The sequence below is a fragment of the Xenopus laevis genome, chromosome 7L (genome assembly GCF_017654675.1).
Source record: "Xenopus laevis strain J_2021 chromosome 7L, Xenopus_laevis_v10.1, whole genome shotgun sequence".
NCBI lineage: Eukaryota > Metazoa > Chordata > Amphibia > Anura > Pipidae > Xenopus > Xenopus laevis.
Genome location: NC_054383.1, coordinates 45,895,079 through 46,039,257, shown reverse-complemented (window position 1 = coordinate 46,039,257; position 144,179 = coordinate 45,895,079). Strand labels below are relative to the sequence as shown.

Below are 144,179 nucleotides of genomic sequence, written 5' to 3'. Positions count from 1 at the left end.
CCTCCAATAAGGATTAGTCATATCTTAGTTTGAATCAAGTACAAGGTACTGTTTTATAGTTATAGAAATAGGAAACCCTTTTTAGAAATTTTGATTATTTGATAATGCCAGGTATTGCTGGGATTCGAGCCACCTTTGGGTTTCTGGCTCGATACGTAACCATTTGGCCAGGTGAGCAGCCTGAAGGGTTGCTCGCTATATGTTACCTGGCCGCTCCAGCCCCAGCCCAGCTGCAGCCTGATTGGCCTCTCCAGCCCCAGCCCATCTGCAGCCTGTTTGTCCTCTGCAGCCCCAGCCCAGCTGCTGCCAATCAGCCAATCAGGGCTGACTGCCCTATTTAAGGTCAGCCCTCCAAACACACCTTGCCAGAGCATTGTTTCCCAGACTAGCAGTGTGGCATTGTCCCTAGCTAAGGGTTTCAGTTCTAGAAACTTGCGTTGCCTGAACTCTTCCCTGTCATGTCCTGCCTGGCTCTTGTCCTGTCATGTCTTGTTCTGCTTTACCTTCCCCTTCCAGTTATGCTCCGGTCCAGCTTTAAACCTTGAGCTCTCCTTGCTTTAACCTTGTCTTCACCTTGCCCTGCCTAGCTTTCCTTGCTATTCCGAATCTTGCTCTGTTCCTCACTCCAAACCTGATCTTGCCTTAACTTATTCCACCTTGTACCTTTTCCTGACTTCACCTTGTACTGACCTTGCCTCACCTGTTCCTGATTCTTGCTTCCTGACCCTACCTTGTAACTTGTACCTCCTCATCTTGTCTGCTCTTGCTATCCTGCTCTCCAGTCCTCTCTTGCTATCGTGCTATTGTGCTCTCCTGTCCTCTCCTGCTATCCTGCTCTAGTCTCCTTCTGCACTCTATCCCCAGTTTGATCTGATCTACACCCACACTGTCCTGTCCCATCCAGTCTGTTCCTGTTCCACTCCTGCTCCATTCAGTCTTTTCCTGTCCTGAGTCGTCGCCCTCTTCATCCTGCCTAGTCCAGTCCTGATCTTCGCCCTCTCCGTCCTGTTCTGCACCTGATCCAGTCTGACTCTTCGCCCTCATCAACCTGTTCCTGCCTTCCCTTTAAGTGTTCCCTAGGCACATACAGCTCCTGCCTCAAGGACTCGCCATTTCCCATCAGTCTCCACAGCACTCCCTACCTAATCCTGGACAGATAAAAACTGAGTCTTTGGGCCTTTACACAATTTGGAGTTTTCTGGAAAACAGGTTTCAGGATAACGGATCACATACCTGTAAATTGTATCTTTGTAAAGGAAACATTTTTTTACATTTACTACAAGGAGAGAAGGCCAAGAGTCTGCATCTGCCCAAAAGGGCTCATGAATAAGTCAATGAAGGCAAAACTTAAATGCTTAAAGAAAGCATAAAATGTAACATGTATTTCCATAGCTACAATGTCAGGACACACAGTGCTTTGCACCAAAGGTTGTATGGTGATAGGAATTAATGCAACTCATGAGGATGGTATGTGCCTCATTTTTAAAGTGTGTCTATGTTTCTTTCCTTCTCAAAAATTATTGGATCCAAGGAATTGAGGTTGAACAGGTGTCCTTGGTCTACAAATTAAAGCCCAAATAGAACCATTCCAATAGGCTACAGCAGATGTTTAAGGTACCTTATGTGATATGTAAATAGTGTAAAGATTCCAAGATTTATGGAATATACACTATACAGGAACAGCAGCATGGTGGAAAAAGATGAAACTATGTGTATTTCTTTGATTAGAAACATATTATGGGCAACCAAGGACATTCAATCCCACTTGATGGATGTGTGCCCTTCCTCAACTTCAGATATTATGTGGCTATGTAAGTACAGTAAGAAGTAGGAAAATAATACCAGTTCAGATGGTGTTAGTCTGTTATACTGCTAGCATTCCTAGAGGTACTAGTTGTGATCCTCTACTTCAGCAGAAAAGGATGATTCAGTTGGCAAACATAATAGTCAAATGTGCATTTTGAGAACTAGATTTTATTATTTTATTCCAGTTTATGACCAATTATAACAGTTATGGTCCAATACATTTAACCAGTATTTTGCTGTATCATTATTGCTGCTTTCACGGATGCAACTTGTTTCTAATTATTGTGGTTTCTCTATAATTCCAGAAAAAGAGGCAGGCTGGGATATTTCATACTGTACATACAACTACTGTACTCAGGACCTGGTGTTTTCCAGATAAGGGGTCTTTCTGTAATTTGGATCTCCATACTTTGCTTGTCCATGCTTGTCCCTTGTGTATTCAGGGCCACATTTACAGTAGCATGCGTGGAGCTGCAGCATTAAACCCCCTATGATCTGGGGCCAGATGAACTGAATTTAAGGACTTGCCTCCTGTTGTTGCCATTCTGCTTAAGAGAGAGGATAATCGGTAGATCAATCTCATGTGAGCCTGCAGCTTTCTTTTAGAAACAACTGCACACAGACACCATGCTTCTCTTGCTTCAAGAAGTCATATTTTATTAACACTTCTGCATTAGCATATAAAGATCATGTCACATGACACTGTCAGTATCAGATTATTATGGGATCTGTATGAGAGCACGCACATTGATACATATCTTAACACCCCCACTTTCTTTCATATTACAAAAAGACATATTTAGCATAAATGTATAGTACACTGGTATAATTCATTATTCATTCCTTTGAGTAACTGCATAAGGTATAAACTCTCCTGTATGGTAGCAGCCAGTGCTATATATTCAGCATCACAGGAAGTGCAACCGTGGGTTGTTTCTTTGACTTCCAAGAAATTAGTGATAGACTAAAACAATATGCTTTTGTGCTTTTTCTGTCATTTAGGTCTGAGGACTAGCATCACTATATGCCACAAGTTTTAAGTTCTCCTTACATTTTCTATAGCTTAACTTAAAATCATTAGTACCTTTCAAGTATATCATCACATGTTTAGCTTTGTATGTTTCAGATCCATCTGCATTGCTTTTTATTGGATAAACCCATCTACCCCCCACTGCATTTTTACCTTCTGGTAGAGTGGTCAGTGTGAACATATCATTTTCTTTTAGTGCATCTATTTCATATTTCATTGCATTAAGCCATTTCTGTGACTGGGATGAATCTATGGCTTCTATAAAAGTTTGTGGTACATCATGTGCTCAGTAACAGTAGTCAATGTTTGTCAGTATCTGATCATTACAATCTGACTTTAATACATAGTCATCTAAGTACTGAGGAGCTTTTCTGTCCCTTTTGGGGTATCTTGTACAATGGATGTCCTGTATTTGGCCATTATCATTGCCCTCTGGGACCACCACTGGATTTGGGTTTAATATAGGGCGTACATACCTTTCCCTATAAATGTTATCATCAGCATCGAACACATCAGTTTGCGTTTGTCTCTCTTTGTAATAAACTTTACTATTGTTGCTACGTTTGACTGCTGGGTGGCCAAAATGTTGGGAGGTATGGGTATTGGACATGTTATCCAGAATACTGGACCTGGGGTTTTCTAGATAAGAGATCTTTCCTAAATTTAGATTTCCATACTTAAAGTCTAATAAAAAATCATCAAAACATTAAACCCAATAGGAATGTTTTTTCTCTAGTAAGGAGTCATTATATCTTAGTCGCTGTGATGTACAAGGTACTGTTTTTTTACATTTTTAAAATGTGAATTGTTTGTTTACAGTAGATTTCATTGTAGATGGACTTCCCCTCGTTTGGAGCTTTCTGAATAAGGGGTTTCTGGATAATGGATTCCATACCTGTACTGTTATGTTATTAAAGAGCAAACGGAAATATGTTTAATAGAGGTTGGTTCACCTATTAGTTAACTTTTAGTATGTTAAAGAATCCAAAAGAAAAATTTTTCTTTTGGATTCATCACAGTGGGAACGTTGGTGGCTGAGCACAGGGAGCTCGCAGAGCTGATTGGGGAGACTGATGTAGTTGGGTGAGTCTTAAGCGGTCACATTCTCTTTATGTTAAAGAATGGCCAATCCTAAGCAGCTTTTGAGTTGGTCTTCATTCATTATTTTTCCTTCCTCTGACTCTTTCCAATTTTCAAATGGGGGTCACTGACCCAAGTACCCAAAAAATGATTGCTCTGTGAGGCTATAATTTTATTGTTACTGTTACTTCTTATTACTTATTTTTTTATTCAGACCCTTATATCAATATGATTCAGTCAGCACTCACCAACTCCACATTTCTTTTCACAATCCGGTGCATGTGACCCATTTAAGAAGCATTTATTTACGACATATGGCTTTGATATGTGACAATTGCCACAGATCAAAGCCATATGTCATAATTAAAGGCTTTTTATGCTTTCTTCTTGAGTGGTGCTATGTCGTACACTAGAATTCTATTCAGACCCTGTCCTATTCATATTGGTCTCTCATTTAAACCATTCCCTAATTGCTTAGGTAATTTAAACTTTAACAACCAGATAACTGCTGAAAATAAAAATGTAAATTAAAAAAACACAAATAAAAAAATGAGGACCAATTGCAAGTTGTCTTAGAATACTTCTGGATTTCAGTGGTTAGACGTGGCACAAAAACTGGACTTCACTCCAAAAAATAGATGCGAATTAAAAAGTTTTATTCATACAAAAAGGAACATCTCAGAGGGAGGCCTTACGCGTTTCGTGCCTTTAGGGCACTTAATCACAGGCTATGATTAAGTGACAAATAAGGGGCTTATTGTTACCCCCTGTTAATCAAAGATGCATTGTTTACATTTCTCTGCAAGTCTTTTTTTGTCAACCAAGTGTTATGACAGTGTGTAAAAAAACACATATAGATAAACTCTAATGATCAAAGCTGAAGGTAAGTGCTGTCACAACAGATCACTCAAGTCGCCTTTGACTGCAGAGATCTGATTTGACAGTACACAGACAAGCCTGAGATACAGTAGCTTTAAACAGTATTGTCTGGGCTCTGTATTAGGCACATCTAAAGACAGTAGCATTTCATTGTGTGACACAGCTTACTGAAACATGGCCAAGACTGGATAAGGTTAGATTGGGTCACTGGGCCGACATGATACCTGTTTGTTCATTTTATTCTAAACAGCAATATCACTAATTTTTTAAAACATTACTAAGCCATTATTTTTGCTTTTACATTGTACTATATAGTTTAATATAGTACAACTCATGCATAAAATTCCCTTTTTGCAAGAAGGAACATTACTAGGGTAAATGTGATCACTTTTACACTTCACTGAAAACATCGACTGGCAAAAAGTACCATTCTTTGGGTCTCAAACTGATAGCATTTCCTAAGCTACAACTGCTTGATTCCTTCTGTAAATAACTTACAATGTCCTTGGCAAGCTGTAGCTTCTGGGTATTTGGCAGATGTTTATGAATGCTACTGTTTGTTTCCAAAATTATGGAGATAGCAAATGATTAGCAATTCATTATTCAGTAAATGCTTTGCCATTGGCCTCTGTACTGATGTGTGTCTTTCATTGTACTTGCTAAAGTCCCATGGCCAAGGTTCACACCTGATGGCCTCAATGTTAATGAAGTCATCTCTCCTAATGAGCTATGACAACAGATAAACCAATGGAAATGAAGAAAGTGGTTCATTGCTAAAAATAATTTAGACTTAGGGATTTTTTTCTGATAATGCAATGGTTTTCTCAAAATTCCAGTGCAATTGTGGGTGCAGATTATGGTCAAAAGAGACAGGACTGCATGACGTTCAGAGATCAGACTTTATATGGGGTTTGCATGTGATTCATTAGGTACAGTTTTGCTTCGTCTATTGATAAACCCTGGAATTAGAACCACTTTCAAAGTGGCAGTCGGTTTCCCTTAATTCAACAGGCACAATTTGTGATTCTTTAAGCAAAAGTCTGCTGCGTCTCTTGACGAACCCTGGAATTAGCATTTCATTCAGTGTGGCAGTAGTTCCAGGTTTCCTCTATGTCAACAGGCACAATTTGCCCAATTCATCAGAACTGACGAAACAAACACAAGGGGACAAATTCACTAACCTCTTAAAATTCGCCAGCAATGGCTTCGCTCACAGCGCAACACTTCGCCAGGCGTAGATTCGCCAGGACAACGCTACTTCAGTAAAATTCGAAGTTGCATCCAGGGCACCGAATGCTGGGGAAGTTGCGCTAGCGTTACTGCGCCAAGAGAAGCAAAGTTGCACTAGTATTGCCTAATTTGCATATGGTGGGAAGTTAAAGTTCAATGGACGTACTGTATATGTTGCAGCAAATACATTACACTACACAAGCCCAGGAAACCTTAATAAAACAAAGTTGTTATATTGCCCTACACATGAGCCCAGTGTATAGTCTTTGTGCGATATGTTAGGAAATGTAGGGGGGAAGCCGGTTACCCCAAAAAAATTTGACGCTCTTTTTCAGCCTATCATCCTGAAAAAGGAAAAGGCACTAGCGGTTTTTGGGACTATTTTTTTAGGAACTCCTATCTACTCTAGATGCTCTTCGCTTGGTCTTAGGTGGCGGAGGCAAGTCTGGTGCAAGCAGGCCTGGATTTGCGGCAAGGCTGCATAGGTCCGGGCCTAGGGCGGCAAAAAAATAGGGGCGGCATGCCGCCCAGCCGCCGTTCAACTACACCAGCTGCGCTGGCGTTTTTTCGCCGGCGCACTGGGAAGGCGGGCGCTAGGACCGCGCGGCCGCCTGGTAGGACCGCGCGGCCTAGGGGCGCCCAGAAGTGAAATCCGGCGCTGGGTGTAAGAGGTAGTGTTCATCCGCATCTTAGTGAATTTGCATAGCTATGTCCATTCGCCAGAACGCAAATTCACCTGGTGTTAGGGAGTGAAGTACCTCCTTCGCTAGCGAAGTTACACCAGCGACCATTAGTATATCGGCGAGGTTCTATAATGACGTCACGCTGGCAAATTTTCGCCAGCGTTAGTTACTTCGCCCTTTAGTAAATTTGCCCGAAGGTAATTCGAACAATTGTATGAAACTGCAAGGATGTTGTTTGAATAAGAGTATCTTTAATGAATAGAGGAAAAATTCACATCAATCATATGAACAATTAGACATGAGTCCTGTAGTCTTATTTTTTTAAGGATGTCTTACTTTAAAAGACAGATTTATCAAGGGTCGAATAGGAAATTCGAATTGTCTAATTTTTTTGGGGTCAAAACTCTCAAATTCAAATTGTGAATTATCCAAACTCGATTCAAATTTTAATTTGGGATTTATCAAACCTATACCCTGGGAATAATTTAAATTTGACTATTCGTCACCTAAAACCTGCCAAGTTCATGTATAAGTCAATGGGAGAGGTCCAGTGACCAAGATGTTATTAGCCTTCCTAACATTCAAGTCTTTTTCGGAGAAAAAACTCGATTCGAGTTTATTCAAAATTGATTTGAATTCAATTAGAGTTTTCGAGTCGGTAATATTCCTTTGAGTTTTAGATATTTAATTTTTTTCTTAAATAACCTCCCAGTCGAATATTGAGTATATTCAAATGTATTAATTAGAATAAATAAAAAATCGAACATGAATTTGAAATTCGACCTTTGATAAATGGGCCTCTGAATGTAAAAATACAGGTATGGGACCTGTTATCCAGAATGCTCAGGATAACGTATCTTTCCGTAATGGATCCCCATACCTTAAGTCTACTAGAACATCATGTAAAGATTAAATAAACCCAATAGGCTGGTTTTGCTTCCAGGGATTAATTATATCTTAGTTTGGATCAAGTACAAGGTACTGTTTTAATATTACAGAAAAAAGGGAATTTTAAAAATGTGATTATTTGGATAAAATGGAGTCTATAAGAGACGGAGTTCCACAATTCGGGGCTTTCTAGATAATGGGTTTCTGGATAACGGATACCATACCTGTACAATAAAAAGTAGGGAAAATGTATTTTTTGCAGGCTATGGTTATGTATTCAATTCACTACACCATCTTTTCACCCATGTTTTGCTTCCAGTATAAATATCAACATTTAAGAGGCTAAAGCCTTTTGCTGCATACTGAATAAATGTAGTAATAAAAACATGAAGCATATTTATTGCAGAAATATTTCATTTGCTTTTTTTACCATAATACATTTCTAAATATCGCAACACCTCAACCCCTGGTTACAGGTCCCAAGAGCCTTCCCTAATAAATTCTCAATTTCTATAGCAAAGTAATATACAGTCAAGATTTAAAGAGTTTCTTTCTACTAGTGCAGTCCTTGGAGCATTTTTTTTGCTATTCACAGTCCTCAGACACTAAGACAGCAGGCTAATAGTTATTGCTGTGTTAAAATACTGTTATATAACACTGAAAAAAAACAATGTTTAAGGCAGAGGTTTCTTTTCACGCAGTGCTTTATATTTTACATTGCAATATAGTAGCAGGTTGACACAAATAATGCAATCAGTGCCTTGTAACAGTGGAGTGGATCAAGAACAAAAAGGCACATGTCATACAATGACCCAGTGAAAGCCCTGGTCTTATTTCAACTGAGAATCTGTACAGCATCATTTGACTAACTCGAACAACCTGGAACAACTTTGCCTGTAAGAATGGGTCAAAAGAAGGGCAAAGCTAAACAAACATTTATATCATGCACAATTGAGAACAGTAGGAGATGGCTATTGAACAGTCTTCAACATTAATAATGATAATTTGCTTATTCCAGCAATGATGGAACCCAACATGTAGCATAGATATTCCGTCCCCTCTGCATTATCTGCTGCTATATGTTAATGAGTTTCAGGGACGGTGATGTTTGGGTCAGAATGTTTTATGGAAGTAGGGACAATTATTTGGGTTAGCAAAAGAAATGCCAGAAAATGGTGGATGGTTGCTCTATTTACTCTTCTTTCATGTCAGGTAAATATAGAAGAGAAGAGGTGGGAAAAGGAAGGGAATTATAGGAATTATAAGGAAAGAAATAGACAACCGCTTTTCTTAGAGTTATATAACTCAATACAGGTATGGGATCTGTTAACTGGAAACCCGGTTCTCCAGAAAGCTCCAAATTATATATTATAGGAAGGCCATCTTCCATACGCTCCATATTAATCATGAAATTAACATTTTTAAACATGATTACCCTTTTCTCTGTAATAATAAAACAGTACCTTGTACTCTATCCTTACTAAGATATAATTAATGTTTATAGGAGGCAAAAATCCTATTGGGTTTAATTAATGTTATTATTTTTTTGTAGACAGGGCAGATTTATTAAGGGTCGAATAGTAAATTCAAATTAGAAATTTCGAATATTTATTTCCCCAATTTGAATGTAAATTTGAATGCGAGATTTATCATACCTTGACCATGGAAACAGTTCTAATTAGAATATTCGGCCACCTAAAACCTGCCGAGTTAATGGCAGGGGTCAGTTGAAACATTTGAATATGTTAATAGCCTTCCTGACATTTGAGGAAAAAAAATTGTGACTATTCCATCGAATATTAAACTATTTTTTTCTTAAATAACCTCCCATTCAAATTGTGAGTATATTCCAATTTATTAGAGTAAAAAAATTCACATAGATTTGAAATGTAAAGTCAAAAAAATAAAATCCCATTTTTACTTTAATGAAAAAGAAATCTATCTCCAATATACTTTAATTAAAAAATATGTACTGCTTTATAAGAAACCTGACTGTATGCAGTTAAATTCCCCCTTCATTTTACTTGCTCTGACGGCACCTTACTTCTCAAAACTCAAGCAGCTGTGTTTGTTTCCCTGTAGAGCAGCTGGCAACCGTGTAGAGATTTGTACCAGCAGACCCAGTGCAGTCTGCATATTCTGATTATTAATCAGTCTTGCTATATCAGCTTCTGGCAGATATTATTTGACTTGTGCTATTTTGATAATTTATGATGATCCCTAAGCTTAACCTCCCAACCGAAGCCCAGACCACACTGAGCATGTGCACAGTCTTGGTCTTGCAAAGATGTTTAACATAGTTACAAGATGATGACCCCCTGTGGCCAAATTTGAAAGCATAAATCATTTGTTTTATTAGGCTTCTGGTGCAGGAAGGTTATGTTTACTGTATGTTTAGTATACAAAATACAGCATTTCTAGCATTATTCTATTTTAGACTTTAGTTCTCCTTTAAGGTATGGAGACCCAGATTACAGAAAGACCTCTTATCCAGAAAAGCCCAGGCCCAATATCTGTACTTCAATTCATAATACAAATGAGAGGTTCAATTCATCAACTTATTAGGACAGTGAAAAAAAAAAATTATCATAAAGGCCTGTTCTTATTACCCAATGATTCAAAGAAGTGAAGACTGCGCTTAGTCCAAAGCGATAGGAGCAAAAGCTGCACCAAAGTTCAGTTCGTGGATCCACTCATCCACATATGATTCAAAAAAGAAGAAAGAAACAAAAGGTGCGCTTGGATATACCTATAGAGAGAGGGGAGACAAGGCCTATATAGTGTAAAACCTTCTGTGCACTCGAGGAAATACTGGACGATTGGTTCTACTCACATACAAATGGATATAATATCGCGAATAGGATGCCGATCGTGTCTGCCAGTAGTCAGAGGTCGGTTGGCGGCTGATGTATCTGGTCAGTCTTGTGCCTATTGGATAGGGGCCAAATAGTGTGGTAACGCTAATTAAAGTTAAGCTGTCGAGCAGTATTGCGCTTACCTCAGTTGTAGATTTTTAAAGGCGCTGATTCGATCGTGTTCTGTTCCTCCACTTCTTAGTCGGCTGAGCGGCACTTGTATGGATCGTTGCCCGGTCGCGGCCAGATGTCTTTACGTTGGGAGGGATACAACCTCCTCCTGCAGGTGTAGATCTGATGTCCACCGCAAAGTTAAATCTCGGCGTTCTCCTCTGCCACGTGGTTTTCTTAAGAGTGCTTTTAGCGATGCCGTCTCCTTCTCCACAGGGTAATTTCAGGGGATTTGTTTTAAAAAGAAATTCTACGGCACTATTTTTTTTGCTTTACAAGTTTTTATTAAATCCAATGATTAGTAATATAAAATATAATACAATGCCCAACGCGTTTCGTATATAGTTATACTTCCTCAGGGGTTGATTTCCCATGTTGCCTCACAGGGGTGTTTTTATCCCTTCCGTGGGCAGTTCCCTCAATTAAAAATGCAATGCAATGCCCACGGAAGGGATAAAAACACCCCTGTGAGGTAAGCGCAATACTGCTCGACAGCTTAACTTTAATTAGCGTTACCACACTATTTGGCACCCCTATCCAATAGGCACAAGACTGACCAGATACATAAGCCGCCAACCGACCTCTGACTACTGGCAGACACGATCGGCATCCTATTCGCGATATTATATCCATTTGTATATCCCCTCTCTCTATAGGTATATCCAAGCGCACCTTTTGTTTCTTTCTTCTGTTCTTATTACCAACACAAAGGGGCCGATTCACTAACTTCGAGTGAAGGATTCGAAGTAAAAAAAACTTCGAATTTTGAAGTGTTTTTTGGGCTACTTCGACCATCGAATGGGCTACTACGACCTTCGACTACGACTCGAGCTTAAAATCGTTCGACTATTCGACCATTCGATAGTCGAAGTACTGTCTCTTTAAGAAAAAACTTCGACCCCCTAGTTGGCCATCTAAAAGCTACCGAACTCAATGTTAGCCTATGGAGAAGGTCCCCATAGGCTTTCCTAAGTTTTTTGGATCGAAGGATATTCCTTCGGTCGTTGGATTTAAATCCTTCGAATCGTTCGATTCGAAGGATTTTATCGTTAGATCGAAGGAATAATTCTTCGATCGTTCGATCGCACTATTTGCACTAAAATTCTTCGACTTCGATATTCATAGTCGAAGGATTTTAATTCCCAGTCGAATATCGAGGGTTAATTAACCCTCGATATTCGACCCTTTGTGAATCGACCCCAAAGTGTTTATTATGACCCAGGACACTGCCTGATTAATAAAGTGCATTTTTATTAAATTAAATCAATTTCTATTGATGTATAATTAAAAATCCCCACAATTAGATATTAAATGAAAAATAAGTTATGGAGATATCCCAAAATCTACACACCTAAAACATAGTGCCCTGGAATGCCACAAAGTAGGAGAAGGCAGAAACCAAGGGGCTGCAATTTAAATTTTTACTTAATCTATCTAAGTGAAAAGACTAAGATAATCCTAAAAAAATGCAAACCCCAAGGACAAGGAAAGGAAGGAATGTAGTAAAACGATCAAGGAGAATATCACTAGTGTGCGTTTTAGGATGATCTTCCTTCAGACATTTACCCAAAAGTTATACCTTAGCGACTGAAAATTAGATTGGAAGTCGAATTTGCCAATTATTAGGCTCCACATTGGCGTAACTACCGGGGGGAGCAGGGGTGCAACTGCACCTGGGCCCACTATTGATTCCTGGAATTACTGTTTATTTTAGAGTTTCTGCTTCACACTAAAGGGACACATTGGCTCTCACTGCAAGTACAGAAGCTTTCAGAATAGCATCAATGCATGCTCAATTTTGCATCCATTTGTGAGCTTAAAGGAATTGTTCAGTGTAAAAATAAAAACTAGGTAAATAGAAAATGTTTTCAACACAGTTATTCAAAAATGTAATCAATAAATGCTGTAGTGACCAGATGTCTAACATAAGAGCCAGAACCCAACCTCCTGCTTTGCAGCTCTCTTATTAGTTACCAGTCAGTAACCAATCAATGACTTTAAGGGAGGACATAGGGGTCATAACAGTTTGCTTTTGAATCTGACCTGCAGGCTAAGGAGCAAAAGCAAAGTCACTAAACAGATGTCCCATGTGGCCCCCCTTAAAGTCACTGACTAAAGCAGGATGGAGTGTTCTGGCTATTATGTTAAACGTCTATTCACTCCAACTTTTATACATTGCATTTTTGGCTAACTAACGATATTAGAAACATTTTTTATTTTTGCCCAGCCTATCTATTTATCCAGTTTTTATGTTTACATTGAACTGTTCCTTTAGTAATTTGTGCTTGCGTGCAGTGACGGAACTAGGTGGGGGCGGGCCCTGGTGCGGGCCGTGCAGCCAAAATCCAGTCGGCGCGTGACTGCCGGGGGGCCTTGCGGGGGTGCGGGCCCTGGCCCAATTGCACCCTCTGCTCCCCCGGTAGTTACGCCACTGCTTGCGTGAATATATAAGTCCTATAGTGTTTGGGAGCACTAAATAGGAGCCTGACATTGTTAAAAATATTTTATCTTTTGCATTATAGGAAAGACCACATTTAAGGTGGTCATAAAAAATTGTATTCTCAGTTCAAAAAGAATTGGAAAGGACTATCCTCTTATTTTGATGATTTGATTTAACTTGTGAAACAACATTAAAATACATGTTTAAAGGGTTTACAGTAAAACTATATTGTTTATTGTAAAACTATATGCTGTGGAGAAATATGAAGTAATTTACCAAACTCCAAGGCTCAAGTTTTAGAGCACTAAAGGACACCAGTGTACACCCCCATCCCACTCCTCTTGGATCAAGTGCTGCCTAATATAGACAGTTTCAAATTCAAGGACCATGCCATAAATCTTTATACTCCATATGCAGAAGCCTTCAGCCATTCTTGTAACACCCATGCAGTTTGCAAGGTGCAAAATTGAGGGCTCATCACATTCTCATTGTAAATTACCCCTTTTGAGTCTTGGGTTGTATCTAGTCAGTCCATGAATAGGTCAATGGATGGGTCAATTAATAGAATTGTCAGGCTACATATGTCTAGGTAATAGGACCAGGCACTTAAGGGATTTGAATTGCTAATAATTTTGTACAAATATTCAAATATCTGAAATTCAGTATACAGCTTTCTATCTCTGGAAACCTAAAATAGGGTATCAGTATTTGAGCATTTGAGTATTATCTTCTTAAAGAACAAATAGATTACCTTTAAAAAGAAAATGCAGGTTAGAAAGTTTTAGAAAAGCATTAATGGGAAAGAGAAAGGCACAAAGCAAATGGTTAATTTAGTTTGAGGCAATTAATTTTTATCCAGTTAGCAGTTGCATATTCCTTGGTGGGTACACACATAGAAAGGAACACTGAAACTTCCAGATATTCAAAAGGCTTCATTAAACCTAAGGCACAGTCCTCTAAATAAAAGCCATAAATGTTCACCTGTATTGCTAAGAGAGATGAAATTTAGGTCATGGACAGTGTTTCATTGTTTATGCAGTAATCAAAGCTATGAGGTATCCCAATGGTGCATATATAAGTTCAATTGCATAAAACTTTGTCTAATTAAATATAACTCTAAACTCTCACATTGTCTGCCAAGAAAATCTGGCCCCTGAGCAACAAAGTGATGTATTCTTTGTAAGAATAAGACATTGCATATATTAATGTCGATCTGATCTTGGAAAGCAATATTATCTATAAATGAGATAGTGAAGAATGCTGCTTTACATAGAATGTCAGTCGAGCTTACCCTTCAGTGCAGGTAGAGCATCAGAAAAACCTAAAGTTAAAATAAATGTACAGCATATTAATAAATACAACTAGGTAAGTGATATCTTGTGATTGTTATTGCTTATCAAAATTAAGGCTGAAGACAGACAAGGCACAGCTTCTCTTTGTTCTTCCCTCAGGTGGAGAGAAGCCAATGCACTCCTATCCGTTCAGCTATTTCGCTGCACTGACATGCACAGCATTGGCTTTTGTAAATACACACGTGCATATATTAGCATGTAAACACAAAACTATCATTTTTGCACCATTATCCTCTCAATGGGGGTAATTTATGGCTAATTTGCACCTGGACAGTAACCCATGTCAACCAATCAGATTGGTTTCAGTGCTCTTCCTACAGCTGGCTGAACAAGCAGATCACTGATTGGTTTCCATGGGTTACTGCCCAGGTGCAAATTTGCCCAGTGTTTATAAACGAGACTTAATGTGTCTGCACAAGAGGCCGATACTGTGCATGTCAGTGAAGAGGAACAGCTGAGTGGATAGAAGCATATTGGAGAAAAGTTGGGCCGGCACCTTGTGTGCTCTTAGCCATATATTAGAGCTTTAGAAAATACTAGTACATGTATGGGATCTATTATCTGGAAACCCATTATCCAGAAATTATGGAAAGGCCATCTCCAATAGACTCCACTTTATCAAAATAACCCACATTTTAAAAAATGATTTTCTTTTTCTCTGTAAAAATAAAACTGTACCTTGTACTTGATCCAAACTAAGATATATTTAATACTTATTGGAAGCAATTTCAGCCTATTTGGTTTATTTAATGTTTAAAGGATTTTCTAGTAGACTTAAGGTATAAAGATCCAAATTACCATTATCCAGAAAAGCCCAGGTCCCAAGCATTCTGGATAACAGGTCCCATACCTGTACTTGATCCAAACTAAGATACAATGAATCATTATTGGAAGCAAAACCAGTCTATTGTGTTTATTTAATGTTTACATAATTTTCTGGAATATGAATGTTACAGGGGTTGACAGATGAGTAATGAAAAGTAGCAATAACTCCCATTCACAATTTTATCTTATTTATCAATAAAATAACTAAGAAAAATGCAAATATTTCAGATTTGACGGCCAAATCTCTCAATTTTTCGTGTTATCACCAGGAAAACTTTTTCAGATAATCGGACGAAACCCAGGACAGATCACAATATCTTCAAATTGTAAAAGGGACATCTCCCATTGACTTATACATGATCTCGACAGGTTTGAGATGGTGGATTTTTGGATTCTAACTTTTTGCAGCTTCGTGGTATAATAAATATTGAAAAATCTTAGGTTTTTTTCCAGAAAAAAATCTCATTTAGTAAATAACCCCCTTAGTATCAATAAGGTAACATGAATGAACTTTCACAGTATAAACAAAAAGGCAAGACAAAAATAACTTCAAACATTAATCTCAAAGCGAATAGTTAAATCTCAAACGAGAAATATTCTCTCTTTCTTCTTTGCTCAATAAGTCAAAGTATGGTAACCATTCATCATATATTCTCTTCTTATATTTTTCAGTACTACTGTAAATTGATACTCTCAAATGAGCAGAGATCATAAAAGTACACAAGTGTCTGATTTCTTGGAATGACTCCCTTTTTAAAGCAGAAAAGTGTCAGAAGAAGAAGTAATTCAAAAATAATAAAAAAGAAAAAAATTAAAAACCATTTGAAAAGTTGCCTAGAATTGGCCATTCTATAACATACTAAAAGTTAACTTGGGTGAACCACCCCTAAAATATGAATCCATTTGGAATAAAATATCAGTTCGTGCTTAGCTTTACAACAAAAGCAAACTTAAAAGGGGACCTGTCATCTTAAGAAATAATTCCACATCCTATTTTATGATGTTAGTCAAGCAACATAAGCTTCACTTACACTGTATAAATGATTTCAAACTTTTTTGTTTCAATCTTGGAATTCACAATCACATCAAGCAGACAGGAGCTATTTTGTAGACACTGTTATTAAGGCAAGCTTTATATCATACCAAAATCTTGTTTATGCACTAGAATGCCCATGCCCTTCCACTAGCTACACACTTTGATGGTGAGGAGGGAGGTGGAATGTAAGAAGTACAGAGTGGAAAGTGAAAGTAATTGCCTGCCCCAACTCTTGACATGGAGGAGGGGCAGGCCATAATTGCCATATTTGTTGCAAGAAATATTTGTCATGTCATGAATTTCTAAATTATTTTGCCTGCGACCAACCACCACAACTGGTATGGGTATTTTGGAGCTCATCCGGAAGGAGATGTCTGGAGCTCAGAGGGAGCAGAGATTATGAATGGAGCTGTCTGGTGATGGATTCCTGTGAAAGAGGCCTTTGGGTGTGCTCACATTTCGGATTAGTCCTGGTGAGTTCTGCCTGAAGGAGGGGATTGAAAGGCTCCAGTGTGTCCAGTGTGTGAGGGCATGTGTTGTTCGTGTGCCTTCTAGGTGGGAGCAACTTAACTACTGTATCTCTGTCCCAACAGAAGAGGTAGCGCTACCTGGGGAAAGTTATATAAAGTTATATTTGTTACTGCACTCAGGGTTAGACTGGGCCGGCAGGAAACCAGGAAAAAACTCGGTGGGACCCATTGCTTTTGGGACCTGCTCCTGCACTCCCTCTCTTTCTTGACACTGGTACCGCCGGAACAATGTAAGCATGCGCAGGGGGTGGAGGTGGAGCCGGCACAGATAAGTTTGCGGCTGGGGGGGGCCCGGAGGATGGTGTGGGGGGACCCCTGAGGCTTCAAGCCCTGTATTGGGAAAGCAAATGAAATGTATTAAGAGTGTACATCCTATAATACACAAGGGGCAGATTTATTAAGGGTCTAATTGAAAATTAAATTTTTTGCATTTTTATAGTCAAAACTGTCAAATTTGACTAAGGAATTATCCAAACTCAATTCAAGTTTTTTTAAAAATTCTAATTCGATTTTCGAAATTTATCATACTTACCAATTTGAATTAGACTATTCACCACCTAAAACTTCAATCTCAATAATTTCTCCAACACATGCTATTAAATAAAAAAATATATTTTATTCACATCAGTAGTTAAAAAACATGTATAGTATTCCCTCTAACGCCTAACGCGTTTCATGCTTACCCAGCACTTAGTGATAGGCAGAATCCCTAAACTTGCCCAATTACTGTATAAGTCAATGGGAGAGGTGCAGTGACCAATTTGGAATTTCGAGTCAAATTTGACCCTTAATAAATGTGCCTCGAAGTGTCATGATAGGGTTACAAAGTTTTCTTGATAATGGATCCTATAATTATACTTCTATATTTCTTCACTGTATATCAAGAGAACAACCAATGAGGTGTTAGTACCAGTTAGATGTTATCTATAATAGGACAGGATGCTTGCACAGCTATAGCACATCGTTATGCACGCTTACTATACTTAGAAAATGTCTTTTTTTTATATCATTGTTGTCAACATTCAGAACCAGGATATGTCTTTTTAAAGGGAAGTAAAACGAAACCTGTTTGGAATTTGTTATAGAATAATATACATATATTTAGCTCATAATTAGACTTGGAAAGTTCTCGGAAGCTGATTGCTTGCCTTAACTCAAAAATATAGCTCCTTTTCTTAATTCATGCATCTTTAAACCACTTTCTTCTACAAAAGAAAATGCAAATTTAAAGCATAAATCACTGCTGCCATCCTCACTGAGCTATTTTTTTGTTTTACAAAATACTATGTAGTTGTCAGTGGTTCATTTATATTAATTAATTATATAAATTAGTATTAAGCAACGTCTACATAATCATACCTAAAATCCATTAACAGATAAGAATATTTGCCTTTAACATACTTTCAAATACCAAGAGTGCCGGCAATCTAATGCATATTGAAAGAATCGAATGATCGAAGTAAAATCGTTCAATCGAACATCTAGAGGGATTATTTATTTGGTAACTTGTGATTGTAGTGCCCAATATGTTGGTAAGAGTATACGTATGGGTAGTACACAATTCTTGGAACATATGTCCACAGTCGATAGAAAAGATTTTAAGTCAGACAGCTAAACACATTGTAGAATAACATCAGGGTAATGTTTGTGTAACCTTCCAGATTATAGATAAACCCCCCAGAGACATTAGAGGGAGAGATCTTGACAAGAAACTCTGTAGTTGGAGGCATTCTGGGTTGACCAACTAAAAACCACTGTGAATTATGGTGGTCTTAATAGAGAGTTGGAGATTTTGTGTTATTGTAATTAGTGTAATTTCTGGTCTTGTAAATTTTTCATAGTTAATTTAAATTAATTTAATATAATAAATTCACTAATTCATGTTGATTCATAAATCAAGGGATTGAATTAATTAATTTGTTATATTGATTCTTTTACAATTCATTATGAATGAATTGAACTACACCAATGATTTATAAATTTGTATTTTTATATATGGATTTTTCCTGCTTCTATTAGCTTTATAGAACCCATGGCTGTATCCTACATAGTGGATGTTTAGCATGATATTTAGACATGTAATTTTTGTTTACCCTTTATTGTTATTTTGAGTTTTCGATATATATTTTGTATTACAGCTATGTATGGATCAGCACATAGGGTTAAATGTTTTTAAAGGGTGGGGTTTCCATACTATTTATTGGTGTTTAGCAGGTTAATACCTCATGCTTCTGAGGAAGTGGTGTGAAGCCACAAAATGAGTCAAGCATGGGGTATGTTACAATACTGCATGTGATTAACTGGTTTTAACGAACTCAATAAAATTAAGATTTTATGATACAAAGCTGCCTGGTGATCCGTGAAAATTGCAAATTTCATTAAATTAAATGCATGGTTGCTAGGATAATTTGGACAGTAGCAACTAGAGGGTTGAACTTCCTATCTCAGCCACATTGTCTTATGTAACTCCAAATAAAATTATTCCTATAAAAATGAAGGTAACTCCGTGATTGGGATCTACTGAACACAAACCACTGCACAAATGAACATTGTGCAATGCTAGTGTTTCAGGCTGTTTTACTGAATATTTTGAATATTTTATTGAATATCTCAGCATAAACCCTACTAATACTGTTCATCTGTTCCACTTCCCGCTGCCTCCGTGCCCAGGCTGTGCAGGGGAGCCAGCAACACTTGGCCCACTGATAGGAACCAATTAGCAGCTATGCTGACCTGATAGGGAATTGAAGTCTGTCTTTGCTTGTGTGACTACAGGACTGTGATTGGCTATCCCTTCCTACTGTACTTATGTACTTAGGATACACAGACCCTTTATTTGAAACTTGGACAGGGACTATAGCAGATCTATAGGGATCTCCACTAAAGGGGCAGTATTTAAAGATATAAATTTTTAGCCCCAAGTAAAACCAGCACTATGTATTGTTCATTATTGCCTACAAAAATATTTTTTTTATTTTACATATCCTATAAGTCTCCTTTTAGGCCTTTCTTTGTATCCCATAAAAATGGTTATCATAAAATCTGTTAATGACATTCCTTTGGACACACAATAAATAATTAAATTAACTCATTTCATAATAACTGTGTATTAAAAAAAATGTAATCATGTTGAATATAGCATTTCAGTCACTTTACTTTTACTGCCATCTAATGGTTACATTTGAGGTTGTTTACTGCAGAATTATATATTAAAAACATCAGGCTTTCTAAGCTGTACTTATCCACTGAGATGCATAACTGAGAAGATGTATTCCCCAGTGGTTTATAGTACATGTTTCTCAGATACTGTAGCTGTTTATGATACATTAGAAAATGAGCAGGTATTTTAAATAGGTTAAATAACTGTATGCCATGGTGCTATAAATTTGTGTGCAAATTGCTTGGTTCAGTTAATCTGAAATACTATGTTTCTGAGAATAAAATAACAAAGCAAACAGTTTGCAATGTAGAGAAATATACAACTAAACCAGAATAATATCTAAATTAATCCTACTTACGGATTACAGAATGTAACTAGCCAAAGCAGTTTAAGTGGTATATAATCTAAGAAATAAACTATAAAACAAATGTCATCATGTCTCTACAAAAAATAAGTTAAACCCACACCAATACTCACCAGCTAATGATGGGTTTGAGTGAACAGCCCAGATCTGTAACTAGGGGAGGAAGATATTGCAGCATTTGTGATAAGCCAGTACTCCAGATCAAGAAAAATTGAAGTTGAAGTTTAAATTTTGCAGCTTTGCTTAGCAAGATTATCGTATACTTAAGGATGAAAACTTGTACATATGTTATTTCTTTGTTGCATTGGGTCATAACTTGTCTAAGCTGCAGATTTTTCAAGGGTCGAATTTCGAATTTGAAAAACTTCGAAATTCTAATTCAAAAAGATCAACTGAAATTAAATCTAAGTTTTTTTTTGGCTGAATAGGTCCGTTTTTGATCAAATAGGTCAATTTTTAATCAAATTTGTATCGTACGATTCGAAGTTTTTCCCACAAAAAAACTTAAATTTTTCAAAGTTCACCAATTAACTCCAAATAGGTTCTAGGAGGTCCCCCATAGGCTAAAGCAGCAATTCGGCAGGTTATTGGTAAAGTCAAATTTTTAAAGAGACAGTACATGATAAATTTGGACTATTCCCTAGTCGAAGTACACAAAAATTAGCTCGCAATTAGATTTTTTTTTTTCAATTCGAATTTTAACTTCGACCTTTGATAAAGCTGCCCTTAAGTATACAAACTTCTCAGGGACCATGATCACTGTGTGTGCCGCTTGTCCAAAGAATGAAAATTATGTAAAAAAAACAAACACTTTCACAAACTGCAAAATACCGTAAATGACAAGCGTGTTCATATGCTAGATTTAAATAGATTTAAAATAGATCCTTTTGACAGAATTAAGGATTCTATATCACAGAATCCACTCTGCTAACAAAACTAACACTCGGTTCCATAAAAATTGTTTTATATCTACCATATAAATTCTGTGAAACAATTCTGTCAGTCACATTTATTACAGCATGGATTAAAAACATAACTACTTATGAGTAAGGGGCCCCTATGTATGGTAAAACATATTTATTGTAGAAATGGTAACTCACTAAATCAAACTAAAATTATAGATCAGCACCACAGACGATGGAAAAAAAAAACAACTAACAGAACCTAGCGCAATATTGTTAACATTCAGTACAGTCACCAGAGTTTTGTAACACAAATCTGTGTGTGTCTTGAACCATAGAATGCCAACTATAGAACCTATGCACACATTTTTCGTGTGCTATAGTGATTTTTACATAGTACTTTCTCCAAAATTAAATAAAGGTGCTTATAGATTTAGTGATGAGCAAAAATTTTCGCCAAGTTTTGCTGCAAAAATGACACCCATAGAGTCCAAAGGGTAAAAAAAATAAATTGACACCCCTCATTGTGTGACAAAAAAAATTGATGCCCACAGACTTCAATGCATTTTGGTGAATATTCACAGTTTCGTGAATTTTTGGCTAAGCAAAACGTGTCACATTTGCTCATCACTGCTTTCTTTAAAAGGTAAAATGCATTAAAGCAAGGTGCAATGGTGTTTTCTTCAAATAGTAAAACTCAACATGCAGCTTCTCCACTCGCTGGTGGGATTAACAATTTATAATATTCCTGATTTCAAAATAGTATATCAGTGCCAACCCTGGGGTATTCCTTTTTCTGTACAGACATTAAAAAACATGGACAGCGCCCATAGTTTAATTTGCCTTTATTTTTTATAAGTTTAAAAGATTCTATTTGTCCATTTTTCCATAGCCTATGGCTCTGATCTATAATTTTATCTTGAGTTGGTGATCCAGTGGAGGAACTGCAAAAAAAAAAGGGTGTCAAAGGAAACAATTCTGATGGTTTACTTGCCTTTAATCTTGCAAATGTTGTTTGTTTTGCAATTTTAACTCAGTATACATATGGTAACTCATGTGAAAATTATAAATCTACCAGTATGAGTATAGTATATAATCTAATATAACCTCCTCTCTCCAAAAAAACAGCTGTTTATCATATTTACACTGAGATTGTGATTGTGGTTAAGTGAGTGGAGTGGGATGAGCTGAGGCTGTGGCATTATTATAACTAGTTAAACTATTATAACTAGTTAAACTACAGCTAACTATATTGGTAAAAGACTGCTCAAAGACTGCTCATAAGGCCTACACATCATATTATGCAGACTGTCTTAGTGATCAGTCCCAAGTTTCTAAGGTGGCTGATTGACCACATCATCAAAAGTCTTCTTTAAGATATCTGGTGAAATATTGCATCTGTACAGCTAGGAGGAGCCGGAACACTGAAGCCAATCAATCATCTGCAAATCTTATTTTGGTTTCTACTACAGAGGTGGAACTATGTAAATTGGCAAACTTCATATTGTAGTGTAAAGATGTTAAACAGCCAGTATACTTGAGGGGAGCTTATGTTAAATGGTTATTTACTGTGTTCCCTTATGTATTTCTAAGGGCGGTATTTGCTAAAACTCAAATATATCTTTTTATATTTTTAATAAACTAAAGTCAACCTAACTTCCATTCAGAAATTTAACTAATTTAAACAGCTCGATAAAGTCAGTGTAAGAAAAGTCTTAACAAAATTGCACAACAATTCGAATTTGTACGAATTATACCCAAACCTCTTAATTTTTAGAGTTGACGCCCGAAAAACCTGAATTTTTCAGATAATCGTACAAAAACCAGGGCAGATCCCGATGTCAAGAAACATACCTGCCATTATCCCATTATCTTGCAACCTTATCTTTCATTAAAATAGGCCTAATATTGCATTATATTAAAAACACTGTAACATTAAAAGCATAACCACTGATGTGTGAGGGACCCCTCCATATAGTAAAATATACTACACAGATATTAAAAGTACCAATTATAACTCAATACATGTGAGACACTTAGGAATGATTCATTAAAACTCGATTTTACTTTGGTTGAGTGGAAAACTCGAATGTTTAAAGGAAAAAAAATCTTGAATTTTTAGAGATTTATTATACCCCAAAGCTTCTAAAAATCCGAATCAGGATAAACTCCAGATAAAACCTATCAAGGTCATGTAGAAGTCAATGGCAGATGTCCCTGAAGATGTTTCTTGACATTGTGATCCGTACTGGTTTTTGGTGGATAATCCGATCAATTCAAGCAAAAATTTGATAAAGTTGAGTTTTTAGAGCGTCAATTCAAAAAAGTTGCACAATTCGTATTGACGCACAATTTAGTATTTTTTCAGCACTTTTCAAGAAGAATTTTTGGTAAATTAAGGGGATTCGGGTTTGGGAGGTTAGTGGAATTAATTTTTTATTAGAGTGAGGAAAAAGTCATGTTTAAGTAAATACCCCCCTTAATGTATATTACTGTAATATTTAGTAGTTTTTTAGTGTCAGTATAACTATAAATGAGGGACCTTGACACGGCATGTGAGCTTACAATTTTTGTAAAATGTATGTAAAGGAATTTGAGGGCTTGAATATTTTTCTCTTTTGTGTGAGAAGAATGCCTGCTCCTAACCTCCTCTCCCACTGGGTTGTGTAATTGGCAACTATGGGGCTGCAAAGAAACAGATTTCATTCTTTCAGAAACAGAAAATGTAAATTATTGCTGCAGATATTCAAATTAAGTACCACGTTGACATTGCTTATAATTCTTTCCATCTACTGCTAATGTAAATATATCACTAATATGAGCTCACTATGGTACTTTTTGGAAATGCACTTTATGAATTTGCTTTCAGCAAAGTACAGTTCTTGATTAACAAGTCTTGTTGTTGAAATGGAAGAGAGACATAAGAGAGACATTTCACTCAGCAGTGACAGAGCACTGTGAAAGGACTGAAATATTAATCATGACTTTCTGTCATTTTTCTAAGGTACAAAGTTGAGATTAATTTACTTTTTAGCAAGGTTCTTCTTTTTGCTTTAGTGAAAAGAGTGGAATTGCTTTACATATATTTGTTTTTATCTGTAAACTAGATGCATGGTTTAATGGAACGGATCAGTGCTGGTAAATTATAATTTACATTAAATTTAGGGTAATGGCACATAGGACTTAAATTTGGGGTAATGAAAAAACACATGCTGGTAACCACCAAAGTCCACCGCATCTGCCTGCAGATTTGGGTGCAGGGATGGTATGGGACTGATTCTTACCCTGCGTTTTTCAGCAGGCACTTTTTTTTACAGGCACTCTTCTAATTGCATATTTCCAGGTACTCATGGGCCTATCTACTTTCTTTCAATCATCTGATTATAACGTAACTAGCAATGACTCAGCGGTCTGCAACCTATGTATTAAATAATAAACATTGCAGCCAGATGATTTGCTTATACATGTGAACTATATAACTAAATATCTCTATTTAAAGGCATACTGCAATCAGAAATAGCTAATTTTAGAAATATTGGGTACAATAGTATGGCTAATTCCATTGGATTTTCATAAAATAACATCATTTAAAACTGCCATGGAGTAGTTACCATTTTTTTTGCTAAGTTTTTTTTGTTTCAATCCTACTCCTAGCTCAAAATGCTGCTGTGATGCAAATAATGTTGCTGTTACAACCCCAATGGTCAAAATGTTCTTATATAATGATAGCCATAATCACATGGATAAAGTGTGACAAGAATGCTGCTTTGTGAGGGAGAGAAAGACATCTATTCAATTAACGTTTCTCTAATAAAAATACTTAAATAAACATAGTTTTTTCTTTCTGAGATATTATCACGATAGAAAGATGTTTGCACAACAGGCAACAGAAAATATACTTTGCAAAACAGATCAGGCAAACATACAGTATTTAGGGGTAAAATTTTAACCCCATCTTTATCAGGCAGTCCTGTAGCCAGTGTTGGACTAGGATGACAGGGGCCCACCAGAAAACCTTAGGCTGAGGGCCACTTTCCAAACTATTATACTGTACCTCCTTTCCTCACTCAAACTCTTTATTCTCCTAGTTTATTTTCTCTACATACTATACTCTATTCTTCCAATATTAAGTCTCTTTGTTCCCATAAAGAAATAGAGAATGACCATGAAATAGGCTAAATGGTTAGAAGCAAAAGGCCCACTGATACCTGGGCCCACTGGGAGTTTTTCTGGTATCCCTGTGGGCCAGTGTGACACTGAAGTCTTCCCTACTATTAAAAGGGTTGATGTGACATAAAAATCAGGCTTCTGTTACAGAAAGCCTCAAGTGCTACCCAAAAGGTAAAAAAAATATATACAAGCAATCTTAAATAAACATTTTATCTAATCCTGAAATTCATAATTTTACACCTTTTCAACATCTCATGAATATGTAAAACTGTTCATTTAAACCTCATTACACACCCCAAGCATTTACTATATTTTAGTGATCATCATCTATCATGAGCTGTAGAATTTGTACGACAGGTTGAAATAAAATCAAATAATAGAGACCATTTGGCTACTGGAAATACAATATATGTTGCCTTTATTGAATCCTGGCTGAATCCCGAACCGAATCCTGGATTCGGTGCATTCCTACTTTAGTGCGATAATATGAAAAAGTCATTGTTATCATGCGACAAGTCAAAAAAAGTGAGATTTTCATGGCATTAATGATTTTAAATAAAGTGAGTTTAGTCATGGTTTCAAAAACCTCTAAAAACACTAAAGTGAAAGTGTTGTTAAATAGGCCTCCACACCTTATAATTCTGCCTATGGCATAGCACACACCTATGTTTCATGTCGTTTGGGGAATTTTCTGGAATATCAAAAGTGTTGCAGTGTTTATTGTCTCTAAAATCCTCCTCTAAGATTAGTTTATGCTGTATTTAAATCAATGGGCCCTAATAGTGAAGAGAATGTGACCTATAGGTTTAATAACATTCTGCCTTTATTACAATTTAGTTGGTAATGGGGTGATGAAAAACAGGTCAGATTCCCTTACAATTTATATAGTTTGAAAGTGCTAGACTGGGGCATTGCTGTAGCACATAGCATATTCCTCTGGGAATTGAATCAGTACTAGTGAACACAAAGCCTATCAGGTTTGTAAAAGTCCAATTTATACTGTGAAGTGATCAAATTCAGTTTTTCTTGAAGACTGTTTCTTAATCCCTGTAGGCATTTTGGGTTGAAGTCCCTCAATTATTATAGTATATAAATAATTAAGTTTGTTCTTAGGCCTTTATTTCATGAAATAAATAATTTAACAACCATGTATCAGTTAGAGAAGCATTGCTTTTGCTGGGTAATTAAAGACCAGCATGATGTATTTTTAGAATGTAGAAATTGTTTAATCCAGGGGTCAGCGACCTTTACTATCAAAAGAGCCATTTTGCGACCTCTTCCACTAAAGAAAAATAGTCTGGAGCCTGCAAAACATAACACAGCTTATAAACTTTAAAAAGTTTTAACTTTTTTTACTTTTAACTGTTACAATAACAGAATACAACAAACAGAAGTGCAGTGTGTATGTGTAGGCCTACTTTGAAATAAATTCAATAGCCAAATGCTAGTGTTCTCATCACATTTTAATGTGACTTCTGCTTCTGAAGCTCCATGCTGACGTAGTATGATGTGATTGTTCTTTTCTTTGAACTCTCTCAGGGAGGGGAAGTGAGAGAGCGTACCTCTCTGCGTACATCTCTGGCAGAAACTGTCATCTTGCGCTCAAACACCAGAACATCCTCCAGCAAGTGCAGGGCCATGCTTCCCTTTCCCTGGAGATTTTTATTCAGCGTATTTAAGTGACTTGTCATATCTAGTGATGGGCAAATTTGGGGTGAAAAATTAGAAAATTCGTGAAATGGCGAAAAATTAGCGAAATCGCGCCGGCATCCTTTTTTTTACGCCGTCGAATTTTCTGGCAAATTTCTGGCAAATTTTCACGGCAGTTTGGCAAATTTATTCGCCGGCATCGAACAGCGGGAATTCGCTGCAAATTTGCGCCTGGCGAATAAATTTGCCCATCACTACTCATATCCACTATGAAATGAAACTTTTCCAGCCAATCAAGGTCTCCCAGTTCGGGATAGCTGAGGCTTTTACTTTCCAAGAATTGTAATAGTACAGGCTATGCTGTCACTGGCATAATAATGTTGAGGATATAGCTTCATCTTATCAATTCGGCAAGTATAGTCTGGTAAAACAGACTCTCGCGAAAGGAATAACAGATGGCAAAGTGCACACTTTGATAAATTTGCTGAGTAACGATCGTTCACCTGCCACGAAAATTTGCCAAAACTTCTCTAGCGCTCAGCTTTTTCATTAGCGAATTCTCCTCTATGCTTTTTAGTAAATTGGCAATGTGCCTGCCAATTGTCATTTTGGTTAATTTTTGCTAAAAAAGCCCACTTAATCCTTTAGTAATTCTGCCCAGAGCCTCTCTAACTCTCCCCTCCAGGGATACCAGTGCCATTCACCAATTCCTGGTCTGGCTCACCTTCTGGTTGCACCACACTTCTTACTTTATGATACTGTATGGATACACTTGAAGATAATTACCTAAGTAAGTTATATGGACACATGATGATATTCCTGTAACTATAACTGGATATACTTGTAACATGTAATAATACCAGGGGGCACTGTGTCTCATAGTATATGTGTAGTGTTTTATGCTTGACAAAGAGTGGAGTGCCGCTCGAAAAGTTGCATCATGTTGCTGTCCTGTAATAAATAAAGACGGTTTTATTGAAGCTGGAGTGCGGTCTATTGGAAGAAAATTCATGTCTTTTGGTGAGCCCTTGTGAACAGGCTACATGAAGTGCACCCTAATATAATTTGGCCAAAACAGTAACTGTGGTTTAATTGGAATTCTTTGCACCACCATATCTTTTTTACTGAAACAGCCAAGGATGTAACCAACCCCATCATATTCTTTAAATGAACTCTATCACAATTTGTTACACTTAAAGAGAGGGAGGTTATTTAAAACTGTATGGGATATACCAGTCTGACTTCTATAAAAAACAGCACATACCTTGGGGGTTTAGAGAGTGAGGAAAATACCCACCATTCATTGGTGTCAAGTGTTCCCTTGATCTTATGCTATTGGTAATAGAACAAGTTTCCAAAAATCAAATGATTCCCAATGATTTTTTTTTGCTTGTGTTTCGTGCAATTTCCCCAAAGATTTCGGAGTTTTCGGGGGGGAAAAAAGCATACAAAATCTAAATTCAGAATTTGTGCTTCCTACTATCTCCTCGCTTTACTTCACTTTCTTTTTCTCTTTTATTTGACCTGCTACTTTGTTTCCGCCTGATACACACAGAGAAGAATATTTCTATGTCACTCGTATTGGGAATTCCCAATTTAAAATATAGAAAGAAAATGTTATGACACATAGAGGCCTATCTATCAAATGTTGGATTTTAGTGTTTTTTGAAACCACAACCAAACTCACTTTCTCTAAAAGCACGGATGTCATGAAATTTATTAAAAGATCTGAATAAAGAAAGTATAAACGGAAAATAATGCTTAACGATGTGCTAAAAAATACCTCAAACCTTTTTGAACAATTCCTAGCTAAAACAAAAACCCAAAAACCTCTAAAAGTCCTAATTGATTTAAAAAAATCCAACAGGATCAGCGCAGCTCCCATTGACTTTTATAGGACCTTAACAACTTTTACCTGGAAAAGTTTTGTATTAGAAGTTAATGTGGTTTTTACACTTTTATTAAATCTCAAATTTTTTAAACTTTTTTAAAAAATGGAACCAGTAACACTCTCAGCAATAATTTAACCACAAGATTACATAAGTAGAATTTAATTAGGAGATGGAATAATTACACTCAGTCATCTGAGATTAGGAACTGGAATAACTACACTCAGTCTAGTGGCGACTGCTTGACAAGGTGCAAGAATGAGTGCTGGGTACCACTTTATTCAATTGTTTAAAACATTAGTTTTGAATTTCTTTTTTCTAAAGTTTTATCATTGCATCCTAACATTTTTAGGTAAGGTTATGAAAGTTTATGTTGCTGAATAGAATGGTATGTTAAATCAATGATAATCACATCCCATTAATTTTTTCACTATAATTGCAGCAATAATTATGACATACAAATACTAAGCAAAATTAATGCATGTCAACGGGCAATAGAAATATGTGCTGCTTAAGGTCATATTTTTAGGTCATTGTGCAAATGTATCCACTGTTGAATTAGAAAGCCTCTAAATGCAGAACAATATCAAGGTTCTTCAGTCAAATAGGCAGACAGCCAACCCTTACCAGATGTTACTGCTTAAGAACAGATGAGCAACACTGTAATAAAATACCCTAGCAGCAGGCATAAAGGGAGGTATTGAGGAGAGTCTAATTTACCCACATAGACCTATTTATACAGTTATTATCCCTTTAGGGGGAAACAATTTATTCACATACTGGGGAATATCAAGCGGATTAGGGCATGGAGAGACAAGTTAGCTGTATCTATTCCAGATTTGCAATAGTTAAAATAAGTTAGATATACAGGCAAAATAAGGATGCAATTTATGTAGAACCATACCTCCTTATGTGTTTTTTATATGTGAGGGTAAAGGTGTGGTTTGCATATAGTATAAGCAAAGTATAGGTAAAGCAAAGTATAAAGTAAAGTATAGGATCTATTACAGGTATGGGATCCATTATCCAGAAAGTTCAGAATTATAAGAAGGCCTTCTCACATAGACTTCATTTGATCCAAATAATCCAGATTTTTAACTAATTCCTTTTCTCCGTTATAGTAAAACAGTACCTTGTACTAAGCTATTATTAATTCTTATTGAAAGCTAAACCAGCCTACTGGGTTTATACAATGGTTCAATTTTTTTAGTAGATTTCCAAATTATGAAAAGATCCTTTATCTGGAAAACCCCAGGTCCCAAACATCTGGATAACTGCTCCCATACCTGTATCAGAAATGCTTGGACCTGGTGTTTTCAGTATAAGGGGTTTTTCCATAATTTGGATCACCATACCTTAAGCCTGTTAAAAATCAGATAACCATTAAATAAATAGCAGCTTAGTTAGGAATAAATACACGGTACTGTGTATTAGAAAAAAAAAAACCATTATTAAAAAATTTGAATTAGTTGCTTAAAATGGACTCTACGGGATACGGCCTTCCCATAATTCAAAGCTTTTTAAATAAAGAGTGTTCAGATAAGGGATACTTATATTATTGTAATATAATAAAAATATAATATAAACATTTTTGTAGCAGTGATTACAACCTCATCTGTTGCAATAATAAATATATATATATATTTATATATATATATATAATATATATATATATATATATCTATATATCTATATAGATAGAAATTCGGATAATATATATATATATATATATATATATATATATATATATATATATATATATATTATCCGAATTTCTATCAAGTGATCCCTTTTTTGTCTATTAAATAGAAAATGTAAGAAAATTCCATCGATTCTATCAACGGCAGATGAAACTCAGCCTCTGTACAAAAGATGGGAAAATATGTTTTAGAAACCTGGATATATCAAATGTCAAATGTCAAATGTACATAAGTCATCATGGATAAGGTGTAACAGGCCACCGTAATTTTAGATATAATTATATCCTGAAACTAAAATCCTTTGATCTTGTCACAGCTTTCATTTTCATAACAACAGGGTTACTTCAAAGTCTTTACATGCTAACCTGGATACACCACAAGCTTACCTAAATGAAGATGTCACTGAGAATGCACGAGCAATGAGTCTTATAAGTAGCATAAAAAACTAATTAAGTTTGTACAGAGTTTAATTTTAATGACCAAGTACCATTTTAGAACCCATTCAAAATTTGATATATAGAACAAAAAAAATGATAGCATAGGTTCCTAATAATACAGTTGAGAATATTTACCACATATGTAATAGTCACTAAATTTGCTCAGGAGCAGTAACCCATAGCAATCATCAAGAGGTTTGCTTTTAAACAGGTGACCAGTAAATGCTACCTGCCGATTCGTTTCTATGTGCTACTGCTCCTGGGCAATCATAGTGCCTTTTATTACATAACCCGTTAAGAGTGCTAAAATAATGTTAGGGGCAGATTTATCAAGGGTCGAAATTCGAGGGTTAAAAAACACTCTAATTCAACCCTCAAAGTAAAATCCTTCGAATTCGAAGGATTTTAGCGCAAAATGTTCGATAAAAAATCGTTCAAACGTTTCGAACGATTTAAAGCGATTGATCGAATGATTTTTATTCGATCATAAAAAGTGCCCAAAACCTACATTCAATTCGGTAGCTTTTATTTGGCGGAATATTGAGTCGAAGGATTTTTTAAAGAGACAGTACTTCGATTATCGAATGGTCGAATAATTTTTACTTCGAATCATTCGATTCAATCGAATTCGATCAAATTTGACCAATTCGATGGTCGAAGTACCCGAAAAATTTTTTACTCAAAAATATTTTTGGATTCGAACTATTCACTCGAGCTTAGTAAATCTGCCCCTTAATGTCTCCATTTTCATCAGTGTTAAAATTGAAACAAATACGTTTTCATACCTTGATTAACACTCATTACCTGCAGAAATTGCTTTTCTAACTTCAGCTATTGTTATGCTGTAGAATCCATTATCTGGAAACTTTATCTAAAAAGCTGTGAGGAGGCCATCTCCCAAAGAGCCCATTATAAACAAATAACTAATTTTTTTAAAAAATAAAACAGTACCTTGTACATGATGGTAACTAAGCTGCATGAATCCAACTGGTGGCAAATCAGACTTAAGGTATGGTGATCCCAATTGTGTAAATATTCATTTTCCCAGAAAAACCCTGTTCCAAAGCATCCCAGATAATAGATCATATAGTAGTGTACTTGTTCTTGCTCCACTGTGCAAACACACACACACACACATATATATATATATATATATATATGTATATGGAACTGCTCAGGATGTGCTTGTCAATTAATTAATATTTTCAAACGGTTATTACCTGCAAGTGAGTGGCACAAGTGAGGTGTCAAATGTTGCCCCACCTTTGTCAATTTATTCATGGCTAAATATGAACAAGAACACATCCTGAAACTTTTAGATCATTTGATATACAAACAATTTATTTTTTGACGATATGTTTGTTTATATTGTGGACTGGCACACACCACCAATTTCAGACGATAATTAAAACTTTAAATATTTCATACAGCTCTATCTTCTTCATGGCTTTCTGGATGTTCTAATTATTAAGGACAATCATACCATCATCACAACCACATATAGGAAACCTACAGACTGCAATACACTTCTACATAGATCATCCTGTCACCCTTCACATTTGTTAAAGCATTTGCCATATTCACAGATGTTTAACCATTTGTATTGTACAAATGATTGCGTACCACGTGGATGATTTTATCTCTAGGTTTGCAGCAAGAGGATACCTTATCCATGAACTATGGGACAAACGGACACAACAACCACAAGGGACCTGGGAGTTAAGGGAACCGATCAATTGACATTTCTAACTGCATATTCTCCACAGATCACTTATTTCACCAGAACCACCATGACCAATGGACAGAACTACAAAGGGACAAAACACTGCCTCCGATTTTAGGAATCCATCCAGTTTATCTTCACTATTCACTATAGAGTTCACTCTATTAAAATCACCAGATATCATGTCTCTCTACATGCAGAATTTGTGCAAAAGGCAATTATTTTGTTTGTACTGGAATCAGTTATTTGAGTTAGCTCTAATACATCTGCTAGGAAAGGAAGCCCCCCCCCCATACTATATATTGGATCATTCATCTGACACCCAACTGCTTTATACATAATTCAGTCGAAATGGGAGCACATTTGCTTTGCAGATCTCTAATGTACTCCACAATATGGGGCATATTTACTTGTGCGAATTTTTGCCTCGAAATGCTTCGTCACACCTTGCACAACTTCATCAGACATTAATTCGCAGCACATATGCCTATTCATCAAACTGCGAAGTTCCATCTCAGCAGAACGCTAGGGAAGTGTTGCCAGCAAAAAATTGTCAGCGTGAGCATTTCATATCATTTCATAGCATTACATATCGGTCATATATATGTCTTTATTAGTGATGTTGGTTAAATTGCTTGAAGTGGCCACTTATTAAAAATGTCCAAGAAAGCAAAATAAAGACCAAAGAGATCCTCTATTTTCCTAGACATGAACCCACACTCAAACAAATGTGGCATGACCTTCAAATTGTTAAAAAAAAGTGTAAGGTTAGGACTACATGAAGGTTTTCAGCGCGATCCGACGCACTGCGACAGTGTACAGGATATGTCCCTGACATAAGATTGTGGAGGGTGCATAGTAGCTTTATCTTATCAGTTTGCCTGGTATAACCTGGTGAAGGAAACTCTGGCAAAAAGGGTAACAAAGGAAAACTCACACTTAACTCCACAACAATTCAGTTTTCATACTCTATTCCAGCATATCCGATTTGCGTTTTTTTTTTTTTGCATGCTTTGGTCTATTTATATAAAAAAAAAGTTTCAGCTGTCCCAGCTAGCTTGATGCCTTAAAAGCATGTTTTTCTAAACAACCTCTATACAAATACTATAAAGCAATTAGGATTTTTCTGTGCATCACATTTCCTTGCTTACAAGGGGAATATAGTAACTTGTTTATTTATTAAATAGCAACCCACATAAATTCATCTTGGTATTCCTGATACAATTCAATAATGTTTCGAATGGTAATGTTTTGAACGGAGTTAAAATGGACTGTTCCGTTTAAAATGAAACTGGGTAAATAGATATTCTGGGCAAAATAAAAATGCTTTCAATATAGTTAGCCAAAATGTAAACTACAAAGGCTGGAGTGAACTGATATCTAACATAATAGCAATAGGACTACCTTATCCTTTGCAACTCTCTAACCTGTTACCAGTCAGTAACCAATCAGTGACATGAAGGGGGGGGGCATATGGGACATAATTGTTTAGTTAGTTTGCCTTTGAATCTGACATGCATTCTAGGGATTAAAATGCAAACTAAAACATTGACTTCACACAGCCTTTTTACCCAAATGTATTCTCACACTGAACTGTTCCTTTAAATATGAAATCTTTGTCCAGCTGGTCTTTTATCTTTTCTTCATTAATCATGACAGCAGCAGTCCCTACACAGCCTCCCCAACATGATTCGTCATACTCATCATCTCACAAACCTGAGCAGCATGACTGATAAAGGGTAAATGTTGCCTTTTACAAATTAGCCTGCCATTCTATCCCATTGACTTGTACATTTTATAAAATACATATTGTACATCACTGAACTATTAATGCAGTCTTGCAATTCTTGTTCAATGACGGTTTCAAATAAAATAGAATACTAGCAGTACAAGACACATACCTTTTCACCTGTATTTGCCAATGCCAATGTTTTTCACAGGTTCCAGCTAAACAGAACAGCGATTAAATTGTGCCTTGCCAAAAATCTTCCATATACCTTATTGTCAATTCAATAGAATAAGAAAGTGTACTGCATTATATCAATACAACAAATTAATATCTTTTCACACAACAGTTTTAAACATATTTTCAACAATCATTGTTATATGGGTATTAAATGGTAACAATGTAGAACCTCATTGAATAATCAGGGGAAATATAAAATCAGGGAAAATTTTCAATCAGGTACTTAAACACAAAACAGACGCAACAGGTTACAAAAAACTTTTTTATTATTTGTACATGGAAAGAAAGCCAAACAACAGGAGGCAAGTTGATAATTTTAGGCACAACTCCAAGCAATAAAGCTCATATAAAGTGCATTTTGTTTCCTTGTGTATTATCATCTTAGTTTATCTTTCTAACACTCTGAAAGTACAGTAGCATTTGACTTTGCTTTAAAAAGATATTGCACAGTATATATATAGGAACAGATGTTGGTTTCAGTAGCTTCTAGAGTAGCCTAAAATGAGTGAAAAAACATGCTAAATAAGTTTACAGTATTTTTCAAGCCTAAATACTTATCTGTCCTAGGTCAGCATGTAATAGTCTTTTAAACTTATTAGGATGCAGTAACACTAAATGACTTTCTTGCTGCAGCAAGTCATAAGCAAGATCAAGGACCTCTGGGCATAATATACATAACCAAAATTCATGTGTGATTAGACTCAAAGCAGAACTGAACCCTAAAAATGAATATGCATGGAAACACATTTTATACATTGAATAAAGGTTCAAAGGTAATGATCCAGCTGTTCAAAGTTGTGCACAGGAGCTCACCCCAATGCATTTTGTTAGGAGAGTCAGTGACACTGCACATGCTCAGTACGGTCTGGGCAGCTGTTGAGAAGCTAAGCTTTAGTGGTCGTCACAGATCAGCAAGCATAAAATAAACTGATGTTACAGGGCTGAAAAATAAATTATAATGCAAACTACACAGGTTTCAGAGCTGCCAAGTAATGGAATCCAGAATGTATTACTAATCAGTGTTGTATTGTGACATGTATATTACATATATACAGTATAATTGTAGGTCGGACCCTAAGCTCAAATAGTTAACAGCCACACAGAGTAAGTGCTGTAAACTGGCAGAAAAGAAGATGAGGAGATACTGAGGGCATCTTCTGAGGCACAGATTGTCACTATTAAAGGGCTGTGGACTGGCACAGAAGCCCAAAACATAATGTATAAGCATTTCTACTGTTGTTAAGCTTTAGTTCTCCCTTAGGAGGCAAATGTTTGTATATCCTTTTCGACTTTTACGGTAGCAAAATCAATCCAACTTTTCCATTTAACATTTCAATAGTACCATATTAGATGTATTCACAAGCATATACGATAAGCAACCAAATGAAGGCACTCAACCGTACAACACATTCCTTTTAAAAATCAAAGAAGCAATCATGGTAATGTAATTCCAATAGCAAATATAACATTAACGCTGACCCTGTATAAGAACATGCACACTGCCACATGAAACACTGGTTTTGAGTTTATAGCCTGTAAAGGAAATTTTCAACCACAATTTACAGAAGGCGAAAACATGACAAACTGCCACAATGGATTAGTGCAATGCAGCATTATACAGAAATGGGTCTGCCTAAGTGGTAGAAAAAAAACCCCACTAAAACCATTTGGAAATGTTTGGGCTTGTATATGTCTAAATTGTCTTTAGCTACAAACATTTTATTGAAATGCTTAATGCCATCAAATTGTATTACTTTGCAGCAAGTATGCTTTGGCTTTGCCAAGGTTTCATTTATTGGTTCATCTGAAATGGAAAAAGTTACTTGCACCAGTTCAGTACTTACCAAGCACATTGCTAATTGCAGGTCTAAGTGAAGCATACATTTGTTATAGGATCAAAAACAAATATCAATATTGATACAAAGGTTCCATTTATGTGTATCTCAGTTCTCATTTCCAGGCATACTCACTATTCCTACATCTGATTTCAAGACAACTATTATTTTTTACTGCTCTACAATGAAAGGTGCATAATACTGGTTCTACAACTTCAGGAGGCATGTCCCTTTAGAAATTGCAGGGTGAAAAGCATAAATATATGTTGCAGTGGAGGGTGAAAAACATTTTGACAAAGGTGATATTTTATCCTTTTTAGAACAACCTTGTGAAACACATAGGAAGATCCACATTGGAACATGCTAGAAAGTGAAAGCTTTCTTTGAAATGTTTACTCTGTAACAATTAACTTTCCATTACCTTTATAGCTCCACTCACCATCCCAAATCCCTATTTACTTTGCAATGTTTCATACACAAAGAACAACGTCCAAGACCAACAACAGTTTACTATAAGAACAGGCTTTTAGTAAAAGCCATAATGTATTTTAGAGTCAAAAATGCTACAAACAATCCCCACAAGTTACAGATTGTTTTTCAATTAAAGAAAGTGCTTTCTTGTTTCATTCAATCTAATACAATTGTCTTAATTACGCTCATGTGCAGGAGAAGCTGGAATTTTATTTCTGCTTTATCAATTTTAATCATGTAAAAACAGCAAATCTCTGATAGCATCTGTTTAATAATCAAGCACACCAAAACCAAAGAGCCAGTATAAAGTCAAAGGTAAACTGAACCTCTTCATCTAAAAGGGTTATACAACTTCAAAGTGAATGCAACACAAAATACTGGTTTAAATTTAAGAATCAAGTTTCCCTCCAAAAATGATTGCAAACAAGGCACGTATCAGTGAACAAGAGAAACAATAAAACACACAACAGAAACAAAAAAAAAACACAAAATGCAGTTTTTGTATTTTTTGAATGTCTTTTCTATACTAATTTAATGTCATATTGTTGAAAGGAAACCGGTTCTTTAATGCCAATCAATGGAAGATTTTATCAAGTTCACAGCCTTTTGGATATTTCTAACAAGGGTCTTAATACTGTAATGGACTAGCTGTGTATAGGTTTCCTTGTTTGTTCATTTCCATGGTTTTCTTAGAAATTAATGGAAAAAAAGATCAGGGTTGTAAAAATACAAATTTTGTTAATAGTATTATAGCATGAAGCTGCATTTTCAGTCAAATTGAATATTTAAAGAAGAAGAATAATTTAAAGAAGCTGCTTTAATTGCTTCTGACATTCTGGTTTTTATCTTGTGATTTCAAAGGTAACAAACTTAATACTTTGGGGGTGTCAAAAAATTATTAAAAGTCACAAAGCGAGGGCTGAAACGTTGATCGCAAACTAAAGATTTTTTTCCCTGTGTCCCTGTGTGCATGAAATAAAGATTTTTTCTGATTAAAATGATGATGTCATTTCTGTCACATGACTCACTAAAACTTGTGTATTATAATAAATAATATACCTCCTGTTGTAAAATTATTAGAAGTAACCTTTGTTCCATAACCTTTTTAAAAGCAATATTAGTGCTTCTTAACTTACCACTACAGAAAACCACATTAATCATGTAAATGCAGTTTATTGTAAAGGTTTATGAACAGCCTAAAATATTTATGTTTTTCTATTTTCATTCAAGCTATACATTTCTGCATAAGAAAAACAAAAAACAGGGATTTTTTTTCCATTAAATATCTGAAGGGAAAAACTAGATTGCATTTACATTCAATATAAAATATGAACTACAATTACAAGCTTAGTTTCTCAGGTTGACCTGATCTAGAATGGAATATGTCAGGAAATCTTGGGAACTTTACAATACCAGTAGTGGTCTGAGACCTTGTATCAATAACTTGTGAAGCAGGTGATTTCAGGGGAAGGCTCTTTTTAAAAATGATTACCATGGATATACTGGGTTGGTGAACATCAAGTACAAAATGGGGTCTTCTTTTAAACAGGAGTAATGCCATTTGATTCGACTGTTTTTTTTTTTTTTTTTTAAAGAAAACTATCATGAAAATTTAATATAAGCTTTAGCACACTGTAATTGGAAACTTTATAAACACAATCAATTAAAAATTATATACCATTTATTAAATAATCACATTTATATTCACTGTTTCTCTCTCAGCATCTGTTTCTCTTCATTCTCTCTTCATGCAGGAGTTGGGTGTAGAATATTCATTGACAGTTAGATCCAATATATCTTATAGGGGGGCTCCTTTTGCCTGGAAATCCTGTCTCTCTACACGCAGAATTTGTGGAAAAGTCAGTTATTTTGTTAGATTTTGTTTGTACTAGAATCACTTATTTGCGTGAGCTCTAATACATCTGCTAGGAAAGATATTTTGGATCTGTCAATGTCACTATCAATGAATATCTGACACCCAACTCCTGCATGAAGACAGAATGAAGAGAAACAGATGCCGAGAGGGGGATAGTAAAGATAAACTTAATTATTTCAGAAATTATGCAGAATTTTTAATTGATTGTATTTAGAAAGTTTTTTTCAGTGTGCTGAAGCTTATATAAAATTTTAATTTTTGCGATAGCTCCCCTTTAACCTTCCTCAAAAACAGGTATCTAAATAATAAAGACCATTTATTTATAGTTATAAGTAGCATGAAGGTTTTTCCAGCTCTACTAGGAAAGGTATTTCTGATAAAATGATTTAAGTTCAACACATAACTTATGATGGAAGGAAATCTGAAAAAGACTAAATAACAAAAGTTATATATATATAGCAAACTGTTGAAAATGCTTGCTGCAAAAAAATTCTATGACTTGACCACATCTCCTTCAGAAAGATTTCAAAATAACATAACTTTTATTTCCTGGTACAACAGTAATGAACTGAAAATAAATTATTACCAAGTTATCTAAAAAAAAAAAAGCACCCCATAATATAAGATGCATAACAAAAATAAAAACCTATAAGAATATATGTGCTCTATGCAACCATTTTCATTGTTTTCTTTTGACCATACTGTCCCCAGTATATACATTCCCCAATATAGCATTTATTTTGGTCCCAATTTCTAGGATTAAAAAAAGCCACCACCAGGGGAAGCATTCAGGATTCTGTTAGTGCTTTCTATGTATGGATAAAAGACTTTTGAAAACCAGATGAAACTGGGTAATGTGCAAAATGCAAGTCATCTTTAAGCAATTCTGAGAAGTTTAAATAAATACAATTATTGTCATCAAATAATTAAATATGTTATATATACTTGCAGCTCTCAGGAAAAAAATGATGGGGACATTAAATATACATTACTCATAAATATATGATCCATACTATATATATTAGTATACATTATTCTTTCTTGGAAATAAAAGCAATTGTGACAATTATTTGAAAAATCACACAGATATTACCAGCAAGCAGAGATGAATAATTCAATGTTAATAAACTAAGCAAGTAAATGTGTATGTTTTCTTTTAGTACAGAAAACCAAAGAATTTACCTTGGGAAGCTGAAAAAATAAATGAATGATTGAGGGGTCCATACACATATACATTATACCTTCCAAGAATTGAAAAATTGAAGCAAACCAAAGTTCCATAAAGTTGTGTAACCATGCAATGGTGAAAAGAAAAGTCACTGGATTTAAACCAAGGCCACACAAACATATGCAATTGAAAGAAAATCAGATGAAATTAGATTAGAAAATTCTAACAAAAACGAAAAGTTTCTCATCTTAGTAAACAATAGCATTAATAATTATGCATTAAAATGTTAATACACCAAGTTACATTTATCAACTCAGAGATATTATATAAAATGTATTTAATGTATATAAAATTATTTGTTTTTTTCCTTCTTAACGTGTCTTTGGTTGAGGGAGACGCGATTGCCGTTTCAAAGCTGCACTATCCACAGCTTCTTCTAGAATATCTTTTTTAGAAGATGGCCTGGGTATGACTGAAGATGTGGTTTTGCAAGGGGATATAGGAGATTCACGAGGTGCAGGTGCCAAGTGTACAGTATCAGGCTTAGGACTACTTGGTTTCTTAAGTTTAGAAGCAAAACTACTTGGTGGTCTTAGCATGGATCCTTTGGGGATCTGTTTGTGTGGCTGCTGAGAATATTCAATTGCTGGTACCTGTTGGGTGGATCCTGAGGTTGGTAATTTTGAAGTACAATTGGGCATTATAGGATCTTGTGGTCTTGATCCCGGATTACTCTGTATTAAGTTATTTTGGTTTGCATTAACAAATTGTTTTTCTAGTATGCTTGAGGCTGTTTCTGATGAATCATTTATAGTATCTTGACCTACAAAATGATCATTATTAACTAGCTGTTGTTTTTCTTGTACCATAGACTGGGGACAATTTGGTGATTGTGAAGGAAGGAGATTGGTGCAAGCTAGCTGTATTTGAGAATTAGTAATTTCTTGACTTGCAACATTTGTGTGTTTTTTGGGCTTTATGAGGTTTAAAGTCATTGGTCTTGGAATTTGCCCAGTCAATGATGATAAAGACATGGGTTTAGTCACTGATCTGGACTGAAAATGTCTTTTTGCATCCACTGCTACAGTTGGCAGAACATTAAAATTAAGCTTTTTATTTTCTAAATGTTTCTTACTATCAAGCTGTCCAGGAGTTTGAGCATGCTTATCTGTGTTTGTAGACTCTTCGGGACTGTCTTCGACATCAATGATTTTCAATTGAGTACTCAGTAAAGCACTCAGCTCATTTTCAGGGACTTTGGAGATGCTACCACCAACCCCAATCTTACAGCATGGGTTCTGGACCAGTTCTCCATGTTTTCTTGGGTCCTCTTGATGTGCTTGTGTTATTATTTTTCCCGTGATGATATCTGAGGAACTGGGGTTGCTGCTGGAACACTGTAGTACTTGAGGCTGTAAAAAGCAAAAAGAAAAGTATATATGTAAATAAAAAACACTTATATATTATCTGAGCATAAAACATTGGAATGTTTCCCTAATTGTAAGCCTGACTTGTTTAAATCAAAAAAACAAAAAAACGATCTCCTCTTTTTATACATAAAAAAAAAAAAAGACACTGAAGAGACAGCAGTCCAGTCATGCAAAATAAATAAATAAAGACAAAAGCTTAAACATTTAAGTATAGATAGAAATTTCATTTCTTCTCAAATCATCTAAGCTAAAAGGAGACATAGGATAAACGACAAAAACATTTTGTAGGCAATTATGTATACTATATGGTGTTGGTCTCACATTCTGCTAAAAATGAATATCTTTAAAAATAGCCCCTTTATTAAAGCACCCTATAGATGTTCACTGGTCTCGGTTTCAAATGAGGGGTGGGCGTGTCCCAACAATCACTGCCAGAAGAACAGTAGGAGGGGGGCAGCCAATCACAACCCTATCAGGTCCTGCTAGCTGCTTATTGGTTCCTATCCTACAATGCAGTGAGGCTCCCCTGCAGAGCCTGGGCATTCAGGGAGCAGGAAGTGGAACAGATGGTCGGGACTAGTAGGGATTTTTGCAGAAATTCTCAATAAAGTAACCAGAAACATAACTTTTTAAAGCACATTCCTTCTATATCTAAATGAGTTTAATGCACTGGTACATTTTTGATTTTTCACACAATATGTCTCCTTTAAAGGTTTGAGGTTCTGTACAATATGTTCCTTTTATACTGCCCTGTCCTTCTCAAATGTACATTATAGTTTTACTACAATGCTCTTAATAACATTAGCTTTGTTCATATTTTCAACCAGGTTGTATAAAGAAAGAGCACAGTATCCCAAATAGTAGCACAAAAGAGAAAAAAAAAAGCCATCATACAAGGTTTACCCCGACTTATGGCTGATTAAATGATTGTATGTGACTTACCAGTATTTACATTTGTAGGCTCGTGGGTTACTCTTTGACATCCCAAACACCCACTGTATGCTGTGTACTTTTTTGCCCATTTGAATTCGGGTTCTTTGCCTCCCTGTCCCTAACCTTATTTTAAACGCTCCTCTGGACTTACGGTTTTAATTTATTTATTAAAAGTTAAGTTTTATTGCTCCTTGAGTCCTCGGATTTAAAGATGGGGTGGTGCAACTTTAAGGGTTAATCTTTTTCTCTTTTGTGCTACTATTTATCCATATAACCCTGCACACCATTTGTCTGTTTCTCTTTGATTTAGGGGTGGTGCTCCCTTATTCAGGCTTACTTACAGTATCCCAAATAGTTGATCTTTATAATTTTAAAATACGCTTCTGAAGTAAAAACAGGATTTTGCCTACAACAATACGACTAAATGCATTTAATGTCAAGCAACCCTTAAAGGAGAAGGAAAGGTTAAAACTAAGTAAGCCTTATCAGAAAGGTCCACCTAAATATACCAGTAACCCTCAAAGTAATGCTGCTCTGAGTCAAAAGACAGTCTCTGTCAAAATTAACACAGTATTTCTTTCCTTCAATTGTGTACACATGAGCTTCTGTATCAGACTTCCTGCCTTCAGCTTAAAGCTGCCATGACGATCGGACATGTTAGAAATTTTCTGTCGCCTACCGATAATATCACTGCATGTACTGCCGATCTGGGGCAGAAAATCGTCTGATCTGTTCTTTTACTACTTTATTTGATCTGAATGGTTAGTTTCAGGTCGGGAGATGGCACCGAACAATCGTTCGTCCGTTATGAAGGTAAATCTGCACGTCTATGGCTTCCTTGCCCTGGGAGTGAGCATGCTCAGTTTGCTCCTCCCCCCCTCCCTTCTCTGCTGTAAACTGAGCCCAGAGCAATGAGCGAACAGGGAGAGACTGACACCAAGCTAATATGCAGGAAGTGATGTCACACCAAGCTAATTTGACAGCTGCTTTCCTAACCAAACAGAGATCTTCTAGAGCTGTTTACTCAGGTATGGTAAAACATTCTACAGATTAAATATAGCATTCTAGCTTGCACTATTGCAGCAAATCTATTGGCAATAAAATGCCTCTGTAGCTTTCCTTCTCCTTTAAGCTGGCCATAGATGTGCAGAATTCCATCTTTGTGCGACTAACTCGAAAAGCAGGAAAAATACCAAATCAGACGATGTTCTGGCCATTAATTGACAGACAGCAATCATACTATGTTTGACAAATAGTAGTGACAAACTCCCATTCATATCGTCAGATAGGCAATATATGCAGAGATCTTATTGGTAGCCGATATAAATCTTTCAACCTGTCCGTATGACTGAACAACCAATTGCCATTGTATGAAAAATGTCAGGACACTCCCCCACCCGGTCCGAAAATCGTACAAACCTTTGTTTCATACGACGGTATCTTTGCGTCTATGACCAGCTTTACGCTCTGCTTTTCTCATTGATATTGGACTATGGCAAATATCAGAGATGCAATAGATCTACCTCCTTAGCTCTATCAACCATAGATATTTTGTAATTAAAACACTAGGCAAAAAGTATGTTTGGCATATAACACATTCCACGCACTCATGAGGAACAAGGTTTATACAGCCCCTTTAAGGGGTACATTGTTCTGTTGTTTCATGGGTTCTCTACTTTCTGTGAAGACTTGGATATTCTACCTTGCCTGGGACCTGTTGTTCTCCTCTATGTACTTTAAAAGGTAGAGTACCTTACTAAATGTTACTCTGGCACAATAAAATGTATTTTTTTTTATGATATGTTAAACTGCTCCTGTTCAGTGAGTTTGCCAAATGTAAAAAAAACAAAAAGCTTGTTACGCTTGACATCAAGAGTGTGTCGTCACGCAATGAAAGGCTCTGGACACTAAATAATTATAATATCATAAAAAGCTATATTTTTTCATACTGTGATACGAAAATAAAACAACACTCTTTATAGCAGTTTTGAAATGTACTTTAGAACAGTAAACAAAAGTACATTACACTGCTCAAGGAGCTTCTAAGCACAGCTCTCTGATAGATCATTTGCATATTACTCTCTGCTTTCCTGGGGATTTTAAAGGTACACTGGAGGGAAAAAATCATCTTATCTTCAGCACAGAACAGATGTTTTGACTGGATACTCTTGTGCAGTTACTCATCATACATGCCTTACATTTCAATGTCTCAATACATAAAAATATATATGAAGGCAATATATCAAGATGCAAGGAGAAAATGTACTTTGATTATAGTTATATTGTTTCGAAAATTTTTTAGCATTTAGCGGAGATGCAGCAACCTGACAATACCTCCAGAGGAAAAACTTAGAATGCAAAACTTTTAACAGTTAAATTTTCCAGTATACGAAAGCATGACCCAAAATATAAAAAAGTTAAAGGAAAACTATAACCCAAACAATGTAGGTCTCTATAAAAAGATATTGCTTAAAACATAAAATCATATGTAAAAGCCAGCTTAATGTAAATAACCCATTTTCATAATAATATACTTTTCTAGTAGAACCTGTATGTGCCAATGGGTAATCATAAATAGAAAATTGCCATTTTAAAAAATAAGGTCCACCCCCTGGGATCATACGATTCACTGTGCACACAAACACACCAAAAAAAACATACATGTTAGGTCACATGAGCCAATTAACAGACACAGTTGTTGTGTCTTTTGACTCCTCACTTCTTCTTCCTGTTACAGTTAGAGCTGTGTTATTTCTGGTCAGGTGATCTCTGAGGCAGCGCAGAAACCATCACGAAATGGTGGTTCAAGACAAGAGATGTAAAAGGGCAGTTTTTACTTAAATATATATTCCAGTTTGGTAAGATTCTTTCATATGCCACTTAATTTGATATAATCTGTTGTTTAAGTATTCATTTTGGGGGTATAGTTTTCCTTTAATAAAAACATAAAATTAATTAGGTGGGTTTTTGCAATTTCTGGAAGGCAAAATTAAAATCTATACAATCAAGTTAGCCACAGACTGGAAAACATTTTGAATTGTGTGTGTTGCAACTTGTATTTATTCAGAATTAACATCAATGCACATGGAACTCTAAAGCAAAAGCAAAAGAGATTAAATAATCTTTAAAACTCTGTATAACCTCAACCACACCATTGCTGCTGGGGAACAGATAATGGTCAGTCCTCCATAGTAGATTTGAGGTCAATTATTATTAACAAAACCAAGGACAGACATACAGTACATGGTAAGTTACATCAGTCAACGTGTTGTATTTTACTCACATAGTACTTCCTAACTTTCGAGCCTGTGTTATTTCCTTACCTCAAAGTATCTAACTAGTCTAAAAACTGTGCACTAAACTTTCAGAATATCAAAGAATTATAAACAACCAATAAGAAAAGAAAAAAAAGGGTAAAGAACTATGAACACATTTTGGCTGCATGCAAGACACTTTTACATGCAACATGCAAACAATATACCATAAGTATGCCATGAAAATGCTTAAGCTGTTAACGGGTAGAAATGTGAAATTTTACTATACCACGCTTTATCAGAGAAGTAATGGACTAATTCCTCAACTCCTTTCCAATGGCAAATGGGGAAGCGGAAACAGAGAGACAAGGACAATGGCATCAGAGAAGCACATAGAGCAAAAAGCTATTTTTGGCCAAGAACGGTTACTTTTATCTATAAGCTGCGAATTGCTTCGGGAAGGCACAGAAAAGGAACATTGCAAAGGGCACTTTTCTTTTGAGATGTCAAATCTGCACATGAGTACTTGAAAGCAAGAGGAAATCTAGGCCATGGACAAAGTTTTAAGTGTTTGCACAATTTTTAAAACTATACGATAACCAAGCTCAGTTGCAGTTGCTCAGCACTTATTAAATACAATTTGGTATGAAATTCTTATCATGGATTATTAGCACTTGCATTAGAGTAAAAGCAGTTAATGAATAATAAAAATAGAAATAAAAGGATGGGTCACAATAATGCAGGCGAACCCCAAAACTAAGGGGTTCCACCGGAGGTCAATCACCCCACTTGTTCATAGCACCAGTATTTTGTCCCTCTAGGAATAAGAGACTATAATTCTAAGTGGTACAACATTCCCCAGTTACTAGGGGGTATAGGTTGTCACCTTGAATATTTTTAAAGGGAAACATGAGATAGACATTCTCTCTCCTATCCAGCCAGTCACAAGTGAAAACAGCCAACCAGCTCAATGCTGTTACTGAAATTCATCCAAATGCTTTAATACTACTTTTCCCAAACATAAACTCTCTTTCTTTTTGTTGCTTTAACACCGAGTGAATATGTGTAAATCCCATAAATGTTCCTGGTACTGCAGTCTTTAGCAGGAGATCCATCATTGACACCCAAATAGTTCCCCCCCCCCCCCCAAAAAAAAAAAATATTTCTCAGTTTGATCCGATAATAGTTATTGGTGGATGCCTTTGGAAAAAAAGCATCTCTTATTATACAATGCCAGAAGTCAATGAAGGCTTTCATTGATTCAGTTAATCATCCATCTATTGTATGTAAGTAAGCCATTCAGATGAACAATGAAATGTTGAAGATCACTCAAAAAGTCCTGTTGACACTAACTTACCACTACCAGATAGACTACTATGGGTCATACATTTGTCTTTCTAGGTGCTGAATTACAAAAAAAATAAATAATTTTTGTCCAAAAGTGGACATACACAAGAAAATTTTGTTTTGTGAAATGACCGATTTTAGCAGGACCCCATAAAATAGTTTACTTATCATTACATTGATGGGGTATGAGCAATCTTATTATGCTCACAAAAAATTACAAGTCGATCAGATTTAAAAATCACAGAGATCCTCTCAGCTGCTAAATCCAAAGGACACTTTTCAGTTCTAATACATATATTTTCTTGATAATTCTAACCTTATTCCAAGCCTTAATTCTCCTTACATCTCAACGAAGTTCCTGAATGGATTCCTATACAGTTAAATGCATAAACAGACAATTATCATTTTGGCTGTGTATGCTACCACACTAGATTTGAAATGAAGCAATAACAATATGATTAAAGGAAATGTCAACCCTATTTCAGCTTACATGGTGTCAGAATAGGGTGCCTTACTCCCACCCAAACTGCATTATTTTCTTGCCCCATTTCCACTCCTATGTCCTGTATTGCTGTCTTCTTCATCACTACATTAAGAGTTCCACCCAGTGGCCATTTCCCTGACCTGAAGTCATCTTTTCCCTTCTCCCTTTTCTTAATGCGCATGTGTGCATAGCCCCTCCCGTCTGATTTCTCTAAGCAGACATATCTTTCGTCTGCTGTACTCAACTGACTCAAACTGCGCATTCTCCCCACGCCAAGCGCCAAGGAGAATTCTGAAGGGAGGGGGGAGAGGGACTTGAGCGAGCTGCTGATATGCAGAGAGAACAAGGAAACGAAGCAGCTTCCCTGTTTACTCTTCAGCGACTGGAGTGGCAAGTACTTCAAGAATGCAGTGAGACCTTTCACTGATAAGATTTTCATTTGTGGGGTTGACATGTCCTTTAAAGTGTCGACTTTCAGCTTATATCAAGTGGTTTAATAAAAATATAATTCGTTAGGAATTACAACAATTTTTTATACATAGTACCCCATTTTAAGGAGCTCAAAAGTAATTGGACACATGGACATAATCATAAACATCATTTTTTTTTAATACTTGCAAATCCTTTGCAGCCAATGGCTGCTTGATGTCCGGAACCCATCAACATTATTATTAACATGTATTTATATAGCGCCAACATATTGCGTAGCACTGTAAAGTAAATGTGATTATACAACTACATCACATGAATTACATATATAGAATATATGGAGTAACAAACATCACAATCAATACAGGTACAAAAAGGTGAGGAAGGCCCTATGCATAGGCATACAGTCTAAAGGGAAGGGAGTAATACACAAGGTGTGGGAGTGGGCAAGATCGAATTAAGTGGATGAGAAATGTGGTATTGTATGTGGTGTTGCATTTGGTAGTTAAGCAGAGTGAGGGTAGGCTTCTCAAAAGAAGTGCGTTTTCAGAGATTTTTTGAAAGCAGAAAGGTTGGGAGAAAGTCGGACAGACCGTGGGAGAGCGTTCCAGAGGAGGGGTGCAGCCCTTGCAAAGTCTTGAATGCGAGCATGTGAGGAGGTAATGAGAGAAGAGTTGAGTAGCAGGTCAGTAGAGGAGCGTAGTAAGCGAGTGGGTGAGTATATAGAGATGAGTTCAGAGATGTAGGGTGGGGCAGAGTTATGAAGTGCTTTGAAAGTCAGTGTCATTAATTTGAATTTGATTCTGAAAGGTAACGGAAGCCAGTGCAGGGATTGACAGAATGGCAAGGCAGAGGAGGAGCGGTTGCTGAGGTGTATGAGCCTCGCAGCAGTGTTCATTATGGACTGGAGAGGTGACAGTCTCTGGAGGGGGAGGCCAATTAAAAGAGAGTTACAGTAGTCTAGACGCGATATGATGAGAGAGTGAATAAGAATTTTGGCAGCGTCTTGGGTGATAAATGATCGTATTTTGGATATGTTCCTTAGGTGGAAGTGACATGATTTAATAAGTGACTGGATATGAGGAGTGAATGACAGGGCAGAATCTAGGATAACCCCAAGGCACCGGGCCTGGGGAGAGGGGGTGATAGTGGCATTGTTAACTATGATGGATACTTCAGGGATGCTACTGGTGTTAGTTGGAGGAAAGAGAACTATTTCAGTTTTAGAGAGGTTTAATTGAAGGTAGCGTTGCGACATCCAGGTAGAGATAGCGGACAGGCAGGAGGAGACACGAGTTAGGAGTTCTGGGTTGAGATCAGGTGATGAGAGATAGATCTGAGTATCGTCAGCATAGAGGTCGTAGTGGAAACCATACGAATTTATTAATTTGCCAAGGGAGGAAGTATAGAGGGAGAATAGTAATGGTCCCAGGACAGAGCCTTGAGGAACTCCAACAGAAAGAGGTAGGGGAGAAGATGATACTCCATTGTAGGAGACACTGAAGGAACGATTGGTGATGTAAGAAGAGAACCAGGACAGGGCTGTGTCACGAAGGCCAAGTGACTGGAGGGACTGGAGGAGGAGAGGGTGATCTACAGTGTCAAATGCGGCTGAGAGATCAAGCAGTATTAGTAGTGAGAAATGATTGTTGGCTTTAGCGGTTAAAAGGTCATTAGTTAGTCGAGTCAGGGCAGTTTCCGTGGAGTGTTGTGGCTTAAAACCAGATTGTAGGGGGTCCAGCAGGTTATTGTCAGAGAGGAATGAGGTTAGTCGGTTGTAGACTAGGCGCTCAAGTAGTTTAGAGATGAAAGGTAGCAGAGAGATAGGTCGGAGGTTGTCAAGATTGGATGGATCAAGAGAGGGTTTTTTCAGAATGGGGATGACAAGAGCATGTTTTAGTTGAGAAGGAAACAGTCCAGTTGAGAGCGAAAGATTAAATAGGTGAGTTAAGGCTTTGATTAGACAAGGATTGGTATTGCTGAGAAGTTTTGAGGGAATTGGATCAAGCGGGCAGGTGGTAAGGTGAGAAGAGGCCAGAAGCTTTGAGACTTCCTCATCAGTGACAGGGGTGAAGGAGCACAGGAGAGACTGGGGAGTGTGGAGGGAGGGTGGTGGAAGTCTAGGGGGGGTTGAGTAGTGTAATGTCCCTTCTGATAGTGTCAATTTTGTTTTTGAAGTGCTCAGCAATATCTTGAGCAGAGACAGATGTGCATGGAGGGGTGGAGAAGGGGAAAGGAGAGTGTTAAAGGTGGAGAAAAGTTGTGCTGGTTTTTTAGAAAGGGAGTTAATGAGTGAAGTAAAGTATGTTTGTTTGGCTTGGAAGAGGCTGGTGTTAAAGGAGCGCAGGGCAGATTTGTAGCTCCAAAAGTCTGATTCTGAATGGGATTTGCGCCAGCGACGCTCAAGTGCACGTGAGTGTCTTTGGAACGCTTTTGTATGAGCAGTATGCCAAGGTTGAAGTGGTTTGGGTCTAGAATGTTTAGTTTTTATAGCAGCAAGCTCATTTAGGGCAGTGGTGAGAGTACTATAGTAGACAGAGGTAGTCACATTAGGACATGAGATGGCTGAGATATTAGAGTGAAGAGAGTCAAAGGAAGAAGAGAGATGTGAAACGTCTACAGCTTGCAAGTAAGTACGTGTTTTGGGAAAGCAGGGGGTGAGGAGGGAGTTAGTGAGAGTTGAAATGTGAGCATATTGTGATCAGAGAGGGGAAATGGTGAGTAAGTAAAATTGGTGGTTGAACAGAGTCTGGTAAATATGAGATCCAGAGCATTACCATTGGAGTGAGAGGGGGAGTCTGAGCACAAAGATAAGCCTAGGGAGGAAGTTAGTGAAAGAAGTTTAGAGACAGAAGAGTTGTTAATGTTGTTAACGGGTATATTAAAGTCACATAATATGATGGATGGGATGTTCGATGAAAGAAATTAAGGAAGCCAGGCAGCAAATTGTGCAGTTGGTCCTGGTGGTCGAGTGAAACAGGAGAAAAGAACCTAATGCAGTGAGCCTCAAATGAGGAGAATGATAGAGAGGGAACAGGTGGAAGAACTTTAAAAGTACAGCGGGGAGAGAGAAGCAAACCTACCCCACCTCCAGGTCTGTTACCAGGTCTGGGAGTATGAGTAAGGTGTAGGCCCCCATAGGACAGGGCAGCAGGTGAGGCGGTGTCAGTAGGAGAGAGCCAGGTTTCAGTAAGTGCAAGTAGGTTAAAGGAATTTGCAATGAAATGGTCGTGTATAGCGGTGAGCTTGTTGCAAACAGATCTGGCATTCCAGAGAGCACATGAAAGATTAACTGGGTTTTTGGGTACAGGAGTAAGTGTTCTGTACTGTTTGAATTTGCTCCGGAGAGAAGGAGCTTGTGGCCGTGTTATAACTGGGATGGGTAAGGGCCAGGGTTTGGGGAAATGACCCCAGCTGCCAACAATAGAAAGGTAAGAAAGACTAAGTGAGAGTGGGATTTATAAGTCCTTAGTTTGTATGAAAAAACTGAAAATCATATCATACTTACCGAGATTTTCGTTTCCTGGACTGAAACATGGCAGTGGGCACATAGGGTTAATCCCCCTGCCGGAAGGAAGGTACAGGAAGTGATGAAATAAAAGGAACTCCCCTTCGCCTTGGTGCCCATTCTTTCTGACTGAGTAATAATACCCTTGGGAGGGAAGCCCCTGCCCACTGCCATGTTTCAGTCCAGGAAACGAAAATCTCGGTAAGTATGATATGATTTTCAGTTTTCCTGTTCCTTCAACATGGCAGTGGGCACATAGGGACTTAACAAGCTTAACATAGGGAGGGAATAAGGAAGAGAAACAACCCCATACGTTAACAGAGCTTATTTATTTGCTAGAAGTTGCTGCCTCTAGGACCGAATGTCCAAATCCGGCTAGGCTTTTGGAATAGGTGTCAGACCTATAGTGTTTGGAAAAGGTACAAAGAGAAGACCATGTGGCTGCTTTGCAGATGTCTTCTGCGGATACCTGGGCTCGGAGTGCCCATGAAGCTGCTATCCCTCTAGTAGAGTGTGCTTTAGTTACTGGTTCAGGTGCTGCCTGTGATGAGTAGGCCATCTGGATACATTGTTTTATCCACCCCGCAATCGTGCTTTTCGAGGCTCTGTTTCCAGCTCCTTTTCCATTGGTTGTGACCAGTAGGTATTCTGTTTTTCTGAAGTCTGCCACCCTGTTGAGGTAAGTCTTGAGACATCGGACTATGTCTAAGGTGTGTAGCTTTTCTTCATGTTCATTCCTAGGTTCAGGGTGAAATGAGGGCAATACCAAGTCCTGGCATTGGTGGAATTTGGATGTAACTTTAGGCAAGAAACCATCTGCTGTTTTCAACACCACTTTGTCTGCAAAGAAAGTCATTTTTGAAGTTTTGATGGATAGTGCATGTAACTCACTTACACGCCTTGCTGATGTTATGGCCAGTAAAAATACTGTTTTTAGACATAGAACCTTTAGAGGAATATTTTCTAGAGGCTCAAAAGGTTTATCCATTAGTGCATTCAGAACCAAGGATAAGTCCCAGGGAGGAACTTCTGATCTGATAATGGGCTTGAGCTTCTTTATGCCTAAAAGAAACTTTTTGACCAATTGATTGGATGCCCATTGCATGTTGGTGTAGGAGGAAATTGCCGTTATTTGCCCTTTTAGTGTGGAAAGGCATAATCCTCTATCAACTCCTGATTGTAGAAACTCTAGTAAGGTGATTTCTGAAGTCGTCACCGGATCAAGTTTTTTCTCATTACACCATTGTGTGAATGTATCCCAGGTTTTAGCGTACTTGATGTGTGTTGAGTTCTTTTTGGATGCCAACACCGTGATGATTGTGGATTCGGATAGTCCTAGATGGTTTAGCCTGTTCCTTTCAATCTCCAGGCTGTTAGTGCCCAGCTGTCTGGGTCTGGGTGTAGTACTGTCCCCTGGTGTAGGATTGATGGTAGAGTCGGGAGGTGAAACGGCTCCTCTTGTTTCAGTTGCATTAACATCGGGAACCAGGCTCTCCTGGGCCACCAAGGGGTCACGATCACTACGTTCGCTTTGTCCAATCTGATTTTCTGTATGACCTTCGGGATGATTGCCAGTGGTGGAAAGATGTAGGCTGTTCGGAATTTCCATGGAAATGAGAACGCATCCCAGTATGTTGTTCGACCGTCTTTCTTCCAAGAACAGTATGTCTGGATTTTCTTGTTCTGGGCAGTTGCCATGAGGTCTATTGAAAATGGCCCCCACTTGTGGGATATCATTTCGAAGATCTCCTGGTTGAGTTCCCATTCCCCTATAGCTGGGAATTTTCTGCTTAGATGATCTGCCAGTGAGTTTTGGGCTCCTGGGATGTATGTTGCTGATATGTCTTTTAGGTTTTGTTCTGCCCAAGCAAATATAGTTATGGTCGTGTTCAATAGAGCTTGACATTTGGTTCCTCCTTGTTTGTTGATGTAGTTGACTGTCGTGAGGTTGTCGGATCTTATCTGGACCTCTTTCCCTTGAATGAGTTTCTGAAATTTTGGCAGACTCCGTAGTACTGCATTCAGCTCCCTCCAGTTGGAGCTTCTTTTGCTTTCTTCCCAGGACCAAGTGTTCTGACATGTCAAGTTCTGACAATGCGCTCCCCATCCTAACCTGCTGGCATCCGTGGTGATGGTTACCCAAGCTCTGGGTTTTAAAGATATCGGGTTCTTTAAGTTCTGTTCCTTCAGCCACCAAGCTAGGGATTGTATCGTGCTCCTCGATAGAGTGATTTGCTGTGACTCTGAGTGATTCTTGTTCCATTGTATCAGGAATTCTCTTTGCAGTGTTCTCGTATGTATTCTGCTCCATTTGACAGAGTCTATAGTGGAGCTGAGTTTCCCCAGTATTTTTTGACAAGTTTTTGCTGAAGGATTGGGGTCTGAGTGAAGTCGTCTTACTTGGTCCTGTATGTCTGGTATTTTTCCCTGAGGTAGACTTAGATGTCCCTCTTTTGTGTTGATCATGGTTCCTAGAAAAAGGATTTCTTGAGTCGGTATCAGAATAGATTTTTTTCTCGTTGATTAACCACCCCCAGTTTGACAGTGTGGATTCCACTGTTTTCAGATGGTTGATCAATGTTTGGGGTGTGGTAGCCTTGACCAATAAGTCGTCCAGATAACCGAAGATCTGGATTCCTTTTATCCGGAGATGCTCTAGAAGAGGGGCAAGGACTTTGGTGAACACTCTGGGCCCCGTTGCAAGTCCAAAGGGTATGACTCGATACTGGAAGTGTTTTCCCAGTATCATGAACCTTAGGAATTTCTTGTGTGGTTCCCATATGGGGATGTGGAAGTATGCATCTAGCAGATCGATCTTTGCCATCCAGTCTCCAGGGCAGATGTGCATTGCGATGGTTCTCATGGATTCCATTTTGAAGGTTTGAACTTCTAGGTGTTGGTTTAGGGTCTTTAGATTGAGAATAGCCCGAAATGTTCCCTTTTTCTTTTGTTTCAAGAATAGGTGGGAATATGTGCCTGAGAATTGTTCCAGTTTTGGAACCTCCTCTATGACATTCTTGTCCAGGAGATCCGACAAGGTGTTTTTGATGTTTTCCGTTTCTTGCTTTGGTCTTTTCTTGTCCGATGTCATGAAGCTTCTTTTGGGGGTACTTTTTAATTGGAGAGTGTACCCTTTTGCAATAGTATTTAGGGCCCAGGCATCTGTTATGTGTTGAGCCCACACTGTCCCAAAGGCTTGTAGTCTGCCTCCTACCTGGGTCAGGGGGGCTCGCGCACCTTCATGCTGATTTCTTATCTGTTTTTTGTTCTCTTTTTTCCTGATTTTGAAATCTGGGTCTCCAGGGTTGTCGAAAGGAAGGTTTCCCTGGTCTGTACTGTTTTGTGTCACGAAATGCAGGTTTTTGATCTCTGGCCCAGGTCCTGTATGGTTTTTTATCTTTTCTGTCTTGAGGCAGAAATGCTGACTTCCCAGCCGAAGCCTTGGAGATGATTTGGTCTAGTTTTTCTCCAAAAAGAAGTTTCCCTTTGAATGGTAGGGAACATAGATTATGCTTGGATTGTGAATCCGCTTGCCAGTGACGCAGCCATAAAGCTCTTCTGGCCGCCACTGCCATCCCCATGGATTTTGCTGCCATTCGTGTTCCGTCAAGTGAAGCCTCTGCTGTGTAGTTGTTGGCTATTTTGATATCTTGTATGATGTCTAATATTTTCTCTTTGTCTTCTCCTGATTTTATGGCATTTTCAACTTCAGAGATCCATAAGTTGTTAGCTCTGGCCAGTGAGGTGGTGGCTACTGCAGTCTTGCACGACATTCCACCAATCAGGAACATTTTTTTCAATATGGCATCTTGCCTTCTCTCCATTGCGTCTTTTAAGGATACCCCTTCGTCTATGGGCAGAGTTGTTCTTCGTGCTATTCTGGTTATAGCAGCATCTACTTTAGGTGTGGACACCCAGTTTTTAACCTCTTGTTCCGAAAATGGATACATTCTTGTGAAGCGCTTGGATTCCCCTATCTTTTTGTCTGGGGCTTCCCATTCTGATTGAATGATTTTGGAGATGACCTCATGTACCGGGAATACTTGGTTCTTTTTAGAGCTGGATTTAAACATTTTATCTTGTTTTGGTAATGGACCCTCTTCCTCGAGGTCCAAAGTAGCTCTCATGTGTTTTATCAGAGTTTCTATAAACTCAATGTTAAAAGTTGTGTCCTCTGTATCTTCAGTTTCTGTGTCAGAGAGGTGTATTTCTCCTTCTGAGGTACTTGAGTTGTCTGAATCCTCAGCCCTGACTGAAGATTGGCCTATGGATGGTGTAAGGCCTTGTTTGTTCAGGTTGTTCATGACTTTGCCTGTCACCTCATCCACCATTGTGGCCATGGACTGTTTGAAAGTGGATTGCATCCAGTCCATCATGTTTGCCATTTGTTCTTGGGCTGGTTCACCTGCATCTGTAAGGCATTTTTTGCATAGCCTTTTGTCTGGCAAGGCCGGATTGTCACAGGCCATGCATTGTTTCCTGGAGCTTTTGCTTCTGCTGGGCTCATCTCTGCGTGACGAGCTCCTGTAAAGTAAAAAGGTGGATTTTACTTACTGTCTGAAGCTTGTTTGTTAGTCCCATAATCACTCTCCTCCAATGCTTACCCTCTGGAGCTTGAATGCGATCGTCTGTTGCTCCTTACAGACAGCCTGTAAAGATACACGCATAACAGGTTACTTTGTTTAATCACCTGTGCTCCTAGCGTTAAGTTACTCCCATAGGCAACTACTTACACCTGGGAACAGTCATACAGTGTTTTCGCACACTTGGTCTTGTGCAAACAGTCATCAGCTATCTACTGATTTAATGTAGTAGCTGAGGGGATTTAAATAAAGTTTTTCTTTTGGCGCCATCCTGCCCCTTAAGCTTACCCGGAAGTTGCGCCTGCGCATTCGCGCCTCAGGATGGAGTAATGGGCGCTTCAGCGTCTTATTGCGCATGCGCCGCTACGCGAGCGGCATTGCGCCTTATTGCGCTGGCGGCAACGCTTGGCCGTGAGCCCGTCGGCTCGTCCTGTGCTCAGGATCATCAACAGAGGAGCTCTGTTAATTAAGAGGGTATTTTTCCTGACAGGAAGAAAAAGAATGGGCGCCAAGGCGAAGGGGAGTTCCTTTTATTTCATCACTTCCTGTACCTTCCTTCCGGCAGGGGGATTAACCCTATGTGCCCACTGCCATGTTGAAGGAACAGGAAAGAGGAGTTTTGTCGAATAGCTGAACAGAGTACTTTATAAACTTCATGTGTGGAGAGGGAAGGAGAAGAGAGTAGAGAGGATGAGATTTGTATAGAACTGGGATTTGATGGAGGAGGTAGTGAAAATGCTGACCTAGCAATGCTTTGCCTGGCCTTCACTGCAGGAGTTTATATTTATTGGTTGTTTATTGGTCTTTCTGCCTTAAGTTTTGTCTTTATCATGTGAAACACATGTTCAGCTGGAGGTCTCATGACTGATTTGGTCATTGAAGAGTATTCCAATTTGTTGCCATAAAGTATGTTTTGGGTAAATGACAATTTATACTCTGAAGCACCATCTTATCAGTTTCCCAACATTAGGCTGAGCAGATAGTATAGACCTATACACGTGAGAATTGACCCTGCTTTTTTTTGTCAGCAGTCATACCAATAAATAATAGTGACCCAGTTCCTTAGACAGCCATATATGCCAATGCTTTAACAAAGTTTTCTCCATCTTTCATAGATGAGGTGGTATGCTTTGGATAATTAACAGTTTATTACATTCTCTGTACTCTTGACTTTGCATCTCTGGTGCATGTTAATCTTATTTTCACCTATCCAAAGAAAATTGTTCCAGAACTGGGCAGGTTTTTTTTTTTTAAATCTGGTCTTCCAGATTGAGGTTTACCAGTGGTTTGCAGATTGTGGTAAATCCTCTCTATTGAGTAATTTCTTGATTGTAGACGTTGACGATATATGCTGACCTCCTGGAGAGTGTTTTTGAAATGGTAAGGAGCTGTTCTCAGACTAATAATGGTCTGCTTTACTTGCATTGGCAGCTCTTTAAACTTTATATTAAGAGTTGTATATTAAAGCTGTTATTAAAAACAACTTCAACCCCAATATGGTGGTAAAAAAGTTAAAATAACTAATTTTATCAATAGCAACATTTTTGTCTTTATTTCACTTATACTAAAAACCTCCACCTCTTTATCCATTTTTCTCCCTCAAGATGTATTTCAAACACCAGTGCTTAATACTTTTTTTGCTTATATACAACGAATTTAAAAAGAGCGTATTTACACGTTAAGTTTTAAATTACAGTCTTCATTTGAGGGGTACAATGCAGGGACCAGTTAATCTCAGCACTGATAACTTTTAAATCTTACCTAAGGTAAGCAGACACAGCAGGCAGACTTTCATGTGGGGGGGGCACACTAGGACCTGTGGGCTGCCAGTTGGTCGGCACTGCTCTAAATTGTTACGGCCTCATTTTAAGTTCTCCTTTTGGATGAAAAGACATTCACTCTAAAATTCTTAGAATTCCAAACTAGAAGTAACCAGAATTACTTACAATTGAGCAGAAAAGGTATCCATAATTTATTAGTAGCAGTAATCCAAAATAGATTAATCTTTTGGAGGTCCACATTCCCTTCCCTTTCTACAATAGATTAGACCTCCTCCGTAAAACAGCCACAGTTCCCTTATTCCTTCTACTAAAAAAAAGGGCTAGCCACTTAAAAGCTGATTTATCAAAATTAAAAAAATTTCTCTAATTAGAAAAAAGTTGAAAATCTTGAATGTGTGCTTAATTAAAAAAAATCTAATTTCAAAAACTTGATTGTGTAAAAACATTAAAAAAATATTTGAATTACAAATCTGTTTACTGTACATAGCTAAGTAATGCAGCCTAAAATTAAATAATACTACAATTTTTTCTTTTAATAGTAAACAAACCTTAAAGGCAGTTTAGACCATTTTCTATGACAGTGATGTAATACAGGTTCAAGATCAATATTTTTGATAACTAAGAATGGCAGTTAGAATGGATTTCTCTTTCATAGGAGATTTCAAACCTTCTCTTTGATAACTACTTATGCTGTCCATTTTGTCTTGCCTTAATAACAAAAAAAACCCATTAGTTTAGAGAGGCTTTAATTTTTTCATGTACAGGTATGTGATCCTTTATCCAGAAAGCCCATTATCCAGAAAGCTTAGACTTACAGAGAGGCAGTCTCCCATAGACTCCATTTTATCCAAATAATCCAAATTTTTATAAAGGATTTCCTTTTTCTCTGTAATAATAAAACAGTACCTTGTACATGATCCAATCTAAGATGGAGTTAATCCTTGTTGGAAGCAGAAACAGCATATTGGGTTTATTTAATGTTCACATGATTTTCTAGTAAACTTAAGGTATGAAGATCCAAATTACGGAAAGATCCATTATCCAGAAAGCCCCAGGTCCTGAGCCTTCTGGATAACAGGTCCCATACCTTTATATATTTTTTAAAGCAACTGAAAATACCAAGCCTTCTATACAGATGACTAAACAGATGTACTACTGGCAAGTATTCTAATTCAGCTCAAGCTAAATCTTGCTTTCATAAATGATTTACAGTCTGACTTCATGGCACTAATTGTAATTATTTAAGGTTTTAGTATCACTCAGATGTAAGGCTTTTAAGATCTTCTGGTTAGACTCTTAATGGCAATTTTCTTTTTAAATTTCCCAGAAGTAAAGTACTAATTTGTTTTTCAACTTTGCAGCTATGACAGGGACTTTTAATGCGCTTTCTGAATAACTAATATGTTTACCTATACTAGTTGTTGTATTTTATTTTTATTTTTTTTTTAAAAGTAATCATTAAGAGACATGAAAATCAGCAATTAAACCCCATTAAAATATTTGATTTTGATTTGAATTAGACTTGTCTCTACAATGTTCCCATAATCAGCCAGCCTTCCACAAGTGATCTGCACAGCGCAAAACAATAATCAACTTACCATTCAATTACAGGAAAAGTGAGCATATACTGTGTAGGGACTACAATGTCAAAATTAAGAACACAATACAAATCATTACAATGCACAGAGGCTGTTAGAAAAAGACAAAGGTGATAACATGCTGCAGATGTTACGGTGCAATTTAAAAGGTAAACAAAACAAAATAAGGTAAGGTAACAAGCCATTCCGCAAATGTTATTCTTGGCAAGATCTTTCTTTTAAGTGGCCTCCAGATGTTTGTGTGCTGATACTGGGCATTTAAAAGAGTGTGGAGGTTTATAAATAGATACGTTTTGTTATTATTTACCAATATTCAATTAATTGTCTATCTTGAATATTGCATTTATCCTAAACCATAATATGAACCTGATGGCCATCTGAACTATTCAGCACTTCAAAAAGTCATGGAGTATGAGGCTTTCCATGGTCACTATGCAAACCTCTACAATGACATTAAGACTACAGTTATCCATCAGGCATGCTTATGTAAATCAGTTAACTGGTTTTTTTTCATGTGCTAAAGCTTCACGTCTATTGTTTAGAATAAAATGTGCTGTGTCAGACTAAAGCTAGGCGTCAATCTCAGACACAGAATACTGTTGTGTTTGTGTGTGAATTACAAAAGGGTTAGCAGCAGAGGTTACATTGAGTGATACTCTGAAACCAGTGCTTACATTTGCCAAACTAAATCAGGAAACCTAGCAATTTTAAAGGATAAGTAAAACCCTTATTAAAAAAAACCCTACATAGACTCCCTTCCCTCTCCAGACTAGCTGCTACCCCGGGCAAATGCCCCTACCTTCTTACTTACCCCTCTGTACAGATTCACGGCATCGGAGTTCACAACAGCCATCTTCTTCTCTTCGGTCTTCATCGGGAAGTAAGTTCAGTCTTCAGGTTTTTGTCAACTGTGCATGCGCCGAAAGTCATGAAAATTGCCAAAGCGACAGACGAAGACCAGATGAAAACCGAAGAAGAAGAAGATGGCGCCCGTGAACTCCGATGCCGTCAATCTGCACCGAGGGGTGAGTAAAAAGTTAGGGGCATTTGCCTGGGGTAGCAGCTAGGTTGGGGGGGGGTTATGGAGGGAGAGGGTCTATGTAGGGTGGGGGGGTATGGGTTTTTTTTTTTTTTAATAAGGGGTTTACTTCTTTAAGGAGAAATGCTAGTTCTATGATTATTTGCCTATTATAAACTGGCAAAAAGAGGCTACAATTTAATCACATCTTTCCTCTTTAGACAACTTCAAGTGATTTTGGGAGACTGAAGCGACACATGGGTTTTACCAGCAACGATTCACTTTATTGCAGGTGGGAAAACTTTTACAGGAGATTAGTTGCCCACAGAAGCAGAGATTTATTGCTGGTGATTAATCTCCTGGTGTGCCATAGCCCTAAGTGCTCTCACGAAAAAAAAAAGAAAGAAAATAAATTGACTATACATTTATGATCACCAGTGATGCCTCTTTTCTTGCAGCAGAAACCTGCCTAATACAATTGAGGTCTTGGACTTAATGATTTAATGAATAGCTTCTATGTATGCTAAGTACTATATGATATGACTCAATACTATGCTATGACTTCATAATTTAATTTTGTATAGCATGTATGCATATAAGTCAATAGCACATTATAGTGCTGCCTGTTTGGCTGCTTTCTTTTAATGGGTTTATGTGCAGTGCACAAAAGCATTAATTTTCCCAAGGAATGCAGCTTAAGATTTCACAGGCATTGAGAATTTCTTTAGAAATCATGGTACAGGTATTAGAATAATTTAGCATTCATTATCTTCTGTTGAACAAACTTGTTACAGTCTATTAAATTAATTTAAGGCCACAGAAAAGAAAGATTGGATGAATAAAAGTTAATTACAACTGGTCAAGTTAGCCTGCAAAAAGAAATACTGTACATACAAAACAAATTGTTGACAAAAAAAATTTATAAGATATTGTTTTAGCTGTTTGTAAGGTGACCAAACAAAGCATTTTGGTTAGAAAAAGCACATTCGTTTATGACTGTACACCCTTGACTTTGGGGCAGGGATGCTAGTGGAGGGATGTTTCATGCAAAAAAATCTAATAGGCGGACAAGGGGATGGGAATGAGTGAGAGGTGCACAGACTCACTCTGTCTGCGTTGCGGTGGACCAGTCCATGGACTCCCCTGGTATGAGCCCTGCCAGGAAGAGTAGGAGGGAGCAGAATACCCACTCTGTGCAGAGAAAAAGGGGAAACAGGATAATAAAATGTAGGAAATGAAAATTGAAGGATATTTGTTTTTAAAAATGAATGCCACATCATCCACTTTTGGCTAAACAGCAAAGTAAGATTCAATTAGTGCAAATATTATAAAAGATAAAAAAAAACAATGTTCTCAAAGAAAGTTGCTTATTTAATAACTCAATGGCTACATATATAAGAGATATACATTATGAATAAAGCAATCTCATATTATATAAAATAGCCAGCTCAAAATACATACAGCAGAACTGCAAAACACACATGGGACTAAACTCTGAAAAGAGAAGTTATATAAAAATCTCAATTTTGCTATGATTTCGACTAGCAAATGCCTATCAGATGTTTTCTGTTGCCTATCTGATCCATGGTTGTATTACCTTTTAAAGATTATTTTATCCACACAACAACAAAAAACTTAAAAAATAATATTAAAATATTCTGCCACTAGGTAGAATTACTCTTGCTTAAATTACTTGGGGAACAAAGCATGACTAAAAACAGTTCTCTTAGCATACTACTGGCTCAGAAAAACATTATAACTTATGACACTTTCCAGAAGATTTTTTTACTTTTAGCAACTTTGAAATTTTTCTTCATTCATTCATTAGTATGCCAAGTCTGCCTCTTTCTAACTTGCAACTGGAAAAAGCCTAAATTCTGATATTTTCATTTGCAATTGCTTGAAGTTTCAGTACTTCACCTACTGCTCAGATTTTAAAAATGCTTTCGGGATGCAAAGGTAATTAAACCCTAGAAACCATATAGCAGGTAATATTCTCTAGCAAAGACCTGCAGATCATAATATGCAAAAATTTTTTATAGAATACAGCAACAGTCATACTAAAGGCAAGCTAACCCGTTAAATACACAACGAAAGACATGTGGTTTTCAGGGTCCTTGAATTATGGTTCTAAGAAGTTTCAGCAGTCTAGGCTGTATAATTCTTTCATAGATGTGTGTTCTGCAAGTATATATACACATTTGTTTGTGAGAAAATTCATTGGTCTTTCTTAAGACCATATACTTAATATCAGGCTGGGATTTCGGGTTTTGGGCGCCCTCGCCACAAATTCGGGCCTGCTTAATATCTGGGGTTCATTTTACAAGAGACCATTAAGATGATGCTTATTCCACATCTACCAATAAATATAGGTAGTAGGTAATTATTGCTTAAAAGGTTCACATGTATTCACTCTCAGCACTATATTTTGGTGATAATAAGATTCTGCATACAAGGGAAGGGCTGGACAGAAACTTGCCACAGCTGGTGATGAACCAAAGGACCTAGAATGGTGGACACTAATATATGTTTGATTGGTCAAGAAGCACCTAAAATAAATGTATCCATTGTATTATATAAGTAATATTGCCAGTGCAATCCCCTAATAAAAGGAAAACCTAACACCCCACCCACAGCCTGTATGAGCTCATTCAGTTGAGCTTTTGGGAAAAATGCTATCTTTTTTATATATATATATATATATATATTATATATATATATATTTATATATATATATATATATATATATATATATATATATATATATATATATATATATATATATATATATATATATATATATATATATATATATATATATATATATATATATATATATATATATACACATACATAGACATACTTGATTCCACAGATTAAAATAAAACCATGATAAGCTCACAGTGAAATGCAACCTCCTCAACTTGTTTCAAGTAATGGATTTTTTGATTTGAATTCCCTCTGCTTTCGATAATGGTTGGTGAACAGTTTTGCTGAAAAGCAGAGGCAATTCAAGTCCACTACTGGCACTACTAGCAATTGGTTCAACAATAAAAGATCAAACACAACTTCACTTTTAGAAACTACAAAAAAAAAAAAAAACCTTGCCCATAAGACTCAATTCGCAAAGTTACTATTAAGCAGTGGTACAGTCAAGGGCATTTGCTTATTTCGGAAGGACCTACAGAATTCCTCCGTTGCCTGTTGTGTCTGCCAATTTAAATTTGCTCTACTGGTATATCTTGTGGTTATGTACAATAAATGGAGGCTAAGTTAAACCTATAGATTTGTCCTAAAACAAGCTTTTGTGTGCGGTCATAGTTTTTATTTTGTTTCTTGACTTGTAATAGCTCTGCACTAAGCCTGTTTCAGCTTCAATAACACTTTGGAAATAATTTGGCAGATGATGTAGCAGAAAGTAATTAGTAACAATACATTTGAAGTCTTACAGTCCACTCTCTGCCCCCCTTCAACATCATCAACTACACCAATTTCAAGTTTCCAGAGGCAACAAGTCACCAAGCAGCTAACCCAGAGCCTCCAGTAATACAGTGTAAAAAGTAACTTTACAAAAAAGAAAACAAAACAAACCTTTTAAAGTGATACTAACACATTCTTATAAAAATAGGAATGTGTCTGTATTAGTGAATAGAAGCTGCACACGAAATATAAGCAGCCAAAAGCTACGCAAAGCCGCCCCAGACCCTTAGTAACGGCGACCCTCCGACACCATTAAATCATCTTTGCTGGACTGGGGGCGGCAGGATCCCTCCATTGGCTAATTACAAATGAAAACAGAACTCCAGCCTATGGAAGGATCGTGCCGCCCCCCAGCCCAGCGTGACAAACAACTCAGGAAAAAAATTTAAAGTGTCAGAGGGTCGCCGTTACTAAGGTTCACGGGGCTGAGGACAGCTTTCGGGAGCTTTTAGCTGCTTATATTTCACATGCAGCTTCTTTTCACTGACACCGACACGTTCCTATTTTTATAGGAACGTGTTAGTATCACTTTAAGTCATAAATTCATTTTACAGTGCCTTCAAAGTATACAGACCCTTGATCAATTTCGTTCACCAGGATATACCTTAGGTATTCACAATCTACTTCAGTCGATAGAAAATATGGAGCATGTGCTGACTTACAATGCAATGATTAAAACGTTAAGAAGCAAAACTTCCAGTAGAGTTTCACTTTGAGAGTATCAACTATGAAATTTGCTTTCAGGAATAGCTATGGCCTTCAAATTATTAAATTAAATCCATCTTAAATTTTATGATAAAAATATTGAGACACTTTCATAATTCTAAAATGAAGAAAAGGCTCATTTGCTAGGATAAAGTGTACTATCAGGATGTTTCCAAAACACATTAGGGAACAAAAGCAATATTTAAATGCAGGAAAAAAATTATAAACAGAAACAGACTCCAGCAAAACCCAAAATAGGAGATGCCGACCATGCATATAGGACCATGTCTGCGTACAAATCATTGTCCTGCCTGACCAATATCTAGCCAATCCATATCAGACAGGTTTAAAAAAAAGTTGAAGAGCGAGTTTTGCATCAGTACTTTACATAACAAGCAAGTGCCTCACCTTGCTCATTATGACAAATACATGTCTCTCGACATGGCCAACCATATCCTAGTTTACTTGGAAAAAAATGAGTGTTTATAATATGATAAGCACCCATTAACATGCTTTACTTAAAGGGATTGCTCAGCATTAGATTACGTTTTAGTATGATGTGGAGAGTGAAATTCTGAGACAAATTGCATTTGGTATTCATTTTTTGTGGTTTTTGAGTTATTTAGCTATTTATTCAGCAGCTCTCCAGTTTGCAATTTCAGCAATCTGGTCATTAGGATTTAATTTTCCATAGAAACCATGCATTGATTTAAATAACAAGCTGGAACATGAATATGAGAGGGCCTGACTAGAAAGATGAGTAATACATAGCAATAACAATAAATTTGTAGCCTTCCAAAACTTTTTTAGATGGGGGATCATTGACTTCCATTTTAAAACTGGAAAAATTCACAAAAACAACACAAAAACTATAAAAAAAAAAAAAAAAGAAAGACTGAAGATTAACTGAAAAGTTGCTTAGAATTAGCCAATCTAGAACATACTAAAATGTAAGGTGAAGGTGAACATCACCATTAAGGAACACACACAAAAATCACCCTTACACTATTCTCTTTGTAAATGACTAGAAAGTGACCTTCAAACACTTGTCAGGTCTTCTAATAAGGATTCTAATAAGGAGTGCAATTACCTTTAATATATTCGTGGTAAAACTAGCCTAATGTGAAAGGCCCATTATCTGGAAAGCCCCGGTTCAAAGGCATTCTAGATAACACAGCTCAATACTGCTGTATTATGGACATAGTTTGAACCTAGGGCCTTCTGCACTGGGAGAATGCTTTGAATCTGGGGTTTTCCGAATAACAGGTCTTTCACAGTCAGCTTAATTAATATAATGAAATGTAATATTGATATAATGTAGCAAAGAAAACAATTCATGCGATGCTCAGATCATTAACTGACGGACAGCAATCATGCAAAAGTTATGTCCAACAAATAGTACAGACAATCTCCCATTGATATAGTCAGATAGGTAATACATGCAGAGATCTTATCGTTAGCCGATGTAAATCTTTTAACCTGTCTTATCGACAAAAGACGGATGGCCATGGTATAAAAAATGTCGAGACACTCCACACACGGTCTGAAAATGTTGCGTCTATGTCCAGCTTTAGAAAGAACTGTCTCTCTGCTATACATATGCTTCTTTCAGGATCTCTACATTTGTGTGTTATGGGAGATTGTGGAGATCTTTTTAAGATTATGAATCAGTAAATAACAATGGTAGTTTTGGTATGCCGATAGCATGTTAAACATTTAGGGGCAGATTTATCAAAGCATGAAATTAGGCTTTGGGAACCAAGCATATAGAATGCCTCTCTCTGCCTAATGAGCATTAATGAGGCGGATAGAAGTGTATGCACTAAAATCAGCTCTTCCTGTATCTGCCTTTAAAAGGACAGTTTTCTTCTGTGGGCGGCTACACAGAGCCAAGCAGAGCACAGATAAGCCTCAAAATGCCTGCTCTCATGTATTTCAGGCGGATCTCCTCCTTTTAAGAAACTCGACTTGGGCAACATTCTGGTGAAAAAAGCAGAAATGCTAATCGCAACTGAGGCAAAATGTTGCAAAAATTACCAGTGTTGCTTATAGAGCATTTAATCCCCCCCCCCCCCCCCCGAATTTACAGAATTTTATTTTAGACTGGTCATCTCAGCACAGCTGCATGTAACATAAATGTTTTCTACTTAGTGGTTTCTGCACAGTTTTAAATCATTTTTGGTTCAACAGCTCACTTTGAAACTCAAAGCATAAGCAGCCCTTGTAGCTGTCTGTGCACTTCCTGCATAAATGATTAAACTTATGGTTGACTGTAACTGAAGATTTTTAGATTATTTTAGAAATAGCTATATTTTAGATTTAGAACATTTTAGGTATGTTACTTCAAATTGTCCAAAGGTTCCTTTCAGTAGAATTTTATTAGGTCCAACATGTGTTGTACTGTACTACATACAGGGCCGCCATCAGGGGGGGACAGGGGGGACAAGCGTACCGGGCCCGGGCATGAAGGGGGGCCCGGCAGCGCTGCATTTTTTTGAAGATCCGGGCCCCCCTTACGAGCGCCCGAGCCGTACGTCTTGCCTCTTCAGTGCCGAATGCGGAAGTGCCGAAAAGCCGAAGCCGATGCGACGAAAAGACCCGAAGTCACGGAAAAAGCCGAAGTCCCGAAGTCACGAAGCGCCGAAAAGACCCGAAGTCACGAAAACAGCCGAAGCCGAAGTCCTGAAGCAGCGCAAAGACCCGAAGTCACGAAAACAGCTGAAGCCGAAGTCCTGAAGCGGTGAAAAGACCCGAAGTCACGAAAGGAGGCGAAGTTGAAGTACTGAAGCCATGAGTTCAATTCTACTGAACACCATTTTGTGTTTTTTTTTTTTTAATCCCCTGGCCACCAATGTATTATTTTAATATTCTATAGGCCCCTGCCACCAATCTTTTTTTTAAAACTTTTGTTTTTGGGGCCCCAATTTTTTTTTTAACTCGTAAGGGGCCCCTTGCCACCATTGTTTTTTTTTTTTTAAAAAAAAATTAATTTTCTTTTTGGTGGCCCCAAATTTTTTTAACTTGTAAGGGGGCCCCTGCCACCAGTTTTTTTTTTTTTTCAAAAAAAAATTATTTTTTTTTTTAAATTTTTTTTGGGGCCCCAATTTGTTTTTAACTTGTAAGGGGGCCCCTGCCACCATTTTTTTTTTTCAAAAAAATTTTTTTTTCTCCAAATTTTTTTTTTGGGGCCCCAATTTGTTTTTAACTTATAAGGGGGCCCCTGCCGCCAATGTTTTTTTTTTTTTCAAAAATAAATTAATTTTTTTTCAAATTTTTTTTTGGGGCCCCAATTTGTTTTTAACTTAGAAGGGGGCCCCTGCCACCAATGTTTGTTTATTTTTTAGTTTTTTTTACATTTTTTTGTTGGGGCCCCAAGTTTTTTTTAACAGGGGGCCCCTGCCACCAATGTTTTTAAAAAAAAAAAAAATTTTAATTTTTTTTTTTTTTGGGCCCCAATTTTTTTTTATAAGGGGGCCCTGACCATCAATAGCTTTTTACAACTTGTGTGGGGGGGGGGGTTACTTTTTTAGCGCTGATGTCTGTGTGGTCTTTTAACTGCGATGTGGGCGGGATATGGGGCGGAGCTTGGTCGTCAGTGTGGGCGGGGCCCAGGGGGCCCCAAAAATTTTGTTGTACGGGGCCCCGTGATTTCTAATGGCGGCCCTGACTACATAATATACCCACATTAATAAATATATATATTTATATAGGTTTCAAAGACATATGAACACTTTACTCACTGAATTCCTCTTCCAAGTGGTCTGAGTAAATTTGTCATATTGCTTAGGCTTTTCTTCTTTTGTCTGTTGGCTATCCCTCTGACATTTGCATGTTGTTTTCTAAAGCAAAAAAAAACAAACAAATATAGCATTTAATTAAAAAGCAATGCTAGGTATATAAACAGTTTACTGTTACATTAACATGTTTATGCAAATCAAATCTGCTCAAATCAAAACTTCTTTTCAAATCTGCTTTTTCAACTCCACTAATGATATCCTGGGGCCAGGGTGCCTGCTTCTCTCAAGTAAATCGTAAGCGGAGACTAATGCACTACAGAACCACATTTGCAGTTATTAAAACCAACAGATCAGGGATTGGTAAATATTTCCCACATTTTCAGATAGGGATATTGATTGAGCACACATGTCCAGGCAATAACATTTTGTAGGATATCGATCAAACTACATGAAAACTGCGATTTCAACCAATTGATTGAACAATATTGTATTATTTGGCTATACATGGATGGCAAAGCATCGCATGTTTTATTTAAGTAACACAGAAGTCTGACCTCACTGCTTTTTTTTTTTTTTATTTCATTTTTAAATGACCACAAAGTTCTGTATTTGCAGTTTATTATGATACAAAATTTTGCTAAACAATAGATTTCTTCAAGGATGTTGCTACTTGAGTAGAGTAAAATGTGAAAAGCAAACAAAGAGGGACCGAATCAAGACTGTAATGAATGTTTATAAACTGCATGGTTAAGACATATGGTTGTATAAGCAAAGCAATATTAGGCTCAAATGCAATGGTAGGACTGACAACAAACATATTGGGGCAGATTTACTCGAGGGCGAAAATTCGCCAGCAACTGCTTCGCAGCCATCGCTACACTTCGCCAGGTGAAAATTCACTTAGACAACGCTAATTCACTGGAGTGCAGAGTTTCCTTGTGGGCACCAAATACTGGCGACGTTTCGCTAGCGTTACTTCGGCAATGCGAGCAATTGAAAACGAAGATCTATGCATTCCAGTGCACTTCGCCTGGTCTGAGCTGGCAAAGGCAAGTCTGGCGAAAGAGGTAACATTCAGTAAAATCCGCATTTCATTGAATTTGCAGAATAACATCCATTCGCCAGAGCGAATTGTCGCCTGGCAACAGAGTGCGAATGACCGCCAGAATCTCTCTCTTTCGCTAGCAAAGTGACGCCTGTGAGCATTAGTAAATTACCAATGTCCCTGTGGATGGTAATGTTACCGAATTGACGATAGCTTTAGCCACTTCGCGTTCGAGTAAATCTGCCCAATCGATTTTAACTTTACCAAAAAGATGCATGGCTTTTCTGCATATGAGTATGAGGTTTAAAAACAATTCCACAACACAGTTTGGGAAAAGAGGAGAGAATGACAGATAAGGTGAATCATTTTTACCAGCCGGATTTCTAATTGTTTGATTTTTTCATCTTTTTTTTTGGATTCTTCTTTAAGCTGTCGGATCTCGTTAAGCAGGTCTTCAGTCTTACAAAAGGAAAAATAATAAATCACCTTAATATAGAAGGACTGTTTTGCTACAGCATGCAATTTTAATATGTAAAATATATGTGAAATTGGTTATAAACCGATATATATGTCATACCTAATGCTTGAGTACAAAGTCAGAAATCCAATTAGTTTTGGAAATGTAATCTTGTGTTGAATTTTACACAAAAGCTTATCACAAAAGCCTTTTGATTGCACTAATTTTCATCCATCATATCAGAAAAGTCTGGGTTATAGCCATAAATCAATCTGCATGATGGTAAATAGGAGTCATACAGAATAAAGCAATCTTTCAGTAAGTCTATCTACATGATGGTAAATAGGAGTCATACAGCATAAAGCAATCTTTCAGCAAGTCTAGCTACATGATGGTAAATAGGAGTCATACAGCATAAAGCAATCTTTCAGTAAGTCTATCTACAAGGATATAGTAATTAAAGAAAACATTTTTTCTCTGTTATAATACAACTGAGCTGTATAAATCCATATTGGTGACAAAACAATCCTACTGTGTTAATTTAATGTTTAATTTTTTTTTTCTAGTACACTAAAGGTAAGACCCCTTATCTTAGGGGGGGGGGCAGGGACAGGTCCCATGCATTGACCTGTTCTGTATATTTACTGATCTATAATCACATATTTTATACATCTTAATAGTGTTATTTTTTTCTGAGGAAAAAAAAAAACGAATCAAGCTTGGTCGAATTCAAATCTAACTCGATATGAGTTTTTGGGTTAGTTAAAATGTGTCAGAGTTTGAAATTAGATTTTTTCAATAAATTTCCCCCAATCGAATTTCGAGTACAATCAAATTCATGTGAATTAAAAAAAAACCTCACATGAAGTTGAAATTTGAATCTTGATAAAAGTGCCTCTTAATGAAGTCTTACCTTCCACAGCAATTCAGTTTCTTGTGGCTCTGGTGTTGATGGCACAGATTGTTGAATGTCAGACAGGGATGCAGAATCATCTTCCTGAAGTGAAAACACATAAACCAATTGCATGCATGTACACTTATTACATCACAATGCTGGTTTTGTTTAAATGACAAAAGAAAGGCAAATCATACATTCAGCGGCTAAAAAAAGTTTTCTTAAAAAGTATATATCTAGTCTGGTACAGAGAAGGTGAATGGCGCATTTAGACCAATGGAGTCCTCTCAGAAAGAACTGCAGCAGTCAAAACATAATTGACTGCCTGATGTTGTTTTCCCGTTAAAATTAATGGAAATGAGCTGCCTATTGCAGGCACTAGTTGTCTCTTGCAAACCAAAGTCAGCATTCCCCATCTGACACCAAATAAAATAACTATTTTGTGTTGAAAACTTTTAAGGATTTAAACCAATTATCAGTTGCCCTAATGCCTATTAAAAAAAAAATTGAAAACCTTGAACAGGACGACACTAACATCTGAAGATATTTGAACCATTTTAAATCCACTAGGCAGTAACAGTCGGCTCTCAATTACAAGTGCCATCAGTGGAACAGATAATACAAGGGTTATTGCACATGTGCCATTTCTCTGCTGACAGCTAAACACCACTGCCACCCTGTGTCTGTTCAGCATTGACATGACGCCAACCCACATTGACCCCAACTTATTCTGCATGCCTGCCATTCCTGTGCAGATAACTGGCCATGTTGCAAAAAAATAAATAAAAAATTAAAATTTGTCACGTGATATACTTGAATAAAATAAAGATCCCTTAACAGGTCCCATACCTGTAGTCCCTTTGCATAAAAGCTTTGTTTTATTGTTCTTTTTACCACATACAGGTAATTAATCTTTGCTAAGAATTCACTATTAGCATAGAAAAAAAAATGTGAAAGTGCCCTCATACCTGCTGTAGTAACCGTTTCAACTTTAACAACTGAGTTTTAACGGAGGTGCAGTCTTGGACCATGTGTCGCAGAGTCAGTTCATCAAGCATTACAGTGTTCTCACGCAATCCCATCATTTGTACACATCTAGGAGGTTGAGAGTAATTGCCTGGACTAAGACAGCTTTCTCTCGGATCAGTTGGAGACTCCAGGTAAGGTCCCCTAAAGAAAAAAAAAGTAAAGTAGCATTATTATTGCTTTTCCCTGATTAGCAAGAATTTTTTTTTTTCAAGACCCACCCTATTTGGACAAAGAACAAACAGTATAGGTGCCTTTCTAATATTCTCCTGCTTATTTAGTACAATATAATTTCACATTACAAAAGATATTTATTTGAAGAAAGACCAGCTGGATAATTAAATCTAAATTACCTTTTTATTATGTCTCACTATGTTTTAACATTTTGTAAACACAAAATACTTTGCAGAATCTAATAAATTATTGTTGAACCATGTGGTTGATGCAAAAAGAAAAACAAGGCTACTCATTTTTAACTTCAAATCATAAATAAAGTTTTTCTACTTCTTTTTTTATGGCACTGTGGATTTCTTTGAGTGCTGGATAGCCCTGTTTTTCTTTTTGCATATACTGGTTAGTTGTTCCTGAAGTTGAGGGTCTGGGGCTGGTGCACGTGGACCACCTGATTTACTTGGTGAGCAATTCACATTTATATTTACATTGACATTCTGGAGCACCTTTTTTTCTTTTGTTTCGAAACATATGGTTTAACCACCATCATTTTGCCCAGAAATAATAAACCTATTTATTGTGGGCACACATACCAAACATGTTCCAGTTAAATAAAGGAAACCATTACTGCCCACTGGCAGTAGCAAAAACGAAATTCAAATTGATTATTATACTAAAAACAAGACCAATCTCTATACCTTATAGTCCAATTTCATAATTGACAAACTAAAAATGTGACTGGCCAGCCTACTCACTTTATATTAACAATAAATACTTACTCAGAAGATTTAAAAATCTATAGATAGCCCACTAAAAATAGCAGTAAAAATTCTTAAACAAATCACTGGCAATTATAAACCACACAGATTCACTAAACAGTTCATTTAAGTGGAGAATTCTGCAGATTATTGTTCATAAACATTGGTATGGAGAACTGAAAATATAATCACAAGGAGCTACCAAATGTTAGGAACCCCCAATTATACTGCTCCTACCCAGAACAAAGAGATGGCGACAAACAGCTTCTACAGAAATATGCTGGGTTGGTGTAAAGTTTACTTTTTTTCCTACAAAACCATATTGTTCTAGAGTCTGTCTGTGATTTTCTGATAAAGGAAGAATAGTTAGAAAACAAGTAATCCATATACTCAGTGGCAGATTAATTAAAGGGATACTGTCATGGTAAAAAACATTTTTTTCAAAATGAATCGGTTAATAGTTCTGCTCCAGCAGAATTTTGCGCTGAAATCCATTTCTCAAATGAGAAAACAGATTTTTTATATTCAATTTTGAAATCTGACATGGGGCTAGACATAGTCAATTTCCCAGCTGCCCCAAGTCATGTGACTTGTGCTCTGATAAACTTCAATCACTCTTTACTGCTGTACTGCAAGTTGGAGTGATATCACCCCCTCCCTTTCCCCCCTCCCAGCAGCCAAACAAAAGAACAATGGGAAGGTAACCAGATAGCAGCTCCCTACCACAAGATAACAGCTGCTTGGTAGATCTAAGGCTAAGGCCACACTAGGCGATAGCGCCGCGATTTGACTCGCGGCGACTTTTCGCCGCGACTTTTAAGCCGCAATCGCTAGGGAAACTTTTGCGCTGGCGTCTATGGGGAATCGCGAAAAATCGCCAGCGTAAAAACACACGCGGCGATCTTTTCTCTACTGTCGCTCGAAATTGCCTCGCTAGGCGATTTCGAGCGACAATAGAAAAAAGATCGCCGCGTGTGTTTTTACGCTGGCGATTTTTCGCGATTCCCCATAGACGCCAGCGCAAAAGTTTCCCCAGCGATTGCGGCTTAAAAGTCGCGGCGAAAAGTCGCCGCGAGTCAAATCTCGGCGCTATCGCCTAGTGTGGCCTTAGCCTAAGAACAACACTCAATAGTAAAAACCCATGTCCCACTGAGACACATTCAGTTACATTGAGAAGGAAAAACAGCAACCTGCCAGAAAGCATTTCTCTCCTAAAGTGCAGGCACAAATCACATGACCAGGGGCAGCTGGGAAATTGACAAAATGTCTAGCCCCATGTCAGATTTCAAAATTGAATATAAAAAAATCTGTTTGGTCTTTTGAGAAATCGATTTCAGTGAAGAATTCTGCTGGAGCAGCACTATTAACTAAATCGTTTTGAAAAAAACATGTTTTCCGATGACAGGATCCCTTTAAGGTTCAAGTTGTGTTTTCCAGTACTATTAACTGAAGCGTTTTGAAAAAAACATGTTTTCCGATGACAGGATCCCTTTAGGGTAGGGACACACAGGGCGATTTGGGGAGATTTAGTCGCATGGCGACTAATCGCCGCGACTTTCCACGACCAATCTTCCCCGAATGCCTCCCCTCGCTCTGCGCCTGGCTAAAATGAAAAATCGCCTGCGCTAATCACACGCGGCGATTCGTTTTCCGAAGTCGCCCGAAGTTTCCTCGTGAGGCAACTTCGGGCGACTTCGGAAAACGAATCGCCGTGTGTGATTAGCGCCGGCGACTTTTCATTTTATCCAGGCGCAGAGTGAGGGGAGGCATTCCGGAAGAAAAGTCGCTGCGATTAGTCGCCAGGCGACTAAATCTCCCCAAATCGCCCAGTGTGTCCCTACCCTTAAGGTTCAAGTTGTGTTTTCAAGGTTATTGTTTAGTAAAAAAATAAAAACCTAACATTTTTCAAGTTTTTTTTTTATTTATTTATTTTTTAAAACTTTAATTTTTTGAGATTTATTATACCCAACTTTGAAAATAGCTCAAAGCCGTAAAAACCAAATATAAAACTTGTCATGGTCATGTAGAAGTCAATGGCAGAGGTCCCTTGAACTATTTGAAGATGTTAACAGCCTGCATGACGTTCAAGTTTGTTAAAGGGGGTTTTGCGCTGAAAACTTGATCAATTTGAGTTTTCGTGTTGTTAACCCCAAACTCGCTTATTTGTGTTTTTTCCATTCGAATTAATGTTAAATTAGAAGCCATTTGAGTTGTGAGTTCATTCGAGGTCTAAAAAAAACCTCTACCTTTGATAAATAACCCCCTTACACTTCTGATAAGCTTTACAATAGTACTTTCTGGCTGGTGCTACCATTCAGGAAGGAACTGCAAAAGCGATTTCATTGCGATCCGATGTGCTGCGCAAAAACACAGGTGTCAAGTCGGATGCAACGGAAATAAGGTAAGAGATGGAAATGTCGGATGAAGTTGCAGCGTTCATCTGACGCGTCACGACTGTCGGACTTTATTTCGGTTGCATCCGACTTGACGCCTGCGTTTTTGCACAGCGTGTCGGATCGCACCAAAATCACTTGTGGAGTTCAACCCTTAAGTCACGAGGCTATAGTCATTCAACATATACTGGTATTAAGAGAAATGCCAAGCACCATGGACGCCAAGACTTAGGACTCACTAGTTCAGAAACTAAACCACCACTTAAAGGGATACTGTCATGGGAAAAAAATTTTTTTCAAAATGAATCAGTTAATAGTGCTGCTCCAGCAGAATTCTGCACTGAAAACCATTTCTCAAAAGAGCAAACAGATTTTTTTATATTCAATTTTGAAATCTGACATGGGGCTAGACATATTGTCAATCTCCCAGCTGCCCCAAATCATGTGACTTGTGCTCTGATAAACTTCAATCACTCTTTACTGCTGTACTGCAAGTTGGAGTGATATCACCAACCTCCCCAGCAGCCAAATAACAGAACAATGGGAAGGTAACTAGATAACAGCTCCCTAACACAAGATAACAGCTGCCTGGTAGATCTAAGAACAACACTCAATAGTAAAAACCAATGTCCCACTGAGACACATTCAGTTACATTGAGAAGGAAAAACAGCAGCCTGCCAGAAAGCATTTCACTCCTAAAGTGCATACACAAGTCACATGACCAGGGGCAGCTGGGAGATTGACAAAATGTCTAGCCCCATGTCAGATTTCAAAATTGAATATAAAAAAATCTGTTTGCTCTTTTGAGAAATGGATTTCAGTGCAGAATTCTGCTGGGGCAGCACTATTAACTGATTCATTTTGTTCCCCATCACAGTATCCCTTTAAAGGGATTCTGTCACAGGAAAGCAATTTTTTTCTTAACATATCATAATAGTGCTGCTCCAGCAAAACAATTTTGCCCTATGTGCTCCCTCTTAAAGTAGCTGACTAACTAAGAGTTAGAAAGAGACATAAAGCAGGAAGTTGGGTTATGGTTATTATGTCACTCCAGCCTAGTTTTTTGCTAACTTTATTAGAAAAATGTTTTTTATTTTTCCACTAAACTGTTCCTTTAAATCAGTGGTGTCCAACTTTTGTGGTACCCAGGGCTAGAATTTTTCTGGCCTATGTGGTGGAGGGCTGATAATAAAAGCCAGTGTTGACCACGCCCTGTTTTAAGCCACACCCAAATTTAGCCACACCCAGGTTACCACAAGAATTTTTAAGACCATGTCCACATTAATGGTAGTAGCATTCCAAAAAACCAAATGGTTGGTGCTCACTACAGGGATTTCAACCATCACTCATGTGTGAAGAAATTAATTCCCTTAAAGGAATTGTTCAGTTTAAAAATAAAAACTGGGTAAATAGATAGGCTGTGCAAAATAAAATGTTTTATACATATAATATAGTTTGTTAGGCAAAAATGTAATGTATAAAGGCTGGAGTGATTGGATTTCTAACAGAAATAGAATACAACTTCCTGCTTTTCAGCTCTCTTAGTTTCCACTGGTTACCAGGCAGTAACCAATCGGTGACTTGAGGGGGCACATGGGTCATAACTGTTTGCTTTTGAATCTGAGCTGAATGCTGAAGATCAATTGCAAACTCACTGAACAGTTATGTCCCATGTGACCCCCCTTCAAGCCACTGGCTAACTCGGTTAGAGAGCTGAAAAGCAGGAAGTAGAGTTCTGGCTATTATGTTAGACATCCAGTCACTCCAGCCTTTATACATTACATTTTTGGCTAACTAACTATATTAGAAACCTTTTTTTATTTTTGACATCTATTTTGACAGTTTGTATTTTTACACCGAACTGTTCCTTTAAAGACCCTTAAATTCCTCCTCCTCTGTGGATAACAAAGCTCCCCCAGCACCTTAGGGGGCCCCCAACAACAATTTCCAAATGCTAAGAAACCCCAAGGACTAAGCATACCAGGCTCACGTCAAACAGGTAGAGTAGGGCAGACAGAGTATGGCACACAAAGGGAGCATAGGGCAAGCAGAGTATGGCACACACAGTAAGCATAGGGCAGGTAGAATACAGGAAGAGACAGGAAAACCTAAAATGAGCAGTTCATACTGTGCTACTTAAAGTGAAACAGTGCTGCACAGTATAGGGCTTTAGTGGTGTGAACAATAGAGGTGTTACAGATCTGAACAATGCAAGGGGTTACAGGAGAGAACAATGCATGATCTTAATTTCTGAATTTGAGGTGTAAACAATGCAGGGACCAGTCAATCTCAGTAATGATAACTTTTAAAGCTTACACAACAAGCTAGTTGGGTTGTACTACTTTAAAATAACATTTGGAGAGAGTACATGATAAAACAAAGAATAATAATTTTAGAAGTTGCTTAGAGTACTATGATCAAAGTACAACATTAACATTTGATGGTAAACGTCCCCTTGAAATAATAAAAGGGGGGGAAGCTTGTCTCAGTACTATAAACAACAACAACTAGATATTTGCTTTATTTACTGCCCAACAAAAGGCTAAATTGTTCAGGACACCCAAGCAAACATTCTGCAAAGTAACAAAACTGATCTATAACGCTTCCAGCCCTCTTTCATTGAGCAGAATAACCTATGGCTACATTTTTGTAAACGTTAAAAAAATATATAAACCTCTCTTTACAATGAAGGCATATTTCACTTTAACCTGGAGGACTTTGGCACATGTGGACAACCATTTAGTTTACATAGACATAGATTTCCGTTTAGTACCGGCTATTTTGATAGTTGTCTGCATTGCTCAGGTGGTACTGTTCTTGTCCATTAAGACTCTGGACTGCCCTCTTCCAGAATGCCTGTTGCGGTTGCCTTAAACTCCTTTCAGTTCTTTCAAAATGACTCATATTTTCCACTTTCCCTACAATAAAAAAATAAACAGTTTCTGTTGAGGGTGAAATAACTCAAGTAAAATAAAGCGAATTAACCCCCAAAATAAAGTGCTACAGCATATTCAGTATGACTGTGGCCAAACAAAGGAGGCCAGTCAAACTGTTTACTATGGCATCATGTGATCACAATTAATTGTGCTTGAGAAGCTGCTGCATTGGGTAAATCCTCAAAGTACAAGTAATGGAATAACAGTATACAAAAGGAATACACAACTAATTTAAACACAACAGTCAGAGAAAAGAAACAGGCAGCCTACGTTACAATTTACATGTGAAAATTAATACAGTAAACTGAAATTTCAGAACATCTTAAATGTCAAGATTTCTAAGAAAGTCAAATAGTTTTCCGGTAGCCTGTTAGGTTAAACAAAACTGATTTTACTATACATCCTTAAATCCTTTAAACAGGAATATAAAGAATGCTAAAAACATCAAAACCAGTTAATCCAAATATATATAAAAGAAAGAAACAAGAATAGAGAAGCAATGGAGGGAACTTTCAGCAGCAAGAAGGAAAAGCCAGCATTACATTTTTCCAAAATATATTTCCACCCAAGCCGACTCATCCACTTACCCAAACAGCAAAACTGCACAAGGGAAACATTGTGTCACTCTCTTGTCGATTCCTACACTGCTACATACAAGGCATTTACACAAACAGGCCTTCCTTCCTACTGAATTCCCTCCCTCCGTTTGCCTGGGAATACAGCCCAGTTGTGTCCTATGACTTGAAACCTCAGCCCGAACTAACCACTTAAATAGTTAGTGAGGTAGAGCTAAGAGTATAAATAGCAGCACCTCCCGGGATGGAGACTAGCACAAGTTAAGCAAAGCCACTTAAACACACATATTTGTTATAATCACTGCATTCCTTGGCTCAATCCCAGCTCTGCTAAAGTGACACAGAAATTAGCAATTGGAATGCACAAGAAATAATTTGTCTAGGATTAGTAAAAAATGGAATAATCTGGCTGTGCTCTAAAGAGAAAGGGCTACGGATATTAAAAGGACGAGTTTTTTTTTATTTTTCATTTAAAGGAACAGCATTGGCACAGCCAATCTTTCCTATGCCTCATCACTTCAGCTAGTAAACTGAATTCCATTTTTGGGAGGTGGCTCAGACTTTTGACATACATAACTGCAGTTCTTTTCTTCTGACTATGACAACTTAACATGCTCTTTGATAAACTTTTGGTGTTGACCAATCAGCCAATTAACTATTTACTGGTAGACAAGATTAGCATAGCTAGCTCAGGTCTATGGCATATGGGGATTTGTGTCCAGCCTTCTCCATCATGTCATCACTTTCATGTGCTTTCAGGATGACACCTGACCGGCAGAGAGGGGTGTTTTATTGGCCACTGGTCTCTCTCTCTCTGTCGACTGGTGGACAGAACACTCTATGGGCAAAGAACTGAAATTTATATTAATGTTTAATTAACAATATTTTTGCTATATAGCAATGGCATTTTCCAGATAGTGTTTATCTACTTTTAAGTAGTGTACTTTAAGGAATTTCCCACCTAGTGGCAGGTATGAAGAATCTAGTAACAAAACATTAATAAATCATTCTTGTAACCAAAGAGCCCTGGCACAACTTCCTTTCCAACCACCTGGAGGAGCAGAACCTCCAAAGGACAATACACCCACACCTGAGTTAAAAAAGCAGAGCTGCTCAGCTGGGTTTGAACTGCTTACAAGAGCATAAGCACCAGAACCAGATCTGTTCCTGGCTTATAAAAAGTATGCTCATGGTCAGCAATGTAGAGATGTTGTATGTTGTAGAGCAGTGATCCCCAACCAGTGGCTCGTGAGCAACATGTTGCTCCTGATCCCTTGGATGTTACTCCCAGTGGCCTCAGAGCAGGTGCTTATTTTTGAATTGCTGGCTTGAAGTTTTGGCTGCATAAAAACCAGGTGTACTGTCAAATAAAGCCTCCTGTAGGCCGCCTGTCCACATGGGGGGTTATAAAATATCCAATCACAGCCCTTATTTAGCACCCCCAGGGACTTTTTTCATGCTCGTGTTGCTCCCCAACTCTTATTCCATTTGAATGTGGCTCACGGGTAAAAAAAAGTTTGGAGACCCCTGTTGTAGAGAGTGAAATTCAGAGACAATTTGCAACTGTTTTTGCTTTTTACTTGTGGTTTGCAATTTCAGAAATCTGGTTGCTAGGGTCCAAACTACCATAGCAACCACAAATTGATTTGAATAAGAGACTGGAATATAAATAAAAGAGGGCCTGAATTGAAAGCTGAGTGATAAAAAGTAGCAATAACAATAAATGTGTAGCCTTAAAGAGCATTTGACTTTTAGATGGGGTCACTGAATGCTGGAAACAGTCAGAAGAAGGCGGCAAAATTAAAAAACTATAAAAAATAAATAATGGAGACTACCGTATATACTCGAGTATAAGCCGACCCGAGTATAAGCCGAGGTACCTAATTTTACCTACAAAAACTTGTAACACTTATTGACTCGAGTATAAGCCTAGGGGTGAGAAATGCATCACAGGGTGAACAGCGCAAAGCAGGGTGCCGGGACGCACATGGGCAGAGAGTGCAGCCTCATACCCCCTTAATGGACACACAAGTTGTAGTGACTATAGAATGAGAATTGAGGGGACAATGGTGATAATGTGACAGTGTTTTTCTGGGCTGCTCTGCAGGACTTTACTTTTATATGTAAAACTACAGGTCAAGTAGTGGCAATTAGTAAGGAGCCCATTCACATGCCAGCCACTGGCACAGCATAAATGCAGGCACATGAGCTTGCCCAGTCAGCTTGCAATCCTGCAACGTGTGTAGCCCATTATTACAGGGATGCTCTCTCCCAGCATCTTCCCTCCTGCTTGTCTCTTCTCCCTTCCTCCTTCTCTTCTCCCTCCCTGCTGCTCTTCTCCCTTTCTCCTGCTCGTCTCTTCTCCCTCCAGCTCATAATCTTTTAGTTGGGCAGGAGCCAGGGTGTACCCCTCCCCCAGTACCTGATCGTGTAGTTGGGCATGGTGCCAGACGCACAGACAGGGAGGTGGACTTGTCGAACACCGCTGTACTCCATCTCCAGCTCGGACTGCAGCTCATCAGGGGCTCCCCGGTACTGCGTGCTGCCCTTGTTTCGGAGTCAGAGTCCTCAGCAACCTCGACTCCAACAAAAGATATTTTCCCGGTGCCCTTGTAGCGCTGCCATTGACTCGAGTATAAGCCGAGGTTGAATTTTTCAGCACATTTTGGGTGCTGAAAAACTCGTCTTATACTCGAGTATATACGGTAATTGAAAAGTTGCTTAGAATTGACCATTCTATAACATACTAAAAGTTAACGTAAAGGTGAACCACCCCTTTAATTGTTAAGCTCTTCTACACAAAGTGCCACAGGTGTGAGTACTGGCCTGAGATGAATCATAATGCTGCATACTCAGGCAAGTCTCTCCTTACATGAGAGCTGCTTAATCCATAAAATCTTGCAGCTTTCTAGGCATGCGCAGTATAGTAAAATGTTGCCATTGTGCGCTTATTCAAGTCTGCCTCAAGGCAGCCTTGTGTAAAAATGCAAGACTGGTGCAAATTTTTTTTTTATTTTATTTTTTTTTACAAAGAGGAAATTTGTTCAAGGGAAAAAGTTAGCAATGCAATACACTAAGGGGTGCCTAACAAATTGGCACCACAAAGTGAATTACCCATTCTTGTACTTTAAACGAATTACTGCATGGAGTAAAACACCAGTCAGAATCTATATTAAACAGCAAGAGTGCAGAGACTGCTAAATGTAAAGATTATGGATAATGTAATGTAAAGTGTAAACAGGTCATTGTACCCATTTTTATACATACAACCTAAATAGTGTTACAGTAAGACAAGACACTAATAGAATATTAATAGACCAAAATATCAATCCAATAAACGGAATGCACAAGAATAAAAATGTACAATCCGTGAATCAGAAGTGTTGTTGAGTGGCAAAGAGTCTGGTACCCTAGGTCTATCATCTTGCAGATATATTGGGCGTGACACTGTCAAAAGCAAAAATCTTTAATTTGTCGTGGAACACTTTGATTTCTTATATCCTTATTTCCTGGGTACATTTTTTCTTGTTACTGATCTGTGAAGGTTTCTCCTCTTCAACTTTCAGTCTGTTTAGGTGTTTGCTTGGTTGCTAAAGTCATAAGCCCTTATGGACAACTGCATGCCTTGGGGTAATGCCTAGCAGAATGGTTTCAGGGTGCTTCTAGAACTGCGCTTATGCACCTAGAAACTTTTACACCCATACATTTTCACAGACATTACCTGCAAGTGCTTACTCCAATGCAAGTCACCCAATAGTACCCTGGAAATCCAGACCATACAAGGGAACCAAACCCCTCTCTGTACTATAATCCTTATAGGAACAGTAACACCATAAGCAAAATGTATCAAAGTGATTAACATTTATTTTACGGTTGCTCTGCACTGGTAAAATCTGTGTGATTGATTCAGAAAAACTACTATAGTTTATATAAACAAGCAGCTGTGTACCATGGGGGCAGTCATTCAAGCTTACACAGCACATAACAGATAAAACACCATTGTATTGGACAGGGCTTATGTGTTACTGTATGTTTCTCATTTTTCCAGTTTGAATGGCTGCCCCCATGGCTACACAGCAGTTTATTAATATTATCTGTAATGGTCTTTCTGAAGCAAACACACAGTAGCCAGCTACTTGCTGGCTCTGATTTAGGGCCAGAGTAGCCTTTTCATAACATAACAGTGATAGTGACCCTTTATATGATCTTGCAATAGTACAGTAAACTATATACAAACCAATGTCAAAAGGGGTGTCCTCTGGTAGATCAACATCCAACATGAGATCATCATCTTCCAAATCACAAGAGTCTAGGTTATTTAAAACATCCTGTAAAAGAAAAAAAACAAACAATGTCACAAATAATTTCTTCAAAAGAAACAAATCTACTACAGCAGTTTGTTCAGAAGATTACACAATAGTTACTATAGTGTGAATGTGGCAAGATTTCTACTGGTGTAAATTCACTGCAAATGTTCCCCATACAATTGTAGTGGAGAAAATTCACTAGAGAAGTTAAACCACAAACAAATTACATATGTGGGATAGGAGCATGGAGAAGGTGATGTAGATAAGATGCAAAATAGGCAACTCTACGTTTAGAAAGTCAGTTTGCCATCTTGAACCTGGAGAAAATACTCTTGGTAAAAATGAAATATTCAATGAACAAATGTAAGCCAATGTGAAGAGAATTTTCACCAATGGGAAATTAATATGTCATATGTATTATAAGATCAAATTAGCAATATGGCACATTTTCATTTTTGGCGAAAATACTCCAAATTCATTTATTAGCATGCTATTGTCCATAGTCTAATACACAATTGTTTATGTTTGCATTACACGTGACTGAAAACTGCTTTAATTTCTGTACACAACAAAAATCTCTATGTGAATTTCACTTTACTGTACTGATATAAACCCATACCAGAAGCATTAAAAAAAAACATTTTTACAACCGATATGCATGCACTGTGCTAAATTTTAGATGCCCCCATGTGTATAGGCCTACAATCATTACTACACACTAAGTGCCATTTTCACAGCTTGGGAACCTCTGCTCTTAAAGATTTGCCGAATTGGAAATTTGTTCTTGCAGTTATTAACTGCAACAAGTAGGTTGAAGGAAAAAAAACAGCAACCTCCCTGGCAACAATCCATAAAAAAGCAGTCCCAAAAAATTATTATATATTTTTACAGTACATCCATCCATCTGCCAATGACACAAAACATTGGTCCACTCAGACAGACATCTGAAAGGCCCATCACAATCTGTATCCATTGTAAAAAGTCTTGACTAAATCCCAATATATGGGCGTCAAAAAAAATTAGTTGCATATCGAAAAAAAAATTTTGTCGCACAATGCCATACAAGTCTATGGGCGTCATTTTTGCGGTGAAACAAGGCGAAAAAAATCACCCATCCCTAGTTGTCAAAATTTCCACATTTTTATTTTTAAAATGGTTAAGTCAAATCATTCAAAAACTATAATAAAATAAATAGACAGGAAAAATATGTCACTCATAGATACTTCCATGCCGAAAATATTTTAGCCCAGTGGTGCCCAATAGGTAGCCTTTCCATGCTGAGCTGCAGCCCCAATGGTAGATGGATATGTTTGTTTTATTAATATATAATATTATATTGCTCTATCAACAACTGTTTTCAGAGGTCAGTGAACACGTGACACCCTTAAAATCTTGAATGATGTCTACCTGGTAACCTGAGTAGCCATCACTAGGTCATTACAAATGTATTTTTAGGAATCACTGTATATAGTGTGTAGAAATGCATGGAATATGGAAAATATCTGTGATGAAGTTAGAAAGGAAAAAAAATGTCACACACGTCCATGCCAAAAATACCTTAGCCCAATGGTGCCCAATAGGCACCCTTTCCATGCTCAGCTGCAGCCCCCATGGTAGATGGATATGTTTGTTTTATTAAAAGGTATTGTATTGCTCTAACAACTGCTTTGAGAGGTCAGTGAACACGAGGCCCTTCAAATCTTGAATGCGGTCTATCCCTGCCTTTCCTACCCAGCAAGCCGAGTAATCATCAATATGTCATAAATATATTGTATGGAGTCAAGGATTAATTATATCTTAGTACAAGCTACTGTTTTATTATTACAGAGAAAAGGGAAATCATTTTAAAAAATTTGGATTATTTGGATAAAATGGAGTCTATGGGAGGCCATTCCGTAATTTGGAGCTTTCTGGATATCGGGTTTCCGGATAAGGGATCCTATACCTGTACTTGGAAGCACTACATTAAAAAACTTGGAAGCACGTACATACTTAGTTTTCACTCCATTTACAACACATGCATTAGTTATATGGTTACTTTAGGTTATAAGTTATGGTATTCACATTTTATGGGCTGATCATCAACAAACCAAGTAAATCACTCAGTTATGTATATGAAAAATGATAAATCACTATGTATAGGAAATTCTGAAATTAAGAGGCGAAAGAAAGCATTTCAGAAAGGGAAGAAAAACAATGCCTCTGCTTCTTCTGTTTTCACTGTAACCTCCTCCATTAACGCTAGTCAGTTCTGTTGAACATATTGTGAGAAAGTAGCCAACTGTGATCATCGAACACGTAATTTAATTGCTTGTTTCGGGAAAGAGTACTAACGGCTTGGGTGTATTTTCTACAAAGATTATCTGTAAAAAGTAGAATCCTTTGACTAAAGGTCAAAAAAATCATGTATGCTTTCAATAATCACCAGACTGGAGCAGATGAAACATAAAGAAGAAACAAAGAGAAAAAACTTGTATGCCTGTGTATTGTAACTATTTGAGATCCTTTGGATGTGAATAAAGGGCTCATACTTTTGAATTGCAGTCATGCAATGAAGGAGCTAATAATTTACTATATAACAGACTCAAAATCGTGATATGTCACTATACTGCGGAACAAAAGAACGACATCATAGGATTAAAAAAAAAGCTTAGATGTTCAGAATGTCATTATAAAGGCTTGTCTATTAATGTGTGAATGCCACAACTGCTGTTCACTTCAACAATCAACTTTCCATCTTTTAAAGGAACAGTTCAGTGTGAAACTAAAAACTGTGTAAATAGATAGGCTGTGCAAAATAAAAAATGTTTCTAATATAGTTAGTTAGCCAAAAATGTAATAGTATAAAGGCTGGAGTGAACAGATGTCTAATAAAACAGCCAGAATCCAACTTCCTGCTTTTCAGCTCAATAACTTTGAGCTAGTCAGTGACTTGAAGGGGGGCCCCATGGTACATTTCTGTTCAGTGAGTTTGCAATTGATCCTCAGCATTCAGCTCATATTCAAAAGCAACAGATATGACCCATGTGCCCCCCCCCCTCAAGTCTCTTACTGGTTACTGCCTGGTAACCAGGGTAACCAGTCAGTGTAAACCAAGAGAGCTGAAAAGCAGGATTTCTTAAAGCAGTATTGCCCTTTGTCAAAGTTTACCACTTAGTACACCTCAATCACAGTTTCATTTTCTAGTTACCAAACTTTAAATTTTAACAAACATTTTTTTGTTTTTTCCCCTTGTGTTATTTCACAGCTCACTTATTGTTAGGCAACAATAGTCCTATTCACTGGGGGTTTGTTAGACACCTCTAAGTGACTTTTATTACTTACTGGTGCACTGGAACAGTTCTTTTCTGTACAAATTCACAATACCAGGGGACTTTTTATTAGAGTATCATGCTTCTATTACTTCTATCTTCCCTGCAATTTCTTACACCACACGAGGCCAGTGCATGTACCTTATAGTAATTTTAATTACAACAGTATTCTGTGGATGAACAAGCACCAGGCACCATTACATGACTTGTTAATCTAAAATTGGGCACATGCATGCCGATGTTTTTATAGGGTCCAGATTTTTCTGACTATTCAGTAGGATCATGGGGTCTATGTATGCTACCCCCACATGAGCTGTTTGGTCAAACTTTGGGGCAATCACAAAAAGTCTTTATAGACCTGACCAGAAAACAAAGTTTTATGTTGTACGGCCATCTTTAATTCAGCATAGCTGACATAAGAAAATACTTCAAGAGAGTACATGGTTTTGCTTTCTACGTTGTCTGGAATATGTCCTGATGTTGCGTGTAAATGCTTATTCTGTTGCACAAACACCCACCCATTATGCATCACGGTTGGCTTATTTGCTGTAGATTTTAAATATGTATTTATGAATTTGACTTGGAACAAAAAGCCATTCCTAGCAAAAAAAATAATAGTGTAAGAAGTATACCTAATACATTTTGAGCAGATTATCGCATTAACGGTTACTGTAAAATATGGCAATATGGCTAAATATGAGTAATTTCTAAGATCGGTGCGCTGGTAATTAATTTGTGAATCCCCAGGTACCTAGATGTAAAACATAATATATAGTAAAGTACGCTCCTTTCAGGAAGATATACAAAATCACCGGATCTACTCACAAAGGGTCTCTTGATTATTTGCCTATCTCGGAATTAAAGCCCGCTGTCTCTCACCTCCCCCCCCCCCCCGGTCCCAGACCACGGTGCCAGCTCAAACAGGAGCTACAGAACCTGCTACAAGAGATACTCCGCTACGATATCTCCTGATCATCCACGGCCGACAAACATAACTTCCTGGGGAGAGACATCAACAGACAGAGGACTTTAAATCAATACAGCTCAATTTATAGGTGCGACTCAGTAAGTTCTATTACCAGGCCAGCCAGGAACTCCGGCAATACTTCACTATTACAGCTTCTTTTTCAGGTGTGCTTGATACCGGTCCTGTCTTCTACAATTTGCAGCTTAAATTCCACGATAGAAATTACTTTTATTCTGTGGACGAGTGGATCCACACCTGCCTTTGGTGCTGCTAATTACCTATTTGAAAAGGACTTTGTGCAAAGCTCACAACAGACTGGCATGGCTAAATATGAATTACAGGTATTAATCTATTAATCAGCAATATTAAATAACTAAGGTTTTCTGTATAAGGAGTGTTTTGTAATTAGGAGCACCATGTCTTAAAGTGATACTGACACTAAAAATCTACTTAAAATATGAATGTACAATAAAAGTTACCTATAGGTCATGTTGATCGTTTTTTGCCGAGAGGTTTGTATATGTAAGTTATTGTTGGTTGAAGTTCCTAAACCTGACTGTTTTGCCAACCTGACTGTTGCATGCCTGTCAGTTAACTTTTTTTTTGCTAATGGACTCCTGCTGCACAAATACGGCAGCCCCCTCATACAGGAACATGGGGCATCAGACAGGTAATGTAAAAGCATTATGCTAATACTTTATGGCAAAGTTATAAGTAGCTTTCAAAGGCAATATTATGATAGATGTAAAAGAGAGTTTAATTTTTGGTGTCAGTATCTCTAATATTCCTTAAAACTACAACATCCTTACTACAGATAAAAAATAACCTATTACTAAAATGAGATAGAATTTTTATCACAATTAATGAAACCTTTCTCAAGATTTTTATTACTGTGATCAGTAGCTCTGCAAGGGCAAGGTCAAATGTGGCGTTTTTACGTGGCGGTTTTAAAAATGTGCTGTTGAGCGTAAATACGCCAATGAATCCACACACGCATGAGAATATGCATTTTCAGCCTGTAGTTTTCTTTTCCCAAAAAGCATTTCTGTTTTTTCTCATTTCCCACAATTCAACTCAGAAGAATTTTAGTAAAGTTTTGCGGAAAAAAAAGCCAAGTGGAAAACTTGTTACAATGCACAATGTAGCCGAACTGCTTGTCAATACGCAATGTAATTACGTCACCAGCATACACCGCCGTAAATACGTATATGCGAAATCCATCTCGCAAGAGTTTGGCCGCCATATTGAAAATTCTCAGCGTATTTCAGAAAGGTGTATTTCCAAACCTGCGGATTCCATAGACTTCCAATTATATGTTGTTTCCTTGGCGTATTGGAGTTTCTGCTAAAAACACAAACTGGTGCCTTGTGGCGGATGTTGGCTCGCACCTGCCCCATGGGAATTGCTATAGTGTATACTCCATTATATTCAATAGGGCTTCATATTGTGCGTATTTACGCACAATATGTAAAAACGTAAAAACGCCACATGTGATGTTGCCCTAAGTAATGCTGGATTTGGAAGTTACATATGTATGGTTACAGAATGCTGCTCACCCAACACAAATGAAAAGCTTAAAAATGTCACTGAAAATCAAATAAAACAAGTATTTTTTTAATTACAGACAAGCATTTATTCAAAATGAGTATGGTAATTTTAGGATGTCATTAGTAATGACAATTAAATTGTCTCTAATCATTCACTTTTATGCATGCTCTACTTCACCAAAACAACAGCTATCTAAAATCATGAAACATTATTTATGTAAAAATTGTTAAAGGGAGTATATCAATGGGAACAACAGTTTTTTAGCATAGTTTCTAAAATATTAATTTTAAAATTACAAAATGCTAACTATTTTTGTCTCTGCATATGGCATACTATAATGGAGCATGAGTAAATAAAGTAGCTTAGCAAATCAAAAACTAAATCAAGAATGCAAACTATGCATACTGCTCCAGGGGGAGTGGGTTTGCAGGAGATAACAGATTCATCACCAATGTGCACACACCATTATGCCAACAGACTCAACTGTTAGCAAGCCTCAACACAAAACATTAACAGTCTTTATGAATTATTTCAACATGCCCTTTATGGCTACTATTTATTAAAATATAAGCAGCTATAAGTATCCTGCTACCAAATGTCTTAGTATGAAATTATCCTAATGTGCAATAAGCAAAATACCAGAAATTACTATGGCAGCTTAAAGGAAAACTATACCCTCAAACAATGTAGGTCTCTATAAAGATATATTGCTTAAAACTGCTCATATGAAAAACCCTGCTTCATGTACATAAACCATTTTCATAATGATATACTTTTTTAGTAGTATGCGCCATTGGGTAATTATAAATAGAAAATTGCCATTTTAAAAAATAAGGACAGCCCACTGGTATCGTATGATTTACTGTGCACACAAACATACCAAACAAGCCATACTAGTTAGGTCACATGAGCCAATTAACAGAGTTCTGTCTTTTGCTTCCACACTTCTTCATGCTACAGTTGTAGTATTTCTGGTCAGGTGATCTGAGGCAGCACAGAGACCATCACAAAATGGTGGTTCAAGGAAAGAGATGTAAAAGGACAATATTTACTTAAATATATATATCGGTATGACAAGATTCTTTAATATGCAACTTAATTTGATGTAAACTTATAAATCTGTTGCTCAAGTATTCATTTTGGTGGTATAGTTTTCCTTTAAGAACTACTAATCCGAGACTTGCCAGGGACATTTCTGCCAGCCAGTCCTTTACCATCCAAATGAAACCCGAAAGTTCTGTTTTGAGGGGAAAAAAAAGTACATTTTTCATAAGTGGCAAAAAACCCTCTACGGTCATTTACTTTGTTAGAGGTTAGTGAGAAAATGCACCTTTAACCCAAACCAATAACAGATTCTCCAGGCAGCCAGCCAATTTGAACCAGCTGTTACTGCTATAGGAACAGATGAGCAATGCTGTAATAAAATACCCCAGCATCAGGGATAAAGGAGGGGGCATGGAGAGATGCAGAATTAACCCACATGGTTCAATAAATAGCAGTTACGCTATCAAAAACACAGTAGGAAACATTAAGACAGCAGAGTGCTAACTAAATATATCCTAGAATCTCAGCAACCTCAACAACAAATACACCAAGAAAATAAAAGATTAATCTAAATTGCAATTTTTTTTTTTATGTAGTATTATTTCTTCTACTTGAACCAGGCCACAGGTCATTGTATTTGTATGGCCCGGGCATTTAAAGGTCTGCCAGCAACCAACATAAATGCTCCATTTGGCCCAGGGCCGGGCCAAGGTAGTTTGGCACCCTAGGCAAGGCATTTAATCAGTGCCCCCACTTACCATTGTGTTTTTTTTTTTTTTTTATAAAGAAAGCTTACAACACATTCAGGACTGAAACTTTCATTTTATATAAATATGTAAGGTAGGTGATGCCAGTGACAAAAGTATTTAACACAATAGACTGTCTTGGAATTGTACTCTGCATGCATCTTCATCATAACATAATAAAATATTTTGTAATAATAAATAATGACTGATCACAACATATATGATAAGGTAAAATACATTAGAAGTATTGTAATTAAAAAAATTATATAACAAACAGTGTAAGCAATGGATGCCAGATAGCAGGCCATACTTCCGCACACTATAATACATAAAAGTGGTAGTTCGTCTTCAATTAAACCTTTAATATAATGGTACATTGATAACCAACAAGGAGTGAGGTTTGAGGTCCAGTCCGAGGACAGCCTCACAGGCAGTCGGTGTATTAAATCTAAATACACTACAATTAAACCAAGGTTGATTTTAAAATAAATAAAAAAAATCCCCCTAGAAGTGCACCACCATATAATTGCGCCCTAGGCAGGCGCCTACTCTGCCTACCCCTAGTTCCGGCCCTGATTTGGCAAAATCAAATGTTTGAAAGGATCACGCATGAAGTTCAGATAAAAAACATCTGCTAAACAGAGATATACACATGAAATATAAAACAGTCAAAAAGGAGGTAGACACCGCCCAGATGTGTCACCTGTGTTTGTATGAGTCATGTAAATGTTTGTGTGGTGTTCTCCTTCTTTTCATAAGTACAAGTCTGTGTCTGGTTAATGTTTACCAAACATAAAAGGTGTGACATGGCACAGAGCACAGTGGACACAAAACAAACTAAAAAAATTCTGTGAGCAGAACTGCCTGAAAACAAATTGTTTCCATTTGTATAAACTGTTTATATTATAACAATATGTAGAATTTAAAGAATGCTGCTGAAATGTATACCCAAGGTAAATCAGTAGTGTCACAGACATGGAGGGAGCGAATACTGTTGCTCTGAGAAGCCTCAGAAGAAAAGCCAAGCCAGTCTTGTGTTTAAATGTTTGTTATGATACTTTGTGCAGGGGATTCTATGCTGATAAACATACTCAAAGCTTCTATTTATTTATAAAAACTAGGGATGCACCAAATCCACTATTTTGGATTCGGCTGAACCCCCGAATCCTTCACTAAAGACTCGGCCAAATACCGAACTGAATACTAATTTGCAAATGCATGTGCAAATTAGGGGTGTGAAGGGGAAAAATGTACTTCCTTGTTTTGTGACAAGTCATGCGATTTCCCTCCCTGCCCCTAATTTGCATATGGAAATTTGGATTTGGATTCTGTTCGGCCGAGCAGAAGGATTGATCTGAATCCGAATCCTGCTGAAAAAGGCTGAATTCCGGCCGAATCCCGAACCGAATCCTGGATTTGGTGCATCCCTATAAAAAAACCAAAGTGAAGAATGATAATTATATTGTTTGTGAAAATTCTCATTCATCCAGGTCATGGCATATCTATAGAATTAAGTCAAATCAACTGGACTTGCTGTGTTTTTTTTCTTAAAGAGGTTTCACCAGTAATCCAACTGGCTTTCTTCTGAATTGAGAAAGAAAAGAAAAAAACACAGCAAGTCCAGTTGATTTGGCTTATTTCTACAGATAGATAAATATATTTTTGAGGGCACTATACACTCATAGTTGATGTGTAAAACAATGAGACCTCTGTAATAGCACTCTCACTAAAGCTCCAATTCCATCTCTAGCTCAATAAGTAATACATATACTGTTATTGTATTTCAGTAAGGCAGCATTCTAAAAGTATAATGTGGGAATAGGAAAAGTAAAAGGTACAGAATGTAACAGAAATAGACAAACTCATAATGGATAACTACCTACTACATGAAAAAAGTTTGGGATCACAGGCCTGTATGTTTAACTACTTCTGACAATATAATTCTTCTATACTGTTCCTCTATAAACTAAAAATGGCACAGTTGCCTTTATATCCTTCCTAACACAATTCCCATTGTATGGAGAAACTAAGCAAGAGCGCTACAAATTAAGAAATGACATAATAAAGGGTAACTATTGTGAAAATTAAAATATCGGTCTTTGAGAAATTGTCAATTCAATATTCTTTACCATTTCTGGAACAATTGTACTCTTTCCCTTTAGCCAATCTGTCTCTTTACATGCAGACGTTGAAGCATAGTCAGTTATTCTGAAAGACTGGAGCTCATTTATAAAACAGAGGAAATTTAGGGATAAACTACATGAGTGATTTTGATCTGATTTTTTAATGAGGAAAAAATAAAAAAGTCGTCAGACACCATTAGATTTTATCTAGTCATGGCATAGAACCCATGGCAATAAGTAATTTTTTCCCCTTTCATTGTTCTTCCAGCAACTGGCTGAATAAAAGATAACCACTGTACAGTTTACCAGGTGTCGATTAATAAGCCAAAGTGAGATCCAATACACTGTCTAGGTAAAAGGAGCACACATACCAGTGATGTATTTGACTTAACTGTCCATCAATATCTGATTCCTGCATGAAGAGAAACAGCTTGCCTAGAGGGGGATATTACTACTAAGATATACTTGATAATTTTAGAAATGCTACCAAATTAATTGAATTAAAATGTTCCTATTTTCATCAGGTAAAGCTTATAGTAAATTCTTATTTTCAGATAGTTACCCTTTAATGTGGGTTAAAGGGCATGCAATATTTTAGTTTTCCACATTGCAGAAACAGGTATGGGTTCAGTTATCTGGAAACTGGTTATCCAGAAAGCTCTGAATAACAGGAAGGACATCTCCTATGGACTCCATTATAATCAAATAATTAAGATTTTTGCAGAAACAGGTAGGGGTTCAGTTATCTGGAAACTGGTTATCCAGAAAGCTCTGAATAACAGGAAGGACATCTCCTATAGACTCCACTATAATCAAATAATTAAGATTTTTGAAAAATATTAATTTTTCTCTGTAATAACAAGACTGTGTTTTGTACTTGATCTCAAATAAGAAATAATTCTTATTAGAGGCAAAACAATCTATTTGGATTTATTTAATGTTTAGATGATTTTTTTATACACTTATGGTATGGTGATCCATTATATGGAAAGACGGAAAACACTTGTTTCCAAAGTATTTTGGACAACAGGTCCTATATCTGAACAATTGGGGTTTTCAGAAGGGTTGCAAAGTCAGTTATTTTTTTCCAGAACAGAACATAAGGTCATTGCTGTAAAAAAAATATGTAAAGTGACACTACGTTTAAATGATAAAATCAGCTTTCTAAATAATTTAAAAAAATCTATAGGCCAAAGGCACAAATTGTTGTCTATTAGCTAAAAGTCTAGGCCTGTTGAGATTAACAGATGCGAGGGATGCCCTAGAAGTAAATCTACATCTAAGGGGGTCATTCGGTCGGCATGTGTGTCCAGGGCATAGCTGCATTCTAATTCCAGATATTACAGGTCCCTGCACTTTTTTTCTGGGCATCTGGGAGCTCACTGTGGGGCAAAGTGCAAAGGTAAAAAATGGAGCAATTAACAGCTCTGCTTATAAGTGTGGTCAACAGAACAATAGGCTTCTTGGATTGACAGGCAAGCGATCCATAAGGCAAAATCAATATTGGCCCCCAAATGTTATGGAAAATAGTCATTTTTTTTTATTGGCTGAATATCTGTCTCTGGTATCTTTAAAACTTTTTAATAAGTAAGTAAAACAGGTTTTTTAATAAGACTTTTTATAGGCTTATAGTGTTGACTAGAACAAATAAAATAAATTGCTTATGACAGTGTAAGCAAATATTTATAAAAAAAAATGTATAAAACCATTTTGGAATGCTAGTTTGTTTTAACAGTGAAAAAGCAGACCTGCCTATTAACAGAAATATAAAGTGCTGATAAATAATGTATTGATACATAAAAATGAAATCACCATCCTAAATTAAAACAAATGTCTTGTACAGAGCAAAATGTACATACACCTAAAAGCCCATTAACATGTAAATCAGCTTTCAAGAGCATAGGCAGTGAAAAGTGCAGACTAATAACATGCATGTGTAACCATCTTACCTCCTTCCACTTTAATATTCTTTCAGTCCACTGCAGTGTTAAAATTATTAACCGATATGTTTCTCTAAGTATCTGAAAAGTTCTTCAGCAGCAAGCCATGTGTCATTACAGCCACCTATGCAATTATTAACAATAAATGTCTATTCAAACCCTGATGAGATATATAATGATTACATTGCCATGCAACATTAGGAGGTTTCCTCAAATGAGGCAGGAAAGTAGGCGTATGGGTGTATCTCTTTCCACATATGCTGCATGCTGCTTAAACGATATTGACCAAGAATGCAGTCAGGGCAGTTAAATTAGGTCACTCGATAGCTAGACACAAGTCCCCAAACGTAACCACTTGTAATAGAGCCTTCTTTTAATGACTCTCTCTTAGGATTTATGAATGAGATGGCAGACACATTTTCATCTGCTGGACTAACATTTATAGTTGTGAGAAGCCAAGTACAATCAAAAGCAAAAAACAGTGTGTTCAAATAAAGAGAAAAAAGGGGGAGCCGCCAATGCAGTAAACCGCTGACTTTTCTAAACAATCACAGCTCTCTAATGAAACAGTCCTTTTTTAAATTTCCTTTACCCCAGCAAATGTTAATTTTTACTAATATCAAGAGAGTTGGTGATTTATAAAACCAAATAATAAGCAACAAGTGGTTTATCAGATATAATAAGTGATAATAATAATAATAATAATAATATATTCAGCTAAGACACCATAAAAGGAAAATCAACTAAATAATCATACAGTATATAGTTATATATTTTCCTAAACTAAATAAAGGACAAGGAATGTAAAGTTTAATCAAGTTTTGCCCCATACTTTCCTTTCCCAGGCACTCCTATGGCAGACTTAAAGAGATACTGACAGCAGAAAATAATCTTTCTTTTTTTTTTTTTATATCTATAATATTGATGCTATTTATAATTTTGCCATAAAAGTATTTGCCTTATTCTATTACATAACCTTTCTTATCCCCATGTTCCTGAATGAGGGGGGCTGCCATATTTGTGCAACAGTAGTCCGTTAGCATTAGAAACTCTGACAGGCTGAGAAGGGACAGCCAAGTTGGCAGGTATAGGAATTTCAATAACAATTACTTACAAAAGGAGAATGATCAGTGAAAAATTATCAACATGACCTATAGGTAACTTAATGTACATTAATATTTTGAAAAGATTTTTTTTAGTGTCAGTATCACTTTAAACTTGCACATGTGCAGCAGAGTGAGAACAAAAGAAGGTTACTCTACTGCACATGGACAAGTCTAAGGTAGCACTTTGTTATTCAAGTGGTAGAGCTCAGCATTGCTGCTAAACAGAGTTTAGTACTGACATCCACTTGAAAAAAGAATGTGTTATCCTGCTTAAAGTAGTGGAGCACATTCTGATGAGTTAACACGTGTATCTGAATTGATTTACAGGTCACACTGTTAACATTTTGCTGACAGACAGGAAAGTGTTAACAGTTATTTAGATAAAATGGATGGTAATATTTGTGGATACTGGTAATACTTGTAGATAATAAACCCCAAAGTGTCACCTTAATTTTAACAGGTATTTAAAAATGCACCTCTCTCTCATAACTCATTACGCTACACTTGCTTGCTTGTTATTTTAAATGTAGCAGGAAACTATTTCACAAACAGCCATTACAACCAAAGTCCACAAGATGTCCCCAGCAAGCCAAATAAAAGAATAGAAGATGTGTTATATTTCAGTCATTATGGACAAACATAATTGTCAAGAATCAAAAACAAATCAGGTACATGAAATGTGCATCAAAGTGACAGATATGTATAGAAAGACGGATCCGCACACACTCTGATTGATGCAGTCGGGGAGTATCCCCTTTTATTTAGCCACCAAACATGATTGAGGTTTGGTGGCTAAATAAAAGGGGATACTCCCTGACTGCATCAATCAGAGTGTGTGCGGATCAGTCTTTCTATACATATACATATATGCTAGGGGACCCAGCTGGGTCTACGGAAGAGTCGCACCACCAGTTGCAGGATTGGTGAACTACAGGTGTGCGGTAGGAGAAATTACATTGTCACAAAGTGACAGGTCAGCGTAGCCTGCCTCACTTGTCTCTGCCTCACTGACAGTGTGTCTAGTTCACAATCAGGCATAATGTGTACTCAGCAAGCAAAGGGAGTGGGGCAACTAAAGACCAGGAAATGGCACGTGAGCCACTAAGCAAACAGATATTCTGCGCAATGGTATTACATTATGTTCATTGTATTTCTCCAATTAATTTAGTACTTGAGAGATATAAAACAAAAGAGTCTGACAACAAGTACTAGCTATATCCATGTTGTTTACTATATTTCCCAAAGCAACCTTTTAAAACAGAAACTTACTTAAGTTCAGTCTCTATCTATATATGTCCAGAAAATTTGTATTTTAGTGGGAGCACTTACCAGACGCTGGACTCAACATGCTGCACACCCTGCCGCCATCCCATGCGGTCAAATTGATTCCAAGGAAAAGAAAAAACAGCGGAGCACCGTGGAGTCCAGTAAAAATATTAAAAAATTAAGCTTCTGATGAAGTGGCAGGAAGCCACGAAACGCGTTAAGGGGGCAGCCAGGGTACACTGCTGCTGTAATCTGTTTTTATATGTATATTAAATTACATTTCATTTTTTAATACTTTTACTGGACTCCACGGTGCTCCGCTGTTTTTTCTTTTCTATCTATATATGCTTACATAAATCTATTGTTTTTGGTTTGCACAAAAATCCCTGAGTTGCTGGTCTTTTTGAATGCTGTATGAATTTTTACCATTCACCTTGGTACAGTATAGAAGCGGTGTGCCACCATTTTGACTATATATAAATATACATATATAAAATATAAATATTATATATATATATATATATATATATATATATATATATATATATATATATATATATATTATATATATATATATATATATATATATATATACATACATATATATACACATATATACACACACACACAGACATACATACACACACAAAGGTATGGAACCTCTTATCCAGAATGCTCGGGACCTGGGGTTTCCCAGATAATTGATCTTTCCGTAATTTGGATCTTCAAGCACTAAATCTATTAGAAAATCCAGTAAACAATAAATAAACGAAATAGCCTGGTTTTGCTTCCAATACGGATTTATTATATAGCTGGGATCAAGTACAAGGTACTGTTTTATTTTTACAATGAAAAAGGAAATTGCTTTTAAAAATTTGGATTATTTCGATAAAATGGAGTCTAGGGAGAAAACCTTTCCGTAATACGGCGCTTTCTGGATAATGGGTTTTCGGATAACAGATCCTATACCTGTATATACATATATAAACGAAGGTCCCTGTGGGGGACCGAAACATTGAGCAAAATAAACCTTTGGAAGATTGAGTGCAGTTCTTCTGCATTGCTTGTGTTGTTTCTTAGCTCAGGCACCCAGGTAAAAAGAACTGGCTATGGTGTGCACCGTGTGTGTGGTCTATGGTGTGCACCGTGTGTGTGGTCTATGGTGTGCACCGTGTGTGTGGTCTATGGTGTGCACCGTGTGTGTGGTCTATGGTGTGCACCGTGTGTGTGGTCTATGGTGTGCACCTTATGGCTTTTCAGGTCCTCTACTTTTCTTATTCAAATCAGTGCATTGTCACTTGGGTAATTTGGACCCTAGCAACCATATTGCTGAAACTGTGAACTGGAAAGCTGCTGAAAAAAAAGCTAAAAGTCAAAAAACACAAATAAAAACCAATTGCTCTCCAATGTGTTACTCTCCACATGATACTAAAAATTACTTTAAAGGGGTTGTTCGCCGTTCAAACACTTTTTTTCAGTTCAATTTTTTTCAGATTGTTCGCCAGAAATAAAGACTTTTTTTCAATTACTTTGCATTGTTTATTTTTTACTGTTTTTAAATTTTAAAAACTTTAAACTTTAAATTTGAATGTTCCTGTCTCTGGTGTTTGAGTCTGGCAGCTCAGTAATTCAGGTGCAGACTCTAAACTGTTACAATTTTGCAACATTTCGTTGATACATTTCTCAGCAGCATCTCTGGAGTATTAGTAACTATTGTATCAATTCTAACAGCTGGCTTTAATGAAACCCAATCTGATCAGCAAGGACAAAGATAATAAAGGTATCAACTAAATGTATCAGTTTAGAACAGTTTACAGGGTCAACGACCCAACCTCCCAGAGCTGCTTCAGAACGTGAAAAAAGACACTTCACACTTCAACATTAGAAAAATGGTGTCACGGTGAAACTAGAAAGTAATTGGAAAAAGTAATTATTTCTGGTGAGCTATCTGAAAACAACTAGTTGTTTGAAGGCGAACCACCCCTTTAAGTGAACAACCCCTTTAATTATTTGTTTATTCTCTTAATAAAATAGTACCTTATACTTGATTCTAACTAAGCAGCATCATTTCATATTAGTGGCAAAACAATTCTATTGGGTCTATGGTGATGCAAATTTGTGAAAAAGCCCTTACGTAGAAAACCCTGGGTAAAAGATTGCATATCTGTTGTCAATGCAATGGAGGGGCAAGTGAAGTCTCAGTAGTTGAGCAGAGGGTCATTAAAGAACCATTATACCATCAGTAATGGGCAACAACCCTGAACACACAAAAAGGGCACACACGTTTATTTAATCCACAGACTGACTAGTTATGAATTCACTGAGCTAAGAAGAACAAGAAATTTAGCCCAAAAAAAAATAAAAAAAAAATCCACATGTATATGGCTTAAACCTCATGAAACTTCATGAAAGTTAGCATTTAGCAAAGTTAGCATTTAGGAAACATACCAGACTATTCATCTCTGAAGATTCATAACTTCCGCATGGATGAACATTTCCAATGGGCTCCATTCCCTCTTCATCCCACATGTATGTGCCATCAGAGCTATCAGAAGGGGACAGTTCCAGTGAAGATGGATCTCTATAACCCATATCTGGTGAAATCCTCTTCTCTTTGTAAGAACTAACTACATTTTGCAAAAAAAGTACAAAAAAATATACATATAAAAATTATTACTATAGATGTAATTATATAGGTCTCTCTCTCTCTAGGTTATAAACATGACAGAAACTATACAAAATAAATTTTGTCATCAAAATGTACTGTTAGGCGAACTTTGGAACATACGAAAATACTAGTTGCTGTAGTTTGCATCTCTTTACAAAGTTACTAAAACAAAATATCTGTATGTATTGGTCTAAACTACCTCACACTGAAATACCCAAGCAGTAAACAGATAAGTCAAACTTTTAAAGATACAGGACACAATTCTCAGTAATACGACATATAATTTAGTGCTGAAGTCCAAGTTTGCAAGAAATATTGAGCCACCACTGTGAATAAGCACATTCAGATTTAAAGAAAAAACTTAGGTGTTCTTTCTAAGGGTGGGATGCTGGGAGTTATAGCTCAATAAATTCTAGGGGGAAGTAGGTGGCTAAGCCTACTATAAGCTATCAATTCATTTGCTCTGTGCCACAGAATATCATTATAATGACTATATTATAAGCCAGCAGCAGCCCTCTAAATCCCCATAGCCACTTTATTTCAGGTATCAAACATGACTAGTGTTCTTTCAAGTACAACTAAACAAAGTTATTTTGAGCAAAACTTCATATTTAAATTATAGGATGTACTTGACTTGATTCCTGGCTCTTATGTTGGGAGTCCCATGGCTGTGTTGCCAACTGCTGTGTTTCTGATTTTCATTTTATTACTACAATATATATACCATTCTGTTGAATAAATTGTCCCTTATAAACCAATAATGTATAATTACCAGGGATCCTGTGAATTACACCCCGACTGCACAGGGCAAAGATAAAATGTGCCTCAAATATGAATGTATTTCTTCTATTTTCCCACAACTAACAGGGTTCGGATTCATGGCATGGCAGAAGATAGAAATAATAGAATATAATATAATAAATATATATATATATATATATATATATATATATATATATATATATATATATATATATATATATATATATATATATATATATATACATATATATATATATATATATACAATTTCCAATGAGTATCCACACTCCAAGGCTGTTGCTAATGGCGGGGTGCACGGTAATTATGTATGTATCAATTATCAGCAAACCAGCACTCCCTTTAAAAATTTGATAATTTTATCGTCGTAGTATCAAATGCCCGACGTTTCGGTCCAGATTTGGACCTTTTTCAAGGATGAACATCCTTGAAAAAGGTCCAAATGTGGACCGAAACGTCACCTTGGCTATGCATGCCTTACCAAATATATTTTTTTCACTATTGTAAATAACCCTGTGTTGCTGGTTCTTTCTGAAGCTATACCTAATCTTAACCGTGCAACTGGGTGATGTTCAGAAGCGGAGTGCCACCCATTCTAAAAAAAAAAAATATTATATATATATATATATATATATATATATATATATATATATATATATATATATATATATATATATATATATATATATATATATATATATACATATACATACATACACACATACACACAAAAGCCATGAATATATATCTTGTAAATGATATCCTTATAAATGGTGAGTACTGATGTCACCAGTTATAAACGGCAAGTAGTGATGTCATTTGTGCCACATGACTCACTAAAACTTGTGTATTATAATAAAGTACCCCCTGTTGCAAAATATGAGAATATAAGAAGTCACCGCGGCGTTCCATGACCTGTATGGTCATGAAACTCCTTGATAACTTATAATATTAATGGCCCAATGTGTGGACATAAATGTGTAGACATAAAGTGCCATGCTTCTATATTACAAGTCAACTGGCTGCTAATTAATATGACAACCAATTGATCTTACCTGTCATGTTCATTCCAATCCAATCATCTGTTGTTTCCACATTAGACTCTTTATTTTTTGGCAACGTTACCATAAATTCAGCAGATGATTTTTCAGACAGATCTTTCTCTGATTCAACAGGCAATGCTTTATTTCCCTCTTCTAAATCTAGAAATTCATCACTGAAATCTTCAGTGAGATCATTCTTTTCAGAGGAGGACAAAGATGATATGGAGAGTTCATCTATGTCTTCACCAAAATTACTGTCTTTACAGTCTGGTTTTTCTAGATCATCGCAAAGAACATAATTTTCAATAACAAAATCTCTCTCTTTCCGTTTGTTTTGTTCATGTGTTGATCCACCAGTTCTGCTTGGCCCTGTTCCTGTCATTTCCATTACTGATGATATGGGAGAAGACATTTTTGTACTATCAGTGATTAGATCCATCGGCAATTGGCTTCTGTTGGGTTTTAAAAGAGAAGGACGAGTTATTTTGTAACCTGATGGAACAATTTGGTCAGATCCATTAGATAAGGTATTTTTCCTTAAACCTGAGGCAGGACCTACGGTGTATGTCCTTGTAAAACCATACTTTAGTTGGGACTCACTGCTATGAGGCAGTTCATATTGTCTTGCAGTCCTTGACAGTAAGGCTGGTTTGAGGGATGCTCTTACAGGTACTTGATGTGTTTCAAATTGGCCTGACATATCTACTTCTCTGCTAAAAGAATGAGACCTTGTCATGTGTGTGGATGGAAGTAAAGAATTTGGAATTGAATCTGAAAAGCTTTGTGATCTTCTCACACTGGAGTATGGCTTCATGTTGTCAGCTGATTGTGCAACTATCTTATTAGAAAAATTTCGAGTTGTAGCAGAATTTGCACAGGGCCTCAGTAAACCAATTGGGGGCTTATTGCTGTAATAACCATTGACTTGTGATTTTAAACCATTAAAGCTGGAAAACATAGTCCTTCCAAACTGGGGATTCTTAGCTAGCCTACCCGAGTTTAGTGGTCCAGATAGGAGGTTTTCATTTAAATCTTGCTTTTGTGGGACCAACATATTACTTTGCTTCAGGTTTTTGGCTGTTAATCCAAATCTGGATCCATCATTCTCTGTTGCTGACCGTGACTGGGGAAATCTTTTATCATGCACTTTTTCAGTGGTAATAGTAGAAGGTTTCTTTGCAATATGTTCATTTTGCGGACACTTTTTCCTCCAAGTTAAAGAAAATCCAGATGTCCGATCAAGGTCATTGTGCTTATTTTCAACAGCAGTGTGGTTTGATTTTGCAAGTAGACCTGTATGCGAGCTCTGTGCTGTCCTATGCAGAAACGTTCCTAAATTTTTTGGTGCACCAAATTTTGGTAGCTTAGTAGCTAGTGACGATCGATCGTGGATTTTTTCTTCCATGAGAAAACTTTTGCATCAGTCATCTGCTGTTGCATGAACCTTAAGAGAAAAAGAAAAAGCTAAGTAATGATGATAGAATAATAACTATATTTAACTAGAAATAAATAGCACATTCCAGTCTAAAAAGTGTGTGCAACAATGAATACAATTGCCTAAAAGCAAAAGGTAAAAGTTCCAGTTGTTCACCATTTCCACAGAACACGTTAACAGAAGCTTAATAAATATTGACGAATTTGTTTATTTTTTTCTTCATGAAGGTTAAAGGAGAAATAAAGCCCCTCTGCACTTTTAACTCTTTACACACTCACATAATCATAGTGCACATTGCACCCTCCAGAACTACTGGGACCTTTTCTCTACATGCAGAGTTGTGCAGGTGGCTAATATCACTGGCCACACAACATCTGATTTTAGGGTAGGAGAAATGGAAGAGTTAAAATGAAAGGGAGGTAAAAGACCACATTTTTTTATTCTTTTGAAAATACATTTATGGTTGATAAAAAAGTTAATTTGCAGGTGCAAATTGTAGCATTTTTACCCACAATGCAATGACTTTTCCAGTGAATTCCATGGCCATATCAAGTTTTGACTGTCACATATTGCACACAAACACCAAATAGGTTACCTTTGGTAAATAGCACAAGTTGCAACAAGTGCAGTTTCCACAGAATTTGTGCTGGAATGGTGTCACTTCCTTCACGCATCATTAATAATGTCATCAGTGTAAGATTGCGGTGCAAGTTAATAGTGCATATTGGTGCAAAATATGAAGATTTATGAGGCTATTTTATAGTTTTGCAATTGTGCTTACAAAAAATGCTTGCATTGCTGAAGAATACAATTTTATTCAATGAAAACAATGATTAATGACCAAGCAATTCAATGCAATTTAAACAAACAATTTCTCTCAATAAAGGAGGTTCAGATGTGACTTTGCTGCTCTAAATTGCACAGGTGTAAAAAAAAGTTACACAGTGCCATCTATTTAAATTGTACAGGTTATTTTTATAACAATAAGAAACCTGGCAGAGTGTTCTCAGCAACTATAGGGGACTGTGTTAAAGGCAAACATTTTTTCATGGTTAGTATGTTGCATTTTCCATTTAATAAAACCAACAGGCTTTTCTGGGTAAATAGCAATAATAACTATTTCAAAATGGCTGAAAACTCACACAAAATGAACGGACAACATTTTTGTAATACTGAGAATACAATAAGAAGGCAATAACTTTTATATGAAACATAAAGGGGAACTGCAAGAATATTTTATTAGAATATTAGAGTTTTCAAGAGAGAAAAAAAATGATGTCAGTATATTAATTACTTGACAAACGAAATATCTTGGGCCTAAAACATTTTTTAGGCCAGAGAAATGTTGCTTTTATGTTTTCCATAAAAACCCTTAAACTGGTGTTAATCCACTAGTTTTAACCAAATGTGCTGCTGGTAGTACTACTTCCTGGGATTCCCATATACAGATCATATACTTGTGAGCCCAAGGTCAAATAAATTTGCAACTGGAATCTGATCAGTGGTAAGATTAGTTGAGCTTTAAAATAAGACATCTCCCCTACTATACAAATGTACATGAAGCATATTGTGTGGGTTATCCCAGGGAGAGAAAATGTGAACTAAATTTCATCAACTCATTATGTAGAACTGCACTCCTGAGAAAGCTACGAGCCATGCTTAAAATTTTTCCATACCTGTGAAAAACCTTAAGATTGATGTCACACAAGGTGTTTTTCAGCCAGAGGAGAAAACACAATTTGCAGAAATAGGATGGATTTTGGGCCAAAAATACACATTTCAGGTAAAAATTCTCCCCGGTAGTCTGATCATCCTGTCAGTGTACACAGACCAAAGCAGCTAAGAGGGCCAATTTATTTTAAAATTATATCATACAAAAATGTCTCTACCCTTGAGTAGACCACAGTCCATAAAAAGGTTTTCAATAGCCTCCAGCCACCCTACGAGTTTACATGAATTCTTCTTGGGGTGATGTAAAACGGTAAAGAAAAATAATCAGTGTATACTGTAAAGCAGTATGTTTGGCAACATAGTAAATAAACAAGAGGATTGCTTTAGACTTTAGATTTCCTTTATATCTGCTATGAACAATGTAAACATGTGTGTTGCATCTGCTTATCAGAAATCTCCACACATAAACACAACAAAATGAAGACTCAACAAATCTGTAGTAGTACAGACATATGGAATTTGCAAGCATGTAACAATGCAAAATGCAACATTCAGATTTTTTTCTAAAGAAAACATCTTCTCTGGGCAGTAATCTAAATTAAGACATGTAAGCTTAGGGACACGTGGAGGAGATTTCCTGTGGGCGCTTGAAAATATCATTGAACAGAGTTTGCCCTCAGGCTATGGTCAAATGGGGGCTGAATTCAGCTACTGTAGCTTAGTGATGTTCAATTGGTGGCCCGCGGGACGGATGTGGACCGCAACCCACCCCCCTTGTGTGGCCCCCACATGAAAGTCTGCCTGCTGTGACTACCTTGTGTAAACTTTAAAAGTTATCAGTACTGAGATTAACTGGTCTCTGGATTGGTTTCACCTCAAATTCAAACTCCTGCATTGTTCACAACTGTAAACTGCGGGAGGGGCACCAAAATTGTGTCACTGTATGTAGCACAGTATGAACTGTTCATCTCAGAGTGTTCCTGGTAGGTGTCCCTGTCTCCTGCCTGCCCTATGCTCCGTGTGTGTGCCAAACTCTGCCTGCCATATGCTCCATGTGTGTGCCATATGCTGCCTGCCTTATGCTCCTGTGGGACATGAGCCTGATAGGGCTTGTTATGTTTTTTTTTTTAGCATTTGGAAATTATTAGGTGCCCCTAAGGTGTTTAATCATACTGGAGGCGCTGTGTTATGAACAGGGGGAGGAGGCATATAGATTTAAGGCTATGAAGGGTATGTTTTAACATGACTTTAATTTTTCACATATGAATGATATCCCTACAGTGAGAACCAACCATTTGGTTTTTCGGTGTGCTACCACCATTAATGTGGATATGGTCTTAAAAGTTCTTGTGGTAACATGGTTGTGGTTTAAAAACAGGAAATGGTCAACACTAACTTCCATTATCGGCCCTTCACCACGTAGGCCAGAAAAAAATTAGTGCCACTTCCGATTCAGCACTTCTGAATGCGTAAGAGAGAGGAGGCTACTGCCTGCGGTAGGGCTGAAATCAGCCATTGTAATTCAGCCAGTGTAATACACATAGTTGATTTTGGCCCCTGTGTGGCCCTAGCCTAAAAGTTGCTCATAACAATGAACCAAATAAAAAATGTATATTGAGAAACACAAATTAGAAACAAAAAACTTCCTTAAGTAGAAAAACTTAGAACTTTTCTGCATTGGTAGGCCTTCCTCTGATTCACAACCACCCATTCGATTACACAATCCAACTTTACCCAAGAATGTACACAGTTTATAGAAAGCTACCACTAGTGAAGGACCAAAAGATTATAAACAGCTTTAATATCCAGGTACACTGAGAGCTGGGGAGAGTGGGAATGGTCTGGAATCCTCCCTGCAGCTTCCAACTAGCTACCTCTAGAGAGGGAACTAAAAGGAATAAGCAGGATAAACAGTCAACAACAGTCAGGGGAGAACAAATGAAAAATATGATGGGAGACAGATAATAAGAGATCCTGTCCCTGCACTATGCTGTCCTGTCTTGCAGTAGTTGTATATTTTTGCACTTGCACTTTTTGTCTGTTGTCCCTCTACATCTATGTTGTGTGTAGCATGGTCCTAGAGGAACATTGTTTCGTTTCACTGTATACTGTACAAATGTATATGGATGAAATGACAATAAACTCACTCTTGACAAGACAAATGCTAATGGAGTAGAAGAACATATAAAAATGGAAAAGCGCATAAACACGAAGAATGGTATTGAAAAAAAAAATAGGTGCACAAGGACAACTAAATAGAACAGGGTGAAAGAGAAGAGGAGAAAAGAAGTAAATAAAGAAGTAAAAATTTAGAGCATAAATAAAAAGGGGAAAGTTCTGTAACTTTCAATTGAATCCATTGAGTTCCAATTTTCAATTGAGTCCAATTGAGTTTCAAACTGGTCCATACCAGACCAAAGAATACAGAGTTGGTTCCAGACCAGTTGCTAACAAACTGATACATGTCGTAGAATGCACAGACATGCTCTGTTAATACAGTATTATCTTGCCATCAACATGGTCTTATACTAGTTTAGTTACCCTCAAGTATGTTATTATTAAGAAAAAGCAAGTAAGGCAGAAAACTGTGTAAGCAGCATTATGCAAATGATTAATCTTATAATACATATATTATTTTACAGTATATATATTACATATCCATTTGTGTGACTTACAAACATATACAGATAGTCTGGACTGTGACAAATCAAAAGACATCAGAATGGTTATTGCATACAGGTGTTAAATACTTCGTAACAAAACAAACCTAAAAATAACATGAAACAAAGCTCTCTTTTATTTGCATGGAAAGGGCAAGACAAAGCACAGATATCTCTGCCTTTTTTTCCCTTTCAGTCAACAAGTAGGTTAGAAATTATCTACTGCACAACGTCTCCAATTTCAGATAAAAAAAAAAAAGTATATTTTGAATACAGCACCTACCTGGATTTTTTTATATGTGAATTTAAGAGATAAGGGCACACAGAGTGTAGGCTCCCCAGCTCTCAGGCGGAGAGAAGCAGTTCCACTGTTTGCCCCACCTCTGGCTAGTGCCACATGGGGGCTGAAATCAGCCTGCCGAAATAAGCCAAAAATCAACCCCTATGCGAGCCTTAGCCTCTTATCTTGCCTACACCCAGAACCGTTGTGTCAGTTAGGGTGCGGGCACATGCCTGCCATGTGGCACTAGCCTTCATCTGAACCGCTTCTATGTAGGCCAGAAAATGCCTGCTGTTTCAGCCCAATCGCCGATGCATGACTGCAAGCAAGCGGATCTTATTCAAATCAATGGAGATGGGGCAGGAAGTGGATCTGCTTCTCTCAACCTGCGAAAAGTACACAGGCCGATTGCAGTGAAGCCTACACTCAGTCTGCCCCAGGTCTAATAAAGTTTTTTTTTGCTGGCAAATTAAGATCTTTATTTGCATATGTGTACACTTATATTACTTACTAATGTTGTTTATTTACAAAGCACTGACACATTCAGCCCTTTACCTTTAGTTTGCCATTAAGATTACTTCTGTGTACTGCTATGCAGTTTAGGGATGCACCGAATCCACTAATTTGGATTTGGCAGAACCCATAAAAAGATTTGGCCGAATACCGAACCAAATCCTAATTTGCATATGCAAATTAGGGGTGGAAAGGGGCAAACATTCTTTACTTCCTTTGTGACTAAAAGTCACGCGATTTCCCTCCCCGCCCTAATTTGCATATGCAAATTAGGATTCGGTTCGGCCAGAAGGATTCGGCCGAATCCGAATCCTGCTGAAAAAGGCCAAATCCTGGCAGAATCCCGAACCGAATCCTGGATTCGGTGCATCCCTAATGCAGTTATCTCAAAGTATAGATGGACATTATAAAGGCTTATTTAATATTACATTAATGGGGAAAATAAATTAACTATAACACACTGATTCTTTATAGTGAATCTACAACCCATGAAAGCACTGCAAGAATGAGTAGCCGTTAAGAAATTGTCACAGAAACACTGAAATCTCAAAAACATATTAAAGTATTTGTCCTGATTGTGAATCACAGAATGTTTCCTTTTTTCCTTCAGAGGTTAAATAACCAGGATAGCATTAGTCAGTAATGGTGTTAAAACTGTTATAACAAAAACAAACAAATAAATAATTAAAAAACCTTTCAGACACTTACAATATGCAGAATGGCCATGCTGCTGGAGTGTCAGAATGCTCTAGATTTTAATCTCTAGCAGACATATGAGAAGATGTATGGATCCATGACCCTGTATCTTCCATTGTACATAGTCCTGCTGTGCAGTGGGGTCAGCAAATGCTAATGGCTGTAACAGTGGAATACGGGCTAGAATTACAGTCATTCCCAAGTGAATAAAAAGCACAATTAGCCTATGATGCCTGTGTGTCTTAGGATGCCTGCTGTTATATGCACTTGGCAAAGTGGTTCCCCATGTGCAGCCCCTGGTGGAGTAGTATATTCACTGCCCATAGACATACAAAACAATCTCCCCAGCACTCACCAAAGTAGCTGCTCGTGGTGCTGTCTGACATGCAACATTGTAACAGGAGTTGTGAAGTAGCAACAAGGAGGAGCTAAGGGCTAGTCCACATGGGGAGATAGCGACGCGTTTGCGGTCGCGGCGACAAAGCGCCGCGACAGCCTCGCCAGGCTTTTTCATGCGACTGTTGAAAAGCGCATCGCCTCGTGTGGTTAGCACAGGCGTTTTTACATAGGCGCCCATACAAAACTGTCGCCTGCGCCGGTCGCGGCGACTGTCGCGGCGCTTTGTCGCCGCGACCGCAAACGCGTCGCTATCTCCCCGTGTGGACTAGCCCTAAGTGTAGTCAGATGAGATGGGTACTTCTCAGTACAAAGGCTCAGTTACAGAGATCTGATTCAGAGCAATAACAGAAACAGACACTTTATCTCTCCTGGATATACTAAAAACAAGATGGGATGTGGGCTTCATGTGGTAATCAGCAATTTCCTTATGGAAACACAAGAAAATGTCAAATTCCATCTGAATTGAATAAAAGTAAAATGTTCAGAAGGATATGAATTCGCTAACATAGAAGTGTGACTTAAGGTAGGCCATAGATGTAATCATTACAATCTTTCCTGCACCCATTGGTCGCTCATTTTCAATGTAGACGTGTCAGAGCTGTGATTCAGCAGTAACAGCGGCCGATCTTCTAGTGCCTTCTGATATCTAAAGCTGGCCATAGATGCAAAGACTTTCCCATCTCCCGACCCGCCACTAACCATTCAGATCAAAGTCTTACCAGTCAGATTAGTTAAAGAACAGATCAGCAATGTTCTGCCCCTGACAGCAATTGTACGATATCTATGTCCAACCAAAGCTAGTGACAGTCTCCCACTGAAAATCGTACGATCGGCAATACACGCAGAGATATTATCGGCAGCCGACAGAAATTTATCTGGGATAGGTTTGCTGTTTATTAAGGGCTGGCACCCAGGTATTTTTTGGACTTATGGTTGTGCGTTCCACCTACCGCTGCACATAGGGTGGATTTGGGCAGAAATCAATCTTGTGCGTGCACACGGATAAATTATATGCATTCCCGTCTCTACTCACACAAGATGGATGCCAAAACTATCAACTTGTTCTAAACCAGCAGAGAAAATTCTGTGTGCCATAGCCCTTTGGGCTGCACAAGGAGAAACATTTTGCAATGTTGGTGAAACGTAAGGAATTCTAAGCAACGGTCGAAGTTGGCTACTAAGTATTAAGAGAAACTGGGCATCAGGAAGCTTGACACAAAAAAAAAAAGCTTAAAAATTATGGTACACTTACTAGAACACGATAAGCAGGTTTGTTTACATTTGTATGTGCATGTAAATTTGTGGACAATTGTGGGATATGTACAGACCCCACATTTGCATGTGCATATCAACATATGGCTCCACCTAGAAGAGAACCATGCCTGCCAGCAACTCCAGACAAAAGCCTGTCTCTCTATATATCAAAACATACAGTTAGTTGCAGTTTGGCAAATTATACATCAGCCATTATGACCCTACTAAGTGAGCCATCTGCTAGTGCAGATTTCAGCTGTATGAGAAGAACAGGTGGACAAATAATCCAATTTGCCAAAATATAAAGTGCATTCAGTACTGTTTAGCTCAACAAATCTCAACACTAATCTAATCTTCAAATCTGAGAAAAAAAAAAAAAATTTTGCCTTCAGTTATCCATGTGATATTTCACAATCACATGACTAAAGCAAGCCATTCACAAAAAGACCTACTCGTTTAGCGAGGTCGTCAGTTGAGAAGATCTCTCTACCCTGATGTAGGAGATATCAGGCCAAACAACTGGATCATAACAACGGCAAACAAAGGTTGTCTGTGTGAAGGCCACATGAATGGCCCTCGGGGGCCAGACATGATTTTTAAATCTGCCTATTCCGATTAAGAAAAATGTACTGTCTGAACTTTACAGAGAAAATGCAACTTGGTCAAAATTCAAGACTGGACAGGCAATTCCACATTTAGGAGCTTTCTGGATATTGGATGCTGCATCTGAACAGTTACCTAAACAACCTTAAAACGTATTGCCATGAAAAGTGTGACCTTTAAATAGTCCAATGAGAGGAGCTAAATACCATGCAGTTCATTTGTAATTTTTTTAAATTTACTATCATATATCATCTGACATCGTCACGCAAGTCCTGAGAAAACAAAATTATACATTATAACAAAACGTGAAACAATAATAATGCTTTTCCTTTAGCTCTTTTTCTCTAGTGTCCATGTAAAACTGCCTCCAAAAAGTTGCATACATTTTTTTTTTTTACTTTGTATATTGGTGCGAATAACCCTGACCAGTATGTTCGTACAACAGATATTGCTCAGTTCGCACATGTTTCAAATGTTCATCTAACAATGAAGAACTGATCTCGGATGTTCATCTTCATGTCTGTCATTGAAGCCAGTACATGGTTGCTAGGGTAAATTTGACCCTAGCAACCAGACGGCTACTTCAATTAAAAACCTGGACAGCTGTTGACCAAAAAGCTAAATAATTAAAATACAAAAATATTGGAATGTTAGATCACGTGAGTATATCATGTGTCCCTCATACTAAAAGTAAATGCAATGATGAACTGCCCCTCTGATGTTCATTCTAAGGTTGTTTCCCTACAAGGCCTTTTATTATTCTCAGCATTATGAAGATCACCTTCTCCTTTGAACAAATATAAATCAGTTTCTTTCACTAGGGAAATTAGTAACACGTCTCACTCTTCCAATCTCCAGTATCTTCACGCAGATGTTGCCAGTTTTGCCCTGCTAGCAATTCCTTATCTGAGGATCCGAAGAGCAGATTCGCGTATAGCTTTAAACCCAACGCGATTTAGAACGAGCCTTGAGGTTTACTGCAATGACATGTGCACAGCCTGAAATATTGCAGCTACGGTTTACACGATAGGCTTTTCATACAAGTGGCTCAGCATTACGATGGATTTTCAGGGCAGCTAGGAATTACTCATTCTCTCACCTCGTTTTGCCTTTCAGTATTGGAGACTGGGAGCTCCGTTGGCCACAACCACTCCTCACTTCTGTAATTTCCCCGGACCCTCTCCAAATGAATGGACTGTCCCCGGGAAAAAAAAAAAAAGAAAAGAAATAGAATTACGTCCCTGGGTCACAGCCCATGAAAACCGGCGCCGCCATACTGTTTGCTTTTGCGCATGTGTATGCCGTTCGCGCGCTCCCGAACATGATGTCACTGCGCGTTCACGCGCACCGGTTTACCTGATCTGAGGAGACTGCAGAGATTGGATGGAATCGTGGGAAATGATAGTGATATAAGGAAGTGATTGGGTTGCACGTCTTCATTGTCCTATATAATGTTATGCTAAGTTCAGATGAATAAACTCACACATAGGGGCAGATTTATCAAGGGCGAAGTGAATTCGAGGGAATTTTCGAAGTAAAACAATTTGAAGTAATTTTTAGGATACTACGAATTCGATTCGAAGTAAAAATCGTTCGAATATTCGACCATTCGATAATCGAAGTACTGTCTCTTTAAAAAAGCTTTGACTTCAATACTTCGCCAAATTAAACCTGCCGAAGTGCTATGTTAGCCTATGGGGTACCTTCTACAGCATTTTTCCAAGTTATTTGAAGTCGAAGAAAAATCGTTGATGAAATACTTCGAATCGCAAATGGCCAAATTCGATGTAAAAAAACTTTAACTTCGAAGTATTCCAATTCCAATCCAATTCGATGGTCGAAATTTCGAAGCTTTTTCTACTTCGAAATTCGATCCTTGATAAATCTGCCCCCTGCTATCAGTGATGCAGGGGATGGCAGTAATAAATGAATGCAATGCAGGCCTGGACTGACAATCTGTGGGTTCTGGCAAATGCCAGAGAGTCTGCTGTAAGATGCCATAGTCACTATTTAGTGGGCTGGTGGGGGGCAGTTTGGGCCTATGTGTGCTTAAATGCCAGGGCCTATTTTGAATCTCAGTCCAGATAGGGTTGCCAACTGGTCGATATTTTACCGGCCTGGTTGGGCCCACTGAGATGCAAAATCTGGTTTGAAAAAACTATGTGTGGAGTGGGCCAACATAGCTTGACATAGAGTATCTTGACAAGCATGAGGGGGAAGAGGAGAGAGGTGAAGATGCTGTCAGAGAGACACATGTAAGAGACTGGTGTGTGCATGACTGACAGCATCGAAAATGAAATTGACAGAAAACACAATGCGCCCTGGACAAATTCCTCTTTTCCCATTTATTAAATCATCCCCTTGTGTCCCCAGTTTTGACTTTGAAAATGCCACATTAATGTTTAGTACTGTGCAAAGTTATTACAGCTATTTAAGGCGGCAATTACATTTTAGAAAACACCAGTTTAGAAAACAGTGGCTAACATTAAAGTTTCATGATATATTATATATATTATATACATTTCTATAAACTCTTTATATTCCCAGACCTATTTAAGACCTGGTACATATATTGGAATAGGACTTTCTGTTCTTACATGAGCAACGTTATTGTTTCCCTTATAGGCATGTGAATAAATGAAACGTTCTGAGCTTCATAAGATCTGCAATGTCACAGCGAACCTGGAAGATTTGCACATGCATATTTAGAAAATAATTACATACAGAAATTTGGCTACTAGGTATGCCTCTTTGCTTCCCTTTGTAAAATGCAATCTGAGACCCCAAGGCAGAAACAGCACTGCTTTGGTGCTGCAAACTTTTAAAGAGGTTGTATGGCCTTCTTCATTTAGAAAAATGGTTAAGGTGACATTGCCCAATTTGACCACCAAAACATGCCCCTATTGGGCTAGTCCAGAAACCAATGATTGGATCTTCACTATTGGCCTACAGGAACCTGTTGGGTTGAGGACTGCATCAATGGCTAATACAGTTTTTAAAGGGGTTGCTCACCTTCCAAACACGTTTTTCAGTTGATTTGTTTTCAGATTGTTCACCAGAAATAGACTTTTTTCATTTACTTTCCATCTTTTATTTTTTACTGTTTTTCCAAAATTCAAGATTAATAATGTTCCTGTCTCTAGTGTTTCAGTTCAGCTCAGTAATTCAGGCGCAGATTCTGAACTGTTATAATTTGCTCCATTAGTTGATACATTTCTCAGCAGCATGATCTGTGGAATATTATCAATTCTAACAGCCGCCTTTACTGAAACTCAGGGATTCTGCTCAGTAGGGCCAAAGATAAGAAATGTATAACTAAGTGTATCAATTTAGAACTGTTACAGAGTTAGCCAGCCCCTGCCCTTGAGCTGCTTTAAAAAGACATATGAAAGTGAAACATAAAACTTTCCACTTCAATATTAAAAAAACAGTCACAAATAGAAACATAAAACTTTCCACTTCAATATTAGAAAAGTCTTCATTTCTGGTGATCTGAGAACAACAGTTTGAAGGTGTTTAAAGGTGAGCAACCCCTTTAATGCTCCTGATAGATATATGGTTCATTTTCGCATATCTGTTGGATGGGTTGTATAAACCGTTGCTTACATGGACCAGTCTGGAGGGGCCAGTTTGGCAGCTTGTATTCTCCCATGTATGGCTGGCCTTTTACTTTACTAGATTTATTCTTCTAGTCTGGTAAATGTGCAATATGACTGCTGACTTGTGGTGCTCGTTCTCTGTTACAAAAAGCCTGTGTACCACAATCAGAAAGGATCCAGTGTTCTTCTGCGGGGCAATTTTAGCAAACTCAGTAATTCACCTAATTAACGTATCCAGCATTATGGCAGATAGGTTCCATTTGGCAACCCAATGGGAAACCAACACACCATCAGTTGAGGCAGTCAAGGAGAAGACCAAGTTAATGCTACATAATGAACATTACATCATGTTCTTGTTAAATTAGAGGTGTTTACAATAATCTGCACTGCAACCATTTCTTGAATGTACATGAGTTCTGTGAAACATATCATAGTGTTTTGTGTATAGCTAGAGGTATTATAGCCACATTATTTTGGAAATGGTGTACTGAAAATTAAATATTTTATCCAGGCCCGGACTGGCAATCTGTGGGTTCTGGCAAATGCCAGAGGGGCTGATATAAGGTGCCATAGAAAGTCAGTATTTAGTGGACTGGTGGGGGCTGTTTGGGCCTCTGTGTGGGCTGATTGGGCCTCTGTGTACCTGAAATGTCAGGGCCTATTTTGACTCTCAGTCCAGAGATGGTTTTATCTTAGCAACAACTATCATTGGCTATTTGGCTATTGCTGAGATGAGCTGTGACCATTTCAACTGATACATCTAGCCTCTAAAAAATGTAATTTTAGTAGATGTTTTATGCAAAGCTAGCAGTGAGTGCAGCATATATACAGATATGGGACCCTTTATCCAGAATGCTTGGGACCTGGGGTTTTCTGGATAATGGATCTTTCTGTAATTTGTATCTCCATACCTTAAGTCTACTATTAAATCATTTAAACATTAAATAAACCCAATAGAATGGTTTTGCTTCCAATAAGGATTAATTAAATCTTAGTTTGAATCAAGTACAAAGTACTGTTTTATTATTACAGAGAAAAAGGAAATTATTTGTAAAATTTGGATTATTTGATTAAAATGGAGTCTATGGGAGACAGCCTTTCCGTAATTCAGAACTGCATTACAGGTTTCCAGATAACAGATATGTATATGTATGTATATATGTATATGTATACAAATACATAGCTAGTGTAGTAGTAACGATGCCTCCAGGTATCCATGGACTTTGCCAGTCTATACAACATCATTCCACACAACGTAGGTATCACAGCCATAAACAATTCCTCATTCAGTATTTCCATAGGAACCCTCCCATCTAATGTATCTGTTCTCTGCTTGACCCTGTTCTTTCTCATAATTACTTTATGTTTAAAGATAAGTTTAATTTGCAGACAGCTGGGACTGATATGGGTTCAAATTTAGCGCCTTCATTTTCAAATTTGCACATGGCAGAAAATGATCTCAAAGTTTTTCCATAAATCCAGAATTTTTTACAAATGCTACATTGATGACTGTTGTATGGTTTGGTGGGGCGCCTCATGAGAATTATTTGCTTTCCTTAAGTATGAACACACTAACCACTCCAGTTAGATTCACTATGGTGTTCAGTGAGTCCTCTATACATTTTCTAAATATGAAAATATACAAGGATTGTAACAGACTAGCCGCTACCCTGTTCTGCAAGGTACTGATAGAAACACCATTTTGCATGCATGCACACCACCCCACTTTCACCCCACCTTCAAGGGGGTCTTGTATTCGCAGTTACTTCGAGTCCTTAGGAACAATTCTGACCAGGACAGAGCATTGCTATAACTGAATGAAATAGCAGAACAGTTACTTGAACAAGGTTATGACAATAGGCTGATCATGAAGCAGAAAGAGAAGGCACACATAACATGACTTATTGAAGCTCAACCTTGGGACACTCCAAATACTCCACCCTTCATTTTCACATCTTTTCTACAGACAGCAAGGAAATTAGGATTGTTCTGATAAAGAAGATGGGAAATTGTAAGATCAGACTCTTCACAGGGATTTCAAAACCAATTATGGGCTACAGACAGGGCAGTAACCTTGGAGATTTACTTATGGTAAAGGACCTAATTCCAGCAAAAAAACCCACCACTTGGTTGGGTATATTGAACAAACTTATTAGCTTTATGTCACGGGGGCCTATTGGCTCCCAGCGGGAGTAGTCCGGACCAAGGAGGAAGTTTAGGGGTCAAGTCCAAGTTCACGGTACAGACAAGGGTTCAGGAACAAAGCATAGTCAAATCCAGAAGTTCAGAAGGCAGGCAGATAGTAGCAAAGTCGAGGTTCAGGCAGGGTCAGAAATCCAGGAATCAGTAGAACAGGAATTATCAAGCACCTGACATCATCAAGACGATGACGTCAAACCATGTGGGTCATGGGCGCCGCCATCTTGGAACCTGACACCACCGAAGACGGGAGCTCCATCAGGCACTCCTGACAGTATCCCCTCCCCCAGGGGGGCCACCGGACCACCATCTTGTGATTTCTTTGGAAACTGCTTGTAGAATTCCCATCAGGGCCGGAACTAGGGGTAGGCAGAGTAGGCACGTGCCTAGGGCGCAAAGCTGAGGGGGCGCCAGGCACGTACCTGCTCTGTCGCCTACCCTGTGTCTGGTCCTGTCTCCCTACATGCGTGCCGGCGCGTAGTTTCGCGCATGCGCGCCGGTGCGTAGTTTCGCGCATGCGCGCTGGTGCATATTTCCGCGCATGCGCGCCGGCGCACACTAAGCCGGCGCCGTGCCCGGCCAGGTTGCCTAGGTCGCCTGGCCGGGTTGGCCCGGCTCTGATTCCCATACCAAACGAGGGGCATGGACATCAACCTGTTTTAGAGCATTCCTCTGGACGGAAACCCTTCCACTGGATCTAATAATTTTCTCCACTTCATATTCTTTTGGTCCTCCACAGAGACAGAAGCAGGAGGAGATTGTCCTGAACAGAAGTGATAAAGGATTGCCGGTTTCACCAGGGATACGTGAAACATATTAGGTATTCGCATATCAGGGGGAAGCTGAAGTCTTACAGCCACGGGATTAACAATCTCCACAATGAAGTAAGGACCAACAAATTTTGGACCCAACTTGGGGGAAGGAATCTTGAGACAAATGTTCCTTGTAGAAAGCCACACTTTATCCCCAATTTTATATAAAGGAGGAGATTTCCGTCTCTGATCAGCATAATTTTTCTCCAAGTTGGCTTTGGTAGCAGACCAAATGGCCAACATGTGTGCTGCGTGATCATCGGCCGCTGGAACATCGGATAAGAGAAAGTCTTGGGGAAAAGCTTGCGGATGTTGTCCATACACGGTCAAGAAGGGCAACAAACGTTGTTATGAGAAAACTGTGCCCAAGGAAGGCGATCGGCCCAATCATCTTGACAGAGGGATACATGGCTTCATAAAAAATTTTCCAACGATTGATTTACCCTCTCTGCTGCCCCGTTGGATTGAGGGTGATAGCCTGAAGAGAATTGGAGGGCAATACCCAGATTCTTACACAACGATCTTCAAAACTTGGATACAAACTGGGAACCCCGGTTAGACACAATCTCCACTGGAAATCCATGAAGTCGGAAGATATGCTGAATGAACAACTGAGAGAGTTCAATGGCAGAAGGAAGTTTACGAAGAAGAATAAAGTGTGCTATTTTACTAAAGTGGTCAATAACTACCCATATGTTCCCTTTAGAGGATGGTAACTCCACGAAAGTCCATGGCTAAGTGAGTCAATGGACGTGAGGGTATGGGTAAAGGTTAAAGCAAACCACTGGGACGGGAATGACTTGGCTTGGAGGTGGCACAAAAAGTGCAGGCAGCAACAAAGTCTTTGACATCCTTTCATATGGTCGGCCACCAGACAAGATGATTCAATAATTCAAAAGTCTTTTCAGTGCCAGGATGTCCAGCCTGCTTGGAACAATGAGTCTGTTGCAAAAGGGGAAGACGAAGTTCGGGTGGCACAAAAGCCATTCCAATGGGTGTATCTGGATGGGTAGATGACTGACCGGACAGGATTTGACTGGCAAAGCGAGGGAACAGTGAGGCATAAGGAATAACAGGCTCCAATGCTTCAGTATGGTGATCTTCAGGAATAAAACTTCTGGAAAGTGCATTTGCCTTCCGGTTCTTGGAGCCAGGGTGGTACGTCAGAACAAAGTTGAAGTGGGAAAACAAGAGAGCCCACCTCGCTTGTCGGCGATTCAGTCTTTTGAGAGTCTGTATAAATTCCAGATTCTTATAGTCAGTGTAAATGGTGACTGGATGAGGGGCACCCTCCAAGAGATGTCACCATTCTCCAAGAGCAAGTTTTACTGCTAGGAGTTTACGATTCCCAATATCGTAGTTCTGCTCCGCTGGGGAGAATTTCTTGGAAAAGTAAGCACACGTGTGTAACTTCCCATCTGCAGAGTGTATTTGGGAAAGAATAGCACCGGCCTCAACATCGGAAGCATCCACCACAATGAAGAAGGGTAACAGAGGATCAGGATGTCGAAGGATTGAAGCAGAGGTGAAAGCATCCTTCAGGGATTGGAATGCTTCTATGGCTGGATGGGGGCATGAGTTAGGCTTACCCCCTTTTCGAATAAGAGCAAGGATGGGAAGAGAACCCCTTGATGAACTGTCGGTAGTAGTTCGCAAACCCGATGAATCTTTGTATGGCCTTGGTGCTCAATGGAAGAGGCCATTTCTGGATCACAGAGACTTTGGTGGAGTCCATCTCAAAACTTTCTGGGGAAATGATGTAGCCAAGAAAAGGGATCTTGGACACCTTGAAAATGCATTTCTCCAACTTGGCAAAGAGAAAGTTCTTCCTTAGACGAGAGAGTAGCTCCTTCACCTGGGAGCGATGACTTTCCAAGTCTTTGGAGAAGATTAAGATGTCATCTAGGTACACAGCCACAGATTTCCCCAAGTGGTCCCGGAAGATATCATTCACGAACTTCTGGGGCGTTGCAGAGGCCGAATGGCATAACAAGATACTTGAGTGTTGAAGGCTGTCTTCCATTCGTCCCCTTCACGAATGCAAATTAGATTATACGCCCCTCGAAGATCCAGCTTGGTGAAGATTTTAGCTCCTCTCAACTGGTCGAAAAATTCAGAGCTTGATGCTCTTTAAGTCGTGTGTCGACCTTGATAGCCAGAGCAATCAAATATTCAAATTGCTCATGGAGATCTCTCAAGACCAAATCACCCTTAAATCTACTCGAAAGACCCTGATAAAACACTGCCTCATAAGCCTCAATATTCCACTTGGTTTCTGCCATCAAGGTTCTAAAGTCAATTGAGCACTCACTGGCACTGCGGCTGCTTTGTCGGATCTGTAGAAGACCATGGACCAGGAGCATCAAAAACAGTTCAAAATGACTGCAGGAAAGCCTTGGCATCAAAGGTCAAAGGCGAATTCCTCTCCCACTGTTAGGAAGTTAATGTGTTAGTTGAACCCTGTATTGTGCAGCAATAAGAACACCGTGATGAATTCAATTAAACTCTTTATTTTCAGGTCTCATAGAAGTACAATCCCTGCACATCCCAAGAAGGAAAACCCGCAGTAGTTCTGGAAATAAGCAGGAGCTTCTAGGAGAGTATACTGTGTTAGGAAAGTCCTTAGAAAGTAAACAGTCTTTGAAAAAGTAGTTTTCTTCCTACAGGAAATCAGAGGAGCAGATATGACCTTGAATAAGTCCTCTTTTAGGAAAGGAAACTTGACTGTACATAGAGTGAGAGCAAATTAATACTCAAGGTAAGTAGCAATACACACGGTAACTGGAACAAGCATGAAAGTCTTGGATTGGGGAGTAACCATCTGTACCCCCGTTAACAGAAATAGGCAATAGATCAAAGGTTAATGAGCACAGTCTTGGTGTAGACACAGGCAGGCTGCAGACAAGGGGTTAATGAGCAAAGTCTAAATGTAGACACAGGCAGGCTGCAGACAAGGGTTAATGAGCACAGTCTTGGCTGCAAGCATGAAGTAATGAGCACAGACTTGATGTAGACACAGGCAGGGTGCAAGTAAAGATTCAATACACAGTCTTTGATATAGATATCAAGCAGGGGTGAAATAACAGTCTTTGCAGCAACAACAATGCAGTAGTGAATATAAGCTTATTATAACTCACGCAGGTAAAGAGGGATTGCCATGCGGACCGTTGCTATGGATGTTGCCGGGGAAGAATTGTTGGGGAAGAGGAAACTGTTAGCAATGGCCTGGAGACTGAAGCTGGATGTTGATTACTGAAATGAGGAGAAGGAAGCTGTGATTGCTAGGGTAGATCTGTCTAGCAACGGATCGAGCAAAAGTTTGAAGATGCCGGTTCAAGTGAGGTGCTGGAGCAGGCCAGGAAACTGATGAGGCAAGGCTGAGAAAAGGTAGAAGGACTGGGAACAGGAGACTGCAGGCAAGATGATTCTTGACATGAAGATCTTGGAGCATGAGAGACACCAGCCTTACTTCCAGATAGAGTAAGTATAACTGCGCATCGTTACTGCACCTGTGCAAACTTAAATAGGCTGAGGGGGAGGTGGCCGCAAGTTCCATGACAGAGCTGCAGTGCCTTACACCCACCATCACTAGCAGTTTACCCTCCAATCTATTCATCACATATCCCACCTTAGCCCGCTCATTGGAGAATTGCAAGGGTTGAAACTCGAACTGGATAAGTCATTGATTCACAAAGCCTCTACAGGCCTGAGTATCTCCATTATGGCTGGGCGGTGGTGGAATGCGGGGCTCACCAGCTGACAAAACCACAGAAAGAGGATATACTGCAGCGGGAGGATTTACCACAACCGAAGAGGTGGAGGGCATCCAAGGAAGGATAATGTCCATTCTTCATAACATCCATGCCGGATGCCAATCCCCGGAGAGCTCTTCCGACATCTGGTGTGGCTTCTTCAGTGGGGTCCATGGCCCGATTATACTGTCACAGGGGCCTATCGGCTCCCAGTGGGAGTAGTCTGGACCAAGGAGGAAGCTTAGAGTTAAGTCCAAGTTCACAGTACAGACAAGGGTTCAGGAACAAAGCGTAGTCGAATCCAGGTAGGAGTTTAGAAGGCAGGCATATAGTAGAAAAGTCGAGGTTCGGGCAGGGTCAGAAATCCAGGAATCAGTAGATTCCTGGCAGCAGTACAACTTACCAAGAAAAGATGAATAACCACAGGTGTGCCATCAGATCTGCTTTGGCCATTGGGAAGGCAGGTTAACCCATCACAAAACACCTTCTAAAAGCCAAACATTCTTTACCACAATTTTGGCACATGATAATTGATCATGTACCTCTGAATAGATGGGGTAGTGACAGAGATTTGCAACTCTTGAGATTGGAATCAAGATGGATATACAGACTGTACACATTAGCCCCTAGGGGCCTGAATGAACACTTGCCTATTATTATTACTAATTATTATTGTTATTCTTAGTTATTATTATTACTAATCTTTCAACACAAAATAGAAGATTTTGTATATTATTGTGTCAAAATAAAAATGAGCAATTAATTGTTTGATGGAAATCTGTTTTTATGTTGGCATGTGCATTTTTAAATTGTTAGCTCTAACAAGCAGGGCCTTCTTTGCCTCCTGTATTGGTCAGTATCAGTCAGTATGTAATTTATTTTTAAAGCATGCATCCTTCTATTGTACATCAACGCAGAGTATGTTGGTGCTTTATTAATGCATAATGGTAATAATAAATGTGTGTAGCTTAGAGATACTCACCAGTAGGCTCTTAATAAAAATCTATTTTTTATGCCGAGGTGCGGTATCTATGGGTCTATTGAATATGTAAAATATCAGCTGACATGCCGCATATCCAGATGGTGAGACAGTGGTGATTTTTCTTTGCTTACCCATATTTTATAGTTTAATTGCATATTTGAGATAAACAATTTTTTTGTTTCTCTCCCTAGGGAAGTTGCCAGGATACTAGACAGTGTTAATAAGTGTCTAAATAGTCTTTGGTAACAAGAATGAACCTTTGTTCTTCAGAAATCTCACAGCTGCAGCTGTGATTCTTGCAGTAATATACATAGAATTGTCAACAGAATCCATTCTCCATTCCTTTTTTTTAGTTAGTGTCCATTCCTGAAAGAATGTATGTGTATGTCTGTTTTTCATTGGACACAAAGATAAAAGATTAAAATGTGATTAATCCACTTACATGCCACAATGCATATTGAAGTTTGTGTGCATATGATTTCACTTAATTGTAAAAGGGAAACTTGCCACAATATTAATGCACAGTTTAAAAAGCCCTAAAATAAATATACTACTAAATAAAATTCTATTAGAAAAATCCTTTTTTTTAGTAAAAGAATTATGTTGCTGTTTTAGAACTGCAGTTCAGACTAACATCAGGACATGAACAAAACTCTCCATGACACAGTAAGTTGTCTTGTCCCAAAGTGACGCCCAAGAGCTTGAAGTGCATGCCCTTACTCATGTAGGGCACATTATCAAACCATGGTCAATGAACACACTTTGAAGCCTTCATTCTATGCAGGCAAACTTATGACTTCTTTTTCTAGATTGCCACACTCCTCATATAAAACAGTACTGAAAAAGCGTAGCCACAGAAATTTACATCAGCAATTATCCTGTGGAGTTTTCCAAACGTAAACATGTTGGTTGTGTCACTCTGCAAATAAAAAGAGAATGTCTACTAATTTGCAATAACACAAAATCTTTGCTGAAACATGCTTGTTGCACTGCATAGCGTGCACCCAGTGGCTGAAGCAATGCGTATTCAGTTAGCAAGATCATTTGGGAGCATTATGTTCAAAATATTTAAGAGTTCATATATAGTTTCATGATAGTTCTCCTCTAAGGATTCTTAACCTTGCTATACATTTAAAGATCTGCTTGTTTGGCAAGTTTGTTTTATAATGCCTGATGGCATATGAGGTGGGAGATATGGATCACAATGACAGGAGTGCATGATGTCAGGGTGAGGATGGCATCACTGATTATTACTGACCTCTTGGGCATGGATAGCACCTTGTGTGGAGGTTCAGGGTGCACTTTTGAACCATGTGAAAATGAAATTTATCAATATGTGAGATTAGAGATCACCAAGGAAAAACTTGCCCACTTTCTAATCATTCTTATGGGATTTTTAAAAGCATATTTAACAAATAGTGAACTTTCACGCTTCGATTTAGTAACTTTCACCCATAGGAATAAATAGAAAGTGCATGAGTATCTCTGTGGTGAGCACTTATTTCATACTTTAATAAATCTGCCGCTAAGTAATACATATGACACTAGCAAGCACGGTTTATTATTGATGACAATATAGCACAATATTTATGGAAAATGTCACCATTTTGCATATTTAAGAGTAATGAAAGCACAAGGAGCTTAGTAAGTGTTCTAATTGTATATTTAGCTTTCTAATTGTAATATTAGTTTGAGACAAAATGCTTTCATGGAGTCTATTTTCACACTCCTCTACACACACTCCATATGCTTGCTGAGCTGCTCTTTCTGGCTTGAATTAATGTTGTTTTGTTTCATTAATCTTTACATTAAGTACCTCAGTATACAGTGTCGGACTGGGAAACCAAGGGCCCACCAAAAACCCCTAGACCAGGGGCCCACCCAAAAACCTTTAGACCAGAGGCCCACTCTAAATATTATTTTCTTCCTCTCCTCACTCAACCTGTATTCTCCTATTCTCTTCTCTTTACATACTATAACCTATTTTTCCATCTATTTAGTCTCTTTATTCTCATAGAAATAGGCAATGACCATGAAATAGGCCAAATGTTTAGAAGAAGGAGGGCCCACTGACACCAGGGCCCATGGGGAGTTTTCCTGGTATCCCAGTGGTCCAGTCCAACAATGTCAGTATATCCCAATCAAAATACCTTTAATTTCCTCCCTTTGCTTTATGTACATGTTATACCACTCCTTGTCCCTGATAAACAGATATTTCACAATATACAATGAATTAAGTTTAAGCATTAGGTTGGATAAGAGTTGACACATATTTAGGGCGGGCCCTCATTAACTTCTACCAGTCAGCATTTGTAAATTGTTTGACATGAACAACCTTCTCTTGTACAACACTGTGGAATATGTTGCAATAATAAGGGTGAGAACAAGAATGATTAATTTGTGCTGATTGTGCTTCTAGCATGTTCTCTTTAATAGTTTTGCAACCACAGAGTCAAAGAGGGTTCACTAGGAATTATATAAATATTTAACAATTTATTTTTATCTCTTTTTTTATATTTAGTTACAAAGACATGCCCATTGCCTCTGTTCTATGGAATGCCATAAAATCAGGTATAAAAGCCACTTAGAGTCTTTGCGTATCTGGCATACATTTTTCATATTTTTTTCCAGTAAGACTAATATTGAATTATAGAAACAAACACGATGAGCTCACCTATTGTATAATTGGACACAGATGCATACTCAGTTGTGACAGTGGAAAGCCTGGAGTGGAAGCCTGGCAATGGTGAGCTCCCAAGAGGAAGTGGATCCATTTTATGCTTAAGGTCTTATCAACAATTTGATGAAACATTCTATCACCGAAATAATACATAAATGCTTATTAAGAAAGTACAAATAGGCTCCATCCAAACTGCAGAGCATTTATGAATAACACCAGTTTTCTGCTGCACTAAGTATGCAAGTAATTTGTATAATTGTATTTTAGTTGGCAGACTGAGCTTACGGGTGAATGGGTGTTCTTCCACTTACTTGTAATAGGACACATTTTATTATTCTATATCACCTAGAGTTATTTTTATTCATTTATATCAGGGTTTCTTTTTGTTTCTGTTTTTGTCAAGAGGACACAAATTGAATTAGTCAGCGACCTAAAATATGTTTTTTTGAATTCATTATTGATCTTGTTTTAACTACAACTTCTATTTTAGGCAGATATTTTAACATTTAACAGATTATAATGGAGACCAAATTTGGGACCAGAATGATATTATAACATTTTAATTGCCCTCTTCCACAGGGGGAGTACAGATTTATTAAGGATCCTTTCTCCAGTTTGGCTCAAATGATGTAAAAAAGCAAGTAAGTTCATATTTTCTTGCTTCAATTGCTTTTTTTATCTTGTGAGATTTTTTTATTTGAAAGTGGGTTTTTTTCAAAAAATAATCTTGCAAAATACAACCTTTAAAAATTGCAAAAAAACAAAGTGTTAAAGAACTCACTTTTCTTTACATCATTTAACCTGAACCAAAGCTACAAACCTTAATAACTCTGTCCCTAAGTGTGGCATACAGTGAAAATAGTGAAAACAGCAGACACAACTTCCAGCTAAAATTATTCGCCATTGATCATTGAATGAATGGTTCTCCATTAAGCACTGCCAAATAGTATGTGCCCAACTGTAATTGTCAGCATAGAATACAAGCAGTGACATGCCTTTTTGATCACCTCAGGCCACCCTGAGAGAACCTCATATATCAAAATGCCATGTATGCCATAGACATGAAAGATGGTTTGTTAATTTGATTAAAGTTATGTCCTTTTAAAATCTTGCTGTTCCCCCATACTTCATAACCTTGGCAACACAATTGTTTTGTGCATCCTATTGCTTTGGAATGTGAATGCATGAATTTGTTGTACAGACCAAAAAGCATATCCAGTCAAAAAAAAGAAGCGACAGTACTGGAACCAGATATATGGCTGTTCTGGCCATTCACATAGAAAGTTGAAGGTACCAGTCCTATTGGCTGTATTGTCTATTTAGCCTACTGTACTTGGTTTGTGTAATCCCTTGTTGGACAGATTTTCTGACAGGTCTGATCATTATCTGTTTCATTTGTATATGGTACAAATAATACTCTATATAGTATATATTTGGTTGGGTTTTCATTTGGAGGGGTTGAACTTGATGGACTTTGTCTTTTTCAACCCAATTTAACTATGTAACTATGTAACTATATATATATATTATATGTTCAATCAGAAAGCATACATTTTAGCACAATAAGGGTTACAGTATGCATACTGTGCACACCAACATTGAATAGATTAAGAAGACATGTGAAAATGCCCCAATGTTTTGGATCAGTTATTTTCTACTTGGAAAGCCTATGGGGAAGGTTTTAGGTGGCGTAGTAGGTGGTCGAAGTTTTTTTTAAAGAGACAGTACTTCAACTATCGAATAGTCGAATAGTTGAACGATTTTTAGTTCGAATCGTTCGATTCAAAGTCGTAGTCGAAGATCGAAGTAGCCAATTCGATGGGCGAAGTAGCCAAAAAAACACTTCAAAATTCGAAGTATTTTTCATTCTAATCCTTCACTCGAGCCAAGTAAATGTGCCCCTTAGTGTATGATCATATGTGAGAGCTAGATAAAAAAATTTAAGGTCAGGGGCTGCCAACCCAACCTGCAGCTTACTATTTAGGATAAGAAAGCTAGAGTCAATGATGGTGCCAATAATTGCATACTGAGGCTGGTGTTCCTCTTTTGTGAAAATGCACCAATATTTTCAGCAGGGAGGGATGTTGCCATCTTCATATAGCTTTCCAGGCATCCCAGGCATGCACAGTACAAAACTGGCTTCAAAAGTTTTATACTGTAAATGTGGCAAAACTGAAAATCTGATTCAGTGCAGGACAATGTTCCCTCTAAGCTGTGCGATCATGTGCATGGACACAAATTTTGTGACCAGCGCACACAATTTTGCATTTATTCTGACCTGTGCACACAGTTTAAAATGTACACACAAAAGAATTTTTTGCACACATAGCCAAGAGGAAATTAGAGGGAACATTGGTGCAGGAGATGCCTGGGTAGCTAGGGAGAGATGCTAATGACCCACTGTGCTGAAAACGACTTCAGGCTACAGCTTTTTCAAAGAAGAATATCACTGGCATGAGGTTAGGGCCACCTCTAACTTTTCTTGTTCTTTAATACGACTGATTTTAATACTCTTTAAACTTTTATTATATGTGGACTAGGTGAAAAAGCTTTCAAAATATGCAACCCTCTAAATGCAATATCAAAAAAGGATTTATACACTGAAAATGCTGAATTGTTATTATTAATAGGATAAATTGTACATACAGTATGTTTGAAATGCAATTAATAAGGCCAGGGGGCAGATCTACTCAAGGGTGAAGTGGCTAATGCTAGCGTCAATTTGCTAGCATTACAGCCCGCAGGGACATCACCAATTTACTGACGGGCATATGTGTCACTTCACTAGCACTCTATCGCCAGGCGACAATTTTCTCTGGCGAATGGACATTATTCCACAAATTCAATGAAATGCGGATTTTACTGAACGTTACCTCTTTCGCCAGACTTGCCTTCACCAGCTCAGACCAGGCAAAGTGCACTCAAATGCATAGATCTTCCTCAATCGTCTGTTACTATCATATTTTTTAGTGGAAAATGCTTCTAAGTCTAAAAAACGCTGGCGTCTTTACCTTTTTTCAGAGTGATAGCCTGCAAAAATTTTTTGGGGTAACCGTGTTTCCCCATACATTTTCTAACATATGGAACATTAACTATACAGTGGGCTCATCTGTAGGGCATTATAACAACTCTATTTTCTTTATTAAGGTCCCTGGAATTGTGTAATGTAATGTATTTGCTGCAACATATAAATCCATTCAACTTTAAATTTCCCACCGTATGCAAATTCACCTGAGGGCAAGACCTCTAGCAAATTTGCGCTAGGCAGAAATGAACGCTAGCGTATCTTCGTGAACTCCGCATTCCAGTGAATTAGCATTGTTTGAGCAAATTTTTGCCTGGAGAAGTGTAGCGATGGGTGTGAAGCCATCGCTGGCGAATTTTCGCCCTCGAGTAAATCTGCCCCCATGTGTTTGTTGTTTTACCAAATACATTTGAAAAACTCCACCAATGGGTAATAGTTCAAAATACAAGATAGGGCCTTTCCATGTATGTAGCTAACCTTATTGTTGTTATATTATAAAGTTTTCAGTTTGTATTGCTTTTTTCATAATTCAAAGTGGTTTTTCACCTTTAAATGAACTTTCTGCGACAATTTGCAATTGGTTTTCATTTTTTATTATTTGGAGTTTTCGAGCGATCAAGCATTTTATTCATTAGCTCTGCAGTTTGCAATTTCAGCAATCTGGTTGCTAGGGTCCAAATTACTCTAGCATTCAGGGTCGGACTGGTGGGCTTTGGGCCCACCGGGGCTATTGCCCCAGGGCCCCGCTCCGGCCCCCGCTGCTGCTCCGGCGTGCTTCATCGGATGCAGTGCGCATGCGCGCGGCGCCGCATTTGTGCGCACGCGCAGCAATACCTTTGTGCGCATGCGCAGATCCTCTTTTCTACCGCGACCCCCGACAAAGTGGGGTCGCGCAGCCAAATTAAGTAGCGGATCTGGGCCGGCGGGGCCCACAAGAGCCCGGGGCCCACCGGGTTTTTTCCCGGTGTCCCGCCGGCCCAGTCCGACACTGCTAGCATTTACTCTTTGATTTGAATAAGAAACTAGAATATGAATAGGAGAGGGCCTGAATAGAAAGATGAGTACTAAAAAGTATATATAATATAATAAGCCTTACAGAACATTTGTTTTTAAAAGGGGTCAGTGACCCCTATTTCAAAGCTGGAAAGAGTCAAAAGAAGAAGGCAAATAATAAAAAAAAATAAAAAAATAATGAAGACCAATTGAAACGTTGCTTAGAACTGGCCATTCTATAACATACTAAAAGTTAATTCAAAGATGAACCACTACGTAAAAGCACCATAAAAATGACAGTTTGGTTTGAGTCTATATTGTCTCAGATCTCATGTAATCTAGAACTAAGGACTCCAAATTTGCCTATAACTTGTGAATTAGTCAGCAGCTTGGTTTTACTAATCTAGTGACGTTAGTAAAGCATAGCAAAAGCAAACATCTGGTTGGTTGCATGAGCTACAGAACTAGATCCGACTTTAGTTATGTCTGAACACCATGAACATGTTTTTCCATGAACATGTCACAGAGGTACTGTACACTGCTCAAACAAGTGTGCCCTTGCACTAACTGTGACTGATTTGCTCATAAACAGGAGCTTATTTTTTGTTATAAGGGTTGCACTGGATCTCCCTGAAGCAGTGTGAAGACACAGCAAGCTCAGGGAGCTATATATAAAACAGATGGCATGTTCTTGATGGCTTATGACAAGCTTCTGAGAGTAAGTTATAAGCATGAATGTATTATGTTTCTTTTCTTTAAAAAGGTAGCAAATGTGAAGCTATGCAACTGGTTTACACAACTACTTCTCAGAGACTTCAGGGCAGGGCCGGAACTAGGGGTAGGCAGAAGAGGCACGTGCCTAGGGCGCAAAGGCAGAGGGGCGCCAGGCACGTACCTCTTCTGATGCCATACCCTGCTTGCTGTGTCTTCTACTTATTTAAAGGAGCAGTATACTCAAATTTAAACATGATTTAAATAAATATGGTTTGTGCTGGACATACTTTTTGCCTTTTGTTTTAATCACAAAATATCTATTGGTTTGAGCTCAACAGGGAAACCAAAGCTACTCTATAATGTTTGATCCTTGTGAGGTATATAATTAGATAAATAGAATCTATGGGGCAAATTCACTAAGCGCCGAAGCGCCAAACGCTAGCGTTAATTCGCTAGCGTTTGCCATTTTCGTTACTGCGCAAATTCACTAACGAACGCTGGCGTAGTTTCGCTAGTTTTGTAGTTTCGTGTTACTTCGCACCCTTACACTAGGCGAATTTTCACTAGCGACGTAACTACGCAAATTCACTAACTTGCGCAGTGTACTGAACGCTACCTTTTACGCTAGACTTCCTTCGCCACCTCAGACCTGGCGAAGCGCAATAGAGTAGATAGGGATTGTTTCAAAAAAAGTCAAAATTTTTTTTAAGTCCCAAAAAACACTGGAGTGTTTTCTACATTATGGGTGATAGGCTGAAAAAGATCGAAATTTTTTTTGGGGCTCCCCTCCTTCCCCCCTACATTTCCTGACTCATGGCAACTTACCTAGACAGTGGGCACATGTGTAGGGCAAATTAAAATTTTTACTTGATGATTTGAAGTTTTTTTTGGCATTTGTAGTGCTGATACGTATTCCTCCATTGAAATTTGAATTTGCAAATTAGCCTTCGCTAGCGTAACTTCGCTTTACATAGCGAATCAATGCTAGCGCAACTTCGCAACCTTACGCTACCCCTGAGCGCAACTTCGCATCTTAGTGAATTTGCCCCTATATGTGCTCTGGCAATCCGATTTCTAACAAGCATGGAGTAGCTTCAGTTTTCCTGTTTGCCTTCCTTATCTCAGGAAATAAGAAAAACACTGATTTTTCATGTTTAATACAACAGGCAAAAGTATGTCTAGCACAAGACCCATTCTTTGAACCTGTGTTGAAAATGTAGTATACTGTCCCTATAAGCGTCAAAGACCATGCATTCATTCCTCATCATAGTGATGTTCTATTCACCTTAAGTACAGTCTTATGAGTGAGCAGGTAAAAACATCTTAGTATCCCTTCCTTGGTGAAGATTTATGAAAAAAAAATTTCAAAAAATTTCAAATTTCCTCAACTGTTTTTAATATTAAGACATATCTCAAATGTGTTAATTTCTGTTGAGTTTGAAATTAAGAAATTAAGAAATTATAATCAAATGTTCTCAAACTTGAATCCTAGCATTCCATGAAGTGTACAGCCTTTTAATGACTCTGCACACTGTTTAAATAAAACACTAGAACTCCCCATGAAAAAGGCTTATGCTGAAATGTTTGGGAGATTCTCACTTGCAGATTTCTGATCATATTTTCTCACTTGCTGGATGGAATGTACCGTATTGGTATTATATTGTTTTGGCTTTTTACTGAAAAGTACATTGCAATCTGCTTACCTTGCATTTTATGCCAACAATAAATAAAAGCAATTTTTCTATAAACGTCATGCTTCCCTTGTGTTTTATTCAAATAGCATGTAGAGTTTTTTTTATTTCTCTGTATTCTTGTTCCAGCCCTATAGTGTTTGTTTACACCTATTACACACCTATATTTAGCTTGTATTTTTGACTTATTTTTGCTCACACCTATACTCCTACCTATACTCACACCTATACTCACACACATACATACACACTTTCCAAGTCCACACCTATACACACAACTTTACTTTGCCTTCACTATTGTTTTTCCATTATTTCATTGTTTGGCCAGTCTCTCTCTCTCTCTCTCTTAAAAGCCGCAAGCTAGTGGCGCGGGAGAATCTAACCCTCAGACTGAAACCAAGGTTCAGGAGACACTTACTCCAAGTAATGCTACTATGCAGAGGTACAAGTCCTTTTATACTATCACAAGAGGTAAACATGGGGTTTACCTTGACATGGTATAGTGGCTATTAACTTTATGATCATAACTTTGTTACTAAAAACCCCTGTTTTTGTAAACACATGCACTTGCATATATACTGAATTACTTAGACAGGGTACCAGGGAATATTTCAACTTAGCCTTAGAAATGCACCCACACACTCCCTTTTTTGGTTTATACTGTGGCACCTATATTTTATTATTTCCTATGTTAACAGGCTGCTGATTAGTCTTGAGTCGGTCCATTTACTGTTTACAGTTATTTCACGAGTCAGGTGAGACATATAAAAAAACTCATATATATATATATAAACGAGTTATCAAGAAGCAAATATTCAATTCGCAATGTTGAAAAAAATCGAATTGGCATTTGTTATTAACTTTTAGCTGGAGAGATGAAACTTTTAATCGATTTGCGTTTGCTAATCATAAATCGCGAAAATCAAAATATCAGTACATGCAAAAACATGAAACCCATTTTGCTTGCATTCTTATTAAAGGAACTGTTCAGTATGAATATAAAAACTTGGCCGGGGAAAGGGGATGCAGGCTTCTCTGGCGCTGGGCAGGGAAGAGGGCATGGCCGTGCAGACGGACGGATGGCTTGGGAAGTGCAGTGCGCCAGACCCTCCAAAGATTTTTTTGCAGTGGGGCCTGGTGCATTGTAGTTATGCCACTGGATTTGGTTTATACTGTACTTTCTTTCACTAATTCAAATATGTGAATGTTAAATGCACTTTCCATCCCTTATAACCCTTTGCCGACTTAAAAAAATACTATAGAACTAGAGAAAACAATTCCCACCCAATCCTGCAGTATTTTTGTTTTGTCTTTCTTTTATTTTTATAGCTCATGCACAATACACACAAACCTAATGGGGGTATACTCTCAAGCACATTGTTGTGGTATGTTTAAAAACAAAGATGATCAATTATTCATGATAAAGGAGGGGAAGGCTTTTATTTTTAATGAGTTGTTTGCAGAACCTGTTCACACACATCTTATTTTTGACAGACACTGAAAGAAGCTAAGCTGTAAACGAGGCAGACACACAATAAAGAGTACCTTTTTACAACTGTATGCCATTTCTGAAAAGGTATATTTTTACTTATTTATGGAGAGGAAATAAATGAATAAAAAATTATCTTATACTGAAAGTTTGCTGTGTTCATACAGAAAAGCATATGCTTAGTTCACCTTAAAGACATTTTTTTCAGTTCAGTTATTTTCAAAAAGTATACCTAAAATAATGATATTAAATAGCTTTCTAAGATTAATGCTTAAGGTTTAATTGTCCACCCTTTAACAAATACAAGAGGTCCTCTGGCTGTATTTTGTGGTCACAGCCTCATAATGGTCTTGAAAATTAGTGGTGAGCACAACTTACCCTTGTTTGCTATAGTTCACCCTTAAATGTTACCAGGACCATCTCAGTTTTACTGTATCAGTTATGAAAGTCCATTTCAGTAAAGCACAGGGAACACAGAATCTACTATTTTCGGATTTGGCCGAACCCCAAATCCTTTTTGAAAGATCATGCAGATTACTGAACCAAATCTGAACCCTAATTTACATATGCAAATCAGGGCAAGGAAAGGTGAAAGATTACTTCCTTGTTTGTGTGACGAAAAGTCAAGTGATTTTAAGGACATGGATTCAATTTGGCCAGGCACGTGGAATCGGCCGAATCCTGCTGAAAAAGGCCAAATCCTGGATTTGGTGCATTTCTAGAACATATTTAATAGGGGATGCAGCTGCCTTTCTTAATAAATTCATCAATAAATGTATCAAGGGGATCATCAACCCCCCTCTATATTGAGGTTCTCTTGGGAAGAAGGAGTTAAAACTTATCTTAGGCAAATGTTAAAATCTTCAAAATATAATTTTTTATATTTTCTGGGAAGGTGAACTGCCCCTTCAAAATTAGTATTGTTTACTGTTTATTGTATAAAGTATTGTAAAACATAATAAAGGAACACATATGTCTAGGAGCCCTTTGACTAATTTACCAAGCTCTCTCCTTGTTATAATTAAACTTACCTTATTCATAATGCCTGAAAAATAGTCCTATCTAGTTTTCATTCATTACAAAGTAAACATGCCTCACCTTAGGAGACAATATTCACCTGCCCAGATAAGATGTAGAAACCTGTAGCCTGACTGTATACATGATTCAGGAGAGAATGAGGGCAGATATACCTGTACTTAGTTGGCACCCCAATCAACATTCCTTATTCCTCTCAGACACACCCAATGTTATCAGCTAACCCCTGCTCCTTTTGAGAAACATCATTCACCATGGGGAACCAGTCTGGAATCCCACTTATTTTGAACCCCTCCCCCCCAGTGGTGGCTTCGCTGGGGGTTTGTGAGATTTTCATAAAGAACATCCAAACCACATACAGTAGACATAGGACATTTTTTCTGTTTTACAGCCCTCACCATTTACGATTGTAGTGGTTGGTCCAGCACCCCTGTATTATGTGCTTAGGAATTCACTGCCCCTGGGGTTAGAGAGGATGGAACTTAAGATTGCTATTCATGGGAAATGGTACAATATTTTATTCCTTAAAGAACTCCACCTAAAACCTCTGTTTTATATAACAAGAGATCAAAAGTCAATGTGAGCAACGTTAAAAAAACAACAACTTTATTTTTAAAAGTAGCTGACAATGTAAATGTCACTGAAATCTTTAAATCACACATTTGTATACTGTATATTGGAAAGTTCCTTAGAATTACATTTTCTGTCATTATGCAAAAATACGACTGTTTTTGGGTGGAGTTCTTTTTTAATGAAAATTAAATCAGTTGCAAATTAATGCAAATTAAAGTAGTGAAGTGATTATTGGTCCTTAAAGGAACAATAACACCAAAAAATTTAAGTGTTTTAAAGTAATGAAAATATCATGTACTGTTGCCCTGCACTGGTAAAACTGATCTGTTTGCTTCAGAAACACTACAATAGTTCATATAAACAAGCTGCTGTGGAGCAATGGCGGAAATTGAAAAACGGCTAAATGGCACAGGTTAACGAATGGATAACAGATAACACCATTAGACAGACAGAGCTTATCTGCTATCTGCTGTGTAATTTGAGCTTTTTCTCCTTTGAATGGCTGCCCCCATTGCTACACATCAGCTTATTTATATAAACAATAGTAGTGTTTCTGAAGCAAACACAACAGTTTTACCAGTGCAGGGCAACACTGCATTATATTTTCATTACTTTAAAACACTTTTATTTTTTGACGTTACTGTTCCTTTAAAGTTGCTTAGGGTTACATTTCTGTTTCCTAGGTACCATAAAAGAGGCTTATGTGAAATGTGAAATACTACCTGCAGCTGGAGGCAGCATTAGGCTTCATCTCCCTGCTACCATGACTATTCATAATCAGGGAGGAGACGATTACCTTGAGATTTAATGCTTTATGTACACTATTATTTTAAATATTATAGCAACAAAAGAAAATAATATATTTTTAGAGGTATCACAGGACACACTTATAATTAACACAGGTATAGTTTATATTGCTGCATAGCTATATTGCGTTTTCATCAAAGTAGTTTATATAAACCCATGCTAGATGGATGACAAGGCTTACTGAACAGGGGTTGATTCTATAGAGACACACCTTTGGATAAAAACCATGGCAAACATTGCAATTCCTACATATAATTAAACTGATTTCTTTTATTATTTCTCTAAACCTCCATGTCCTCCATGTCCTATACTGTTACACAGTAACAATAAAGCACTGATAATGGGAAAGAAGTACTGTTTAAAGAGAAATGTGCAGAACACAAAGTTCGACTGTAATTACTGTTAGAGAGTGAACTGTAATCGATTTACTAAAGAAATGACAATATAAAGACACACAGAACACCGATTCTCTCTGCTATTATAGAAAATCAACAACAGAATATATTCTGCTCTGGGCCTGTATCATTTTAAAGCAGGTAATGTTCTTGACAAGCAAATAAAATAATATGAGAATAAATAAAATAATCATACGGAATATGTTCATAAAAATATTACCTTTCATACAGTTTTGTGGTTGGATTCAAGGCCCTCCACTTCATTGCAGCCTTCGAAACTAAATAACCTGATGTTCATTAAAAATATATTTTCTCCAGTCCAAGATACAATAGCATCATCTTGCCTACAGTAAATAGTTAATGCAGAACGCAGGCCAACCCATAGCAAGCTTTTGCAATTACATCCTCAGGCCTATTAGCTTTCTGCTGCAGCAGCACCAAACACGTCACAAGCATCAGATAGATACAAAGCCCTGTATATCTCATCCTTTCTGTAACCAAACTTGACACAGTCATTGGATTATTTCATCCTCTGTACAGTCACGCCACATAGGGCTGGAGGAATAATGATATTAAAATACTGTGGTTTTAACTGATTTAATGCCAAAGAGCTTTTAGGATTCATTGTCTTTATGTACTTTGTTTATGTGGGACTTTTCCATCCTATCTCCCAAGACATATAAGCACCCCCAAGAGAATATAGCACCATTTGTTACTGCATTTGGGATATCAGATAATTTGCATGTGTGCATAATTTATTCGAAAAGAAAAAAGAAAGCAAGTAGTTTCATGACTTGTACATCAGCAGCAGGAGGGTCAGCATCACATACCTTTTGTGTGTACCACCTATATTTCACCACCCTAAGCATCATGGGAAACACAATGTTAATGAGAATTTCTAAAGTACAGTTTTTTTCTATTTCAGTTCAAGGCATAGTAAAGTGATGATGAAGGGAAGTACAAGTGGTATATCTACACTTTTGGATTATATAGTGAATAAAGTACCCCCTATTGTAAGATAGAAGGATGTTATAAGTTACCGAGGAGTTTCATGACCATATAAAAACATGAGGCCAAAGGCTGAGTGTTTTTACACAGGTCATGGAACTCCGAGGTGACTTCTAATATCCTCACATTTTCCAACAAGGGATACTTTATTTATTACAATACACAAGTTTTAGTGAGTCATGTGACCAAAATTACATCATTGCTAGCCATTTATAACTGATGACATCATCACCCTTATATAGTTAATAAAGTACCCCCTCTTGTAAATTATAAGGATATTATACGTTACCGAGGAGTTTCATGACCATATAAAAACACGAGGACAAAGGCTGAGTGTTTTTATACAGGTCATTGAACTCCGAGGTAACTTCTAATATCCTCATATTTAGCTACTGGGGGTACTTTATTTATTATCAGAACTCACCGTTTATAAGGATATAATTTACAAGATATTCATAGCTTTTTTGTATTATAAGGATATAATTTACAAGATATTCATATCTTTTTTGTATTATAAGGATATAATTTACAAGATATTCATAGCTTTTGTGTATTATATACCATTTTATTTATATATGTAGCATAAAATGTTGTGGTATTGATTTAAAAACACAGATCAAAGGAGGGCACTCCAAACAGTAAAAAATACCTTTTTTTTTATAAATTTTTAGATATCAAGGGGCAAATTTACTTAAGGTCGAATTTTGAGGGTTAATTAAGGATGCTAAGGATTTAGCACTATTCGTTCGATTCAAAGGATTTTAATCCATCGATCAAACGATTTTTGTTCGACCAATAAAAGATTAGAAAGCCTATGGGGACCTTCCCCATAGGCTAACATTGACTTCGGTAGCTTTTAGGTGGTGAACTAGGGGGTCGAAGTTTTTTCTTAAAGAGACAGTACTTTGACTATCGAATGGTCGAATAGTCGAACGATTTTTAGTTTGAATCGGTCGAAGTAGCCGATTCGATGGTCGAAGTAGCCAAAAAAAACATTAGAGAGTTTTTTTCCTTCTTTTCCTTCACTCAAGCTAAGTAAATGGGCCCCTTCAAGTGTAAGAGGTGCAACCATGCAGATAACTCAAGGGTACCACTACAGCAAGTAAACCAAAACTTAATATAGCATATAATGGGTTTGCACACTCCAAATAATGTACAAAACAAAAGGTGGTATAAAGTAAATTTCTTTTATATAGATTTGTAGCAGTAAAATGTACATCAGAAAAATCAGTATCTTATCTAAGACAATTTATACACTATAATGCTGATGAATGTATACATACCACCAATTTTTTAAGTCCAAGGAAAAAAGGAAAAGCAAACCACAAGGAACAGATACACTTTGCCAAAGATGAGAATGTTGGGGTATACTAACGCCTCGTTTTTTGTAATACAGTAATAATTTTTAAAGGCAAACCATGCGCTAACAGTTTGTCTCTTTTTTTGTGTACAAATATTGGCTTTTTATTGTTTATAGCAGCTGGTCAACTCCAGAATGTGGGTTAGACAGAGCACTTGCACATAGCAGCTGGTCAATGCCACAGCGTGGTTCAGACCATGCACTGGTGATTTCTTTCTGTGTTTTGTGTACAAATTATAGCCAAATATTGCCCATAGCTGCCATTCAGCCTTAAAACAGGGAATTATCTACAGGTGTAAGTTAATGGGCTGGGGCTTAAAAGCTCCCTGCTTTCTCCCTAGAGTCTCTGAGTTAAGGGTAAGTGCACTGTTGGTCTTACTACTCAGTCACACTGGGGGACTTGATTTTAAATGCACTACATACTTAAAAAGCTAATGGATAGTGTAGGACTCATATACAATGAAGGGCCTTGACGTGGCACGTGAGCTTACATATTTTGGCCAAAGTGTGGCCAAAATATGTAATAATTATTTTTAAAGGCGAACCATGCACTGGCAATTTTTCTCTTTCTTTGTTTACAAATATTGGCTTTTTATCGTTTATAGCAGCTGGTCAACTCCAGAATGTGGATTAGACTGAGCGCTGACGTTTTCTTTCTGTGTTTCGTGCAGAGTTCAGCCTGTCAGTCAGGGCTGTGACCATTTCCTGTGAGAGTATGAAGAGACATTCCCACCCCTCATTTCAGCCTAGACACAGAAGAGAGAATATCTCTGCATAGCTCCAATACAATGAGAATTTTATTTTACAAAAGGTAAATTGCTTTCAAAGTATTTTTTTTCTGCATCGTTACATATTTTGAGGAAGGATGATTACTATATCTGAATATGAAGGTTATATCTCCTTTAAGATACGCAATCATTTATTTTAATATCCTTTAATAGCAGTGCCTGGGATGCATTTCTAGAGCAGTACATTGAAAAATGAGGAATTAAGTCTCAAATCATTCACAATTTTCATCTGCAATAAAGTCTTCTGATACTTTATTTACAGGAACTTAAATGCCTGTCCATTATCTTGTAGATAAATTAACATCCCCAACTTGCACTGCCAATGCATTTCTAATTTTCTGTTTCACTAATGTACTGTATCTTCGAAGGTACACAACATTCCTAAGATTTAACAACCCACCCACCTCATGGCAATTATGTTCAAACAAAGTATCTGGAAGCAACTGTACATCTTTTGAAATTATTAAGGAAGGAGTAAAGTTTAGTATTAATTAAATGAATGCTCAGATGTTGCCAAGCTGACATCGCCCTGACATGCTTTGAAAGTTTGGGTATATAGCAAGCCTTTTAAAAAAAGAGAAGGTTCTTATGTGAACAATGTTACAGTAAATCAAATAATAGTTGCTAATGTAGCCAAACCAACTATATTTAAAATGAGTCAGATATGAACCAAGGATGGCACCACCCTATCACTCCCTGTCTAGTTCTACAATATTCTTCTACGCTGTTTACTTTTTTTTATTTTACATACTGTAAATATACATGTCCATTCATAATCTGATTACCAATGAACTGCATTTACACTGCATTTACCAGTAATGCATGCAATGTGCAAAGTCCCAAAGGCAAGCTACAAGTGGATGAGAGAGAGAGAGACCTAGTACAGGTATGGGACCTGTTATCCAGAATGCTCAGGACCTGGGGTTTTCCAGATATTTGGGTCTTCGTCCCTTAAGTCTACTAGAAATTCATTTAAACATTAAATAAACCCAATAGGATGGCTTTGCTTCCAATAAGGATTAATTATATCTTAGTTGGGATCAAGTACAAGCTACTGTTTTATTATTACAGAGAAAAGGGAAATCATTTTTAAAAAATTTGGATTATTTGGATAAAATGGAGTCTATGGGAGACAGCCATTCCGTAATTCAGAACTTTGTGGATATCGGGTTTCCGGATAAGGGATCCTATGCCTGTACCTCAAAAATAACTAATACTTAACGGCAAGGATAAAATGTTAGTGAGTAAAAACATGGTGATTTGTGTCTATTTTTGCACTTGTAGATACACAAGCCTTGACTATTTATGTTTTCATTTTCTCTTTAAAGGCCCCTTTACCTGCATGTTCCCCATATAGAGTGCTTTCACTTCTTTATAAGATCTCTGGGATATATAGATTAGGGTTAATGGCCAATAAGCAATGCAAGCTATAATATTTTCTTAAATCATGCAGATGGTCTGTAAAAAATCAGTCTGGATGCTAAAGGAGAAAAATGACTGTAGGGACAATAATATTTTCCCTAAAATAAATGTTTGTTGAGTTTCCCTGACTTCATAAATTCTGTAGGGGAAATTTACATTGACTCAATTGTTGCATGTATTGATGCGATTCATTAAAGGAGAAATAACCTCCCACCCTGAACCTGGTGGTGATTCTATTGTCCCCACAGTCAACTGTATCAATGTGCACAACAGACTTGCACCCAAAAAAATCACCTACAAACATAATTGTAAAAATGTTAGCAAGATCCGACATACATAAGGCATATGGGACACATGGCATTTTAAAAAACATTTTGTGTTATAGGTCTTGTATAGCATCAGATGCAACTAACATTTTCACAGTTAGGATTTTTGTTTTCTGGCACTCTGCAATGTTGCTCGTTGTGAAATAACACATAACCAACACAAACTCATATGTAAAGCTTATCAGTCACTAATACAATGGTGCTGTTTTTCCAAACAGCTGTAAAACCATACATTAGCTTTTGCATCTGTATATATGTGCATGTTACAAATTGCTCTTTCTTATGAGAGTAATATGTTTTAGAACGATTAGCAGCTTTATTAGCATCAGATTTACAGTTACATTCTGATCACAGTTGGGGTTTGTTTTGAAATGTTCAAAACTACTTTGATACCTCATTATACGTTAAATTCTTTGTTTTTTTTAAACCATGCTTACAATATACTGTAGTTGTCTTCATATGCTGTGCCAGTCCTTAGGACTTTAAATTAACTAGGCTTGAATGGGCCCTTTATTCTCTCCGATCTTTGCTGGTGTTGTCATAAATAACAAAACTAAAACAATGTATACTGCCAAGAGGGACAGTTTTACAGCCAAATGACAGCTGCATGCCCTTGTTTTGTCCCAGCCAAAATTATAAAGAAAGGATTCAGGAGCATGAATCCTCGTGCAATGTGTTTTATTCATTACAGCTGTTTCATGTTTTGATATTCTCCTAAAATGCATATATGCAACAAATTCTTACTTCCTATCATTTTATGCAGTAGTCTCACGCATTTCCCCTCACTCCTTCAGCAGCGAGTGGTTTCCTGTCTTTTCATATTACTGAAACCGCAGCAATATGTATTAGTGGCAATACAGAAGACAAAAGCAGAACACAGCACTTATGTGAGGGCAGAATAGTAAATAATTACTCAGCATATAAAACAGATTCAATCCCATGAGAAAATGTGGAAACTTATGGTGGAGATTCAATTCAATAAACTTTTAAAAATAATTCTTCACCTAATTCAGTTCCAGTTTTTCCTATAGACTAGAATAGAATTTTCATGTGATAAACAGTGAGATACGTTTTTCTCACTGAATTGCACGTGGGTCTGGGGCATAATCTGAAAATAAATAAAAGGATTAATGGGCAAATATATCAAAATGTGAGTTTAGATTTTATAAATAAAAAAACTCACCCACGTCTGTTCATTCCTATGGGTTTTTGGAAGCGTATTTATCAAGGAGTGAAAGTTAGAACTCACCATTTGACAAATACGTGTTCAAAAACCCATAGGAATAAATAGAAAATGGGTGAGTTTTTATTTATTTAAATCTAAACTCACATTTTGATAAATCTGCCACTAATGGGCACATTTACTAATGTGTGAATTTTCTCTTCATCTAATTACACCAAAGTTCGCCTCCATTCACCCGGTGTATTCTCCTGGCTTAATTCTTTGTGAAAATTTGTCAGTATATTTTTCCCATACAATAGTAGTGGGGCAAATTCTCTAGAAAATGTTCTCCATTTTTGCCATGGAGAAAATTAACATGGAAACAGCAATGTTGATAATGAGATTTAAAAGCAGCTGCTCTATTTTTATAATGGTATTTCTCAAGCATAAACCTGGAGAAATTTTCCTTTGCGAGAATACGTTCTTCTGCTCTTAGTGAATTGGAGAATTTTCATTGGAGAAAGTTCACCTGGAGATGAAGGGTCATATTTATCAAAAAGTGAAGTTAGGGATTGCCACAAGTCGAGTGAAATTCCGCCGTACTTCATTCATTTCTATGGCATTCTGAAAGGCATATTTATTGCTTTCACCCATTGATAAATACTCTTTCAAAAATTCCATAGAAATGAATGGATAGAAGCAGAATTTCACTCTAGAGGACTGTGGCGATCCCTAACTTCACTTTTTGATAAATATGCCCCAAGATGTAAATTTAGGCCAATGCGAAGTTAATTCTACAAAACTTGGTGTATTCTCCTTTTAGTAAATTGCCGATGTTGAGGGGAATCTTCTTTTTTGGTGAAACTGCTCCAAATTTTCACTTTCATCATTTAGTAAATATGCCCCTATATCTTTCTGGGAAGTGTAACATATGGTATCCCAAAAACAGAACAAATGCCAAGGTTCTGGCTCATGCTTCTGCATATAACAGGCACCTTTCACTTCAGGAGGAGTCCTCCACTACTCGTATACTGCCAGGTCTTAAAGTGAGAGAACTAGGCTAGAGTTCTGGGCAGACAAGAGAACCGTAACGTGTGACTGGAGGAACGAGGAAGAGTAGGCATAGTTGTAGAATGGGCCATGTCAAAACCAAACAGTAAGCACAGTACAGGATTAGGAACCAGGAGAGTGGTCAGGAGAATAGGCTGGGGTCAAACCAAACAGTCAAAACAGTACAGAATCAGGGTCTGTTAGAGTGGTCGATAACGGGCAAATGTCGGTTCAGGCAGCAATACTGAGGTGGTCAAAGGAACAGTAGAACATGCAAGAAGCTCACCCAGGAACTATCAGGAATAAACCTATGTTGGGCAATCAGTAATCGGCTATGGCCCCTTTAAATATTTAAATTTCACACCAATGATGACACGGCACACCAAATATAAAAGTATGCGAGAGTGCGTTAAACCCGGAAGCGGTGCACAGGAGAGGAGGTGGTGAATGTCCGCCCAGGTATTATTACAGAAAGCTTGAGAGATTTAAGTTGGGTTATGTAATGCTTCTCCATTGTTGGAATGTATTTTTGGGATCGCTTAGAATGGTTTTATTGTTGCACCAAAATATTTTTAAAATGTTTTTGAAGCATGGATCTAAGCACCTCCTAATGCATATCAAATGTTATGTATGAATTTGACATGATTGTCTTACAATATAAAGGAGAACTAAACTCCCAATCTTCAGCCCCCCCCACTCTCTGTTTCACTCCTCCCAGTTCATCCTCACAACTTCTATTCCATTCAAAAGTTTCTCTGTGTGTGGACCTGCCATAAACTTGCAGATTTGTAAGTTCAGTTTGCCTATACAGATCTTGAAGGACCATGTGCAGTCAAAGCTGATGTAGAGGTGGCTCAGTGCCTAGGGTAGCCCTGGAAAAATACAGCCCTGGGGTTGTGTACTGGTAATCTAATTATCTATCTCACATGGACCCAACAAGGAGAAGATTACATTTCCTTGTTTTCCCTGTTTCGGGGCTGCTCCTACTATGAGGCAAGGTGAGAACCCAAAATTGACCCTGCCTGTTTAGCTATTGAAATAACAAAATTCATAACCTAACTTATTTAATTTGTATACACACAGCCAGATAAGTGAGGCACAAGCTCAAATCCTGTTTTTGGCAACTGCCTGAACAACCACATCAGCCATTTATCTGCTTTGTCATTTGTTTACTGATGCAATCAATGGACAAATTGATTTGCTTACATGTCAGATAAGATTAAGCTCAATCATGATACCCACGGAGATATTGACAGCTTGGTCAAATTGGCCAAATTTCTGGAAAAAAAAACATGTT

The 144,179-nt window shown here is 37.6% G+C and overlaps 1 protein-coding gene and 1 long non-coding RNA gene across 6 annotated transcripts; one reads left to right on the top strand and one right to left on the bottom strand.

Moving 5' to 3' along the window:
- Nucleotides 1-40,173: 40,173 nt before the first annotated feature.
- ccser2.L (coiled-coil serine rich protein 2 L homeolog) lies at nt 40,174-136,008 on the bottom strand. 5 transcript variants are annotated; one of them, XM_041568905.1, is made up of 12 exons: nt 112,120-112,327; nt 101,522-102,953; nt 99,467-99,645; nt 82,898-82,988; nt 77,923-78,067; nt 71,769-71,970; nt 70,819-70,902; nt 69,821-69,907; nt 68,407-68,505; nt 61,588-61,672; nt 46,023-46,062; nt 41,319-41,528 (listed from the first exon to the last, which is right to left on the bottom strand). In XM_041568905.1, the coding sequence occupies exons 2-12, from the start codon at nt 102,912-102,914 to the stop codon at nt 41,465-41,467; spliced, it is 2,469 nt and encodes an 822-aa protein (XP_041424839.1). In that variant the 5' UTR covers nt 102,915-102,953; nt 112,120-112,327; the 3' UTR covers nt 41,319-41,464. The 5 variants fall into 5 exon arrangements, with proteins under 5 accessions (XP_041424837.1, XP_041424838.1, XP_018080995.1 ...); XM_041568903.1 differs by lacking the exons at nt 46,023-46,062; nt 61,588-61,672 and adding an exon at nt 111,864-111,997 and having other exon boundaries at nt 40,174-41,528; nt 112,120-112,325; XM_018225507.2 differs by lacking the exon at nt 46,023-46,062 and having other exon boundaries at nt 41,261-41,528; nt 112,120-112,326.
- LOC121395404 lies at nt 120,302-121,000 on the top strand. Its single transcript, XR_005962460.1, has 2 exons — nt 120,302-120,388; nt 120,772-121,000. It is a non-coding gene; the product is annotated as an uncharacterized LOC121395404 (long non-coding RNA).
- Nucleotides 136,009-144,179: the final 8,171 nt, after the last annotated feature.

Bases quoted from the DNA above. Each gene is read 5' to 3' on its own strand.
- ccser2.L (XM_041568904.1), bottom strand. From the start codon at position 102,914: ATGGAAGAAAAAATCCACGATCGATCGTCACTAGCTACTAAGCTACCA. The intron at 82,989-99,466 runs GTATGTTTCCTA...TTTCTTTTACAG, and splicing joins CTTCAGAGATGAATAGTCTG to GATGTTTTAAATAACCTAGA. The intron at 68,506-69,820 runs GTAAAAATGATT...TTTTTGCTTTAG, and splicing joins AACAATTAGAAATCCGGCTG to AAAACAACATGCAAATGTCA.